The following is a 117,071-nucleotide window of genomic DNA, read 5'->3' as shown; positions in this document are numbered from 1 at the left end:
CCTGCAAACAGGATTTTAATAGAAAGGCTGCATCAGCTCTCTGCAAGGAAAATAACGAACATGGATTAGTTCGTTCTCTGTAGAGTTATCTCCCTTTGTGTTCCATCAAGTAGTAGGATTCCCGTTGTCCAAGCCAAGTTAAGCGACTTAGCCAAAGCCTCACGTCTAATAAATGGCAGAGCAGGAACCCAACTGTCCTGACTTCGTATTCTCTGCTGCTTACCGTTGCACACGTTATCTTCCTAAATCACTTTGATTTCAACTAATAGTAGACGCCCCCTTAGGTAAGACGCTGCGGGGTTACAGAGGGAAGTTGAAGATGTTATCCTTGCCTTTAGAATAAGGGATAAAATCGTTATAATAAAAGATAAATCATGATAGGTGCCACGAGAAAAATACAGAGTACTGCAGAATATCAGGGAACTGCTCAGACCTGTCTGGGAACGAGGAAAGAAAGGCAGTAAGGAGGAAAAGGCATTTGGGATTGACCTTGAAGGAGATAGGGATGGTTTTACAACAAGAAGAGATAACATGAGAACATATGTGAAGGTGAATCAGTGAAAGTCGTGTTAGGGAAAAGCAAATGGTAACATTCTAGGGCATGTTGAGAAGTGGCAGACAGCGAGGAGAATGGGGCCTGGAATGCTAAGTGGAAGAATTTGTATTTAAACATTACTTAGTTTTCGTGGTTTAAAAGATTGGAGGTTTACAACAGGGACCTAGTGTGTAGCACATGAAACTCTACTTAATGTTATGTGACAGCCTGGAGGGGAGCGGGGTTTGGGAAAAAGTGGATACACGTATATATATGGCTGAATCCCTTCCTCGTTCACCTGAAAGTATCACAACATTGTTAATCAGCTATACCCCAATACAAAAGAAGTTAAAAATAAATAAAAGATTGGAGGTTTAAAAGCTTTGATTTGCTTTGCTTTCACCTCTCTGTAACTGGATACAGAAATTAGAGGTGGGACAATGGTCAGATAAACTTGGAATAGGCCAGGTAAAAGGTATTGATAAATCTGGACTAAAAGGTAAAGGCAGGAGAAATTTTTAAAAGAGCTTGGCTAAAAGGTAATGTGGAAGCAGAATCTACAGAATTTGGTCATTGATTCATTGGTTTTCCAGTAAGAGGGGATAGCATAACATGCATGAAGGAGAAAGAGAAAAATAAAAGGTATTGGAGGGTTTGAGTTTGGAGATAATTATAGAAGATAGAAAAAAAGAAAAAAGACAATTATCAGTAGGAACAGGAACTACTTTTTGAGAGATCAGTTTAGACTTGGACATTTAAAGGTCTGAAAAGTTGAGTCAGTCAAATAGAGGTAGACAACTAAGAAGTTAGATGTAATTTTTTGAAGTAAGGGAAAGAGGGTTGAACTAGAAGATAGTTTGGGAAGTTCAGCCTAGCAGTGATAACACTGTGAGAGAAGAGAACAAAGGACAGAATCTTGGAGAACATCATCTTTAGAACCTTGTGGTCAATGGCCCAGCAGCACTGGCATCACCAGGAGGTTTGCTGGAAAGGTGGAATCTCAGACCTGCTGAATCGGGTCTTTGATTTAACAAGAACCCCGAGTGATTGTATCACCTTGAAGTTTAAGAAGCTCAGACCTGGACGAGAAAAGCCAACAAATAAAGAAGGGATTTCGTCTAGATAGAGAAGTCAACAAAGAAAGAGAGGAGGAAGTGGGAGGAGAACCAGAGTAACACAGAATCACCAAAGCAAGATACATTGGAGTTTCACAAAGACAGGGGCAGGAAGAAGTGTTGATCACAACATCCAAAACCACAGAGGTGAAAGAAGCACCAGGAAAGAAGGTATGTTTGAATTTGTGATTAGGTGATGTAGTCATTATGACCATGTTGTTCTGAAAGCTTGGACACCGCCCCTTTGGGAACAGCCTGGAAATATAATCCCTCCAGTCTCCATATGTATGGGACATCCTGAAGTAGGCTTGTGGATTTGATAGCGAGACAAAGCAGACATTCTTTTCTAGTTGCTTCTATTTTCTCAGTGAAATAAGAAACAACATCATTTTAGGAGACTGCTATTTGTCCATCACAGTGTATGCTCTCATTCTTCCTGGGCACAGAGACTTTTTTTCTCAGGCTTTCTTTCAGTTGGGTATGGTCAAATGTGAAGTTATTGCTACTGGAATGTGAGCAAAGATGATGTGGGCTACTTCCAGGCCACTATGCCTCCTTCATTCGTTTTTTCCTTCCTGCCAGCTAGATTATGCAGATGACTACAAGACCCTGGGATTGGCAGTAAGAAAGAAGGTGTAGAGATGAAGAAGAGTTGCCCATTGACCTGGAATACCCACTCTGGATTATTATTTGAGCAAGATACAAATTTCTATTGAGTGGGAGCTATAACATTTTTGTTTGTTACAGCAGTTTAGCATATTCTGGTTCGTATAGTTATTAACTGAAAGTAGGGAGAGGGGTTAGTGGGGGAGAGGGAGAGGAAGAGAGGTGAAATACTAGTCTGTAAGTGTGGGAGAGGGAATTGAGAGAAGCACGGTAAGGTTTCCGGGCACTACTAAGGGCCCACATGAATCTGTAATGAGATCAGTCAGTATAGTGAGGGCTTCCCTGGTGACTTAGACAGTAAAGAATCTGCCTATAGTGCAGGAGACCCAGGGTTGATCCCTGGGTCAGGAAGATACCCTGGAGAAGGGAATGGCTACCAATCCAGTATTCTTGCTTGGAGAATTCCATGGACAAAGGAGCCTGGTAGGCTACAGTCATGAAATAAGCAGTATGATTGCACTTTTTTCTCCAGCCAGATTTGGTTGCTCATGTGTAGGCACTGACTAGGCAGTCCGATTGCCCAGGCCTGAGATTTGGTCAGACAAGTATGATGGGGAGAAATGGGCAAAGGGTAGTTGAAGGTAGATGCAAAAGAGGCATTCCAATTTCAGACATGGTAAGAAGGAAGGATTTGGGAGGGAAAGGTGGAGAACTGAGAGCGATGGGGAACTGTGAAAAGGTGGGAGAGTGAGTGGAATGTATTTCTCATCAGGTTGAAGAATTGCTGGAGTTTAGGTACCATAGAGAATGACCTGAAAAAAGAAGAGATGGGTTGGAGAGTAGTTAGCTTGAAATTAAAATTAGAAGTAATGACAAGGTATAGGGAATGACCGTAAAAGTGGGTACCTGAGATAGCAGAGGGCAAAGATCATTCCAAGAGAGGTCAAGGAATTGAGAGGCAGTAAGGATTTCAAAGATATATCTATATATTGCAAACAATTATCTGCAGAAGTGACAATGGAGTTGGAGTATGAGTAGCCTTGGAGAGAGTGCTAGTGAACCTTGTCCAAAAATCTACAAGGAATGAAGAGCTGAATTCTCTGAGTTAGGGTGTTCAAGGCCATCAGTGCTTTAAGATATTAAACTCTGGCAGTTATGTTTTGTTTACCCAAGCGTTTTAGTGTTGTGTTACTAATGTGGGATTTGTAATTGCTTCTCTTTGACCCCTCAGATTACAGACGGTAACTGCTTTCTTTAAGAGGAAAGGCCCATCTGTCTGTATTATAAAATAAACACATGCCAGGATTCCCAGTTTAAATGACTCTGCTTTAGAATTTGTCATAAATTACTCTCTTCTACCCCCAACATGTATCTTCAAATAGACACTTTGAAAGTGATGCTAGCCTTGCCACAACAAATAATGTGCTGTCTATGAGAAAAACCTCAGCTATAGCTTAAGTTACCAATAAGTATGGATTGACCAGAGACCTGACAAGTTGAAAATAAGATTTCCTGTAGTTTAGAAATGATGTACCACATTATATAGCATAGGTGCTCTGGAGTCAGACTGCTAGGCGTTGAATCACAGAATCCATCTCAGGGTTATTGTGAAGATAAAATATTAATATATATATATATATATATAATACAAATAAGCATTTAAAAGACGGTTTAGGGATTTCCCTGGTGGTCTAGTGGTTAAGACTTCATGCTTCCAATGCAGGGGGCACAGATGTGACCCCTGATTAGGGAACTAGGATCCTGCATGCTGTACAGCACAGCCAAAAAAAATTTTTTTTAAAGGACCATTTAGCACATATTAAGCATTCAATAAAATTTAGGTGTTTTATTATACTTATATCTAAGTCTTATAGAACTGCCTATAGTCATACTTGGACTTTTCTTACTTAGAAAAGATGTTCATTACATCTATGATGTTAATGGTAAGGAGACTTCTGGTTAAACGTGGTTCATTATCACACATTTTTCTTTTCTCACTACAGATACCTCATTATAATGAAAGAGAAGGGATTTTATTTTTTTTAAGAGAAGGGATTTTTAAAAAGGTATAAACCCATAAAGACAAAGCAAACAGGAAAAGAGATCCCTGCTGAAGAAGGATGTCAACAAACTTAGGAACATGGAAACAGATGGATGAGTGATAACTAGTTTACCCAAACTGAGAAATTTAGTACCTAAGCTTTTGGGAGGGGTTTGAGCCAGCCAAGGTGAACCTTTTCACATCCCAGACCCTGGAAAGGCTCTGAAACTAGAGCTGCCCCCACCTCTGAAAGCAGTAGACTGGGCCTGAAAATGAGAATATATTATGAGTTTTGTATTATGTATTATTGTGAAGAACAGTGGGATCCTTCTTACCCCCAGTCCCTATATCCACTCCCTGCTGCCTTAACTCTGCATTCAGGAAGTTTGCTTTCTGGAGGGTTTGACTCAGAACTCCTCTGGATACCAGGCAGAGCTGAGGGCAGGAGTGACTCACGCCTTAGAAAAGCAGAATTAAATGAAGTTGTGCATATTGAATTAGGAGACATATTCCCATCACCCCACCCCCACCAGTTTCTTTTCCAAATTCAGATTCATGCTGTGATACTGTCAGGGAATTAGAAGCTTCCTCTGGGTGGAGAACCAACAGGTCACAAGAAAAGGCACACAAATACTGATAATTGAGAATGGAGAATGTGGCTCTTCACCTCTTTACAGTGAAGCCCGACAGTAGACAAGTCTTAGTCCCACCTGCAGAGACTTTCATCAACTTTTAATCATCTCATTCTTAAACATGGGTGGAGTCAAGGGTCTCCAGCTATTTGAAGACACCTCTTTACATGAAAGAGCCTGAAATGAACAAACAGGAGAAAGAAAGAAAAATAGAGAAAGGCAGAGAGAGAGGCAGAGAACAAAGGAAAGAAGAAAAAAGAAAAGAAAGGAAATAGAACCAATGCAGGGAGCAGAAAAAGATGTCAAAGCAAAAATTTTCCTTGCGTGTGCTCAGGAATCTACTAGAGAGAGGTGTGTGCCAAGTTGCTTCAGTCATGTCCCACTCTTTGTGACCCTATGGACTGTACTCCTCTGTCCGTGGAATTCTCCAGCCAAGAATATTGGAATGGGTTGCCTTGCCCTCCTCTAGGGGACCTTCCCAGCACAAGGATCAAACCCGCATCTCTTACGTCCCCTGCATTGGCGGTAGGGTTCTTTACCACTAGCACCACCTGGGAAGCCCCACGGAGAGGTACCTCATCAAAATAAGGGCATAAACCAAGAAAACCTACCTGGTTTTCCTCTTAACCAGGAGCACCAGCAAAGGAGAAAGCAGGGAGAATTTCTGAGATAAAGGTGAAGGGAAGTTCGAGGATGACAACTGTGGAGCCAACCTGGAGCACAAACCATCTGCTCTGACACAGAGAATGGAGGGCTCCAGGAGGGATGTCTCCAAGAGAAAAAAACAAAGCAGTGGCAACCGAAGCCCCCCACACACCATGATCAGTTTCCTAACGTGTTTGAACCTTATGTTTCACAGCTCTGGTGGAACATAGATGAAATGGTGATACATCTAGAGAAAACTAAGCAACCCAGGAAAGAAGGGACTATAAATTCCAGAGGAAAAAAAAACAAGTGTGGTGGACCGTATGACTGTTTGAGAATACCTGATGTTACTTCCCTGGAGGAGAATTATACTTCCCTACCCACTGATGTCAGACCTGGCAGTGTGAATTATGGTAACTAAGGAAATAGGATCACAGGTGAATGTGTCACTTTGGGGCAGAAGCATTAGAGCCCTGTCTCTTAGCCTGCCACAAGGTAGACACGTGTTAGAGGCTGTCTCTGGCCGTCAGAGTCCCAGGTGCTGACACTCTAGCGTGAACTGCAGCTGGCCTGCTGCTGACGTGCAGTATACATGAGAAGTTACCCTTTACTCTTGTAGGCCACCGAGGTTTTTGTGGTAGTTTGTTAATGCAGCATTACTAACCTCTCTTGACTGACAGAACATGGGATGCGGTGGACAATGTATAAAATAGGGGTTAAACATATAGAGTAAACACTGAACAATATGATATATGTATACTGGGAAATTAGGAAATGGCATAAAATGGCTAAAATGGAACAACTAAGACATGGCAGTCGAAGGATGCTCTTTAGAAACATGGAGTTAAATAGGAGGACAGCAGTCTCCTTTGGGAAGCGGGCATCAGAGTGATGGCCAATGAAACAGGGCCTTCTGTTTCTTGTATGAACCTTGTAATTATATGACTCAAACCGTATCACTGTCACATTGAAAAAATTAAAATTACATTTCTTTAAGAAAAAATTAATGCCAAGCAAGACGAGGGAAAGGTGGTAGTTTTATTGTTTTTAATTCAGTTAGTTTAATTGTCTGATCATGAATCATCCTACAGTAATACTAAGATTGTGAGTAGAACTACTCCTGATTAATACTTTTAAAAAATACCTTTTCCAGGAGAATTAAATAAATCAAAGCACTAAAGGCTAAACTTTCTCATTCCACCTTCACACTGCCCGCTACAAAACTGAAATGTTAATATGGCTTTGATAGTATTTTGACTCAGCTACCTTTTTCCCTTGCCCTTACTGTGGTGTTATTTATAGTGTACTATTTATATGAAGTCAAATGTCACTAACTTGAAAAATGACCTACATGAATATGGAATTGTGTCATGAAAGGCTATTTTATACTTCAAATATAATTTTTAAAATACCCTCTCTCACACTAGACCCCCAAAAATGTATTTTCCTCAGGAGCTTTGCTTGGAATCAATGTAATATATAAATATAGACATAGATATCACCTATTAGTTATTTGCAAATAATTAGTTCTACACTCACTGCAGATGGTGATTGCAGTCATGAAACTAAAAGATGCTTGCTCCTTGGAGGGAAAGTTATGACCAACCTAGACAGGATATTAAAAAGCAGAGACATTAAATTTGCCAACAAAGGTCCATCTAGTCAAGGCTATGGTTTTTCCAGTAGTCATGGATGGATGTGAAAGTTGGACTATAAAGAAAGCTGAGTGCCAAGGAATTGATGCTTTTGAACTTTGGTGTTGGATAAGACTCTTGAGAGTCCCTTGGACTGCAAGGAGATCCAACCAGTCCATCCTAAAGGAGATCAGTCCTGGGTGTTCATTGGAGGGACTGACGTTGAAGCTGAATCTCCAATACTTTGGCCACCTCATGCGGAGAGCTGACTAATTGGAAAAGACTCTAATGCTGAGAAAGATTGAGGGCAGGAGGAGAAAGGGACGACAGAGGATGAGATGGTTGGATGGCATCACCGACACAATGGACATGGGTTTGGGTGGACTCCGGGAGTTAGTGATGGGACAGTGAGGCCTGGCGTGCTGTGGTTCATGGGGTTGCAAAGAGTCGGACATGACTGAGCAACTGAACTGAACTAAATGGGTTTTAAACTCTCTTCTGGTATTTTGTACATCATCTGTATTGTCTAAAGAAAAAAGATTTTGGGCAGCAAATTAAACCAGTCCAATTGCTGTGTAAATTGCACAGAATAAATGCAACAGGCTTTCCATAGCCTTTCAGTTCTTTGGTATGGTCCTTCAGTGATTTCAGCCACCTTCCTATCCTCAGCTCCAGCCATCTCTTACATCCAGTGCTAAATTCAGTCACTCAGCAGACCCTTATTTGGAGTCTCCAATATACTAGGACAATTACTTCTCTGCTTACAGTTCCCTGAGTATATGATCATGTCTTAGCCTTTGCAGTGAGGTTTCTTGGTCTAAAATGCTATTCCTCCTGTTCTTATACCTTCTAAAAGCCAACTTGTCCACATACAACAGGCAGCTTCTTAGGGACGCCTTCCCTTACCCTTGAAAGTTAAAAGCCCTTTGTCCATATTCCCATTGTGCCCTCTCTCTATATTTTTTTTACCAGAGCCATTATATTCTCCTTTAGATTGTGAACCCCATTAAAATAGAAACCTGGCCTTTAACTCTCTTGTATGTCACTACAGTGTCATGCTCCTTTATGCATTCAAATGGTCAAAATGTTACTGTCTTTACTCAGCAGACTATGTGCCCCTTGGTGGATGGATTTGTGATTTATCAAACTATGTTTTCTTTGGGCTTCCCCAATGGCTCAGTGGTTAAAGAATCTGCTTGCAATGCAGGAGACACAGGAGACTCAGGTTTGATCCTTGAGTTTTCTTTAGCACTTAGCACTTAGCATAAGACCTAGAACATAGAAATCAGTTGAATAAATTAGCTTTCTCTGTATCACCATTAATCTTTACAATATATAGCACTGAGGAATAAATAGAACGTATCCTCATGATACAGAGAGACAAGGTGCTGAGGATTGTTCCTTTGGTGTTTTACTTAAATAGGAAAAATACATGTGAATGACCTGAGACTATAGACAGCAAAAGCCAAATTACCTGCCTGTGCTCTATGCTCTTACCACTCACTCCTCACCTAGCAATAAGAAAAACAGAAGTAGTACTTGAAGGAATAATCTTAAAATAATCAGTTAAAAAGTTATCATCAACAACAATAAGTTGGATTTCTGCTCATTAAGTCAGTTTATGGGTGAACATTACCTAAGTTCCTTGATTCATGTGTTTCTAACCCAAATTTACTATTTGCCACAAATTGTGATCAATATAGAAAAATTAGTCATATTTCTACACACTATCAATGAAAAATCTGAAATTGAAATAAAGAAAACAAGCCCACTTAAAATAGCATCAAAAAGAATAAAATATTTAGGAATAAATTTAGCCAAAGAAGGGTAAGACTTGCACACTGAAAACTACAAAACATGGTTGAAAGACACTGAAGAAGATCTAAATAAATGAAAGATAGACCATGTTTAGGGATTGGAAAACTTAATATTGTTAAGATCTCAATACTCTCCACATATGGCAACTGATTCAATGTACTTCCTATCAAAATTACAACAGGCCTTTTTTGCAGAAATGGATAAGCTGTCCCTAAATTTATGTTCAAACTCAAGGGACCCCCCAATAGCCAAAACAGTATTGAAAAAGAACAAAGCTGGTAGACTGATACTTCCCAAGTTCAAAATTTACTGCAAAGCTACAGTAAACAAGTGTGGTCTTGGCATAAGGACACAAACCAATGGAATAGAATCAAGAGGCCATAAACAACTCAAACATGTATGGTCAACTGGTTTTTAACAAGGGTGCTAAGATAACTCAATAAATTAAAGATAGTTTTTTTCAATAAATGGTGCTGAGACAACTTGATATCCACATGCAAAAGAATGAAGTTGGACCTGGACCTCACACCATATATAAAAATTAATTCAAAATGGACCCAAGGCATAAAGGTAATAACTAAAACAATAAAACTCTTAGAAGGAAAGATGAGTATAAATCTGTGTGATATTGAATTAGGCAGTGGTTTCTTAGATATGATAACTAAAGCACAAACCACCAAAAGAAGAAAATAAATAGAATTTCATCAAAAGAAAAAACTTCAGCAATGCAAAGGAGACCATCAAGGAAGTAAAAAGGCAACATAGAATTGGAGAAAATATTTTCAAGTCATATATGTGATAAGGGACTTATATCTAGAATATATAAAGAGCTCTTACAACACTGAAAACACAGCTCAATTTTAAATGGGCAAAGGGTTTGAATAGACATTTCTCCAAAGAACATAAACAAATGTCCAATCAACACATGAAAAAAAAATCATTATTCATTAGAAAAATGTAACTCAAAACCACAGTGAGATACCACTTCACATTCACTAGGATGGCTAAAATAAGAAGACAGACAATAACAAGTGTTGCTGAAAATGGAAAAACTGGAACCCACTGTAACTGCTGGTGGGAATGTAAAATGGTGCAGTTGCTGTGGAAAACAGTTTTTCAGTCTCTTCAAAAGGTAAACATAGAATTACCACATGAATCAGAAATTCCACTCTTAAGCATATAACCAAGAGAACTGAAAACATACTCACATAAAAACTTGTATACAGATGTTTATAGCATTCCATAGCATGTTATTCATAATAGCAAAAAGAAACAATACAAATGTCCATCGAGGCGTGAATGGCTAAACATAGTTGTGGTATATCCACACAATGGATTACTATTCAGTCACAAAAAAGAATGAAACACTGTTTTAGGCTACATGAATGAATCTTGAAAACACCCTAAGGAAAGAAGTCATATGCTAAAGGATACATGAAATGTCAAAAATAGGCAATTCCACAGAGAGAAAGAGGTTAGTGGTTGCCAGGGGATGGTGGTTATTCAGTCGCTCATTCGTCTCTGACTCTTTGTGACCCATGAACTGCAGCACATCAGGCTTCCGTATTCTTCACTGTCTCCCTGAGTTTGCTCAAACTCATGTGCATTGAGTCAGTGATGCCATCCAACCATCTCATCCTCTGTCACCCCCTTCTCCTGCCCTCAATCTTTCCCAGAATCAGGGTGGGGAAAAACAGAAATTAGAGCTGATTGCTAATAGATACTTTCTTCTGGGCATGATGAAAATGTTCTGGAATTAGTAAGGATGCACAACATAGTGAATATGCTAAAAATTACTTAATTATGTACTTTAAAATAGTAAATTTTATGTTACATAAATTACATATCTATTTTAAAATTTTTAAGTGAAATGTGATCCTGAATTTGAAATAAGTCCTAAGCAACTGTAGAGATCAAAGACTAGATCTAGAACAGTTTCCTGTTTATGAAAGGACAAAATGGCTCAGCAAAATCAGTCAGTGTGCTGCCCCTCCCACAAAAACTGGCTAGATGTGATTTTTGTTCAGATGCAGTTTATGATACTTGCCCCTTTTGAGCATGCACGAATTAGGTCAATTGAAAAGCAACCTTTAAATCAGTGAGCTTACATCTAGTTTTCACAACTTTGTGTGTTTGCCTAACTCAGAAACAATTTCCATATTAAAAAAAAAAAAATCGTCCTTGATTCTGTTCCCTTACTCTGCTTTGTTTCCTCCACAGAATGTTGTCACCAGAATGTAACTACCTTGAGTGATAGAACTTTTAGTTCCCAGTTCTATCCTCAATAATAAAAGGTTAATAGAAAACATACAGCAGGGAAAATGCTTATAAATTAAATATCTACAGAAAATTTCCCTCTGTTGTCTGTAGATGCTTTTGTGATGTTTTCAGAATATGAGTCACTTTATCAGCTCACCCACCCTTTGAGAAAGGCATAGATTCTTCCCTAACATGAGAACTAAACCCTGGGGTACTGGCCTGGTTCTGAAGGGTGTTTTGGTTTGCTATAGCCTGGCGCAAGAGAGGACACAGCTGAGCGACTAAGCACAAGCCTGGCCAATTAAAGTCACATATTCAGGTCCTTACATCTTGTTTCCCTTCTCAGTGACTAGTGAGATGTAGTAATAATCTTTGTAATAGATTTTTTTGTAATAAACCTTACTAAGAGGACCTCAGTACCCACTGAAGGTAACTCTTTCAGGAAAAGCATATGTTAGTATTCTTCCCCTCTGATTTATTTGTTCACAATCCACTGGAATACTTCTGATTGTAGGTTCCATTACTCTTAAAGTCTTGGCCTTCTCTTTGACTACTTGGCTGCACAGGTTATGGGTGCTTTGATCAAATTAGAGACAAAATATTCCTTAACATTGGCGCAGATACTTGCAAATGAAGGGAAATGAACTTTCCTCAGGATATTAACAGAGAAGTTCACCATTGGTAATGTCAGATTTAATTTTAATATACTTCTCGTATATAGTAGCTAAGAGTATCAATCCCTCAAAAGCCTGACTTTGCTGTTAATTTGATCACATACTTATTCACGTACCAAAAAATTAACTTCTTCAGTTTCCCAGAGTGAAAAATTGAGCTTAAAATATTTACCAAATGGAAGGCAGACTTTTCAGCTTAAGGAAGTTATTTTCTAGCCAGAGAGATCATCAATAACTCAAAAATGTAATTGTTACTAAAGAAATAAGTAACAAATAGCCCAAAACTGGTGGCTAAAAACCCAGAAAAAAACCATATTTTTTGTTCATAAATCAAAGAAATAGTCATGAACTACTTCTTGTGCTGTGCTTAGTCGCTCAGTTGTGTCCGATTCTTTGCGACCCCATGAACTGTAGCCTGTCAGGATCCTCTGTCCATGGGGATTCTCTAGTCAAGAATACTGGAGTGGGTTGCCACGCCCTCCTCCAGGGGATCTTCTCAATTCAGGGATTGAACCCAGGTCTCCCACATTGCAGGTGGATTCTTTACTGTCTGAGCTACCAGGGGAGCCCATAAGAACTACTTCTTAGGCCTATAAAAATAGACAGCCAAATCTTTAAAATATTTTCTTGTGAGAATAGAATTCACACAAAATTTTCCACAGAATAGTTACTTCTGCTATTGCTAACATATATAATTAAACCTCTGAGAGTTTAAAATATTTAATATAAACAACCACATTTGTCCTAAAGTTATTCCATTTTGATAGTCAGCTCTATGGAAAACCTAATAATTATACCATAAACATATATGCTTTAGTCTTCAAAGGGCTTTTATATATTTAATTGATAAAGCAACAGGCTATTTACATATAGTAAAAATAGTAGTTTTGCTCCCCATTTATTAAATAGAGTTGCATTTGAAAAAAAAAGATTTTGATTTTAAATGTAAGGAGCGACTCATAAATTGCCTTTTCTAAAAAAAAAAAAAAGTCTATTTGGTGCTTTAGAAAATATATTTATTTAATGTACTCCATTAATAAGATTATAACCTGTATCACTCTGATCGTGTTCTGGTCATCTTACAGCCAAGGGACTCCCAGTGCTGGCTGGGAAAATGTTCTGTAAAACAGGCTTAGTCTAGTCCCAGGGTTCTAATGGAACAATTCAAATGCTGCCTAATCTTACAATTTTAATACTTATAAATTACCAAAATTATCAGTCAGCTGAGTTCAGATTAATTCCTCACTCCTTTTCTGGGTGGATACTGCAGTGATACACCACTGCAGGCCACAAACAAAAATAAGTTCAGTCTCTCAAGGAAGGCTAATAGCTGATGGTTTGTAATCACGAATGGAAGCTTTTCAGTAGAAAATTTAGGGATATTTTAGCAGAGAAAAATTAAGCAAAATGGTTAAGTATTGTTTTATGAAGATGAATTCTGTAAATTCTGCCTCCAGTGCTTGCTTTGGGATACTATTTGTGGTTCTTTGGTGGTAATCATCTAAGTCCTAGTCTTCAGTTTGTTATGGCTGACAAAATTTATCCAAAATAATGTTTCTTATAATTCTCTATTGAATGGCTCCACAATTTCCATTCAGATTCTGGCTAGAGTGTCTTTTCACATAATCCTGAATAAACAGTATTCATAAGAGGAATTGGTGTAAAAACCGGGATGTGTCTATTTTCAAATGGCAAATTCAGTACCAACTTGAGTATTCTTCAGGGTTTATTTAGAGATAGCCCATGATTGAAGTTAAAAATTTGTGTTGTTGCAAGAGAGATAAAATATATTCTCTCAAAATATTTCTGAAAATTCCTTGCTGGCCTATGGAATGCTTTAAAATAAAGCTCTTTTTTCTCCTGTTTTTATCAGAGCTTTTTGAATCCTGGAACTCTGTGGGGAGTGAGGGGTAAGTAAGCTATAATTTACCTATATTTTGTTGTTACTTGGGGTAAGGTTCAAAAAGTGGTTCTTTTTTTTTTTTTTTTGGCTACGCTGAAAGGCTTGAGAGATTTTAGTTCCTTGACTAGGGATCAAATCCAGGTCCTTGGCAGTGAGAGCATGGAGTCCTAACCACTGGACTGCCAGGGAATTCCCAAGAAGTATTTCTTTTAAGATATCTCTCAAATCAAATAATTTCGCACAATATTTACCACTTTGGACTTGAGAAATCATATTTTGCTTTCCCTGGTGGCTCAGTGGTAAAAGAATCTGCCTGCAATGCAGGAGATGCAAGTTCTATCCTTGGGTTGGGAAGATCTGCTGGAGAAAGAAATGGCAATCCACTCCAATATTTTTGCCTGGGAAATCCCATGGACAGAGGAGCCTGGAGGGCTGTAGTCCATAGGATCACAAGAGTGGGACATGACTTAGTGACTAAACAACATATACTGTAATAAGCTTGAAAACACAATAATACAGTGTGCAAGTATTATTTCACTTCATTGATATATTACTTTTGTTCTGCTTTAATCACAAGTATTTTTAAATGTTTAGTTTTCTAGTCTTCTGTTGTGAATGGTTTTGTTCCTTGGGCATATAAGGATCTTGCTCATTATAACAAAGTGTGAGATTGTTGTATTTTTCTCTTCAGGTAGTACAGAGGTAACTCAGTAGTAGTGTGTTGTATAATAATTTACTAACAGAAACCAATACCTAAATCTAAGTCAATATATTTGGGTTCAATTAAATTACACTGCTAGCATTTCAAATAGTGGCTATTCTTTGGGATTCTGTTATTGGCTATTCTGTTGATGCACCGTGGAAATTCCTAGGAAAAGAGATATTAAAAAGGGACAAGTAAGAACTATGTAAAATATCAAAAGCCAATACTAAATATCAAGTTTTGCCGAGCTTTCTTTTTATAATTTCTCGTTCTAATTACTGCCACATTGGGGTACTGTTGGGGTCAAAATGGAAATAGCATTATAAAAGTCAAACACTACTCCAGTATGTGGTGTCATGCATGCTCTGCATTCCAAAGCAAGGAATGGAAGTAGGCACCCCTGTTGCAAGCACTGAGGGGTGCATTATTTGGAGAGAATTTAAAACCAATAAAACTTATTAAAAGTCAGTCTACTTTTTTATTATCAGCATCAGGGAAACAATGACAGCAATAAAATACTTCTCCCATTAGACTGATGCTCCCATACACACTCTTTGAACACTACTGCCCAGATGAGCTCAAAATACTGCATACCCAATGCATTTGAAGTATTTATCATGGAAGGATCTCACTCAGCTTCACTCTCAATTTTTGAAAATATAAATGTTTTATCAGTACTAGTCAAGGGAGCCTGGTATATCTATAAATGTGAAATACACATGAGTACTTTAAAAGATTCCAGTGAAGTTGAGAGAGGAATTATGTACATGAGTGGACAATGAACTTTCATTATTAATACTCCAGTGTTTTATAAAAATCTTAAGTATGTGCCTAAGGAAATAAATGAAAGAGCAAAACATGTCATACTTTAATGACATATGTCATGTCATTTAATGTGTAAGAATTTGTGCCTACAGAACCAAAATCCCATTAAGGACTTGACCCCTTAGCAATTCATTCTAAGACTCTGTATAAGACCCTTTGTTTTAAAATATAAGACGCCCATCCTTAAATTAGCATTTATCACTTTATTGACCTGGGCTGTTACAAACAAGCCAATGGCAATCAAGTCCACATTACAGAAGATCATATATATATATATATATATATATTTTTTTTTTTTTTTTGCTGACTTCTTGGACCCTGACTTCATGAAGATATGAAGAACTAAGGGGGAAAAAACATTAGTAAAAGAAAACAAACATTAAAGCACAAAAGCACCTTCACTGATTGATGTTCTTGCTACTCACGGTTCCCATATTCACAGAGTTCTCCAACTCCATTATCTACAACACTCTGGAGTTAGGGAAGGAACTTGTACTTTATGGAGGCAAATATGTTTCTTTCCAAACGCTGTTATAGGTGGAAAAAATATAATGAACAAAAAACCCCCCACATATTTCATACACATCCAAAAAGGCAAACACAATGACAAAATGTTCAGACTTAAGGACAGCATGTGAAATAAGAGTAAAATTTATTAGCGGTATATGTAAGAAAAATTGTACTTGCTTTTGGGGAGGTGCCTTAAATTTTTTTTTTTCTTTTGTAAGTGCACTGACTAAATAGAAAGACAGAAGTTTCATTCCTAGAATATATTATTCAGGACATTCTTAACATATGTGTGTTTGAGTATTTACATGAAATCCATCATAGCATATAAAGGATATATGTTTAAACAAAAAGGGGAAAAATTATATATTTGTTATTTAGAAGTCAGTTCACACTTGTATTATTAAATCTACTCATTGCTGGTTTAATATAAATTTTATTGTTTTGTTAGTGAGCTGGCTTTTAGAAAATGCATTTATATTTCCACAGGTAAAACAAGTATGTGTCAATTTCTTGGGCAGGCAGTAGAATTCCAAAGTCAAAATACATTCTTATATGAATTATTTCTAAATATTAATCTTATAAGGAATTTAAAATTAAGACCTTCATTAATAAACCTGTACTTATTAAATATATGATTGATATGCTTTTTTAAGACCTGGCCTTGTGCCATTTTATACACATATCAGGCTTCTCTGTGGCTCAGTGGTAAAGATTCTGCCTGCCAGTGCAGGAAATGTGGGTTCAATCCCTGGGTCAGGAAGATCCCCTGGAGAAGGAAATGGCAACCCCTCCAGTATTCTTGCCTAGAAATCTCATGGACAATGGAACCTGGTGGGCTACAGTCCATTGGGTCACAAAAGAGTTGGACATAACTTAGCAAAACAATACACATATATCACACATTATATATGGTATATATTAAGTATATATCATACGAACAAAGGCAAAAAAAAAAAAAAAAAAACCTGGCTTAAAACCAGTCTGGCTTCAAATAGTCCCTGTTACAAATAAAATTTCTAACTTTGTTTGTAAATTTGCTGGATAAAGCAGTTTCTAATTGGCTGATATTATATATTATGGTTCCATTCCCAGGTAAGTCCACAGAAATCTATTTAATCCATAATTTAAATTATTTTTAATACCATACTTTAGAGATATAAAAACTATTCACCAATTTAGAAGTTAGTTTTCGTTTGATTTTCTTTTCCTATAAGAACTGGTTTTTACCAGTGGGACCAAGGAATCCTACTCCCTAGGGGCTAGAAATTAGAAGTCTTTGAGCACAGGGCAACAGTTTGGGTGCCAGGTAAGATGGTCAGCGTTGATAGCAACCGAGGAAAGAACAAAAGAAAAAATTAGCAGCATCAGATAAGAAAAATTGGAGTCAGTAAGAAAGTGCGTTACTCTAACAGAGCAGATTTCCGTAAATCAGGGTGGTTTTGCTGCTGTTCCACTCAAACATTAATTAGTTTAAGAAAAAGCTTTATTTTACAAGTGAAAGTTTGGAAAAGTAACAAAAATAACATAAGTAACAAAATAGTAAAATGGGATATTTTCTGTGATTGAAAAATATGAAAATGTACAAACTGTATTTGTTGGGCAAATCAGTATTTAGTTCTTAATTCCAAACTGAAGTTTATATTATATAATAATATTTAGAGCAAACAAATCTTGGAAGAAAACACACATTCACAGTATACAAAAGGATTCCTTCCTCCCCTTCTTTATCCTGAGAGAAGAGCTAGTGAACTTAAACTTTTTTAACAGGTTAGAAAAAGGAATTTTACACATCTTCTAAATTAAAGTTTTTCTTATCAAATGCCTAAGTTTTTAAGTCACTCACTTTCCTAGCTACTTCAAGGGAATCAGCAGTCATAGATCCAACCGCAACTCCAAGATTGGAACGTCGTAATGATAGTTCCAAGGCAGAAATCTGGCGTAACTCTTTGCGACACAACTTTACAGGTGTGACACCATGCAGCTGTCCCACATTTCCGACTGGCTGAATGTGGGATGATGGTCGACTGTTAGATTTTGTAAACTGATTTTCATCTATTTCGGTTTTGTCCTCATTGCTTAACAAATGCCCACTAGTGGGTGCTACAGAGCTATACATTGGAGCTAATTCTGGGCCATCTTCCCAGAGCTTCTGAGGATTTGGTTGTGTTCTTAAACTGCTTGTGGAACTGTCTAATGGTCTTTCCCTTCCACTTAATTTCATACTTTCAGTTCTGGATGCCCATTTTAATTCTTCTGAAACCATGCCGGCTTTTTCTGGGTTCTGAACTCCATCTCCAGCATCATGATCTAAAAGTAATCAAAAAAGCAGAAAAATAATTAGAGGTTTCCTTTAAAACAGGTATTTTAACCATAGTATATCGTGCAATATAAATTATGTCTTCCAGCTTGTGTTGTTAAGTGACTTAAGTGTAAAAATAGATTATTTCACTTAGAGGCATTTGCATGTGAATAACTCAGAATTCTTTATTAATGGAACAAAACTGAAAGAGTTTTCTAGAGATTTTGGCACCCATAGAAACATAGGAGTGCTTTCGGCCTCTGTGGAGCCCTTGCACACCTGCCTCTGCTGGGCTTGCCACTGGTGGATTACGTCCCAAATCCTGGTCATATTTCCAGGGAATCTTTGGACTTGGCATATATGTGTGAAAATCTAGTCTGGGTTGGGACTCCAATCAAGAGAGCAGGGTTCTTCCATCTGAGTGTACTCTGGGGTACATACCACAGCTCCCAGCATCAAAATGGAAATGACAGCATACCCCTCAGAGGGGACCATCGTGCTGGAATGAGTGATAGGAGTGAGTGAAGATAGCAAAGCTTGAGGCCGTCAAATCACAGAATCATCTAATATCAAAGACAAAACTTAAAGGAAGTCCATATAGGTACTAGACCTAACGCAAAGAAAAATGCCAACTGTAACATATGTTGATGGTGCAATTAGTACACTTCTGGTCCTGTGTATATCAAGTTTAAAAACAGAAGGTGCACACTGGCAGCTCCAAAGCCAAATCTGGCCCACAGAATTGTTTTACTTAGCCTATAAAATAATATGTGATGGAAAATTTAAAAAGTGGAAAGTTTCACATAAAAATACAGATTTCCGGATTTTATAGAAAAAGGAGAGAAACTGACAATTTCTGCCTAGCAACAGCAGCCGGAGCAGAGCTGCCCCTGCCAGTGTGGATGGCTGTTGTAGCCCCACTGCTCACTCTGGCTTCCTGGCTCCTGCAGCCATTTTAGTTTGTATATAGGTTTTAAATATAATTGATTTTAGGTTTAAAATATAGTTGATTTTCTATATAACCTTTAAGAATTGTGAATAACTCTGTTGTACACCTGAAACTAACATCATACATCAACTCTACCTCAATTGAAAAAAAAAGGATTGATTTTCTAGTTTTTAAAGTTCTCAAAAACAAAAAACCCGAACTGTCTAATGACATAGATCCTCAAATGGAATTAGTAGGTACAAAGTTGATCACAGTGGCTTCCAAAATTTGCTGCACATTAGTGTCACCTGGAAACTTTTAAAAGTCCTGATGCCTAATAACCTATAACGGGAAGGAATCTGAAAAAGAGTGTGTGTGTGTGTATATAAGTGATAGGTGAAAGTCACTCAATTGTGTCTGACTCTTTGCGACCCCATGGACTATACAGTCCATGGAATTCTCCAGGCCAGAATACTGGAGTGGGTAGCCTATCCCTTTCTCCAGCAGATTGTCCCGACCCAGGAATCGAACTGGGGTCTCCTGCATTGCAGATGGATTCTTTACCAACTGAGCTATCAGGGAAGTGTGTGTGTGTGTGTGTGTGTGTGTGTGTGTGTGTATCTGGATCACTTTACTGTACACCTGAAACTAACACAATATTGTAAATCAACTATATTTCAATGAAAAAAGAAATCCTGATGCTCAGGTCATAGTATTTGGCAGAGGAAGCCTGGCATCTTAGTTTTTAAAGATTGTAAGAGAAAGGGCAGAGATGGGTTCATTGGAAATGTTCACTCCCAAGCCCACTTAGATTCCTCACAATACAGTTTCCCTCTTCCAGAATTTGACCACTAATGGAACAGACTAAACAAAAGATTTAACTCATCCATAATTACACAGGCAGTAAAAGAAATTAGAATACCAACCAGATCTTCTGACTCTAATATCCTAACACATACAGTTTTATAAGTGACTTAAATTGATATGACGATACTCTGTCAATATCAATTGCACCAGGGTGGCCATCTCTTCCATGAAGCCCACCTTAGGCCCACTGAGGAAGACTATGGTCCTTAGACTTTAACCTCTGGTCAATCATTTACTGGCTCTGCTCTAGTTTACAACTGAACACACCATAAGACTATCAGCTCTCTGACAAGGACCTGAGTTCCATTCAGCTTTAGGTTCTCCATCACTCATAGCTAAGCCTATTAGATTTTTAATTAATGGGTGACATTTAAATTAATTAACTGATACAAGGATAATTTTAAATAGTTAAACAAGTACATAGATTGCATGTCCATATTAACTGATTTTATCCTCACAAAATGTTAGAAAACAGATGCACTGAGCCAGAAGCATGATGAAGAAGTAACCAAGATATTTTAGTCAAAAGAGTAATTCTTTGCTACTTGGAAATACTAAAAATATTCAAAGCATATAAAGTCTGGCAGGCAGGCAATGAAAAGATGACTACTGAAACCCAATCAACTGAATAGTAAAACAGTTATGTGTTAACTAAGATACTGATTATTAAGCAGGTAATACTTCATTCATATAGTTTATATATATAGAGAGAGTTATATATATATAACTCTCTTTTTTTGTGGCATCTCTGTCAGGTTTTAGTATTAGGGTGATGGTGGCCTCATAGAATGTTTGGAATTTTACCTTCCTCTGCAATTTTCTGGAAGAGTTTGAGTAGGATAGGTGTTAGCTCTTCTCTAAATTTTTGGTAGAATTCAGCTGTGAAGCCATCTGGTCCTGGGCTTTTGTTTGCTGGAAGATTTCTGATTACAGTTCCAATTTCCGTGCTTGTGATGGGTCTGTTAAGATTTTCTATTTCTTCCTGGTTCAGTTTTGGAAAGTTGTACTTTTCTAAGAATTTGTCCATTTTTTCCAAGTTGTCCATTTTATTGGCATATAATTGCTGACAGTAGTCTCTTATGATCCTTTGTATTTCTGTGTTGTCTGTTGTGATCTCTCCATTTTCATTTCTAATTTTATTGATTTGATTTTTCTCCCTTTGTTTCTTGATGAGTCTGCTTAATGGTTTGTCAATTTCATTTATCCTCTCAAAGAACCAGCTTTTGGCTTTGTTGATTTTTGCTATGATCTCTTTTGTTTCTTTTGCATTTATTTCTGCCCTAATTTTTAAGATTTCTTTCCTTCTACTAACCCTGGGGTTCTTCATTTCTTCATTTTCTACTTGCTTTAGGTGTAGAGTTAGGTTATTTGACTTTTTTCTTGTTTCTTGAGGTATGTCTGTATTGCTATGAACCTTCCCCTTAGCACTGCTTTTACAGTGTCCCACAGGTTTTGGGTTGTGTTTTCATTTTCATTCATTTCTATGCATATTTTGATTTCTTCTGTGATACCAAAACCTGACAAAGATGCCACACACAAAAAAACTAAATATCACTGATGGCCAATATCACTGATGAACATAGATGCAAAAATCCTTAACAAAATTCTAGCAATCAGAATCCAACAACACATTAAAAAGATCATATATCATGACCAAGTGGGCTTTATCCCAGGGATGCAAGGATTCTTCAATATCCACAAATCAATCAATGTAATACACCACATTAACAAATTGAAAAATAAAAGCCATATGATTATCTCAATAGATGCAGAGAAAGCCTTTGACAAAATTCAACATCCATTTATGATAAAAACCCTCCAGAAAGCAGACATAGAAGGAACATACCTCAACATAATAAAAGCCATACATGACAAACCCACAGCAAACATTATCCTCAATGGTGAAAAGTTGAAAGCATTTCCCCTAAACTCAGGAACAAGACAAGGGTGCCCACTCTCACCACTACTAGTCAACATAGTTTTGGAAGTTTTGGCCACAGCAAAAAGAGCAGAAAAAGAAATAAAAGGAATCCAAATTGGAAAAGAAGAAAACTCACTGTTTGCAGATGACATGATCCTCTACATAGAAAACGCTAAAGACTCCATCAGAAAATTACTAGAGCTAATCAATGAATATAGTAAAGTTGCAGGATAGAAAATCAACACACAGAAATTCCTTGCATTCCTATACACTAATAATGAGAAAATAGAAAGAGAAATTAAGGAAACAATTCCATTCACCATTGCAATGAAAAGAATAAAATACTTAGGAATATATCTACCTAAAGAAACAAAAGACCTATATGTAGAAAATTATAAAACACTGGTGAAAGAAATCAAAGAGGACACTAATAGATGGAGAAATATACCATGTTTATGGATTGGAAGAATCAATATAGTGAAAATGAGTATACTACCCAAAGCAACCTATAGATTCAATGCAATCCCTATCAAGCTACCAACGGTATTTTTCACAGAGCTAGAACAAATAATTTCACAATTTGTATGGAAATACAAAAAACCTCGAATAGCCAAAACATCTTGAGACAGAAGAATGGAACTGGAGGAATCAACCTGCCTGACTTCAGGCTCTACTACAAAGCCACAGTCATCAAGACAGTATGGTACTGGCACAATAGATCAATGGAACAAAATAGAAAGCCCAGAGATAAACCCACGCACCTATGGACACCTATCTTTGACAAAGGAGGCAAGAATATACAAGTGGTGCTGGGAAAACTGGTCAACCAGTTGTAAAAGAATGAAACTAGAACACTTTCTAACACCATACACAAAAATAAACTCAAAATGGATTACAGATCTAAATTTAAGACCAGAAACTATAAAACTCCTAGAGGAGAACATAGGCAAAACACTCTCTGACATAAATCACAGTAGGATCCTCTATGACCCACCTCCCAAAATACTGGAAATAAAAGCAAAAATAAACAAATGGGACCTAATTAACCTTAAAAGCTTCTGCACAACAAAGGAAACTATAAGCAAGGTGAAAAGACAGCCTTCAGAATGGGAGAAAATAATAGCAAATGAAGCAACTGACAACTAATCTCAAAAATATACAAGCAACTCCTGCAGCTCAATTCCAGAAAAAAAAAAAAGACCCAATCAAAAAATGGGCCAAAGAACTAAACAGACATTTCTCCAAAGAAGATATACAGATGGATAACAAACATATGAAAAGATGCTCAACATCACTCATTATCAGAGAAATGCAAATCAAAACCACAATAAGGTACCATATTTCACTCCAGTCAGAATGGCTGCTATCCAAAAGTCTACAAGCAATAGATGCTGGAGAAGGTGTGGAGAAAAGGGAACCCTCTTACACTGTTGGTGGGAATGCAAACTAGTGCAGCCACTATGGAGAACAGTGTGGAGATTCCTTAAAAAACTGGAAATAGAACTGCCCTATGACCCAGCAATCCCACAGCTGGGCATACACACCAAGGAAACCAGAACTGAAAGAGACACGTGTCCCCCAATGTTAATCACAGCACTGTTTATAATAGCCAGGACATGGAAGCAACCTAGATGTCCATCAGCAGACGAATGGATAAAAAAGCTGTGGTACAAATACACAATGGAGTATTACTCAGCCATTAAAAAGAATACATTTAGATCAGTTCTAATGAGGTGGATAAAACTGGAGCCTATTATACAGAGTGAAGTAAGTCAGAAAGAAAAACACCAAAATAGTATAATAAAGCATATATATGGAATTTAGAAAGATGGTAATGATAACCCTGTATGTGAGATAGCAAAAGAGACACAGATGTATAGAACAGTCTTTTGGACTCTGTGGGAGAGGGCAAGGGTGGGATGATTTGGGAGAATGGCATTGAAACATGTATATTATCATATGTGAAATGAATCGCCAGTCCAGGTTTGACGCATAATACAGGATACTCGGGGCTGGAGCACTGGGATGACCCAGAGGGATGGGATGGGAGGGAGGTGGGGGTGGTTCAGGATGGTGAACACATGTACACCCATGGCGGATTCATGTCAATGTATGGCAAAACCAATACAATACTGTAAAGTAATTAGCCTCCAATTAAAATAAATTTTTATTTTAAAAAAGAGCTTAAAAAAAAAAACTCTCTATAGCTTCAGTTCAGTTCAGTTCAGTTGCTCAGTCATGTCCAACTCTTTGCGACCCCATGAATCGCAGCATGCCAGGCCTCCCTGTCCATCACCATCTCCCAGAGTTCACTCAAACTCACCTCCATCGAGTCAGTGATGCCATCCAGCCATCTCATCCTCTGTCATCCCCTTTTACTCCTGCCCCCAATCCCTCCCAGCATCAGAGTTTTTTCCAGTGAGTCAACTCTTCACATGAAGTGGCCAAAGTACTGGAGTTTCAGCTTTAGCATCATTCCTTCCAAAGAACACCCAGGACTGATCTCCTTTAGAATGGACTGGTTGGATCTTGCAGTCCAAGGGACTCTAGAGAGTCTTCTCCAACACCAAAAGCATCAATTCTTTGGCGCTCAGCTTTCTTCACAGTCCAACTCTCACATCCATACATGACCACTGGAAAAACCATAGCCTTGACTAGACGGACCTTTGTGGGCAAAGTAATGTCTCTGCTTTTGAATATGCTATCTAGGTTGGTCATAACTTTTCTTCCAAGGAGTAAGCGTCTTTTAATTTCATGGCTGCAATCACCATCTGCAGTGATTTTGGAGCCCCAAAAGATAAAGTCTGACACTGTTTCCACTGTTTCCCCATCTATTTCCCATGAAGTGATGTTAGGGAATTCAAAATTTGATAATATTTAAACAGCTATATTTTATAATTCAAACGGTCTCATTTAAAACATCTCATGCCAGGCCATACCCGTATCTGCAGCAGGTCTCCAAGGTGAACAGCCTCTGGCATGTTGGAATGTGGAGAAGGGTTCCATTATATTAGAGCAGCATTTTGAAATAGGATATAGTACAAGCTATTTCACCAATATGAATTCAAATGAATTTTCTTAAAGCATAAGGAGATAACTGAAAAGAATTATGCTGAAATATTAATAGTTTTGGGTAGGATTGTGGGTGATTTTTTCTGATTTTTTTCCTATATTTTCAAAGTTTTCTATAATGACTATATATTATTTTTTATAGCTAAAAATAAAGATATTTAAGATAGTTCTAGGGGAAATAGCAAATTAGCTGAGATAACGTCTTCAACATCATTAAGACGTCTACCTCCAGGAATTCCCTGGTAGTCCAGTGGTTAGGACTTTGAGTTTCCAATGCCAGGGGCCTGGGTTTGATTCCTGGTCAGGGAACTAGGATCCTGCAAGTTACAAGGTCAAAAAAAAAAGACTAGACTTCCCAGGTAAGTTGGTAAGATATGAGTTATCCTCACTTTATACATCTCCAAGATTATTTAACTTTTTTTTTCACCTTTTTGTGTTTGTTTCATTAAAGAGCATGATGAAGATCTAGGTTTTTTAAGCCTGTTTACCACCATATACCACACTGTCATTTTAAGAGATGTTTAGTGGACTCAGGAGTATAAAAATGGGCCATTTAAACAGTAAACAGCTAATTTTAGATATCCAAAATTTGAAAGTATAATTGTGTCCGACTCTGTGCAACCCCACAGACGGCAGCCCACCAGGCTCCGTCGTCCCTGGGATTCTCCATGCAGAAATACTGGAGTGGGTTGCCATTTCCTTCTCCAGTGCATGAAAAGAGAAAAGTGAAAGTGAAGTCGCTCAGTCGTGTCCGACTCTTAGCGACCCCATGGACTGCAGCCTACCAGGCTCCTCTGTCCATGGGATTTTCCAGGCAAGAGTACTGGAGTGGGGTGCCATATGGGGTTACGCTAATTGCTTTGTTCCCTACTTAATATCTGTTTACACTTTAATTTTTTGCAGATAGCATTTCAAGTAAAAGGTTCAGCTATATGTCACAGGCAGAATTTCAAGTAAATGTTTTAGTTATATGAGTAAATACCTCTGTATTACTACCCTGAAATCAGAAAGGTTGGTCTCTTTGGCAGAATTGGTTATGTTTGTATTACATCTCTATCCTAAAATGGCTTTTTACTAGAACACAGAACCAGGAGTTAGAAGACTAGGGACCTCCGACCATGTTCCATTTACTGGTCTATTTTGGAGTCACTGGGCCACGCTAAGCTTTAATTTCCACATCTAAAAATGGGGTTAGCATATACCGGCTTACTGAGTTTAGGACTAAATAGAACTGTTTGGGAAAATGCCTATAAATGATATAAATGCCTATAAATGATACCTACAATAAATATAATGTAGCATTAGAACTACTCTTCTAAAATATTACTGAGTTTTAACCACAATCAGGTACCATCTCACGCTGGTCAGAATGGCCACTATCAAAAAGTCTACAAACAATAAATGCTGGAGAGGGTGTGGAGAAAAGGGAACCCTCTTACACTGTTGGTGGGAATGCAAACTAGTGCAGCCACTATGGAGAACGGGGTGGAGATTCCTTAAAAAACTGGAAATAGAACTGCCTTATGACCCAGCAATCCCACAGCTGGGCATACACACTGAGGAAACCAGAATTGAAATTTGAGACACATGTACCCCAATGTTCATTGCAGCACTGTTTACAATAGCCAGGACATGGAAGCAACCTAGATGTCTATCAGTAGATGAATGAATAAGAAAGCTGTGGTACATATACACAATGGAGTATTACTCAGCTATTAAAAAGAATGCATTTGAATCAGTCCTAATGAGGTGGATGAAACTGGAGCCTATTATACAGAGTGAAGTAAGTCAGAAAGAAAAACACTAATACATTATATTAATGCATGTATATGGAATTTAGAAAGATGGTAATGATGACCCTATATGTGAGACAGCATAAGAGACACAGATGTAAAGAACAGACTTTTAGACTCTGTGGGAGAAGGCGAGGGTGAGATGAACTGAGAGAACAGCACTGAAACCATGTATATTATCATATGTGAAATACATCTCCAGTCCAGATTCAATGCATGAGACAGTGTGCTCTGGGCTGGTGCACTGGATTGACCCTGACGGATGGGATGGGGAGGGAGGTGGGAGGTGGGTTCAGGATGGGGAATACATGTACACCCATGGCTGATTCATGTCAATGTATGGCAAAAACCACCACAATATTATAAAGTAACTAGCCTCCAATTAAAATAAATAAATTAATTTAAAAAATAAAATAACAGCAACAGAAAAATAAAATATTACTGAGTTTTAAGATTTAACACTGTTAATTCTGCTTACATTATATATTCAGCACACATCTTTTCATTGTACACATGTATCATTCTCTACTGGACTCTATTTTTTATGGTTTCAGTTTTTATAATTATCTTTTTAAGTTGAAATATAATTGATATGTAACATTATATTAGTTTCAGGTGTACTCTTTACCTCTTGTAATCATCTTTAAGTACTGGGTTGGGCAAAAAGTTTGTTCGGGTTTTTTCATAAGCTGGTACAGAAAAACCTGAACGAATTTTTTTAACAACCCAAGTTTACAGGTACAAAATAGCTGTGTTCCTAAAAAAGACTGTAAAGTCAACTTTCAAAACCGTACTTAACTTATTAGAAGAATACTTTCTCTAAAGGAAGGCTAATTCTTTCATAAAAAGAGAATATATTATTTTAGAGATATGGGTTGCTCTCTACTGGTGGGCTTAAAGACAATATGTTTTAATCATAGATATATCACCTTCATGGCAGTTTTTGCTTTTGCAAAGTTCTTTGTCATGTTTTATCATTTCATTGAGGAAGGTGGTGTTTCTACATATCTACATATAATTATGCAAGAAAACATCCTGGTCTCAACAATGGTTTTATTATATTTTTGAATTTCCAGAGGTCACAATATGAAAAACGTGAGTGATCTTAGAAATACATAGGATATTATTTTACCTTTACTTTTGTTATTCTCTATTTATTTTACTTTTTTATGATAATCAGAAGGCTTCATTTCCTATAAAACAGGAAAAAAACAGCTATCCTATATTTAGGGTTATTTTAAGAATTTTAATGAGTCAGAGAAGGCAATGGCACCCCACTCCAGTATTCTTGCCTGGAAAATCCCATGGATGGAGGAGCCTGGTAGGCGGCAGTCCATGGGGTTGCTAAGAGTCGGACACGACTGAGCGACTTCACTTTCACTTTTCACTTTCATGCACTGGAAAAGGAAATGGCAACCCACTTCAGTGTTCTTGCCTGGAGAATCCCAGGGACGGGGGAGCCTGGTGGGCTGCTGTCTATGGGGTCGCACAGAGTCGGCACGACTGAAGCGACTTAGCAGCAGCAGCAGCAGAAAATATAGGAACCCCTGGTACATGGTAGACAATCCAGTAAATGATCATTTCCTACATACATATACATTTGTTTTTTTATTCTTTTATCCAGTGGTTCTGTCTTACACATAGACTAGACAACTATTTTTGTTACAGAGACAGAATTCTAAATAATCCAATCAGTTGGGAGAGGCTCCACGGCAAACCGTGCTATGGTGTTGGCGCAACAGGTAATGCTAAATCTCTTACTTTCTGATGGTAGTAGTTGCCGCCGAATTGCTTCCCCTACCAGTTCCTTGAGTTTCTTCTTCAGATCTCTGCTGGTTTTCTTATAGAAATATAGATCTCTTTCCAGCTGATGGATTTTATCTTCATAATTTTTTAAAGTTTCCACAATGCCTTCCCCATCTCGCTCTATAAAACAGAAATTTACATTTAAAATCAGTTTAAAATAAATGACTGAAAATCCTAACAGCGCTCCCAGACTCTATTTAAAGGATGAGAAGTATGTTACAGGTGTCTGTTCCTTGAATGGATTTGTTTTCAGCTACAATATGGATTCTTCTGCCTGTAAAATGTTTTCAAAGTAGGATGAGCCCTTCCCCATCCTAACCCCTAAAACTACGTATTTTTCATGATTCATAAGCACTTTTTGAGTGGTTACTAACTAAATTTATCCTCAGAACATCAGAAGTAAGGTCTACATTTGGAACCCTGTCCAGCTGCATCAGTGTCTTAAACGTTTGTATCAGGAACTGTGGATATATAAAAGTCATAAGCCTAAGGTTTATAGGCCCAAGAAATATATGACCAGGGAACTTCCCTGGTAGCACAGTAGACAGGAATCCACCTGCCAATGCAGGGGACGAGGGTTCAATCTTTGGTCCAGGAAGATTCCACATGCTGAGGAGCAACTAACACCATGCACCACAACTTCTGAGCACGTGCTCTGGAGCCTATCAGCTGCCACTGCTGAGCTGGTGTGCTGCGACTACTGCAGCTCCTGCACCTACAGCCTCTGCTCCACAACAGCAGGAGCCCTCGTGATGAGAAGCCTGCCACGTCGCAATGAAGAGTAGCCCCTAATCTTCGCAACTAGAGAAAGCCCGTGCAGCAACAAAAACTCAGTGCAACCAAAAATAAATAAATAGATTAATTTTTTAAATAAATGCAATGCTTTAAGGAAAAAAAGACTGGGCGTGGGTTCCATTCCTTGTCAGGGAACTAAGATCCTACATGCCTTGTGGCATGGCCAAGGAAATTGAAAAATAAAAAAGAAATATACAACCAGAAAAACCAGAAACCTGTCAGAAGAGGCTGAAAGATTAAATTACAAAGGAAAAACCACCAGAAAAAGAGAAGTGGGGAAAAAGCCATAAGTAAACCTCTAGTTTATGCCACAATATAACTTAAAACTTCTAATTAATATTTAGTAATGTTTACAACAGTTCCCTTTGAGTTATGTTCTACAACAAGTAAAATTCAGTTTATTGATCTTCAGACCTACCCTCTCCTACTGGTAAATCTAGAAAATGGTCCTGAGCTCAGTTGCTCAGTTGTGTCCGACTCTTTGCGACACTATAAACTGTAGCATGCGGGCTTCCTGTCCTTTACTGTCTCCTAGAGTTTGCTCAAAGTCATGTCTGTTAAATCAGTGATGCCATCAAACCATCTCATTCTCTGTCACCCCCTTCTTTTTTTGCCTTCAATCTTTCCAGTGTCAGGGTCTTTTCCAATGAGTCAGCTCTGCATCAGGTGGCCAAAGTACTGGAGCTTCAGCTTCAGTATCATTTCTTACAATTAATATTCAGGGTTGATTTCCTTTAGGATTGATCTCCTTGCTGTCCAAGGGACTCTTGAGAGTCTTTGCCAGCACCACAATTCAAAAGCATCAGTTCTTTGGCACTCAGCCTTCTTTATGGTCCAACTCACACATCCATTTGTGACTACTGGAAGAATCATAGCTTTGACTATACGGACCCACCCCTTCGTCAGCAAAGCAATTATCTCCGCTTTTCAATAAGCTGCTTAGGTTTGTCATAGCTTATCTTCCAAGGAGCAAGCGTCTTTTAATTTCATGGCTGCAGTCACCATCCACAGTGATTTTGCAGCCCAAGAAAATAAAGTCTGTCACTGTTTCCATTGTTTTCCCACCTATTTGCCATGAAGTGATGGACCAGATGCCATGATCTTAGTTTTTAGAATGTTGCATTTTAAGCCAGCTTTTTCACTCTCCTCTTTCATCCTCACCAAGAGGCTCTTTAGTTCCTCTTCACTTTCTGCCATTAGAGTGGTATCATCTGCATACCTGAAGCTGTTGATATTCCTCCCAGCAATCTTGATTCCAGCTTGTGCTTCATCCAACCCAGCATTTTGCATGATGTACTCTGCATATAAGTTAAATAAGCAGGGTGACAATATACACCCCTGACTTACTCCATTCTCAGTTTGAACCAGTCTGTTGTTCCATGTCCACTTCTAACTGTTGCTTCTTGACCTGCATATTGGTTTCTCAGGAGACAGGTAAGGTGGCCTAGTATTCCCATCTCTTTAAGAATTTTGCACAGAATGTTTCCTACATAAATATTTTCAGTTACAACTTAGTTATGAAAAACGTGTCCCAGCTATAGTAATGAATGATTTTTAAAATGTTCTCATTTGGCTAAAGCATGAGCTTTTTTGTAAAATGCCAATCACTTGAAAAAACATATTAAAAATTCTATTAAAATATCACTTTTAGAGATGTAAGACAGAATAACACGATGTAAAGAGCACGTGTTTGAATGAAATAACTTGTGGAATCCAGTCAAGGAAGTCCTGTCATCAGGCAACTAGTTGCTAATTAATTGGTTATAAAATTTAACTTACAGGCAGACTGCCTCAACACTCCAATGCATAGATTTTCCAATTTTCTGCTTACTTGGGTTGCTTCTTCCAGATCCCTTTTACCACATTTCCAGCTCTAGATTCATGAGAATGAAGACTCAACAGCTAAGCTGCCTGAACTGAAGTATTCCAGGCATTGAAGTATCACCAGGCAGTGGTTCTGTTGCCATAGGAACTGTTTGTGTACCAGTCATAAGCCCAGGTATTGTGAAGACCAACTGCTATGACAAGTCTTTCCACACCACAGTTGACAGTTGAACTAAACTACTGTGTGCTAAGGAACAGTATGTGCCCATCGATGGTAGACTAATTTTGACCTAAGCTATAATCTTTAATGATATAACTAAAAGGAGAACTATAACCAGACATCTTACAGAACCTATCACTTTAATTTTATAAAGGTAAAGTGACTTAAATATCAAGGTTCTATATCCTAGAAATGGGGACCTTTTCAGCTATATATCACCAAGCCAGATGTCATCCCACATTCCTACACAGTAACTAGACAAATAACTAACAGGATTGCAGCAGTTCTCTGTGTGTTGCTGGGGACAGGCAGACGAGATGGCATTTCAGGCATGAAGTGCCTTACGTCCATAGGGCTATCCCAGCATGTGGACCCAAACACACAAAGCACAAAACACGTGTTAGTAGTAATTATTTATGCATGTTAGGCTTTAACTGACCCAATTCCTCTCCTGATCCCCATCCTCTACATCATCTTTACACAGCTGATGAGAAGGGGCAGTTACCTTTGAAATGATGTAACAGCAGTTGCATTTTTTGCTCATGTTCCTTTTGCTGGAGGATCAGTCTCCGGTCACACTGAAATTTCAGATGTTCCAGTGCAGATTCTAACTCACGAACCATGTTATCCCGTTCCAGAACTTTCATTTTAATTTCTTCATTCTGTAACTTTAGTTTCCGTTCAACTTCTCGCAAATTAACCACCTAGCAAAGACATTTTTTGACCTTTTAACTGTCTTAGACAGCCTAATATAATAGATTAATTTACTTCTCCTTAGACTTCATAAAGATGAACGCCCTTAATCACCATGGTATAACTAGGCAAATGCTTTGTAACAAACCCACAAAATAAACTTTTTTAATTTGTTGGGATTCTGAATTGGTAACAACTTCATTTTAAATATAATGTTGGTCTAACCATCACCCCACCATCATTTCTTAGACATAATCTTTGTAGTTTACATTTGTAATCCTATAACTATTTTCCCGGTCTAAAAAAATATCAAGAATTCTAAAGACTCTTGTAACATCTAGATAATTCTCATTTTTAACTCCAAAGTGAATGTTATAAATAAGTGACAGAATTTTTTCAGCTATAAATAGAGTTTGGCCTGAGACTTTACTTTTAGTTCAGTGGGTTCCTCTTTGCACTGATATAAAAACACTTCAGACAATATCTGTGTCACAGTAATTGTTAATAACATAAAGACCTTCTCTCCAGAAAAATACTAATCTCTATAAAGGGTTCTTAAGATCAGAAAAATCCACTGACCTTGGCCCTTGCACTAAGACCACCACAAAAGAGTTATCTGTATCAAAGCCTCAGACAATATGCACCATCACTTCTGCCCTCCAAACACCCAGTGATGGGATGCACTCACATCAATGACAGAAGTGTACTTCTGATAGTCATTATCCAAGAGGAGGGCTGTGTATAACACTTCTCTTAATTTGTTCATCTTTATTTCACTTGTCTCACAGAATTAGAACTTTATTTTAAAACTTCAGTGTTTTATTTTTCATTAATTGTCTATTATCTTAAACTGAATATATTTTTCAGAGAGCAAAAGTAATCTACTTGCTTAACATTTCATAATATATATCTTAAGAGAAGACATTGGAGAAAAGATGGATATAATTTTCAGTGTTATGAAACATCTCTATCAGTGAACTGTCAAATCTGTATAAAATATCTTAATTTATATTAAGCACACCCAGGTTAATGCCAAAATCGATCACTATCTTTGTCACTGATGTACCATTTCATCTCTATTTCAGTTCATAGAGTATGATGAGAAAGTACAGGTACCCCTACCCAGCAATGAAGGAAAGGGAACTCAAACCTGGAGGGTCCCTTGCTTTTTCATGAATGCTAAGTAGGAACAACCAAATTTAGAAAACATCCAACTAATAGTGCCTGAAGAATACTTGGATTAAATTCTTTGGATTTTAAAACTATTTCAAAAAGCGTCCTCCTTTCAAGAAACCCTTCAATTTTAAGAACCTCACTAGAATTTAGGCCTACAATACTTGGATAAGCACAAAGATTTCAGATGACAACATTCAGTACTGTAAAGTCTTCATATATGTGAGCTGTATACCCATCTTGATCCCTACTTATAAGAAAACCCTCTGTCCCTGAAAAACAAACCTTATTGAAATATCTGAAAAGAACAGCTCTAATCTCAACAGGACTCAGGCAAATTAGTTTTTCTAAGACATTTGCTTCACTATGAGAGAGGTTTTGAAATGAAGCTCTGAGCAAGTTTTGGCGACTCTGGATACTTTCGTTCTTGTATTCAATTGCGGCTTCCAAAGCTTCAATCCCTTCTTCAAGTTGGAAAAGAACATGTTCTTCCTAGATATAATACAATAGAAATCACTCATTTTAAATGAAATAGTATAACTTAGACTTTGTCATATTCTAAGATCTTACTATGCTATTTGGGTCTAATGGACATTATCATTCTTCTACTCTTCCCTTAAACCAATCCATGGTGGCTGCCAAATAAGTATCATGAATTGTGCTGTATTTTCACCATTAAACATTACAGCATTTTTAGTTACAGAATTCCTCATAAAATAGAAACTCAAATGTTTCTTGAAGAACTGACCCTCTAGAATCCATATGGCCAACAGGTATATGAGAAGATAGATGCTCAACATTGCTAATCATCAGGGAAACGCAAATAAAAAACCACAGTGTGATACACACCTGTCATAAGGGCTATCATCAAATAACAAATGTTGGTGAGAATATGGAGAAAAGTGAATTCTTATACACGGTTGGTGGGAATATAAATTGGTTGCAGCCACTGTGGAAAACAGTGTGGAGGTTTCTCAAAACACTAAAAAAGAACTACTATATGACCTAGCAATTCTACTCCTGGGTACATATCTGGGAAGAAAAACTAATTTGAAAAGATACATGCACCTCAATGTTCATAGCAGCTTTATTTACAATTGCCAAGGTATGGAAGCTACCTAAGTGCCCATCAACAGATGAATGGATAAAGATGTGGTATATATACACAAAGAAATACTGCTGCTGCTGCTAAGTCGCTTCAGTTGTGTCCGACTGTGCAACCCCACAGACGGCAGCCTGCCAGGCTCCCCCATCCCTGGGATTCTCCAGGCAAGAACACTGGAGTGGGTTGTCATTTCCCTCTCCAATGCAGGAAAGTGAAAAGTGAAAGTGAAGTCGCTCAGTCGTGTCCGACTCTTTGCGACCCCATGGACTGCAGCCCACCAGGCTCCTCCGTCCATGGGATTTTCCAGGCAAGAGTACTGGAGTGGGGTGCCGGAATACGACTTGGTCATAAAAAAGAACAAAATTTTGCCATTTGCAGCAGCAACAAGGATGGACCTGGAGGGCATTATAGTAAGTGAGTCAGACAGAGAAAGACAGATGCTGTATCACTTACATGTAGAATCTAAAACTTACAACAAACTAGTGAATACAACAACAAAAAAAGAAGCAGACTCACAGATACCGAGAACAAGATAATGGTTACCAGTGGCAGGGCACATAATAGGGGCTGGGGAGTGGGAGGTACAATCAACTGGGAGTAAGACAGGCTATAAGGACATATTATACTACACAGGGAATATAGCCAATATTTTGTAGTAACTGTAAATGGAGTATAACCTTTAAAAATTGTATTAAAAAATAAATAAAAATTAAAAATGGACACTCTACCACTCTGCAAACATAATTTGCTCATTCCTATCTCTATGCCTTATTTAACAATGTTCTATCTAAAATGACCTTCTTTCTTATATCTATCAATACATACCATGTTTTTCATAATCCAGCTCAAGATTCTGATTCACCAATGCTGCCTTAATTCAATCTTCCACCAAATGATCACTGCATTGCTTTGGATAAATAATGTATTAAGTATAGCTTTATTAGGTTTCCCTGGTGGCTCAGTGATAGAGAATCTGCCTGCCAATGAGGAGACGTGGGTTTGATCCCTAGGTGAGGAAGACCCTGGAGAGGAAGTGGCAACCCACTCCAGTATTCTTGCCTGGGAAATTCCATGGACAGAGTCTGGTGGGCCACAGGCTGTGGGGTCGCAAAAGATTCGGGCATGACTTAGTAACTAAACAACAACAAAATAGCTTTATTACATTATCTATAACTTGATTTTTATATTCATCAAGATTTAGAGTTTTCTCATCTTTCTGTCTCTTCTCAGATGGAGTAGAATTCCTCAGAAGCATAATGTTTTCTACTTTTTTGTTTCTTCCATAGGGCCCAGGAACTGTCCTGGGCACTCAAGAATTCCTTAAATGCTCAAATGTTTTGCTGAATTTTAGCCTCTCAGACCTTTAGATCTGCAGGGCTGGGGGTTGACTTTGACAGCCTTGAGGGGAAAACCTCATTCTGTGGTTCTTGGCAAAGCTACCCAAATTAAATTATAAAATAGGGCAGTAGAAGCTCATGATGTCACATAACCTCCAGTCAAGTTTGTCTTCAATTTCTTTCATCAACTCAATGAACAATAATGTCATTAAATCCTCTCCCCTGTTCCTTCTTAACTAGCCCCTTCAACTTCTTCTCATACTTGCTCAAATCTAAAACACTACAAGATACAGCAAGGTGATTCCCAGCCACTTACTTTTTGTTAGTAATTTTCCCTTACTTTGGACATTGACCATAAATATTTGCAGAGAAAATCCAGGCTCAAAAGTTCATCTTTGTCTGATAAAATAATAAGTTATGGTTACCACTGCCAACTGAAATAAAATTTTGAAAAAAAGTCTGGGACAATTTGGGAGCCAATAAATGCAACACCTTTTACATAGTTAAAAAAATAATGATGAAGAGAAGCCACTGCTGCTGCTGCTAAGTCACTTCAGTTGTGTCCAACTCTGTGCGACCCCATAGATGGCAGCTCACTAGGCTCCGCCGTCCCTGGGATTCTCCAGGCAAGAGTACTGGAGTGGGGTGCCATTGCCTTCTCCAAAAGAGAAGCCACATGTTCCCTTAAATGAAAACTCCTAAAAGGTATTTCTATTGGGGGTTGAATTTTGCATATCTACTTGGCTAGAACTTAGTGTGGAACAATGCTCCCGTACTTTCTAAAACAACCCTTAATGCTCTAGGCCTTTGTTATAGATGATGAATTACCAAGTATCACACAAGAAAGATGCATAAAGAAAAGGTGCCCTCTTTAGAAGAAATGAGAAAAAGAGTCCCTCAAATCATTTTTTGTGTTCTGTGAAAACCTCAGCTGAGAAAGGCCATACTCAAGGCACGTGTGAGTCTCCCTATCCCTGGCAATGCTAGGAAGGGGCCACATTCATGGACCTCCATGAGAGGACATCACAGTCTCTAGTCAAGCCTGGCTCGTGGCACCAAACAGGTACCAAGGAAATTCAGTACATCTGACAAAGTCTCAAGGAAACAAAGTTGATCAGGTTTATCATTTTTATGTTTCGGTAACAAAGGTGAAGGAAATCATCCAAGTGATCCATCATACAGTACTTCCAGTTCCAAAGCATACTGACTTACTTCAGGTGATAACACGCTACCATTTTTAAGTTTCTCATCCACGCTGTTTCTTTGTCTCTGCAGCTGATCCTTTTCTCTCTGGAGGGCTTGTACTTGTTCTGAGATCTTTATTTTCTCCTCAGCTGTGCTGCTCTGGAGCTGCACATTCTTTTCAGACAACTCTTGGTCCAACAAGCTCAGGCGAGTTGATATTTTTAAACTGTCTGTGTTCAAAGCCTAAAAAGATAATCAACCAGACACCCTAAGGTCAATTATTAGAAATACAGACTATAAATAAATCAGAAAAAAAACAGAAAACTACTATGTGAACATATTTTTAGCTCTTACATTATTATTTTCTCCCTTGGATTTTTTTGGGGGGGCTTCATTTTCTAAGCCTTAAGTTGAATGTCTTTTTTTAAGTGGAGATTTAAAAATAAAGTTTTTATTATTTATTTGGCTGTGCCTGGTCTTGGTATTTCATCAAAATAATTATATGTATATACTACCTTAAGGTTTATAATTTTTTTAAAAAGAAGTCTCCTACACCACCCTTTCTCTGATTCCTGCTCCCTAGAAATGACCATCTTTAACCTTTAAAGCTATTTCTTCTGGTTTATGTCCATGTTTCTAAATAACATTACCAATTTTAGATACTGTCTACTGGTTGTCTATTATGAAAGATAAGGATTTGGCACTCTTATGCCTCCTTGTCTGTATTTCCCCTCCTTGTATTCTCCCAACTTAAGTTGTATTACGGTTTTTATTTAAATCAATAGTTTACATGACTTGGTGAATATTATTCATAACTGAACTATCTAGGACAAAATGATCATATTTCCATCTGGAACAATTTTTTTTTTGTTACCTTGTAACTAATTCTTTTCCAATAGAACTATAAAATTCCTCTCAACATTATTTTTTCAGTTGATCAAAACTTAATCAGGGAATATTTTCATTCTCTTCTGGAAACATTTTGCCTAGAGTCTCCATCCTCCTGCTCCAAACTAGACTATAGTTGTTCCTGGACTTCCTTTGGTACTACTGAAAATCTCCAGTTAGAGCACATTTTCTGGGTCCCAAGTCTTTCTTTTCCATAGCTTGTGTCCTCATATTTAAGGAGCACATCCTCTAGTAGTTTCCTGAGACAGGCTAGGCTATAGATAATTTTTTTCACCTGAAAATGTCTGTATTCTACCTTACCATTTCATTTATAGTAGTCTAAAAAGAGAATCTTTGCTTGGATACCATTTTCCTTATGAGTTTTAAGACTGCTTCAGGTCTTCTAATGAAGAAGGTTGAGAACTCCAGTGCCATTCTGACTCTCAAGATTTATACAATGATATGCTTTTGGTAGTCTTTGCTATACCCTTGATAAACTATTTCAACCCAGAATTTCATATCTTCAGTGTTGGCAATTGCTTGTAATATGTCTTTGATAATCTCCTCTTCTCCTGTTTCCTCTGTTTTATCTTTCTGGAATTCCTGTTACTTGGATGATGGACTTTGTGGGTTTATCTGTCAATTAAATTTTATTCCTCTTATTTTCTATTTATTTTTATTTACTTTTTGAGATGTTTCTTAACATTATCCTTCAGAGCTTTTTAATTTCTAAAAGTTCTTTCGTGTTTTTCATAGCCTGCAGTTCTTGCTTTATGGATGGAGTATCAGCTTTTACCACCTTCAGGACATTAGGATTTTTAAAGTCTTTTCAGCTCCTTGTTCTATCTTTAATTTTTCTGATCATCTTTTTTTTTTTTTCTTTTGTTTTGGCCTCCATCTTTAATGTTAGTAGCATTCCTGAGATCTCCATCATACTTAAGAGTCAGGTATTAAAATGCTGAAATTGTGGTGGGTTAAGATTTATGACAGTACGAGATACCTGGAACCTGGACACTTAGTTGGGGGCTCCCAAATGTAAATTTTTAGGCTATTTTTTCCTGGGACTGTTTCAGAAAAATCTACCAGTCTTCTGCTGGGAAGTATAAGTCTGGCTGCCTGCATTTTGGGATATATGAAGGGGTTAGGAAATGGGTATCTCAGGATTCAGACTTCCATTCATTCCCTGTTTATTTTGACGTACCCCAGCCCTCTGCTGTACCTGGTTCAATCTTCAGAAAATAAATCATCTAGTCCAGAATTAGAAAAGGATGGTTTCCGAACCATGCCCTGTTTTCATTCTCAGGCCTCACTCCTCCCTTCTAAAATTCATGGTCCCTTCATTTCTGAGTTTTTTTTTTCATGTTTATGTGAATTATAGCTTGTGAAGCTGTTACTAAGAAAGCTAAAGCTAAAGGCTTGACTCTCACTGGTGTCCCTCATCTAGGCACTTGGATTTCAGCTTTTTCTGCTCTGCTAAGCCAGTAACCACTTATCTATCTGCTTTCCAGCTTACATTTTTTTGGTAACCTTTTGTCTTCTGTTATCTCCCCTACTGTTTTTTCCCTTTATGTGTTTATAGGTTTTTTTCAGTAATAGCTTTACTAAAATATAGTTCATACACATCAATTTAAAGTGTATAATTCAATGGTTTTAAGCATATTTGCAAACTTGTACAACCATCACCATAATCAATCTTAGAACATTTTCATCAGTCTCTCAGAAGAAACCCCATGCCCACTAGCACTCATTCTATTTCCTCGCCAAGCCCTGATCCAGTTCTAAGTAACCAGTATTCTACTTTCTGTCTCTATGGAATTGTCTACTATGACTGACTTCTTTCATTTAACATTCATTTAACATGTTCTCAGGGTTCATCCATGTTGTAGCACGTATCAGTGCTTCATTCCTTTCTACTGTTGAATAATATTCCATTATATGAATGTGTACCACATTTCGCTTATACATTATCAGTTGAAGGATACTGGGTTGCTTTCATTTTTTGACTATTACGAATAATACTGTTATGAATATTCATGTACAAGTTTTTGTGTGCACTTATGTCTTCACTTGATTTGAATGTACACCTAGGAGTGGATGCTAGGTCATTTTATGTTCAACATTTTATCCAAAGTAACTGCACCATTTTACAATCCCACCAGCAATGTGTAAGAGTTCCAATTCCTTCACATCCTCACTAAAATTATTTTTCTGATTATAGTCATCCTAGTGGGTATGAAGCAGCATCTCATTTAAATTTTGATTTGCATTTTCAGGATGACTATGATGTTGAGCATCTTTCAACGTGTTTAACAGCCATTCGCAAATCTTTGGAGAAATTTCTATCTGAATCCTTTGCTCGTTTTTAAACTGGGTTGCCTTTTTATTACTGAGCTTTTAAAGAGTTCTATATCTGTTCTAAATACAGACTTAATGATGTACAAACACCTTCTCCCATTCTATGGGTTATCTTTTCATTTTTTGAATGGTGTTCTTTATATTACAAATGCTTTTAAAATTGATGAAGTCCAATTTATCTAATTTTTTCTGTTTGTGTTTTAGGTGTAATATTCAATAAACCACTGCTTAACCTAAGGTCACAAAAAGTTATACTTATGTTTCTTTCTAAGATGTTTATAGTTTTAGCACTTATATTTAGGTCTTTGATTCATTTTATTTGTATATGGTGTGAATATAGACTTTTTAAGATAAATCTTTTTTTTTAATTTACTTTTGGCTGGGCTGGGTCTTTATTGCTAATGGACCTTCCTCTAGTTGTAGTGAGAGCGGGCCACTCTAGTTGTGGAGTGCGGGTTTCTCACTGCGGTGGCTTCTCTTGTTGTGGAGCATGGGCTTTAGCATGTGGGCTGCAGAAGTTGAAGTTCGTGGGCTACGGGGTACAGGTTCAATAGTTGTGGCACACAGGCTTAGGTGCTCCACAGCATGTAGGATCTTCCTGGACCAGGGATCGAACCTGTGTCTACTGCATTGGCAGGTGGATTCTTTACCAATGAGCCACCAGGGAAGCCTTGAATATAGGCTTTTTTATACTATGTTTCTTGTCTGAAATGCATACGATCACATCTTATAGTATTTCTTAAATACTGAAAAAATATGTAATATGCTTTGTTTTATCCTTTATAATATCCTTTGTCCAAACAGAACCCTGAAATATGTCTCAAGTTTCTCTTCTGTTTAATTAAAACTATCTTCAAAGAATCAATTTTGCTATGATCTACTGTGGGTTTCATTTATTTGTACTCTATGCTTACCTCAGTATGTTCTTACTTCCTAAATATTACATCTCGTTGAAACTGGAAAACACCTATTTTCTTTTCTTTGTTTTTCCTGCATCATAAAGTAAATGTATTTCAGGAATAAGTGTTTCCTTCTCACTCCTTTCTTTTTGTCCTTTTTTCTTTTTTGATACAGAACATATCATAAAGGTCCCAGGTATTTTCTTCTATTTATTCACTTGATACATTGATTTGTAAATCCTCTTTGCTGTCATTATATCTTTCTTTTTTGTGGGGAGAGGGGCAGCATCTAAAACCTGACCCTGACAGCCAGTGTGGACAAGCTACCTGGATGGAGCAACAGCAACTAGGCTGGTTAGAAGGGCTGCCCCTACCCCAGTGTCCAATAGCCTGCTGCTAAAAGCTATCTTGACGTGTTTGGGAAACAGAAGACAGAGGAGAGCTAAGTGCAGATCTTGTCCACATGTTACAGTAAGGTGGAGAAGTTAAGAACATGTCACCATCACCCCAGACCTAGTGGTACATCTATGCTGGATGAAAGGCAGGTTTTTTTAATAAAGAGGCAGAGCTTATTCCATGATTCCATGACTGACCCAGACTCAAGGTCAGCTGGAGGCAAAGGTTTGCGCAGAAAGTCTTTTTTTACAATTTTTAAAAATTGAAGTATAATTGATTTACAATGTTGTGCCAATCTCTGCTGTATAGCAAAGTGACTCAGTTATATACATATATACATTGTTTTTTATATATTCCATAATGGTTTATCACAGGATATTGAATATAGTCCCCTGGGCTACACATTAGGATCTTGTTGTTTATCCATTCTAATGTAACAGCTGGGATGTACCAACCCCAGGCTCCCAGTCCATCCCTCTCCCTCCCCCACTCTCCCTTGGCAAACGCAAGTCTATGAGTCTGTTTCTGTTTTGAAAACAGGTTCATTTGTGCCACATTTTAGATCCCACATACAAGTGATATCATATGGGATTTGTCCTTCTCTTTGTAGAGAAAGTTTTCTTAAAGTCTAGGGCAAGTCAGCTTTATTTTCAGACGCTATTATTGCTACTGCTATTATCAAAAAAACTTCTCCTGGTCCTTATAATACTTCTACAGTCATTTTTCAAAACCTGAAACTGAGGCAAAGTCCTTCATAAAACCACTTATCTGAATGGCTCATAAAACCCAAGTCCTACAACAAAAATTTTTGTAAAGATACTCAACTCTTTATAAGTATAAAAAAAAACAAATCTGTATTATACAAAGTCTTCTTTCTTTTATAGGAATTGTGATTAATAGTATAGTTAGATCATTTTCAAGTCTATTCTTCCACATTACCAATGATCACTCAACCTTCACCCAATGTTCACTCTCTAATGGTACAGATTATTTTTAAAATGTCCATTAAGGCTAATAATAGAGGCTTCCATAGGAAATGGCAAGCAAACTATTCTAAATGGTTACATAGTTTCTGTTTGGGATAATAAAAAGTTTGGAAATAGATAACAGTGATGGTTGTAAACACTGAATGTAATTAATGCTGCTGAGTTGTACACTTTAAAATGGTCAAAATGGTAAATTTTATGTTATGTATAACACACTACAATTTTTTAAATACCACCAAAAGTTAATAATAGATAACTCATACTTGGTAGAACACTGAACATTTTACTTCAAAACTGCAATAGATTTTACTGATGGTCATTAAGTAAGCACTAATAAGCCAAATACACTGAAAACCAGAAAAGTTTTCTTTTGGTTTCTAACTTCACAGTGGTTTGATTTACCTTATAGAAAAATAAATATCAATTTATGGCTTACAACCAGAGTCAAAGAGCGTATTAAATAGAATACCTGACTAGATCGCAACTTCTTACTTTCCAGGTGGCTCTTCTCCTGTAACAGGGCCTCCTTCTTTGAAACTATGGCCTCCCGTTTCTTTAAGTCTTCTTCCAGCTCCTCTAATTCTTGGCGTTGGTTCAGAACTTTCTCTACTTCTTCATCTAACCATTTCTTTTGCTTATCCAATTTCTAAATTAAAAATCCAAAGAAATGTTACAATTTGTTTTTCTTCACCATAAAATTTATATGGTAATAATATAACTTCAGACTGACTAAACACCTTAAATGAACAGCGAGAATAACAAAATAGTGTCTGTCCAAAATTGTCAAGAAGTAAGTGGTTCTAAGTTAACATCTTCCTGTGTTGTTTTATAAGGAGTTAAAATTTATTCCTTGAAAATGCTTGAGTCTGGGATTTTTAAGGCTGACAATTTTCTTTATATATACTGACAGTCAATTCTGAGAACATGCTGGAAATCTTGTCTGTTCCAGAGGTGCTTACCTCCATCTCAGCACTAATGAATGAGCTCCTTGCCTGACTGCAGGGACAAAGCTTTTTGCTTCTCTAGCCCCAGTGCCTGCTATACTGCCTTGCCCATGATTGACTTTCAATAAAACGTTATATGAATGACTGAATGAATTTCTGATTCAATTAACCAATGAGGTGAATAAATGAATAGCCATAGTGGAAAGACATAGGTGATAAGGCATGAAAATCTACTCTGCATTATAACCTGTCAACATCAAATAATTACAAAATAAATTGAGCTGTAAAGATTTCCAAAACAAGCCTCTCAGTATTATCTTAAGCTAAGGGTACCTAGAAATAAGTACAAACAAAAATGTGAATGGAATAACTGTCCAAGATGGACTCTACCAAGTGCCCATCTGCACTGCGACAGAGTAATGAAGCAATGCTTCCTAAATAACAAAAAAAACAAATCAATATAGTACTATTTTCCAGTTCTTCTCAAACTTGATAAAAAAAAAAAAAAACCTGTTCCCAGAAACCTATATTAAGACAATAAGACAGTGAATATGCACGAGAAAAAATGAGCAAAGTGGCCAAGGCAAAGTGAGATCCAGAGTCCAGAGCTCTGTAGTTTTTCATCCAGACTTAGATAGTATGGTCCTATAAGCAACAGCGCATGTGAATAATACTAAACCCTAAAATAGCAGCTCTACAATCACTAGAACAGTAAGGATATCCCAGAACAACGATAGAAATACTTTAGTTTTGTTATATCCAGTTATATCTTAGAAACTCCACACATGAGACCCTATGAAGACTAGCAACTAAAACATATTCTACAAACATTTCTTGACTGAGTGGGGTTTGAAAGTTAAGTAAGAGATCTTCTGTAAGCTCCATTCCAATCAAAGAGAAACCAAAAAATGATGACTGTTGATAATAAATGTTATTATATACAGCTAACTCCTAGGTATATGTATGCAAAAATGGAGAAAGGGATTGGTTCTGTCTGAGAAATGGAAGTAACATCAATGCCTGCCTCAGAGTAGGCAATACTTCAGCTGTGCTTTGAGGACTGGGTGCTGTGCTGTGCTTAGTCACTCAGTCGCGTTGGACACTCTGCGTCCCCATGGACTGTAGCCCGCCAGGTCCAGGGAAGCCCTTGAGGATTGGGTAGCAGTCTGCTAACGTAATAGGTGTTTTAGAGAAACAATAATAAATGAGTGAATTTTCCTGCCCCGGAGATAATAAAGTTATGATCCGTGCAATTCACAGTATCTTAGTAAGTTTTCTGAAAATGTCTTACTTTGTCTCTTCTCTCTTACAGTAAATAGTCCTACCACACAGTGCCAATTTTAAATACTTTCTTCTTATAAAAGAGTTTCATATCAAAACAAGGTCCTATTATAAGCTTTTTGGATAGTCATATTGATTAATTTATAATCTTATTTAGAGTCAAATTCTGGAAAATGTTGTTTTAGAACACTAAAAAGCAGGAAGGTTAAAAAAAAAAGCAGGAAGCTTTCTGTTTGCTTATTATTATTTTTAACCCAACAAAGTCAATGCAGGCTGTAAGAACCTATTATTGTATTCATTTAAATTTAGATTCTTAACGTTTTGTAAAGCTGCGCTAACTATTCTATGCTTTCCTACCTCTTCTACTCCTCCACATACCCTTCCACCCAGAAATATTATTACCAGGCATGTCAGAGAGAAAGCTCTTTAACTAATTTCTAAAAAGCACTAGTAAAATAACTGAGAATACATGCATGTCCTAAATCCTACTGTTAAAATATTAATATATAAGATTTAAGAAGAGCAAATAATTTTTTCAGAATTAGGTGGATGCGTTTGCATTTGAGGGTAATTCTAGTTTTAAGTACAGTAATTTTTAAGACTTTTAGTACTGCCATTCCTAATTTACATAAAATTGTTTCTTTGAACTTTAATATTAATTTATGAATTTCATTTTTTAAATGTGGCATTAAGACAACAGCTTTTTAATATATTACATATTGTGCATATACAATTTGGTTGTGTTTGAGTAGAAGAGAGCTCTTATCTTTAGAAATGTATCTGTTTCCAAGGGAATAAACCAGTCTTGACATAAGGATAAACATAATCTAGTTTTCATGTTTACATTTCACAACATTCAAATAAACTCATTTCTACTGAAGTAAGAATACAGCATTCATGTTGATGTTGGGTAGAAACCAACACAATACTGTAAAGCAATTATCCTTCAATTAAAAATAAATTCAAAAGTACAGCGCATTTCTAGATGAGAAATTACTTTTTAATAACAGAAAAGTTTCAGGAGAAATATTAGAAATTTTGTACTCCAGCAGCAAAGTTTAGTGTTTGAAGATTTTATTTAGAGTCCACCTCTTTTTACCTCTACTTAGACAATCATCACATGGAAAAGAAACCAGGAAACACTAAATAGAATCGACAAACCTGGAGTTGGTCTATACTTCCAAACGAACCTTTTCTCCTTTTCATCTTAAATGCATCAAGGTCCTCAGCTTTCAGTTTTAGATCTTTCTGTTCTGTTTTTAACTGTAGTTCCTATAGAAAACAGGAATTTAAATCACCTTATTGCTTTTACTACATGGCCATCAATAAGTATTTATGCAGATAATCATTTTAATATTTACTTTCCTAGTTGCAAAGAGAAAGAAAACAAGTAGATGAAGCTTGGGGCTATTAAGGAAGAAAATAATGTTAGCCATTCAAGCAATAAAATCTCACAGCAAAAATCAGAAAAGCTAGGTATTTTTTTTCATTTTTCGCCTGTGTTACAAATGAGAGTAACAAGGGTAAGAGTATGAAAATTATAAATCCACTTTTCTCTTGCCTTTCTGAGTTCATTACCTTCAGTGAGTCCACCCAAGGTACCCATCTGCAACAGGGATATTAGAATTTATCACAGGAGAAATGTAAAAAGAAAAGTAATACTCAGGTTCCAGCATTCAAAACTCAGATTTTTCAGCATGAGAATAGTCTTTCAAGACTGATCATGGTCCTCTGCAGAGTATTTTCCAAATTCCTTCAGTTTCCATTCACATCTTAAGAGTCAAGTCAAGAGGGCCCATGTGTTCTACTGGGGTTTAGAGACGATGTTACTGTCCACCACCAAAGCTTAGCAAGAATCTGGAAGGAAGCCATGAACTCAAAGTGGGCTGGTCTGCACTGCTATTTCTTACTGGTCCATGATGGATAAGTACAGAAATTAAAAGTAAGTGTTTAGAACCTTTTACAACAATTTAACAGAATAATTTTATGTCTATTGAATCTAATAATTAAAAGATAGACTTATTGTATATTTTAATTTTTATTTCATTTTTCTACTATTTCTTGTTTTACAAAGGTCTTGGGCTCTGACAAATTCATAATAAAATGAAAATTGTACCTTGTGTGTGTGTGTGTGTGTGTGTGTGTGTTAGTTGCTCAGTTCTGTCCAACTCTTTGCAACCCCATGGACTATAGCTCACCAGGCTTCTCTGTCCATGGAACTTCCCAGGCAAGAATACTGGAGTGGGTTGCCATTCCTTTCTCCAGGGGATCTTCCCCACCCAGTGATCAAATCTGAGTTTCCTGCATTGCAGGCAGATTCTTTACCATCTGAGTTACCAGGGAAGACCCCCAAATTGTACCTTTTCCATAGGGAATTTTGGAAGTACTGAAAAAAAGGAAGTAAAAGGGAAGTCTACCATTTTCCAGGTCTGGAAATGGCCGAAAAGAGGAAAAAGAGAGTAAGAAATATGTGTATCCCAGTTTTACTCTTGAGTTTTGACCTAGGAAGGGGATGATAAGTAAACGTGTCACTGAGGGCAGAGAGAATGGGGACTGCAGTGCAGAGGCTTCATACCCACCATAGGTCCATGCAGTCTTGCTGAAAGAACAGAACTATGATCAGGGAACAGCAACTAATTGGACTCCTTGCACTTGGAGAATGAGGATTATGAGTTGAGGACAACTAGGGAAAAGAGATGAAGCCAGAGCTCCTCCACACTCTACACTGAAAGTGAGACCAGTGTGTAGACTATACTGGCTTCACACCAGGGGCCAGGAGGGAAAGGTGGACAAGGGAGAGCAGATTCCAGCCAGTCACAGGAAAGAACCAAGTGAAACTCAGGGAGTCCCTCCTCCTCAACTCCATGTGATGCAATAAAGCTGCACAATGGAACACCACATACACTGGAGCCTATATTCGAGAAGCATGGGGAGGAAAAAATGGAATATTCTTATTCAAGAGAACTGAGAATTATTTGAAGGAAATGTCTAAACTATCAGAATAAGGTTTGAACAGATTGAATATGTGGTTAGTTCCTATGATATTTCCAGCAATTATTATGACATGGATTGGGCTGGGCAGGGTGGGAGGAGTGTCATAAAGAACACGAGGCTACTATAGATTCAATAAAGAAATTTTCTATGCCCACTTGAGTTGAATTATGAGTGAATTTAGACCCTCTTATATTTACTAACCATTAATTTTTCATGCTTCCCTATTGCTTGTTCACAGTTGTAATTCAGCTCCTGTCACAGTCACGGTGACTTTAGGATGCTGAAATAAAGGCACCTTATACCAAGGCTGACTCTCTACTATTCGTTTTTCTACACATGCTTTCAAAGTATGTAACAGGTGATCTAATCCCCTCTTCTGTATGTTGCTCTAGAAATTATTACCTTTACCATATATTGTAATCCCTAACATAATATTAAAATAGCTGTCTACCAGGTACTGTGCTATGCTTTTCACATCTATTTAATTATCCCATTTAACCCTCACAATAATCCTATGAAACAGATACCATTATAAATCCCATTTTACAGATGAGGAAATTGGTGCTTAGAGAAGTAAAAGTCCCATATCACACACTGATCCACAATTTCAGGGGTTCCCATATCTTTTCTTTACTATTTCAGTTAAGAACTGCTGCTCTAAGAAGAACCTATGCAGAAGTCCTAGTATTCACTGGAAATGGTTTAGTCAAGTGAAAAATGAAATGTTAGAAAGCTAGTTCCATAACAGCAAACAAGATGTCCCTTAGGACTCTGAGCAGATGCTGTTTTTGCATGAAGTAATAGAAATTTCAATATATCTTCAGGGAAGACTGTTTCTTTTCCTGGAATAGTGAGAGAGATGGCTAGAAGAAACAAAATTACCCCAGATAAGAAAGTGCTAAGTTTTAGTTACCAGAAGAGTTGCATTTCAGCAGACTATGTGTTCTACTCAAAAGCTTCTTTCTTTTCCCTAAACAAAGATTTAGAGAGTGCTATGTCTTGTTGGTTTAAGCCAGGGTTCATGAGAGATGAGAAGCTGAGACCCAAAGACCACAGGACTAAGAGGTGGGCCTGCTCCTCAGACTGGAGGAAGGACCGCAACACACAGACCAGGCTGTTGGCAATGAAACAAGAACTGACATCAGAAGATTCAGCCTGTACAGCTTTTTGGTTCACTGGATATGGGTAAGGAGGAAGACGACACAGTCAAGAACGATTGATAAATTTCTAGTCTACTCAACTGAATGCACTGAAATGTCATGTAAAGTACACTGGAAAACTTTACTTCCCCCCCATTAAGGGAGCAGGGAGGAAGAGTAGTGAGGAGATAAGAAAGATCCTGAATTCACCTATAAGTCAGTCAGGTCAGTTGCTCAGTCGTGTCCGACTCTTTGTGACCACATAGACTGCAGCACACAAGGCCTCCCTGTTCATCACCAACTCCCGGAGTTTACTCAAACTCACATCCATTGAGTTGGTGATGCCATCCAACCATCTCATCCTCTGTCGTCCCCTTCTCCTCCCACCTTCAATCTTTCCCAGCATCAGGGTCTTTCCCAGAGTCAGTTCTTCACATCAGGTGGCCAGAGTATTGGAGTTTCAGCGTCATCATCAGTCCTTCCAATGAATATTCAGGACTGACTTCCTTTAGGATGGACTTGATGGATCTCCTTGCTGTCCAAGGACTCTCAAGAGTCCTTTCCAACACCACAGTTCAAAAGTATCAGTTCTTCAGTGCTCAGCTTTCTTTGTAGTCCAACTCTCATATCCATACATGACCACCGGAAAAACCACAGCTTTGACTAGACAGACCTTTGTTGGCAAAGTAATGTCTCTCCTTTTTAATATGCTGTCCAAGTTGGTCATAACTTTCCTTCCAAGAAGTGTCTTTTAATTTCATGGCTGCAATCACCATCTGCAGTGATTTTGGAGCCCCCCAAAATAAAGTCTGCCACTGTTTCCACTGTTTCCCCATCTATTTGCCATGAAGTGATGGGACCAGATGCCATGATCTTAGTTTTCTGAATGTTGAGCTTTAAGCCAACTTTTTCACTCTCCTCTTTCACTTTCATCAAGGGGCTCTTTAGTTCTTCTTTGCTTTCTGCCATAAGGGTGGTGTCATCTACATATGTGAGGTTATTGATATTTCTCCTGGCAATCTTGATTCCAGTTTGTGCTTCATCCAGTCCAGCATTTCTCATGATGTACTCTGCATATAAGTTAAATAAGCAGGGTGACAATATACACCCTTGACATACTCCTTTCCCAATTTAGAAACAGTCTGTTGTTCCATGTGCAGTTCTAACTTGCTTCTTGACCTGCATACAGATTTCTCAGGAGGCAGGTCAGGTGGTCTGGTATTCCCATCTCTTAAAGAATTTTCCACAGTTTGTTGTGATCCACACAATCAAAGGCTTTGGTATTAAGTATTAAGAAGAGGTGGATGAATACACACAAGAACTATACATAAAAGATCTTCATGACCCAGATAATCACAATGGTATGATCACTCACCTAGAGCCAGACATCCTGGAATGCAAAGTCAAGTGGGCCTTACGAAGCATCACTATGAACAAAGCTAGTGGAGGTGATGGAATTCCAGCTGAACTATTTCAAATCCTAAAAGATGAGGCTGTGAAAGTGCTGTACTCAATATGCCAGCAAATTTGGAAAGCTCAGCAGTGACCACAGGACTGGAAAAGGTCAGTTTTCATTCCAATCCTAAAGAATAGCAATGCCGAAGAATGCTCAAACTACTGCACAATTGCACTCATCTCACACACTAGCAAAGTAATGCTCAAAATTCTCCAGGCCAGGTTTCAACAGTACGTGAACCGTGAACTTCCAGATGTTCAAGCTGGATTTAGAAAAGGCAGAGGAACCAGAGATCAAATTGCCAACGTCCACTGGATCATCGAAAAAGCAAGAGAGTTCCAGAAAAACATCTACTTCTGCTTTATTGACTAAGCCAAAGCCTTTGACTGTGTGGATCACCTATAAGACAACCCAATAAAGATGCCAATGGTTGGATGTGTGAATCCATAGCTCTAATGGTAAATCTGGTATTAAGGATTAAACCTGGGAGTTGTCAGAGTTAAACTGTAGTCATGGGAAAAGAGACACCCAGGCCAAAGTATGGAAAATAAAGAGGACATAGGCTAGAGTCTGGAGTAATTCCCGTAAGTAAAGAAATGATAGTGTAGGATAAGCTAGCAAAGACAAAGAACAAGCAATCAGAGAAGAAAAACAAGGTAAATATAACTTCACAAATGCAAAGGGGAAAATATCTCAAGATGGAGGAAGTACTTAACTATGTTGAATGCAATGTTAAGGACTTCAGTCACAGAGAGAGCACTGATGTTCTTCTCAAGAGCTTTGAAGTGAATGGTACAGCCAAGACCCAGAAACCAGGCTGGAGAAGACAAGAGAACAAATGAAAAGAAAAGAAACAGAATCAAATATAGTAAACTTTTCCAAGCAGTTTGGTTATAAAGAGAAGAAGAGAGAGAGACAGAAGTATAAAGTTGATGAAGAATAATTTTCAGATGAGAAAAATCTAAGCTGTTTAAAGAAAGAATCTAGCAGAAAAAGAAAAGCTGGAAATATAGGAACAGACAAAGACATAAATGAGATAAAGCATGTAAGTGCTTAGCACAGTATTGAATGAAGATAAATAATAAATTTTATTTATTTTCTATAAATAATAATTATCACAATATTAAGAAGGAGTAACTCAAGAGTATTAAGAAAGCAATTCCATTTACAGTAACATCTAAAAGAATAAAATATCTGGGAATAAATTTAACCAAGAAGGTAAAAGACTAGCACACTAAAAATTTTAAAATACTATGAAAGAAATTAAAGAAGAAATGAAAAGACCACCCCAGGCTTCTCCCATGGCTGGGTGGTAGAGTCCACCTGCCAGTGCAGTAGACACAGGTTCAATTCCCAATTCAGGAAGATCTGACATGCTGTGGAGCAACGAAGCCCCTGCAGAACAACTACTGAGCCTGTGTTCTAGATCCCAGAAACTACAACAACTGAGCCCAAGCATTGCGACTAATGAAGCCCTTGTGCCAAGAGCCCTGCTCCCCAATAAGAGAAGCCACCGCAATGAGATGCCCGCTCACTGCAATGAAGAGTAGCCCTTCACTTACCACAACTACAGAAAAAACTCCAGAGCAATTAAGACTCAGCATAGCCAGAAAATGAAATAAATAAATAAATAAAATGGAGAAAATATTAAAAATAAAAAAATACACCCCATGCTCCTGGATAAGAAAACTTAATATTGCCATGATGCCAATACTACTCTTGAGACCTACACAGTCAACACAATCCGTATCAAAATTCCAATGACTTTTTTCCCAAAATGGAAAAGCTGACCCTTAAATTCATATGGAATTGCAAAGGTCCGAATAGCCAAAACAATGCTGGAAAAGTACAAAGTTGGAGGACTTAATTCCCAATTTCAAAATCTACTGCAAAGCTACTGTAAACAAAACAGTGTGTACTGGCACAAGGACAGACACAGAAACAAATGGAATAGAACTGAATGTTTAGAAACAAATTCATAGATCTATCGTCAACTGATTTTTGACAAGGGTACCAAGTCCATTCAACAGAAAAATAATTGTCTTTCAGTAGATGGTGCTGGATTTCCACATGCAAAAGAATGAAGGTGGTCCCCTACCTCACACCACATACAAAAATTAACTCAAAATGGCCCAAGGACCTAAACACAAGAGCTAAAACCATAAAACTCCAGAAGACAACACGGGGTGGGTAAGTCCTTATGACCTTAGATCTGGAAATGAATTCTTAGATATGACACTAAAAGCGCAAGTGAAAAAAAGGAAACAGATGAACTGGAACATCATAAAAATGTAAAACTTTGGCACATCAAAGAATATTATCAAGAAAATGCAAAGATAATCTACAGAATGGAAAAAACATATTTGGAAGTCATGTATCAAAGTTTAACGTCCAGAATAGAGTGAATTCCCACAACTCAGTAACAAAAGACAATCCAATGAAAAAAGACAACTTCAAAAGACTTTTCTCCAAAAAAGATATACAAATGGCCGATAAACACATGAAAAGATGCTCAATATCATTAGTCAATATGGAAATGCAAATCAAAATCATAATGACATTCCACTTCACATGTACTTGGATGACTATAACAAAAAAGAAACAGAAAATAACAAGTGTTGATGAAGATGAGAAGTCAGACCCCTCAAACATTGTTGGTAAGAATGTAAAATGGTGCTGTCACTATCAGAAACAGTTGGTAGTTTCTGAAAAAGCTAAGCACAGAATTAGCATATGACCCAGCAATTCCACATCAAGGTATTTCAAGTCCAAATTGAAAGCAGGGACTTGAACAGTTACTTCTATGCCAATGTTTATCACAGCACTATTCAACAGCCAAAAGGTAGAAACAACCCACGTGTCTATCAGATAAACGTAGAAAAAAAATGTTGTATATGCATGTAATGGAATATTACCCAGTCATAAAAAGGAATGAAGTTCTGATATATACTACAACATGGCTGAACCTTGAAAACTTTATGCTAAATGAAATAAGCCAGACACAGGACAGATATTGTATGATTTCACTTTTATAAGATGTTGAGAATAGGCAAATTCATAAATACAGAAGTAGATTAAGATTACCAGGTGCTGGGGGAAAGAGGGGGAAAAGGACTCACTGCTTAATGGTTACTGAAGGTGATGAAAAGGTTTAAAAAAAGATAAGGGACGATGGTTGCACAACACTGTGAATGTAATTAATGCCATTGAATTATATGCTTAAACAAGGTAAAAATGTTCAATTTCATATTATATTTTACCACAGTTTATAAAAATCAATAATGTAATATACCAAAACTCACTGAACTATACACTTTACATTGGTAAACTGTATGATATGTGAAGTATATCTCAATAAAAGTGTTTAAAAAAAAAAATAAAGAATCAGTAACTTGGCTTAAATGCTCTTTAAGTTCCCTTCCGTGTCTAAATTCTGTCATTCTTTTTTCTAAGGTCTGAGAATATGTTACTTTCCTAAGTTTAAAATCTAGGAAACCTCCAATTACGTCCCAAACCTTTGGTTCGGCTTAACATTTCAATAGAACAGAGCCTGATACACAGTGCTAGATAAGTGTTCGTTATTGTTGTTATTATGATTATTATCAGCCTCCTTTTCTTCAGAAGAGCCCTACTGAGGCAAGTATGATAAGGATATTTAAGAATTAACAGACACAGAGAGGGTAAGTGATTTTCCCAATAAATGGTCCAGCCAAGAATGAGAGAGTTGGGATTTGAACACACACCAGCCAAGCTCCAGAGCCTGGGCTGATACCACTAGTTCCTCCCAGCCTACAACTGCTAGGCACACAGGTCTGATCACTTTTCTGCACACTAGGAATGAAATGGTACCATCATTTTTACCTTGTACTTTTTCCTATGCTGACACCTGGACAAGGCATGTCAAAGCACTTTGAAAATGGGAAATCCTAGTCAAATGTTAGATATTTTTTAGAAAGTCAGCTTCATAAATTGATGTTTTTGACAGCCTCAACTGAAGTTAAGGTCCTAGTTAGAGAAATTATCATTGCATTTTCTTTTGTGAAGTCAAAGCCTTCAAGACAGTACTCAGAATTCAATAAATAGCTTTTACTATGTAGATCAACAAAGTTTTAAGGTGAATGGGAACGGCAGCCAAGGACAGGCCAAGGTTAGATACCTCACAAGCCAACTGAATCAAGACCTTGGTTTCATTAGCTCTGAGCCGTTGAACATTTCATATTATGCTTAGCAGGAAAGTATGACAATATTACTTTGATTTTTTGTTGATCCCGCTTAATTTCTGCATCCAGTTGTTTCCTTTTTTCGTTTTCTTCTCGAAGTCTTTTTTGCAGCTGTACCTTTTGATATTTCATGTGATCTACATTCTGCTCTAGTTCATTAGCACGTTTCTCATTTTGGATTGACAGTGATGCCAATTTCTTACTATTTTGATGCTTCTTCTGTAAGACCTGGATCACATGGAATATTTAAAAATAAAAAATTGCATTTCTCATATCCTTCCAGTGAACTTAAAACTTATCATTTAATTACACATGTCATTTCGATATTTGGCAAAACCAATACAATACTGTAAAGTTTAAAAATAAAATAAAATTAAAAAAAAAAAAAACAAAGAAAAAAATAAAATAAAATGAATTAAAATTATTTTTTTAATTTAAAAAATATTCAATTAAAATGTGAAAAATGCCTTTAAACAGTTTTTTATAATCTTTGAATATTTCATATCAGTTACATTATTTTTACTTTGAAATTTATTTCAACAATTTTAAGGGATTTCTATCATCTATTTGTGTATATATATTTGCAATATGTGAAACGTGATAGTCAAACTTGTATGCATTTCTTATTAATATACTTGATATTTCTACAAAAAAAAAATTACACATGTTGGCATTTCTTCCTAGATTTTAATTTATTCTTGACAGTTTCACAATTGTTTTCTATATTTCTACTTTTACAATCAGTCAACTATCATAATTTTCACAAGATGTAAAGAATGATGAACCTTCCTGGTGCTGGCAGACAAATAGAACAAAACCAACATTGCTGCTTCTTTTTTTGAGTGTTTTAATTTAAAAATACTTTATGTACATAATAAAAATTAAAACAATACAAAACTGAACTTATATTTAAAAAGACTCTAATCTACCTGTCCTGCTTCCTGAAACAAAATTACCAATTTCTTAAGTATTCTTGAAGAAATAATTTATATGCATATAAATAACTTTATGTATATATATTCTAGGTAGACTATTCTCCACCTCCTTTTTTTTCTATATAATTTATCTTAGAGGTCTTTCCACATAGATTTGTTCTATATGACTGCATAGTATTCTATTGTACTCATATTTAAAATCCAGCTATAGCCTAAATCATTAATCCCTGAGTTAAAATGACCAGAAATTATACCATTTTCCCAGACAGTAACCATTATAATTATTATTTTAATTATCATAAGTAAAGCTTTTGCTCTCTAGCAAAAGTTATCCATAGACAGCACTAAAAATCTGTGAACATCTGTGAAGAGCTTACTATATTAATATAAAATACCAGTGTTTCAATTTAATCTTGATCAAACAAACAGATTTGTATTAAATACTTTAGCATTGCACTAAGTACATCTTACATGAAATAAAGTTAAGGTGAGGTTATTTGTAAGTTATGCAGATTACAATTAATTATTTCTTTTATCTTGGCAATAAACTGCTGGGGGGAAAAAAAACACATTTTGTTTTAATTAAATTAAGTATTCACAGACGCATTGTAGCTTAGGAGCAGGGTTATTCAAAGGGTGGTCTGTGGACCAGTACCAGTCACAGACTGCGGTCAGCCTGCACCATGAAGGTCATTATTAGATTCAGCTGATGGTGTTTCCATGCAAGACTTTTTTTGATGAGGGAAGCTGTGCTCCTATTTACCTTTATCCCGCTGCAGACCAATAATGAATAATCTGCAGTGGACTGCTTTGAGTACTACTAGCTTGGATGCCACAGGACTCTGCAGTTTCCCAAGCCTGAATTTGGTCCCTGGTTTTGTCACTTATTTTTGACAGTAATTGCAATATTGGAGCAAAAATGTTAATATTAGTACTGTAGTGTCTTTTCCACATGATATTGAAAACATCAGTATAAGTACTGACAATCTTATTTACAAGTGAGATAGGTTGTCATTGTCTTTTGTGCTTATTCCACAGATGCTCAAATGTGGAATGTGTACTCTGTTAGCATTAAAATATTAATACAACATATAATGCTATATATATATCTAAAGGCAAAGAACACAGATTTCAGATTTTTTAATTAATACAAATTTAAGTTTTAAAAACTAAAATAACTTCATTATACCAATAAAACAACTAGTAAGTATTTCAATATTTTTAAATGGTATGAACTGTTAGTGTACCAAAAACCACTTTTATCATCACAATTATATGACGATGAGTAAGTTATTTTACCTTCATAAACCTGTTTCCTCATTTGTAAGCGTGTAAAAATACACACTTCAAAGGATTAAATAATGATTAAATAATACATATAAAACATCTCGTGTGTATAGAGCACTTTGTAGACACTTAACTATCACCCTCCTTCTTCTCCCTACCACCATCCTTGTCATCTTGAGCATCCGCAGCTGTGCATGTATATGGCAAAGGTACAGAAATTTCTATAACTACAAGGGAAACTTATTTCAGTCCTTGGCCTATCAGAATTTCTTTTGAACTTAAGTAAGTTCTTTCCTTTCCTTATCAGTACTTTCAGCAGAAAAAGTTACACAACAAGAAACATGGAAAACAAAAAAGGACATGATAATTCACAAACACTGTAAATAATCCTTCATGTAATCTTTTAATCTCAATCATAAAAATAATCTTTGCTAAATCCACAAATAAGGCTTAAGCTATAGATTTATATGGCAAATATAATAACCTCCATAGGAAAATAATAATTTTGGCTATAACCTACTTAGAAAAATAATAATTTTGGGTATCTCAAGAAAATTGGGAAAAAACACAAACACATGAAGACTAAACAATGTGCTACTAAGCAACCAAGAGGTCAACAAAGAAAAGAATCAAAAGTACCTTGAGACAAATGAAAATGGAAACACAACTGTCCAAAATCTATGGGACACAGCAAAAGCAGTTTTAAGAGGCAAGTGGACAGTGATACAGGCTTACATCAAGAAACATGAAAATCTCAAATAAACAATCTTCTAACATTACACCTAAAAAAACTAGGAAAAGAACAAGCAAAGCCAAGAGTTAGTAGAAAAAAGAAAATAATAAAGATCAGAGTAGAAATAAATGAAATAGAGACTAAAAGAAAACAACAGAAAAGATCAATACTAAGAGCTGGTTCTTTGAAAAGATAAATAAAATTGACAAGTTAGCCAGGCTCAGCAAGAAAAAAAGAGATAAAATCAGAAAGGAAAGAGAATTTGTTTCTGAATTTTTATTGTGATGCCACAGAAATGCTGTGGTATGAAGAGTCTTCAGAGTCCCTTGGACAGCAAGGAGAGCCAAGCAGTTCATCCTAAAGGTAATCAGTCCTGAATATTCATTGGAAGGCCTGATGCTGAAGCTGAAACTCCAATACTGTGCCTACCTGATGCGAAGAACTGACTCACTGGAAAAGACTCTGATGCTGGGAAAGATTGAAGGTGGGAGGAGAAGGGGACGATAGATGAGATGGTTGGATGGCATCACCAACTCAATGAACATGAGTTTGAGTAAATGCTGGGAGTTGGTGATGGACAGGGAGGCACAGCGTGCTGCAGACCATGGGGTAGCAAAGAGTCGGATATGACTGAGCAACTGAACTGATCTGAACCACAGAAATACAAAGGATCATAACGGACTATGATCAATAATTATAAATCAAAAAATTGGATAACCTAGAAGAAATGGATAAATTCCTAGATACCTACAATCTTCCAGGACTGAATTATGAAGAAATAGAGAAGCTGAGTAGATTGATTACCACGAGACTGGTTCTTGTTGATTTTGAGTATAAAAATTACTATCAGTACTAAAAGTAGGATATAAACCTATGAAATTATTAATTTCATAATAATCACAAAGGAAAATTCTTAATTGTTTTGTTCTATTAATGTTTTGTTAAAATGAGTACTTTGTTAGATATCATAGCCTTAATTTAAATGGCTGAGAAATAAAAAAGAATTGATCCCAAGACTCTCTGAGGTGAATTGCTAACGGAAAATATGTATTCAAAAGGAAAGTGCAAAGTGTCAAGTCATGTTATTTTAACTTGGTGTTGACTTGAGGGCTACTTAAGTAAAAAGAACCTTTAATGGCAACATCCATATATTTGAGGTAGCATTAAAAACTCTAGAAGGAGGGACTCTTGCTCTATTCACTTTTGCATCCCCATCTAGAATAGAACCTGGTACACAGGAGGTGTGCAATGAACACTTATCTTGTTTAAAGAATATAACTGTGGCTTTTTCGGTAAGCGGCCTGAGGTGACCCCTAAAAATGGTGCGCTGTTCACTTGACCCAGAAAACCCCACAAAATCATGCAAATCAAGAGGTTCAAATCTTCGTGTTCACTTTAAGAACACTCGTGAAACTGCCCAGGCCATAAGGGTATGCATATCCGAAAAGCCACCAAGTACCTGAAGGATGTCACTTTAAAGAAGAATGTGTGCCATTCCGTCGTTACAACAGTGGAGTTGGTAGGTGTGCACAGGCCAAACAGTGGGGCTGGACGCAGGGTCGGTGGCCCAAAAAGAGTGCTGAATTTTTACTACGCATGCGCAGAAATGCAGAGCGTAACGCTGAACTTAAGGGCTTAGATGTAGATTCTCTGGTCATGGAGCACATCCAAGTGAACAAAGCCCCCAAGATGCGGCGCAGGACTTACAGAGCTCACGGTCGGATGAGCCCCTACAGGAGCTCTCCCTGCCACACTGAGAGGATCCTTTCTGAAAAAGAACAGATTGTTCCTAAACCAGAAGAGGAGGTTGCAGAGAAGAAAAAGATATCCCAGAAGAAACTGAAGAAACAAAAACTTATGGCCCAGGAATAAATGCCGCAAAAAATAAATGCAAATAAAAGTAAAAAAAAAAAAAAAAGAAAATAACTGTGGCACAGTTAAAAAACAGACAGCTAATGAGCTGACTAGGTTGACTACAATTTCATTCTACCTACAGTGGAAACAATATGAAAGCAACAGATTATGAATCAAAAGAAATGGAAAAGGCATTTTAGCAAATTCACTATAAGCAGACTAACAAAGCACTCTGACCATACCAAAAGCATTTGGGAATAACTTCATACACAGTAACTCTCTGTAATGGAGTATTTCTCATAGAATATAAGTCTTTAGCTATGTTTGAGGTTGTAGCAAAGTCCAGCATTAGGAAATTAAGAATAAGATGCAGTAATACTCGGTAGGCTTCCCTGGTGGCTCAGAGGTTAAAGCATCTGCCTCCAATGTGGGAGACCCGGGTTTGATCCCTGGGTCGGAAAGATCCCCTGGAAAGGAAATGGTAATCCACTCCAGTATTCTTGCCTGGAGAATCCCATGGATGGAGAAGCCTGGTAGGCTATAGTCCATGGGGTCGCAAAGAGTCAGACATGACTGAGCGACTTCAACTAGCACAACTAGTATTCAATTATTAACCTTTCTTAAACCAATCACTTATAATTTCAGTAAACTATCTAAAAGGTATCATTGTTGAATGTCAAGAAAGTGCTATATACATACCAGATATTTTATATATGATTATTTAATCATTAGTTAATTTTTATCCTTCAGAAAATAACACTATTTCTGTGGTTATCTTCATTTATAATCATGTAGTTTTGATAAAAAGGTTAAAATATACTTCTTGAATGAAGAAATATACTACACAGACAAACTATGCAAACCCACCAGCATACTGGAAAAGAAAGCTTGCCTTCCAGTTCTTCCAGTAAAAACTGAATCCTACTTCTTTCCTAACTGGGTATAAGAATCCTCAAAAGCAGGAAGCCTTAAATAAGTTTTCTCAATTACATTTTTTAAATTACCTGGACTCTTAGCTTAGCGGCATCCATCTTTCTACGAAATTCCTTCTGTAATTTTACCTTCAAAGCAACATCAGAAAGATCTTTGTTTTCCAGTTCCTGTAGTTGCTTTTCTGTTTCAGTTAATTCCACTTTTGCCTGTTCTGCTTCATGTTCAAGTTTTGTTACTTTCAGAGAATACTGCTTGCTTACGGACTTGGCATCATTACCTTCATGATAATAATAATAGTAATAACAATTGTAAATTATGTTTAAAAACTAAGTAAAACACCAAAAACATAAAATTTCCCTACTCTTAAAATGCTGGCCATGTAACTATTTAAGGCATAGCATTAAAAATCTAGCTGTCCCTTCACATCCCAGTCAAACACAACTTGTCATCTGGCCTCTTGAGAATTAGACCCTTAATGACTGTCCCCATCTGGTGCCATTCAATCTTCTTTCTGGTTCATCTTTTGTTCTGAATTTGCAGTTTACCTATGCAGGCATCAAACTTCAGTTAGAAAGGTATTTGGGGTGACTCTTCGGCCCCTGGCTTACTATAATTTGTCTTCCTACTACTCATAATCTATCTCTGAATTATCTTTTTTTCACTATTATGAAAATTTTTCAACATACCAAAAGTAGGGGAATAATCCTGATAATGAATCTCCATCACCCAGATTCAAGAGTTACCAAGATTTTGCCACTGCTTTTTCATCTATGCCTTTTTTCTTCTTTAATTTACTTAAAACTTTAAAACAATTCCAGATGTCATAACATTACCTATATATATTAATACTTTAACAAGCACTTATACAGAATATGGAAATAACCAAAAAGTCATTATCATACCAACAATGTTAATACCTACCAGTCCCTATTCAGACTTTCCCAATGGTTTCAAAATGTCTTACAATTAGCCTATTTTTTTTTTAATTAGTCTATTTTAATCACAATCCAAATAAGGTCACAATACATCTTATTGTTATATTTCTTAAGAATCCTTTAATCTAGAGCTGGCTCCCTCTCCTTTTTCATCTCATTTGAACTTGTTAAAGATAAATTTTTTTGAAATGCTTTTCTTTTGAATATTTAGAACATAGAGAAAAACAGAATATAAATATTATTTCTGTATCTCTTTTCATTCTAAGTCCAGCTCAGTTCAGTTCAGTTCAGTCCCTCAGTCGTGTCCGACTCTTTGTGACGCCATGAATCACAGCACACCAGGCCTCCCTGTCCATCACCAACTCCCGGAGTTCACTCAGACTCACGTCCATCAAGTCAGTGAAGCCATCCAGCCATCTCATCCTCTGTCGTCCCCTTGTCTCCTGCCCCCAATCCCTCCCAGCATCAGAGTCTTTTCCAGTGAGTCAACTCTTCACATGAAGTGGCCAAAGTACTGGAGTTACAGCTTCAGCATCATTCCCTCCAAAGAAATCCCAGGGCTGATCTCCTTCAGAATGGACTGGTTGGATCTCCTTGCTGTCCAAGGGACTCTCAAGAGTCTTCTCCAACAGCACAATTCAAAAGCATCAATTCTTCAGTGCTCAGCTTTCTTCACAGTCCAACTCTCACATCCATACATGGCCATTGGAAAAACCGTAGCCTTGACTAGACAGACCTTTGTTGGCAAAGTAACGTCTCTGCTTTTGAATATGTTATCTAGGTTGGTCATAACTTTCCTTCCAAGGAGTAAGCGTCTTTTAATTTCATGGCTGCAATCACCATCTTCAGTGATTTTGGAGCCCAAAAAAATAAAGTCTGACACTGTTTCCACTGTTTCACCATCTATTTCCCATGAAGTGATGGGACCAGATGCCATGATCTTCGTTTTCTGAATGTTGAGCTTTAAGCCAACTTTTTCACTTTCCTCTTTCACTTTCATCAAGAGGCTTTTTAGTTCCTCTTCACTTTCTGCCATAAGGGTGGTGTCATCTGCATATCTGAGGTTATTGATATTTCTCCTGGCAATCTTGATTCCAGCTTGTGTTTCTTCCAGTCCAGCGTTTCTCATGATGTACCCTGCATATAAGTTAAATAAGCAGGGTGACAATATACAGCCTTGACGTACTCCTTTTCCTATTTGGAACCAGTCTGTTGTTCCACATCCAGTTCTAACTGTTGCTTCCTGGCCTGAATATAGGTTTCTCAAGAGGCAGGTCAGGTGCTCTGGTATTCCCATCTCTTTCAAAATTTTCCACAGTTTATTGTGATCCACACAATCAAAGGCTTTGGCATAGTCAATAAAGCAGAAATAGATGTTTTTCTGGAACTCTCTTGCTTTTTCCATGATCCAGTGGATGTTGGCAATTTGATCTCTGGTTCCTCTGCCTTTTCTAAAACCAGCTTGAACATCTGGAAGTTCACAGTTCATGTACTGCTGAAGCCTGGCTTGGAGAATTTTGAGCATTACTTTACTAGCGTGTTAGATGAGTGTAATTGTGCGGTAGTTTGAGCATTCTTTGGCACTGCTTTTCTTTGGGATTGGAATGAAAACTGACCTTTTCCAATCCTGTGGCCACTGCTGAGTTTTCCAAATTTGCTGGCATATTGAGTGCAGCACTTTCACAGCATCATCTTTCAGGATTTGAAATAGCTCAACTGGAATTCCATCACCTCCACTAGCAGGTGCCCAATATGCTACTGGAGATCAGTGGAGAAATAACTTCAGAAAGAATGAAGAGATGGAGCCAAAGCAAAAACAATACCCAGTTGTGGATGTGACTGGTGATAGAAACAAGGTCCAATGCTGTAAAGAGCAATATTGCCTAGGAACCTGGAATGTCAGGTCCATGAATCAAGGAAAATTGGAAGTGGTCAAACAGGAGATGGCAAGAGTGAACATCGGCATTTTAAGAATCAGTGAACTAAAAAGGACTGGAATGGGTGAATTTAACTCAGATGACCATTATATCTACTACTGCAGGCAGGAATCCCTTAGAAGTAATGGAGTAGCCATCATGGTCAACAAAAGAGTCCGAAATGCAGTACTTGGATGAATCTCAAAAACGACAGAATGATCTCTGTTCGTTTCCAAGGCAAACCATTCAATATCACAGTAATCCAAGTCTATACCCCAACTAGTAACGCTGAAGAAGCTGAAGTTAAATGGTTCTATGAAGACCTACGGGCTTCCCTGGTAGCTCAGCAGTTAAAGCATCTGCCCGTATTGCAGGAGACCTGGGTTTGATCCCTGGGTTGGGAAGATCCCTTGGAGAAGGAAATGGAAGACCTACAAGAAGGAAGACCTACAATACCTTTTAGAACTAACACCCAAAAAATATGTCCTTTTCATTATCAGATCAGATCGATCAGATCAGTCGCTCAGTTGTGTCCGACTCTTTGCGACCCTATGAATCGCAGCACTCCAGGCCACCCTGTCCATCACCAACTCCCGGAGTTCACTCAGACTCACGTCCATCGAGTCAGTGATGCCATCCAGCCATTTCACCCTCTGTCGTCCCCTTCTCCTCCTGCCCCAACCCTTCCCAGCATCAGAGTCTTTTCCAATGAGTCAACTCTTCGCATCAGGTGGCCAAAGTACTGGAGTTTCAGTTTCAACATCATTTCTTCCAAAGAAATCCCAGGGCTGATCTCCTTCAGAATGGACTAGTTGGATCTCCTTGCAGTCCAAGGGACTCTCAAGAGTCTTCTCCAACACCACAGTTCAAAAGCATCAATTCTTTGGCGCTCAGCCTTCTTCACAGTCCAACTCTCACATCCATACATGACCACTGGAAAAACCATAGCGTCGACTAGACGGACCTTTGTTGGCAAAGTAATGTCTCTGCTTTTGAATATGCTATCTAGGTTGGTCATAACTTTCCTTCCAAGGAGTAAGCGTCTTTTAATTTCATGGCTGCAGTCACCATCTGCAGTGATGACTGGAATGCAAAAGTAGGAAGTCAAGAAACACCTGGAGTAACAGGCAAATTTGGCCTTGGAATACAGAATGAAGCAGGGCAAAGACTAATATAGTTTTGCCAAGAAAACACACTGGTCATAGCAAACACCCTCTTCCAACAACGCAAGAGAAAACTCTATTCATGGACATCACCAGATGATCAACACCGAAATCAGATTGATTATATTCTTTGCAGCTAAAGATGGACAAGCTCTATACAGTCAGCAAAAACAAGACCGGGGGCTGACTGTGGCTCAGATCGTGAACTCCTTATTGCCAAATTCAGACTTAAATTGAAGAAAGTAGGGAAAACCACTAGACCATTCAGGTATGACCTAAATCAAATCCCTTATGATTATACAGTGGAAGTGAGAAATAGATTTAAGGGACTAGATCTGATAGATAGAGTGCCTTATGAACTATGGATGGAGGTTCGTGACATTGTACAGGAGACAGGGATCAAGACCATCCCCATGAAAAAGAAATGCAAAAATGTAAAATGGCTGTCTGAGGAGGCATTACAAATAGCCTTGAAAAGAAGAGAAGCGAAAAGCAAAGGAGAAAAGGAAAGATATAAGCATCTGAATGGAGAGTTCCAAAGAATAGCAAGAAGAGATAAGAAAGCCTTCCTCAGCGATCAATGCAAAGAAATAGAGGAAAACAACAGAATGGGAAAGACTAGAGATCTCTTCAAGAAAATCAGAGATACCAAGGGAACATTTCATGCAAAGATGGGCTTGATAAAGGACAGAAATGGTATGGACCTAACAGAAGCAGAAGATATTAAGAAGAGGTGGCAAGAATACACAGAAGAACTGTACAAAAAAGATCTTCATGACCCAGATAATCACGATGGTGTGATCACTCACCTAGAGCCAGACATCCTGGAATGTGAAGTCTAGTGGGCCTTAGAAAGCATCACTAAGCCCAGCTACTGACCCTGAAAATTTGATTCTGATTTATTCTGAATAGTCAGCTATTCCTGGACTAGCAAACCCATGGCAGTGGGAAGTAAGAGTCTAGAGCTCATAGAAGGAATAATCATAGGGTCCAGTTGTTATATTGGTATCCTGAAAGTCTCTTAATTTTTAATAAAGTTTATTAATTTTAATAAATTAAAATCTCTGAATTTTAAAATAAATCTCTGAATTTTAAAATTCTTTAACTTTTTAATAAAATCTTTTAATTTTCAGTAATTTTTTTCAAGTAGCAACCTAGATGTCCATCAGCAGATGAATGGATAAGAAAGCTATGGTACATATACACAATGGAGTATTACTCAGCCATTAAAAAGAATACATTTGAATCAGTTCTAATGAGGTGGATGAAACTGGAGCCTATTATACAGAGTGAAGTAAACCAGAAGGAAAAACACCAATACAGTATACTAACGCATATATATGGAATTTAGAAAGATGGTAACGATAACCCTGTATACGAGACAGCAAAAGAGACACTGATGTATAGAACAGTCTTATGGACTCTGTGGGAGAGGGAGAGGGTGGGAAGATTTGGGAGAATGGCATTGAATTATTAATAAAATTAAAAAAAAAAAAAAATAAAAATAAAAACAAAACAAAATTTCAATAAAAACCTTTTAATTTAAAAATCTTAATTAATTAATTATAAATAAGTACATGTAAGTTGTCTTCTGGCTCTACAATTCTGATTCTGACTAACTTTAAAATATATATGACAATGTTTTAGTGACTCTAAGTCCCCAAAATTGTTTAACACACCAATATTTTATGAACCACTAAGAAAAACTACAGTACCAATTACACCATGTTAAATGCTGAAATGCCACTGATTTTTAAGATGCATTCTGATTTCAGAGATATTATAATGTGAAAAAAGTATATATTAAAACTGATGAATAATTGTCATTGTTATTCATTTTGGCTGAAGTAGCTACTATTTGGGGAAGTCTTCAGGGAAAGGGCTTTGAAAAGGAAGTACACATTGACCCTTCTGCTAAACACCATCTCTAAGGGTCTTCAGGAAGCTCCAAATTGCCCTCCATTCTAATGAGCAAGAAGAGAACCTGCTCAGTTTAAGTGCAGATATCCTCTATTTTAAGGCAACCAGGATGGGTATGCTGCTGCTGCTGCTGCTAAGTCGCTTCAGTCGTGTCCAACTCTGTGCGACCCCATAGACGGTAGCCCACCAGGCTCCCCCATCCCTGGGATTCTCCAGGCAAGAACACTGGAGTGGGTTGCCGTTTCCTTCTCCAATGCATGAAAGTGAAAAGTGAAAGTGAAGTCACTCAGTAGTGTCCGACTCTTAGCGACCCCATGGACTGCAGCCCACCAAGCTCCTCCATCCATGGGATTTTCCAGGCAAGAGTATTGGAGTGGGGTGCCGGATGGGTATACCAGGCTACAAAAGTGTGCTTGCTAGATATCTCATGGTGGGATAACCTATCTGAAAGAAAATCATTTATTTTAGAGCAGTAAATATCCTCAAGTTCCCTGCACACTACCCTGAAATCATGGGAATGCAGAAGCCATTTAAACTTCTAAACTGTTTCCTAGATTCACCTAAGGGAGGTTTATTGGCATCGATCCTGCCTACGAGGAAGGAGCACAATCAAAATCAAACACGTGAAATAACTGGAGCTGGAAGGATGCACTGCCAGGAATGAGAAACAAAAATGCTTTGGACAGCATCTATGTGTGTGTGTGTGTGTGTGTGTGTGTGTGCGTGTGTGTGTGCAGCGGCGTGCACGAGCTCAGTTGTATCCAACTGTGGGGAAAGGAAGTTGAGAAAGGAAGACTGACAGCTAAAAAGCTAGACTTCAAGAAAGAGGAGGGAGAGCGAAGCCAAGTTTCTCCTTGCTGGCAGAGGATCTGGTACCCATAATTTGTGTAGTCTGAGTGTGATTATAGCCCTGGGCTTGAAGAAGAGGAAGGTATTAGTAGTATCTCCTTCAGTTCCCCCAGGAGACCAGAGAGTTGTTCTGCATTGGAACTGGGAAAAGAAATGTTAGTGGTCTAATTCCTTCAATTCTTTACTGAATTTCATAGTAGTCAAGGCTTATACTTTGAGTATATTAGTTGGGGGAACCAAAAAAACTTGAGGTGTGCATTTTAGAGCAAGCCTAATGGAGCTGGATGGTGAGGAAAGGTGGTGGTATATACACCCAACCTGGTAGAATCTGAGACTAAGGGGAGGAGCTGAAAGCCTGGCTCACTCAAGAAGACAGCTCTCAAGGACAAATCCTTACATCTTCAGAAAAACAAAAGTTATCTACAGTTAAAATACAAAGCTTGTAATTAATGTTAAAAACAAATTATTCAAGAAAGTAAAGATCAATAATTTAAAATAGGTATTTACTAAAATGAGTTAGGAAAACATCTTGGACATCTTATTTCCAGATGCCAAGAATAACGTTTCTTTAAAAAGTGACAAAAAACATTAAGGGCCACAGAGATTCAGGACAACACAGAGTTTACACTGGTTAGGACAATTCATAGATAAAATTGAACATAATAAAATTCTTTTGATAATTAACCTCCACGTATTGGCTTTAGAGCCCACCTTGCTATACCAAATTCCAGACTGACGTGGATAGTCCTGAGCATCAGAAATTAAAATAAATGTTACAACATGAGAAGCACCTTTAGAACCTTTTCTTTCTCATAAGTTCACTAGATACTATTACCTGTTTTAATTAATTCTTTAATCAGATCTTCCTTCATCTTGATGTTAATAGTAAGTTCTCTCATTTTTTGTTTAGCTTCAGTAAGTATGAGTTCTGAATTTCTTAATTTTTGCAAATTTAACTCTTGACTCTCCTGGAGACATTCAATCTTTAAATCTTCAAAATAAAAGAAACAAAGCTGAGAAATAAAACTATCTGCTCAGAAACATTTAACAAAAGTAGAATTTAAAAATAAAAAAAGCAGACACAGAAGCAGTCTAGAAGTACCAGAGGAAGGGACAAACAGAGAAGGAAAAAACATGGCAATTGTGATTTTAGTTTTCCAGCTTACAGTGAGTTTTCCTTTCCTTAAAACATGTATATGCTCTAGTCATATCCTGCAGGTTCCGACACAGTTTCTCATTGCTCTTAGATATTCTGCAATTTGACTTTTTCTTTAATCTGAGCTACTTAAAAAAGCTATTAAATCTCCAGATGGGTAGAGGTTTTCATTTTTTTCCTACTAACTTGTAGTTTTACTGTAATCAGAGAATGCATTCTATTCCAGACTAATCAGAACAGGGCCCATACTGTTTGTTACTGTCTTGTACCAGAATATAGATCAATTACCTCACTGTTTTAGTTCAGCTGAGACTTTTTTCATAGACTTCCTCAATGAAGGAGTTGATGCACTGATTTACATTCTGATATAAGTTTCTTACCTGGTTGTAGACCAGTGACAAATGGTTCAAGGATGGTGACTGTAGCACTTATCTATACTACTATACACTTTTAAAATCTATTTTCGTTTCATGTTTTAATATTACATGCATAGGCTCTTAAAAAAGATGCTATTTTCACAGTGTAGGACTTATTTATCATGTTATTTATATTCTCTGTATTCTTTGTGTTTCACCACTCATAAGCCAAGAAAAATGAGCTAAAATCTCCTCATACAGTTTTTGCAACATAAACATCTTTTATGCCATTTTTTTAATGCATAAAATTCTCATCAGTTGTGAACATTACAAGCATCTGCTAGACTAAGTTGGCTCTAATATCAAATACACCACTAATGGTAGGCATGGGTGCCAGTAAAGCAGTGAAGAAACACCCAGTAAATTACTTAAGATGGATTTTAAAGAAGGCAAGAGTGGGAAGTTAAACTCAAGTTTGAATATCAAATCCCCATTCTGAGAGATTTAGCCTATAACTCTATCTAGAATTGACTGGTGAAAAAGCTTTACTAAGGAGTAAAAAGAACAAGAAATCAGAGCACAGAGCAGAGAACATAAAGGAAAAGCCAGGAAAGCACTCCAAACCAAGTTTCTGTCTCTGAGAATCCCTAGATGCTTCTTAAATTATTGCTTGAAGAAAAAGAGAAGTGTCTTATAAATATTAGATCTAAAGTACTTGAGAGAGTCTGTGTACCTTCATTCTCCAATCCTGACTTTTGTGTTTGATCCTGAATATCATTCAATTCAACAAGTGAACAAACAGAGCCTGGCTTCTGAATCCATGAGCAACTTCTATGTCTAAAAAAGGAAAAGGCCAGGACCAAAGGTAACTTGTCTGTTAGTCATTTTTAATCTGCCCTCAAATTAGTTTTCGCCCAAATTACTCTTTAAATTATGGCTTACATAAAATAAATGGAATTTACTAATATTTCACCAAGTAAAGAGATACCCCCCACAATGTTGGACCCAATGGAAAATTCATCATGTTTTTTGCCACTGTGGCAGCAGAATTAGGAAATCCAAAATCTTTTTCTCTGAAAATTAAACTCCAATCACCATAAACATTCTAAAAACACAGGTATTTTATAGTTGTTAGACTGACGTGTTCAAATACTGGTTTTGAAACACATTAGTTGACAGTATATGTAGCAAAAACCACTTAACTCTTCTACTAAAATTTTTTTAATGTAAAAAAACCCCTATTTCTGTATATATTTACTGTATCATGTAATTATGCTTATTAAATCAGTCAATATTAATATATATATTAACATACCTAATTTCCGATTTCTCTTGGCCTTCTGACTCTTCATCATCACTGTTATCAGAAAACTGGCACTGGAGAACTTCATCCTGTTCTTCTAAGCGACCCAGAAGCATCTGACTTCGTGTTCGAAATCCCGCAACTAGTCGATCCAGAGAGTATACAGAAGGACTTGTGTGGACCTTACAAGTGATTCCCCCACCCAACAACAAAAAAAAGTGATTTTTTTTAAGTGTCTATTTTTATCATATTGCTGAAAATGTGTTTTCTAAGAGGTTATTAGACAGGTACTCTTAAAATAGCCAATCACTGAAAACATACATTTCCCTCCCCGTACTGCCTACAAAAAAGTCAACACTCATTTCACAATACTATTGTGTCTCATGGGTATACACTTCTTTCAGAATCGACACAGTTCTTCTTCTTCTAGAAAGCTCTTCTGGTTTCAGTTATAGCTTCAGAGAAAAACAGCACTCAAAAAGAGGCATGAGTGAAACATCACAGCTCTTGAACATAGCTCAGGCACTCCCCAACCAATGTGAAGCCCATACACAGTGTAATAGGGCACAACTGTTGCCCTGCCCCCAGCCTTCCCAGTTCTGAACACTTGGAGAATTGCAGTGTTGTTAAGGATCTGCAATTCCCCCACTAATCCAAATCCCACCACATGAAGAAATCCAGAACCACTGCCACTTGCTCTGCCAGGGTAAGATATTCTGATTTGGATTCAAAAGTATAGACTCAGGCTTCACATGTGGTAGTCAGGGATAGTTGATTAATGGCCTTAGTGACATACCTAATATCTATCATGGGATAAGGAGATTTTCATGGACTGCCTGTAACTTTCTATATTATAACATGCTTCTATTGACCTTAAGTTCTCAAAAATTCACCTTGGAAAACAACAATGAATTAGAAATTGCCTGTATTTTCATTTCTGTTACCAAATGTTTCCTTTCTAACCATGTCTCTATAAATGAAAGTGTTAGTTATTCAGTCATGTCTGACTCTTTGTGACCCCATGGACTGCAGCCCACCAGGTTCTCCTGTCCATGGAATTCTCCAGGCAAGAATACTGGAGTGGGTTTGCTATTCCCTTCTCCAGGGATCTTCCTGACCCAGGGATCAAACCCAGGTCTCCTGCATTGCAGGCAGATTCTTTACCATCTGAGCCACCTATCTGTCACTATAACCAAACCTCAAGGCAATTTATCCAAAAAGGTAAACAATAAGATCTCAAAGGAGGCATTCAATTTATTAATGTAAATTATTATAAGCTATTAACATTACAACATAGAGTAAAAATGTATATACCATAAGGTGTTCAAGAGTCAACTGATGTAGGTTTCTTACACATCCCCTCCCAGAAAAGCCTATCTGATACTGGATATCTCTTAATACCTGATTTTTGTGCCTCCACTGTTGGTCACCTAATAAGGCCATGTGTCACATCAGCACCATGATGAATAGGGGTAAAGTTTTCTAGGTGGCCTCCCAATTCTGGGATATGGGGGAGGGCAAGGGAGTTTATTTACAGAAGAACCAACTCAAGAAGTATTTATCTAACAAGCACATTGTACCAAGCATGGCCATTTGCATTATAACCCACAGAATTCAAGGTTTCTCTTTGCTGGGGGTGTGGGTAGAGGGCTGAGGAGGGGTTTCAGGAGCAAATAAAACTTTTTGTTTAGAATCATGTTTTGTTCTCCAGGATTTCAACTTGCTTTCAAATGTTCTTTTTACAAAGAACATCAAATGACCCAGCTTAAAATATAATGAAACAGGTTTTGCCATAATGAGTAACATTCAGAAAATTAATTCCTTAGCAGTCATTCCACACAAAAGAATGGTTTTTAACCCCTTCTGGCTTATAAAGCCTTCCATAATCTGTCCCCTTGCTACCTTAAGTGCTGGGTTCTGTTTTCTTTAGTTGCTTCTGCACTCCCTGCTCCCCAAAGAATATGCTTGCATTTTCAACCATATCCTAAATAATACTGGTTATAATGTAAGTACTCAATAAGCTGGGTAATAATTCAGATAATTGAGGTGTATCCAACTAGAAAACAACTTTTTATTCTAATTGTGTTTTCTGAGAATTACACAGCAACAGGACTGGACAGAACTTTAAAGAGTAGAGTTCAACTCATCCCAGGTTTAACTCTTCTCTGTAATACTGGAAATTATCATTTAGCCTCTGCTTAAACAAATTCACTGTGGGAACCCTATTAAGCCCTGAGACCTCTAATATTATTTTGAGAGTTTTCACTAATAAATCCCTCTTTATATTCCCTTAGCACTGCTTCCCACTGGTCCTAGTTCTAGAGACAAAAGTCTAACAATAATGATAAGCCTTCAAATACCTAAACACAGTCATTATGTCCCCTATAATTTGGACTAAATCTAGAGCTACTCCAAGATTTTCCCCAAGGTTCTATAACTTGGTTGTTTTCCAAAAATAATCTAATTTGACTTAAGGTGTTGTACCCAGACTTGAATGTAATATTCTTGATCACCATACATTAAGATAATCTCTTCTCACTAGTGATGCATTTGATTGTGTTTCATTAGATGTGCTGCAACTCATTTACCATAGATTGTGGCTTTCACATATTTAATTTTGTAATTGAATTTGAAAGTTCCACAAAGGTTCATGAGATGCAATTTGTCATTTTGCTACTATGAAGTTGGTGTGTTTTGCTGGAATGAGTGTTTGGTTGGCAAGGGAACCTTCCAAGAGAACCTCTGCAGACACATCTCACACAGCTCTGCTTCATCATGAGCAACCATGTATGCAAAAAAGTGATTAAAAAGCAAAATTAATTATTTGGGGGGGAGGAAATGGCCATTGTGTGAAAGATAAAATCTTAGTGAAAACTAAAAAGGCAGCTGACTTCAGTGTAAGGGATTTAATGCACAAGAATTTTGTGACTCAATAAAAATGTAATTCATTCAGGAAAAAGAAAAGATTATACAGGTATTACCACTGTTGTGAATTTGGAGATTCCACAGGTTTTAAAAATATATCCCTTAAGAACATTCCAGTTGGTTTTCTTACTATACAATAATGTCAAGTACTGAAAGTGATACTATTTACCTACTGCTTTTATTTCCTTTTCATAATGCCATATTTCATCAAATCTAAAATGTCATCAACTAAGACACATCACTATTTTTAAACCATCAAGAAAGAAGAAAAGCTATCATCTATGAAATACATCAACTGTAACACATATCCTACCATCATAGTTGATAAAATGTGGAAAAAAATGTGAGGCTTATAATCAATGAAAAATGGTAGCATCATCAGCACATGTGGTGTTATTTTAAACTTATGTAATGACTAGTACCAGCTTCGTAATTTTTTCCTTCCAAAGTACCATTTTGGTGTGTATAACAGTGGCATTTGGCTTTAATTATATCATATTAATCATATTAATCTTAATATATCATATTAAGAAAACAGAAACCTCTGTTACATTTTTTCCTTAAGTTTAAATCTAGGTCAATTTTACATTTCATTAGATGAGTTTCCAGTATCTGTTAAATGAGCCCCTTACTCTTTTTTTTTCTATTAATTTGATGTTATATTATTATATTTAGTTGTAAGGGGTAGTTTCTTTAGTATTTCTACTTAAATAGATAAATCCCAAAATTCCATTTTGGGATTAAACCTTTTAGATTAAGAGATGGTTGAAAACAAATGAGTGACAACAGAAAAAAGTACAAAATGACATGCACTCAGAATGTTATTACCCATCAAAATCATGATTTTTCCAGAATATTTAATGATTGTCAAGTGTTCGTGATAATTAGGTGAGAAAAGCTAGCTATAAAAGTATATATACAATTATCCTTCAATTAAAAAATAAATAAATTTAAAAAAGTGTCTCAAGTAGGTGCATCTAAATAGCAATTTAGTATTAGCAAACAAAAATGTGTGTGTGTGTGTGTGTGTGTGTGTGTATAATAGCACTGACATATATACACTGCCATGTGTAAAATAGATAGCTGGTGAGAAATTACTACATAATACAGAGAGCCCAGCTTGGTGCTCTGTGATGACCTAGAGGGGTGGGATCAGGGGAGTGGAGAGAGGTTCAAGAGGGAGGTGATATATGTATAGTTACGGCTTATTTGCATTGTTGAACGGCAGAAACCAACACAACACTGTAAAGCAATTTTCCTCCAATTAAAAATAAAATGTAAAAAGTACATATATATGTATACATACACACCTAAGTAATATGTTTTTTAAAGAAATATTTATTTATTTGGTTGCACTGGGTCTTAGATGTGGCATGTGGGATCTAGTTCCCTGACCAGGGATCGAACCCAGGCCCCCTGCATTGGGAGCTCAAAATCTTAGCTACTGGACCACCAGGGAAGTCTCAGTAATATGCTTTTAAAATAAATAAGATCCTTTCACTGTTTCCCTCCAATATATCCCTTGTAGCTCAGTCGGTGGGCTTCCCTGGGGGCTCAGACAGTAAAGAATCCGTCTCCAATGAGGGAGACCTGGGTTCGATCCCTAGGTTGGGAAGATCCCCTGGAGGAAGGCATGGTAATCCACTCCAGTATTCTTGCCTGGAGAATCCCCATGGACAGAGGAGCCTGACGAGCTACATCCCATGGGATCGCAAAGAGTCAGACACAACTGAGCAACTAAGCACAGCACAGCACAGCTCAGTTGGTAAAGAATCTCCCTGCAACACAGTAGACCCAGGTTCGATTCCTGGGTCGAAAAGATCCCCTGGAGAAGGAAATGGCAACCCCCTCCAGTATTCTAGCCTGGAGAATCCCATGCACAGGAGAGCCTGGAGGGCTACAGTCCATGGGGTCCAAGAGTTGGACACAACTTAGCGACTAAACCATAGGAAATAAAATCAGACTCTCTTCGTAATCAATTTAAAAACTTACTCAAGGAGTTCCCTGGTGGTACAGTGGATAAGAATCCTCCTGCTAATGCAGGGGACATGGGTTCAATCCCCGGTCTGGGAAGATTCCACATGCCATGGAGCAACTAAGCCTGTGCACCATAACCACTGAGCCCACACTCTGGAGCCCACAAGCCACAGCTACTGAGCCTGCATGCTGCAACTACTGAAGACTATGTGCCAAAACCTGTGCTCTGCAATAAGAGAAGCCCTGCTCACTGCAATTAGAGAAAGCCCAAGTACAACAATGAAGACCCAATACAACCAAAAATAAATACTTTTAAAAAACTGATTAAGTCATTGTCCCCCTTTTTCTTTGAGAGAATTTTAAGTTGAGGAAATATTTCCCTTGTCAGATTGTTTTTACTTCAAGAAAATATTAGAGCTAAATTTCAAAAGAAAATATTAGAGCTGGAAAATATTAGCCCAACTTCTGCCAAGGAGACAGAAACCCAGGGAAAAAATGAAATAGTGTTTCAGATGTCTTCTTTAGCTTAATTTAGCTAGTTTTGGTATTCAATATGAAATCCTCCTCTCACTCTAGAACAATGTAACAGGAAACAAGACTTGAACAAGGCTTAGTGTGCTTTGTATTTTCCCATACAAGCCTTTGTGTCTGCTGCAGCACTCTAAGCAACAGAGGGGCCAAGAGTCCGGGACACAACAGGAGAAAGAGAACTCTCAAAACTGCTGGTTATATTACCTTTGCATTTTCTCCCTTTCCCCCTTCTTTTAATGGCTGGAAGCCACTAAATTTTAAAAACAAAACAAAAAAGTTGCTAATTTGAATACATATGTCCATCCATAGTGAAGGAAACAGCACTGGGAATAAGTGTTTCCCTTTGTCAACATAAGGGGCTGTCTCTGGTCAGGATCTTTTCCTTCCGTGTCATAGCAATCTTTTGGCAAATTCACTGGTTCTTTCTTCCTGTTACATTTTAATCCCACTTGGTCACAAGCAAACTTGGAGATCACCTGTAACCACAGAGGAGCTACAAGTCTTAGTGTATCTGCCCTCTTCTAAGCTGTGGTAATCACACACAATATGTTTTCCAAACTAGAACCCTCGAAAGTGAAAGGGGGTAATAAAATTAATTAAAAATTTTAAAAAATTTGTTAATTTGAAATAATAACTGTGGAAATCTTTGTTCCAATCATGGCTGCTTCAGGTCTAATTAAACAACTAGAGATAAGAACAGAGGGGCCCAGCTCCTTCTCAATACCCTGTGGAGCTGTCTCCTCAAAGAATGTGTGTCCAAGTGTGTGTGTGTGAAAGTCTAGTAAAAAAGAGAAAGAAACAGACACTGAGAGAGATTAATAAATGTCTAACTTCTATAATCAGAAAAAAATGTTATTTTTATAAAATAAAAGAATGCACAGAAAAAGGAAATTCACATTACTAGCCAAGAGTAAAAAAATTATTAAGTAGAATTAATAGATATCTAATTTCAATTCTATAAAGAACTTATCTTTCTTAAATGTTCTATGAAAATTCACCATACATTCAACCAAAAGAAAACATCAATAACTCTAGAAAGTTCAACTGAAATTAATAGCAGCAAAAGTTTAAATTTTAAATCCAACCAGTCAAAACTGAAAACTATACAGTAATAGTAGCATCTGTCTTACTCACTCTGAGGCACAGAGCCTGGGACACAGGAGAGGTACCCCATAAACGTGTATGTTATAGGACGCAGCGTGCCAGGCACGTTTGGAGTCACCATCTCGTGTAAGTCCTCCCTATACCCCTCTCACAGGTCCCCCATTCTGACAGATAAGGAGCCTGGGGTTCACACAGGTTTAGTCATCCCTCCAGGCCTACATCATAGAGCTGGTGTTCATGCCCAAGCTTGCCTGACTGCAAAGTCTATGACACCTCTCACATTTCTTTTCCCTTGGACTGTATCCAACATATCTCAAATAAATAATTTCCTTTCCTAAAATTAATAAACAGAAACCAAAATTCATGAGTCTGTTAATTAGTCTTTTCCACGGTAGAGATTCCTTGATTTTGATTTTTCAAGAGAAATCTGTGCATCCACATATGTATACACATTTTATAAATAAAATTTATAAAGTAAAATTTAAAAATTAAATGAAACTTCATACTGATTTTTATACAGTCTTAATTAATTGTCAGAGGGAGAAGGAAATGGCAACCCACTTCAGTGTTCTTGCCTGGAGAATCCCAGGGACAGAGCAGCCTGGTGGGCTGCCGTCTATGGGGTCACACAGAGTCGGACACAACTGAAGCAACTTAGCGACAGCAGCAGCAATTATATCAGACAAGACTGACTTAATACATGGATATCATTTTGAAAATAGACAGACCAAATAAGTCAAAATAAATACCTCCAACCTCATCAACTTGGTGTGATTAAAGAAAGAAAAAAATTTATGAAGATACGGACTTAGTCATACCTGAAAATATTAATATGATGGCAAAGAGTAGCTTTTTCTTCTCCTTGATAAATCTAAGCATTATCTTCAACTCTTCCTTTCAAATACAACTATACCTTCTCTTAATCATTAATTTTATTGAAAAGAAGCATGATTATAAAGAGACTATACATAACAGAAAAAGAGTATACACAAAAGTCTATGAAACCAAACAGAAAAAAAAAAAACCTGCTAAGACTATATAAATACACTGTGATATTATATTGTATACAATCTCAAAAGAAAGAAACTAATGCTTAGACTTTACCTTCCTGGAATCCAACCTTGCTGGACCATAAATATAATGCCCCAAACGAGTATCAAATGGTACAGTGTATGGTCTCTTTTCAAGTATCCTGGTATCTGGCCCATCTCCACAAGTTTCCTTTACTGAAGAAGTCATTGACAGGTTAAGTTTTGTTAGTTCTTCACTCAGTTGATCCACAAGAAGTTGTTGTTCTATTATTTTTTCATTCTTTATAGAAGAAAGAGAAGAATTTAAAAAATGGAGAGACTCAGTATGGGTTAATGATTAAAAATAAACTGTACATTGATCACAAAATCACAACTACCTTAACAAAACAATAAAACCTAACTTATCCAGAGACTAGCCTTCTGGGACTTCCCTGGTGGTCCAGTGGCTAAGATTCCACAATTCCACTGCAGAGGGCATGGGTTCAATCCCTGGTCAGTAAACTAAGATCCCACATGCTGTAAGGTGCAGCCAAAAAAAAAAAAAAAATTTTAAAACCAACCAACCAACCAAAAAAAGCCCCAAAGACTAGCCTTTTGCTGTTCACAAGAATTTAGAATTGTCCTGAGTGTTAAAAACTTTTGAATAGTAAGCAGGAACAAATACAGCTAATGAGTTAGTACAAGACACTGCCCCATACACTGTGATTGGTTAGCTTGCCCACCTGAAGCACTATGATTAGCTGATCTTTATAAAAGTCTGAACTTTCAGAGTGAAATCCAAGAAGTAACAAAAGACTAGAAAGTTGAAAAGTATAGAAAACGGCAAATAGCTAATATGACAGCAAAGGAGACAGAAAGTGGTAACAGGTGCAGTGAAGTGAAAGCCTTTATTCAGTGAAAAAGAAAGCCACAAACACAGAGATAGAAGATAGGCAATTTAGAGTCGTGGGAGAAAGAACTTGGAAATCAAAGGCAGAATAAGTTGTTTATGGGTGCTTGGGGGACAGAAAGAGAGACACTATGTGTGGTTTAGCTTTCTGTGTATCCTCTAAAGAAAAATTTTCAAGTACATAAGCTTTGTTTTATAAGCACAAAATTATATAAAAAGAAAGGTCATTCATCTTAAATACTTCACATGTACTATAATGTTTAGATAGGGAAAAAAAGCAAACCCTAAAGTTTCACTGTGTTAATGCTGAACTACAAAATGTAACTTTATTTTCAAAACCACATATTCAGATAATTCAAATATAAAACAATAGCATATAAGTTGAAGGGGGATACTAAATGGAGTCCTTTTATTCTCCAGGGAAAGGGTAAAAATACCAATTAATATCAGACTGTTTTAAGTCAAGGGTGCATGGTATATACTCTCCAGGATAATCACTAAAAACAGTGAAAGTACAACTTTTAAAGCAATTAAATTCAAAGAAAGGTAAGAAGGAGAGAAAAATGAATATAGAGCAGATAGGATAAGTAAAAACCACAATGGTGGGATTATAACCAGACTATAAGAGTAATTATATTAAATTCAGAAATGAACTTGCAATCCAGTTAAAGGATTAAAAACTACAAGAACTATCAAATTGTCTAACCTGCTAATTGCAAGAAACATAACTAAAATCAATAAAGAAAGATTAAAGGGAAGATGGAAAAAGAGATACCATGTAAATATTAATCAAAAGAAAGCTGGTATAGCTATGTTAATTAAAATAGACTTAAATGCAAAAACTGTTGGGAGATAAAATGAAGTTAAAAAAAGACTAAAAAAAAAAAAGGTCAATTCACCAGGATGCTGTAACAATTCTACATTTCTATGTACTTAATAACCCAGATTCAACATATATAAAATGCAAAAATTGTATTTGCAATACAAATCCAAAAATTATAGTAAGAGATCTTAACATTCCTCTAAAATACTGATAGGACAAAAAAAAAAGATCAAAAGAGGAGTAAAAATTTAGATTTGAATAAGAGGATTAACAGAATTAGGAGAACTCAATGATTACAGAATACAAATTCTTTTCAAGCATATCTGTAATATCTACAAAAACTGGCCTTATGCTGAGCCATAAGGCAAGTCTCAACACAAAGAACTGAAGTCGTATGGACAACAATGCAATTAAGCTAAAAATTAATAAAAAGAAATCCTTCATGTGTTGGAAATAAAATAACTAATTATATAACCCACAGGTCAAATAAAAAACTCACAATAAAAATTAGGAAAAATCTGAGCCAAATGAGGAATGCAGACAAAGATAAGCTTAGGAGGAAACATATAATTTCAAATGCATATATTATAGATGGTTAAAAATATATAGACAGGCTAAAAAATCAATGAACTGAGCACCCATCTAAACAATTTAGAAAGATAACATAGGAGTCTATGCCCCTAAAAACAGCAGAAAAAAACTAAATAATAAAGATACGGGTAGAAATTAATTAAATAATAAACAAACATATACCAGAGAAGATCATCAAAGTCAAGAATGGCTCTCTGTGGGCTTCCCCCAGTGGCTCCATGGTAACGAATCTGCCAGCCCATGTAGGAGATACAGGTTGGATCCCTGATCTGGGAAGATCCCACATGCTGGGGAGCAACTAAGCGCACGAAACATTAACTACTGAGCCTGTGCTCTAGAACCCGGGAACTGCAACTACAAAGCCCAGGGGCTGCAACCACTGAAGCCCATGCGGTCTAGAGCCTGTGCTCGAAAACAAAAGAAGCCACTGCAACGAGAGGTCTGTGCACTAGAGAGTAACCCCTACTTGCCACAACTAGATTGAAACGCTGGAGCAAAGCAACGAAGACCCAGCACAGCCATAAATAAGTAAATAAATAAAATTATAATTCTTAAAAAAGAATTTAGTCTCTGAAGAGACTAAAAAAATTTGAAACCTCTTGTGAAGTTGATCAAGGAAAAAAAAAAGAGAGAGAAGGCACAAATAACCAGGAATGAAAAACGGGATGTCATTACATGTCTAAAAGCATTAAAGAGGTGAGATTATTATAAACATTTCAACATATTTATTGAAATATGAAACAGCTGTTACATTCTTAGAAAAACAGACCTTACCAAAAAGGGGGCAAAAGGAAAGTGTGACTGAATTCATAATTAAACATTCCACAGAGAAATTTTCCAGGCCCAAATATTTTTCAAGTGAATTCAACCAAATATTTAAGGAAGAAATAACACCAATTCTTCACACACTCTTCCCAAGTATAGAGAAGTATCTGACAAGAATATTTTGAGAAAAGAAAATATACCCATGAATAGACATGCTAAAATCCTAAACAAAATAATTACAAACCAAATCAAGGACATTTGTAGAAAAGAGTAAATTAACACAGAAGACTTGACTGCTATCCTTTGAAGGACCTGCATACGAGGTTGTTCATTGGCTGGTGTCTGGGAACTCGGATCCTAACAGGGTTCCCAATACCCTACTGAGTGAGAGTGGCTCACTGTGCTCAAAGTGTTCGTGCAGACAAGGTGGTTTATGTTGAACACCTGCTTTCCTTTCCTTCCGCTAGTCTGGAATTCTGTAGATGGTGGTCAGAGAATGCCTTCATGGCCAGTTCTCAATAAAAACTGAGTCTCCTCAGTAGACAACACTTCACGTGAGTTGTCACAGTCTTTGCTGGGGGAGTTAAGTACATGTGGGTGACTCCACTGGGAGACAGTTCTTGGAAGCCTGTGCCTGATTTCTTCTAGACTTCACTCTATGTCCCTGTTCCCTTTGCTTTCTTTTATCAGGCCCATGCCTAATAAGTCTAGTCAAGGCTATGGTTTTTCCAGTGGTCATGTATGGATGTGAGAGTTGGGCTATAAAGAAAGCTGAGCACCGAAGAATTGATGCTTTTGAACTGTGGTGTTGGAGAAGACTATTGGGAGTCCCTTGGACTGCAAGGAGATCCAACCAGTCCATCCTAAAGAAGATCCGTCCTGGGTGTTCACTGGAAGGACTGATGTTGAAGCTGAAACTCCAAAACTTTGGCCACCTGATATGAAGAGCTGACTGATTTGAAAAGACCCCGATGCTGGGAAAGACTGAAGGCAGGAGGAGAAGGGGACAATAAAGGATGAGATGGTTGGATGGCATCACTGACTTGATGGACATGGGTTTGGGTGGACTCCGGGAGTTGGTGATAGACAGGGAGGCCTGGCATGCTGCAGTTCATGGGGTCACAAAGAGTTGGACATGACTGAGTGACTGAACTGATGAGCACAACTGTATGCTGAGTCCTCCAAGTACAGCCTCCAACCTGAAGGTGGTCTTGGGGACCCCCAGCATAACAATACATCATGACCAAAAAAAAAAAAAAGGTTTATTTCAGGAATGTAAGATTGGTGTAAAAATTGGAAAAATCACTACAATTCATTCACATTAATAGAATAAAGTGGGAAAATCATGATAAAGAAAAATTTGATAAAATGTAATATCCATTCATAATAAAAATTCTCAGCAAAGAATTTTTCCTTGGTTTGATAAAGAATAAATTAAAAAATACCTACAGCAAACATGATACTTAATAGTGAAACAGTGAAAGCTTTTCTTTTATAGTTGGAAACAAGACAAGAACATTTCCTATCACCACTTGTATTCAATACTGTATTGAAGATCAAAGTCAATGAAGAAAGGTTAAAAAAAAAAGAAGGCATAAAGATCATGAAGGAATAAAAATATCATCATTTGCAGATGACACAATCATAAATGAAAATCCAAAAGAATTTACATAAAATATCAGAATTTAAAAACGAATTTTATCAAGTTGCTTGGTATAAGCTATCAATATTCACAAACCAATACAGTTACATATACCAACAAACAATTAAGAAAATGGAAATCTGAAGAGATTCCATTCATAGTCACATAAAAAAATAAAGCACCTGGGAATGAATCTAACAAAAGATGTTCAATACATAAACATAAACCCAAAAAAGTCATTACTGAGACAAACCACAGAAAACGTGAGTAAATGGAGGAATATACCAAGTTCATGGGTTAGTGATATACCTAGACTTATCAGGAATCTACAATAAATAAGAAATGTGACACTGGTCCAAGGACAGGCAAGCCAATGGGGTACAACAGAAGTCCCAGAAATACACAATACATTCATGCATGAATGAACCCTGACTTATGACAAACAGCACTCAGAACAGTGGTGAAAAGATGGCCTTTTCAACACGTAATGCTGGAATAAATGGATATCTACCTGGAAAAAAACTGAAATTTGACCTTTACTTTATCCCACATACAAAAATCAACTTTAGGACTATAAAGCTTAAATGTGAAAGGCAAACTTAATAATGGAAGACTTAGTCCAGTAGGAAAACAAGCAAGAGACTTGAATGAGTATTTCACAAAAGAAGGTACCCAAGGACTTCCCTGGTGGTCTAGTGGTTAAGAATCCACCTTGCAATGCAGGGGATACAGGTTCGATCCCTGGTCTGGGAAGATCCCACATGCCATGGAGCGACTAAGAACGTGTGCCACAACTACTAAGCCCAAGTGCCTAGAACCCACGCTCCGCAACAAGAGAAGCCACTGCAATGAGAAGCCTACCCACTGCAACAAAGAACAGCCCTCACTGCAATGAACAGTACACCCTGCCGCAACTAGACAAAGCCCAGGGGCAGCAACGAAGACCCAGTGTGGCCAAAAATAATTTTAAAAAAAGAAGGTACCCAAAGACCAAAAAAAAAAGAAAAAACATGAAAAAGTGATCAACTTCACTAGCCATCAGGGAAATGAAAATTAAAACCACAATAAAATAACATTACATACCTGCCATACACAACTACGCACCCGAGAGCCCAGGCTCTGCAAAAAGAGAAGCTACTGCAAATGAGAAGCCCACACACTGCAACTATAGAGTAGCCCCCACTCTCCACAACTAGAGAAGCCTGTGCACAGCACAAAAGACCCAGCCCAGCCCAAAATAAGTAAATAAATAAATATCTTAAATTAAGAAATACATTTTTAAAAACACAATAAAATAACATTACATACCTACCAGATTGCCTAAGATCTAAAAAATTCACAATAACAAATGCTGGCAAGCAAGTGGAATAGCAGGAATGCTCATACAGTGCTGGTGCAAGTTTAAACTGGAAAACAAGTTTGGTATTATTTACTAAAGTTGAAGATTTGCCTACCCTATGTATGACCTAGCAATTCAACTTCTAGGCACAAATCCAAAAGAAATGCATGTGTGTGTGCACCAGGGGACATGTATGAGAAAATTCATAGGAGAAAAAATCTATCAACAGGAAAAAGAAAAATAAATTGTGAAATAGTCATACAATGATATCCTATACAGCTATAAACTAACCAAGCTACAGCTTCACACAAAAACGTGGATGAAGCAGAATAGACAAAATATTCAATAAAAGCAATCAGATACTAAAGAATGTATATTGAATGATTAAATTTATTAAATTTTCAAAACTTAAATTGCAGAGTTCAAGGATACATAGTAAAACCACAAAGTAAAGCAAGGAAATTATCACTATCAAAGTTAGGAGAGCAGCTCTCTCTGAGGAGAGACTAAGGGCTTCTGGGGCTAGCAGTTTGCTGTTTCTTGAACTGGTGGTGGTTACATAGCTATTCTCTCTGTGATAATTCACTGAACAACTTCCCTGGTGGCTCAGAGGCCTGCCTACAGGGCGGGAGACCTGGGTTCGATCCCTTGGTCAGGAAGATCCTCTGGAGAAGGAAATGGCAACCCACTCCAGTACTCTTGCCTGGAAAATCCCATGGACGGAGGAGCCTAGTAGGCTATAGTCTATGGGGTCGCAAAGAGTCGGACACGACTGACCGACTTCACTTCACTTCACTTCACTGAACAACATATTTTAGTTTATATACGTTTTCAGACAGTAAAGAATCCGCCTTCAATGCAGGATACTTGGGTTTGATCCCTGGGTTGGGAAGATCCCCTGGAGAAGTGAATGGCAACCCACTTCAGTATCCTTACCTGGAGAATCCAACAGACAGAGGAGCCTGGCGGACTCCAGTACATGGGTTGCAGAGTCAGACACAACTGAATGACTAACACTACTTTCGCTATGTTTTTAAATTAATTCAGAGATAGAATGGTTAAAAAAAGAAGAAGAAAAAAGTAATGTCAAAATCAAAGTCTAATTTTTCCTGGATCGATCATTATTCAGGACAGTAGTTCCTCCCTGATAGGAAGCTAAAGGCTTTAAATGAAATGAACTGTATGGGGGATGGGAGGGTTCACAGCCAGGGTGTATAATATTCGGTTGGCCCAAAATATCTTATGGAAAAACCCAAACTAAATTTCTAGCCAACCCAATACTTAGCGACATACCATGTTACACTGCATGTTAATACAGAAAACCTAAGATAGAGAATTTAAAAGATTTGGCCAAACCGAATGAGCAAATCATTGATGGTGTATAAAATAGTAATCTAACAAACCAAAATTTTAAATGATGTGTTTACCTTCCAACACTTAACAATATCCCATTGCCTATTACTCTGGCAAGTAACAGAAGGGAAAGTATAAAGAAAGGATAACTACAACACGACTTGCAAATTAAATTCCTGGGTATTAGGCTCTATATTTGTGAAATATAAATCAAGCTAACAATAAAAATGTTTTCCCTTCACACCAATTTAGGGGAAAACTCTAATAACTCTTTCAGGTGCTTGTGTTCAGAACTCTTCAACTGAAACCTATTTTTGCAAACATTCCTACTTATCATTTACAATGCTATTTTAGTCAGGTACTGTTCCAGTGAAATACACAGAGCAAGGTACATTAACTCTACCTGCAATCTATTCACTTTTTGTGCTTCTTTCAAAGAAACAACATGTCCTTTGTTTTCCTGCACCATCATTTGCACTTGATTCTTTAGCTCCTTCACCTCCAAGTCCTTCTGATTAAATACTACTTCATCAGCAGCAAGAGCACACTGGGAGAAGGGAAAGAAAGCACAAGAGAGAGTCACCATGGAAAATATTCAAAAGAAACCACATAATACCACAAAAACTGTGGTTTAATAACAGCCTGACAATGACTCTTAAAATCTTCTTAACCTTTTTTTCTTGTTTCTCTATTATAAGGAAGGCAGAAATAGCTGAAAGGACCTATCACTGGTATAACGTAAGAATTAGTCACCAAAGAGATAGAAAGGCAGTCCTTATTTTTATTTCTTGTATTTTAAGACTGAAGCCAGTTATTCAAAGTCTATAGTACATTCAATAAGGCGTTTACAAGTTTTCTAGAACTGCCATGAGATTTTTAATGTGGGTCTTCAGAAATCAAAAAGGTCACGTTTCCCAAATTGACCTATATAGTGTAAGAATGTTCTATATTTATTATGGATATTTAAAAGAGGAACTTTTGCTAACTTTGCACCCTTTCAGTACAAACAGATATATTTTGAAGATGTTTGGAAATATGGTTAAACATATAGTTTTCTTAGTTCCTAGTGAATTATTCCTGTCACCAAATAAACTTGGAATATGCAAATAATACTTTAAAATTTTGAACTAAATAGAAAATCAACATTGGTCAAGGGCCTACTTTATACTAGATTGTAACTCGGGATTTTAAAAATATCTCATTGAAGAAATTAAACATTTTCATGAAGAAACTAAAGTTTAGTGAGTGAACACCATTCCAGGACAACACAGTGGATAAATCAAACTTCTGACAGTCAACCTCAGGGCCTGTCTGGATCCAAAGCCTGTGCTCTTTCCACTAAGACACAGGAAGAGAGAAGAATGAGTAGCTGATTTACGAACAAAATTGCATTCTCAAAAACACAGCACGCACATGACTCCTCAGGTGGTGGCATGGAGATGGACAGGCCTCTCCACTGGGAACCCATGGACTGAGGCCAGGCTTGACTTTGCCACAGCCTTCCCTTGGGGCTTTGGGAGAGTTCCTTCTTTTTTCTGCTTGGGGTGTTCGAATGACCAAATAGGACAGGATGCCTGACCCTGATGGTCCTTATAACCCTGTTTATGTGACCTTTATGACTTTTCTCTTTTTAAAATAAAACATTCATTGGCCCATATCCTCTGCTCTGGGCAATTAACTGTCAGTCTGAGAGCTTACAATGTAATTGCTTTCCCAGCACTTCATATGGTGCTGTTATATATACTTTATAAACTACAGCTTTATTGTTTATTTTTTATTTAAAAGTGTTTTTAAAAAGTGTTTATCTGTAGAGTATATTCATGTTCACATACTGCTCCTGTGTTCGAATCATGGAGGAAAAAAGCAACAAAGTCCCTTAAGAGGTATTTATGAGAGGATGGAGAACCACTTTAGAATATCCTGATGAAGCAATAAAAATGATTTTATTAAATCTCAGCACATGAGCATTTTTTTCAGTATTCTATGTGTCAAAATGGGCAGGCATAAAGTAGTTCTTCTGTATACTGAAGGGTGAGTACAAAAAAAAAATCTTGTACAATTGTTGAGTTACAAGCTAAACTAGCCACATTTTTCATAGGGTGCTATTTTTACTCTAAAGAACAACAGATAAGCTATTCACACTTGGGTGTGTGACATCATTTCAAGGAAAACAACTAACAGTATTTACTGCAAATGATAAAATTCAAGTTTCATACAAAAATCAGAATTTTGGAAAACATTTCTGCTACTATAAACTTGCCAGCTCCCAATACTTAAAGATTTTGCAGGAGGTGAGATCAGAGGTGATATTAATGTGATTTTTTAATATTATATTTTGAATATGTTAACATTGAAAAATCTTCATAACTTAGTAAACAAATATTTATCAAGTGTCCAATGCATGCTGATTCAAAAATCACGTTTGGATAAAAGATCCATTCAAAATGTAAGATAAAAATCAGTGAACTTTAATATAACAAAATGGTTTCAAATCCCACATCACAAGTAACCTTTAGGAAATTTCTACTTGTTGAGTTTTGATGTAATATCAAAGGATATTCACAATTACCTGAAAAAGTCACTAATATATTCTTCCCCTCCAATTACAAATCTAGATGAGGCTGGATTTTCTTCACACACTTCAACTACATATATTGCAATAAATTGAATGCTGAGAGATATGAGAATCCACCTGTCTTCTATTAAGTCAGACATGAAAAGATTTGCAAAAATATAAAACAATTCCACTCTTACTAAATTTTTTGTTTTGGAAAATAATTATTTTTCATGAAAAAATGTTCCTTATGTTAACATTAATTTATTTGGGTTATCATTTTTAGTACTGAGTGAACTAGTAGTTTACATGTTTTGTTTTAATTCTAATATGGTAAATATGAGTAGATACAAACTACATCAACAAAAGATCTTTAGGGGACCTCAATTTGAAGAAAGTAGCCTTGTGAGAAAAAAGTTTGAGAATTGCTGTAATAGAGGTTTCTTTCTAATACACATTAAAAAAGATACTGAAGAAAGATTTCTAACTAGAAAGCTATCTTATTACCTATATGTTTTCCTATTTAAAAAAAAATGGTGGAATATCCATTTGCCTACCAGAATGCAAATGCCACATAAGCATGAATAGGTATGTCTGTTCTCCATTATTTCCTCAATGACACATAATCTTTAAATAATAAATGTCTTTATGAATGAAAAGAGAAATGTAATTCTTAGTTTAGACATATATATAATATGTATACATGTACATAGCTATATTCCTTAAATATTATCAAACATGATGATTTCTCTAAAGAATCAAAACTCCAAACTCAAGAGATGAAGTATTTTTCTTTCAAAAAGCACTGACCTAAAGAGGGATTAAAAACAAAAAAATTTAACTTAATTTTGTTTCTGAAACTGTGTTTTTTTTCATTCTCTAAATTAATAACCAGGTTCACAAGAGTCTACTTAATAAATACAACAAATTAAAATATCAAGAGAAAAAAAAATATCAGGAGAAAAGAAGAGGAGCTAAGAAAATGAAGAAAAGAAAACAGAAAAAACAGGGTAACAGGAAAAGCAACAGGCAAAGAAAAGGGAGAAAAAAACAGAGAAAAGGCAAATGAGATTTTACATATAACTCTTTAAAAAAAAAAAAAAGACTAAAACTTCTGAAACCCCAAAATGACTCTTACTTGCCCAAATAAATTTAGTCTATGAACAAGTTACCTACTAAGGTGGTGTCTACGTACCTGGCATTTCTTAAGCTCTCGCTTCAGCTGGAGAACTGTAATATGCTGTGGTCCTTCTTCCAGGTTTCCAATGCCCCTGTGTCCTCTGAACAAGGTGACCTCCTGGGTCATGTTAAACCATTCCTGCAGTTTGTGTTGCTGCTTTTCATTTAGTCTCACAGAATCTTTTAAATCCACCAGGAAGGTAAAGGCTTCCTCTAAACAGTTTTGGTAACCCAGACATTCTCCTTGTAGCTGAGTGACTTGCTCCTCAAGAGAATGGATCTTATTTTTATCAGGAGTCCCCTCCTGATGGATCTGGCTAGTTTGGCTGCTACTAGCCTGCTGGCTTTGCAAAGCTTCTCGAAGCAACTTAATCTCAAATTCCATTTCGTCCATACGGTCTGACTCGGGGCTAAAGTTTAAGGTGGGTTTGTTTCTAATGTTGCGTGCTCTGTTGGCATATTTGAGGGAATTTAAGGACTCGTCAAAATCTGAGGAGGATGGGCTGACACAAGTGATCATGACAGTCTTGGCACTGCCTCCCAGGGAGTCTTTCAGAAGCCGGGTAATTTTAGCATCCCTGTATGGAATATGTGAACTCTTCTTTCGTGGGTCCCCAAGAGCACTTATTACATTTCCTAAAGCCAGCAACCCACTGTTGATCTGAATGGATTCTTTGAAACGTTCGCCGGTATTCCCCGTTTTGGTGACTCTTTCTGATCCAGCCAAATCCACAAAGTGGAACTTTGAGACAATATGCCGATGGGAATGCCATGATCCATCTTCAGCTGTCTTTCTATTTTTGTCCACTTGACAAAGGCTGATGGTGAAAATCGCGTGTGATCTACTGGAGTGCTCATTCATTTGGGTCGTACCCGTATGCCTGGCTGCATTCCCCATCTCCAGGAGACTCATCACTTCATCTGCACTCTCCACCTGGCATTCCTTGGCCCCAACAATCACTTAAAAGAGCAACAGCAAGTTTGTAAAACAAGTTTTAATCAAAATACAGTAAAGTTAACCACATAACAATTTTCATTTGCTAAGCTGCCCAGCTGAGAGGCCCTTTGAAAAAAAAAATCAGTATCTGTATTTAAAATGGATAACCAACAAGGACCTACTGTAGCAGATGGACCTCTGATCAATTTATATGGCAGCCTGGATGGGATCCAGGGGAGAGAATACATACATGTGTATGTATGGCTGAGTTCCTTCCTTGTTCACCTAAAACTATCACAACATTGTTTATCAATCAGTTATACTCCAATACAAAGCTTTTCTAAAAAAAAAAAATCAATAGCATTAAAAGAAAAAAGTAACATTAGCAACATCATTAAATAATTTTAGATAACCTTCTAACAGGATTATTTTAATAGATGGCATTCATTTTGATGTTTAAATTCTAAAAGATGTAATATATGCATGTATGTTTTAAACAATTTGGGTTGTTTTTTTTTTTTTTTTGGAATCACATTCAATTCTTTAAGATGGCTGACAAAAGAAAAATTCTTGATTCCAGTATTTTGATCTGTAGAGCCTAATATACTGATTAAAAGATTATAGATTAATTAGCTATATAACTCAAAAGAATTAATCAGTAGTAAATTAATTGAAAGAAATTAGTCTCTTTTGAGTTTCTTTAATATTCAAGCCATCCTAAGGTTTAAGGTTTTTAGCACATACCCCGTGATAAATGAATGCTATGCTAAGTCACTTCAGTTGTGTCCAACTCTGTGTGACCCCATAGACGGCAGCCCACCAGGCTCCCCTATCCCCGGGATTCTCCAGGCAAGAACACTGGAGTGGGTTGCCATTTCCTTCTCCAATGCATGAAAGTGAAAAGTGAAAGTGAAGTCACTCAGTCATGTCTGACTCTTAGCGACCCCATGGACTGCAGCCTAACAGGCTCCTCCGTCCATGGGATTTTCCAAGCAAGAGTACTGGAGTGGGGTGCCATTGTCTTCTCCGATATTTCAGTATAAATAAAGCTGGTTATTCATTCCAAAAACAGGTTTCCCCTACGTAACATCAGTGTGCAAGGCAACTCAAAAAAAGCAAAACAGCTTCTATTTCAATGGCAGAATAGAACCCAAAATAACTGAAGCTTACTACATGCATTATCTGTTTATATCCAAAAATATTTCAAAAAGGACTAGGTAGATTTGGGATTTGAATCACAGCAATAAATCTGTGCTCAAGTTACAGCATCATGCTTCCTCTTTAATCAGATCCTAACATGTCACTCTTTCCTGAAACAATATTCACCTTTTTGCCTTGTTTTCAACATGACAACTCTTCTTAACAGCCCAGTTCATTTAAATTTCTAAAGTACCTGTACTATAACAGGGAGTGCTAAACTATGGTGATTATAAAATATGACAATGTAAACATAAATCACAGCATGACTTTTAAAAAGTTTTCTAATGCTAGGCTATAGCTTGGCACTAACTATGGTCCTCAAACCCAGCTGAAAATCACCTGGGACCTTTATAAAAGGGAAAGTACCAACACCCATGCCCTATCCTATACTACTTCATCAGAATTTGTGAAAAGTGGGGCCCAGAAATCAATATTTCTTAAAAAAACTTCCAAGGTGGGACTTCCCTGGTGGTCCAGTGGCTAAGACTCTGCATTCCCAATGCAAGGGGTCCATGTTCAATCCCTGGGCAGGGAACTAGATCCCACATGTCACCCTTGCACCATGACTAGAGAAGATTACATGCTGCAATGAAGACCCAGCACAGTCCCAAAAAATTAAAATGCTTGAAAAAAAAAAAAAGAAAACTTCCAAGGTGATGTTAATTGTGTAGCATCCAGGCTGGATACCAACTACCACTTGACACAGAGAAATTCAATACATATGTCAAACAAATGCATTTGGGTTGTGAGTGGGACATTTTATAAGGTAAGCAGCAATTTGTCTTAAGACTTACATTCTACTAACATTTTTGCAGGATTGCTATAAGTTATGAAGTATTTTGATCATTAAGCTTATCAGGAGTTACAGTGTACACTTCTGTACTTTCTATTTTACAACAAACATGTATTATTTTTTAACTTTTAATAAAAGTTAAAAACATTCAATAATTACATTTTATAAGATACAGAAGCTCAAAACATCAGTCTGAATTTTGTCTAGAAAAGATAAACTACACAAAATTATCTAATAAGGCCACAGAGTACCATGTATGTTTTCTTTCTAAAAAAAAAAAAAAAAAACCAATTCCTTCAAACACTCAGGAATGCCAGGGCTGCAAAGACAGGGCTTACAAGGAGCCAAGCTTTACTGCCCCCTGCAGGCTACTGAAGCAGCTAACCATCTTATTTTCCTAACTGCTAGGAAATCCCTCAGGCATGATCATTCCTCTGGCAGAATCCTTTATCTCCAGCAAGATTCTACTAAATGTGTTTTCTAGCAGAAGACATGCAATAATACTTACTGTACTAATAATCGGGAAAATCCAAAACTTAAATGTCCAACAACGGACTGTTAGTCAAATAGATTATATATTCAGAGGATAAAATTACCACATAAAGTCATAAATTTGAAAAATATTTAATGATGTGAAAATTCTTACAATATAAATATTAAGTAAAAATATAAGATATAATATGATATGTGGAGTTGCAAGTCTAATTTTTTAAAATAAGAGAAAGAAACAGAGAAAGAAATCTGGAAGAAAACACACCAAAATTGAGTTCTGACCTTTAACTTTCTTCCTTATACTTTACTATGTTTTCTAAATGTTTTATGTTGAACATATTACCTTTTAAAACAAAAAAGTGGAAAGTATTATTCTTTAAAATACTTGTATTTTGACCTTCCCATTCTCACCTTCTCCTACTTCCAAACAAATAGACATTTAATGGTATTAACAAGTTGACAGCACAGAAAGTCAGACCTTGAGAAACACAACAAAGGACAGATAAATGTCAGTATGAAGGAGCAAACACAAAAACTCTAAATTAAAATTTTTTTAAAAAAAGAGGAAGCAACAGGTGTGCTGGGACAAAAATCAGAAAGGCAAAAAGGACAGTTCTGGATCAACTTGGATGAACACAAAAGGGAGAAGCCATCCCCAATCTCAGGGTAACTCTGTGAGAAAAAAAAAAGTACAAAACTAATTTAGCCTATGTCATAGTCTTTCTTAAGGTCAGACCAGGAAGGGGGCAGATTATTGGAAATAAATACAGTTGATCCTTGAGCAACATGGGTTTGAACTGTGCAGGTCCACTTACACGTGGCTTTTTTTTTCAATAGTAGCATATTACAGTACTACACGATCTGAGGTTGGTTGAATCCACTGATGCAGTACCATGGATACAGAAGCCGAGTGTAAGTTATACTTAGATTTCTGACTGCACTGGGGCCCAACACCCCTAACTGCATACCCCCTCCACATTGTTCAAGGGTCAGCTATATTTTGAATTACAACTTAATAACTTTATCATACCAAGTGGTCTGAACTTCTACTTTTCACCTAGATGAATTAGCTGCTACTGATAATCAGTAAGTTACTCCATTTAAAAGTAAAAACAAATTAATTTTGTTTCTATGTCTATTTTTAAAGAATCCTTGGAAAATGTCCAGAAACTGAACTAGATCATATTCATTTGCTAATGAAGGCTATTAATTAAGTAGGCTACTTCACCTGTGTTTCCTTTTTCATCTTCTCGGATGTGAAGATCTTTTACTGATGTCTCCAATTCTAGAAGATCTCTTAGGTCTTCCTTGTATACTTCTATATAAGATACTTTTATATTAAAGTCAATGCTAGGCTTTCCAGAGATGTTTTGAAATATTTCTTGGATAGCACGAGGAATAATACCTTTTTGACCCTCCACAACTGAAGCTGAAAATTTAGAAAAAGAAAGCCCATCTGAAACTTAAGATATAAGAAAAGCTACAAGCAATAAATTTACAATCAGGGAGCTCAATCTAGAACTCTGTGACAACCTAGGGGGTGGGAATAGAGTGGGGAGAGTGGGAGGGAAATTCAAGAGGGAAGGGACATATGAATACTTATGGCTGATTCACACTGCTGTATGGCAGAAACCAACACAACACTGTAAAGCAATTATCTTCCCATTCAAAATAAATTTTTAAAAATTAAAAAAAATTACCATCAATAAATTTACTTTCTCAAATTTCTATTATAAATTTTTAAAAACCGTAACTATAAAATTCAGAAGCAAAAGTTTTCACATGCGTGCGCTTACTCAAACTTCATTCATGCATTCATTAGATATTTATATAGTACCTACTATGTGCCAGGCAGTATTCTAGGACCCCAGGAACCATCAGTGAACAAATCAGGGAAAAGATCCCTGCCCTTATGGAACTGTACTAGGAGAGACAGACAACAGCAAAAGAAGAATAAGTGAATTATATTGTATATTAAAAAGCATTAGGTATGCCTGGAGAAAAAAATACGGCAAGGTAAGGGGGACTGGAAGTGTAAGGGTATTTGGGTGGAAGGCGATTGCAACTTTAAACTGGAAAGTCATATTGTGGGCATCACAGAAAAGCTGATATTTGAGGAGAAACTTGAATGAGGTGGCAGAGGAGCCATGTATATATCTGAGTGTCCCAGACAGAACAGCAAGGGCAAATGTGCTAAAATAGTGTGATCCAGAAACAAAGGAAGCCAGTGTAAGCTGGAGCAGAGGGAGCAAGGGGAGACAGGCAGGGTACAAGGACAGAGAGGTGACAGAAATCAGAGCATGTAGGTGCCTGTAGACCACGATAGGTTTTAGGTCGTATTCTGAGTGACATGAGTCTCACTGGAGCAGAGCAGTAAGTTGGAATTTAAAAGAGACCACTCGATCATAGAAGGGCAGGGGTAGAAATGGAAGACCACTTAGGAGACCAGTGCACTAACCCAAGAATCTAGAGAGTTCAAGGGAGAGGAGGACATGATGGTGACACAAAGTTGGCAGCAGAGAAAGATGACAAGTGACCAGATTTCAGATTTATGTTGAAGGGAGAGCCATTAAGATTCCCTGACAGACTGGACGCAGAATGTGAGAGAAAGTGATGGACAATGAGAATGTGAGAGAAAGTGATGTACTTGGAGTCAAGGACAACTCCAAGGTTTTGTCTTGAGCAAGTGGAGCTGTCATCAACTGAGAAGGGGAAGAGTGTGTGTTGAGTTAGTTTAAGGGAAAAATGGCAGAAGTTCATTTTTTGATTTATTAAGTGTGAGATATCTATTAAGGATACAACTAAGAAGGGTGCAGTTGGATATACAAGATAAGAGTTCAAGACAGTAATCTGGACTGGAGGTTAAAAATTGGAAGTCAGGTAGCTACATATAGATGGTATTTAATATCATGGGGCTGGATGAGATCAAGAGGAAAAGCTGAGAGTCAGAAGAGAAGAGCACCAAAGACTGAGCTCTGGGCATTTAACCATTTGTGGGTTCACTTAAGAGGAACTACTAGCAAGAGAGTAGGAGGAAAACTATGAATGTGGTAACCTGAAATCCAAGTGAAGAGTATGTACCAAGTTTGCTGAAAGGCCAGTTTGACTGGAATGACCAACGAATTTAATAAAGTGAAGGTCATCTGTGATATCTTGACAACTTCCGTGTCAGATGGAGAGAACTGACACCGTGAGTCACAGATGAATGACACTTTCAAAGTTCTACTACACAGAGGAGCAGAAGTGGGGTGGTGGATGGCAGGTGGAGTGGGCAGAGAAGAGGGGAAGTGGGCAATGCTGTTAATTATTTTAAGATACAGTAAAGACTGAATTACCCAGCATTCTCTCAATTATTAACACTAGAATACTATTAAAATCACACTGTTGTAACTGATGAAACTGTATTCACAATGATCTGATCATTATGATTATTCACTGTTTAAAAGACCATGTGAGCAAAGATTTTTTTAAATTGATTATGCCCCATTTCCTCAAGGTGAGCAAATTGGTCCTCTAAAACACAATGACAATGTAAACTCAGGACAGCTTTTTTGGAGAACCATTAGTTTCAATAGTATCAAAAGTTGAAACCATAATCACTCTCTGATTCAGAGACAGTTCTATGGAAATACATGTACATACAACCAAATGTGTTACATAAGGACTAGCAAAGATGTCTTGTTTCTGCTTTATTGACTATGCCAAAGCCTTTGACTGTGTGGATCACAATAAACTGTGGAAAATTCTGAAAGAGATGGGAATACCAGACCACCTGACCTGCCTCCTGAGAAACCTATATGCAGGTCAGGAAGCAACAGTTAGAACTGGACATGGAACAACAGACTGTTTCCAAATTGGGAAAGGAGTATGTCAAGGCTGTATATTGTCACCCTGCTTATTTAACTTATATGCAGAGTACATCATGAGAAATGCTGGGCTGGAGGAAGCACAAGCTGGAATCAAGATTGCCGGGAGAAATATCAGTAACCTCAGATATGCAGATGACACCACCCTTATGGCAGAAAGTGAAGAAGAACTAAAGAACCTCTTGATGAAAGTAAAAGAGAGAGCGAGCAAGTTGGCTTAATGCTCAACATTCAGAAAACTAAGACCATGGCATCCGGTCCCATCATTTCATGGCCAATAGATGGGGAAACAGTGGAAACAGTGGCTGACTTTATTTTTCTGGGCTCCAAAATCACTGCAGATGGTGACTGCAGCCATGAAATTAAAAGACACTTACTCCTTGGAAGGAAAGTTATGACCAACCTAGACAGCATATTCGGAGAAGGCAATAGCAACCCACTCCAGTACTCTTGCCTGGAAAATCCCATGGGCGGATCCCATGGGCGGGCAGTCCATGGGGTCGCTACAAGTCGGACTCGACTAAGCGACTTCACTTTCACTTTTCACTTTCATGCACTGGAGAAGGAAATGGCAACCCACTCCAGTGTTCTTGCCTGGAGAATCCCAGGGACGGGGGCGCCTGGTGGGCTGCCGTCTATGGGGTTGCATAGAGTCAGACATGATTGAAGTGACTTAGCAGCAGCAGCAGCAGACAGCATATTAAAAAGCAGAGACATTACTTTGCCAACAAAGGTCCATCTAGTCAAGGCTATGGTTCTTCCTGTGGTCATCTATGGATGTGAGAGTTGGACTGTGAAGAAGGCTGAGCACCGAAGAATTGATGCTTTTGAACTGTGGTGTTGGAGAAGACTCTTGAGAGTCCGTTGGACTGCAAGAAGATCCACCCAATCCATTCTAAAGGAGATCAGTCCTGGCTGTTTATTGGAAGGACTGATGTTGAAGCTGAAACTCCAATACTTTGGCCACCTGATGCGAAGAGCTGACTCATTTGAAAAGAGCTGACTCATTTGACTCCCTGATGCAGGAGGAGAAGGGGACAACAGTGGATAAGGTGGTTGGATGGCATCACCGACTCAATGGACGTGAGTGTGGGTAAACTCTGGGAGTTGGTGATGGACAGGGAGGCCTGGCATCCTGCAGTTCATGGGGTCGCAAAGAGTCGGACACAACTGAGCAACAGAACTGAACTGAAAGATGTCTTGTAATTGAGAAAAAATTCCGAACACTAACAAATCCATTAGTAGGAGAATGGTTAACAATGGTATATCATGCATCTATTTTTAAACAGATATCTAAGATCCACAAAGTAGAAAAAGAAACTGCAGAGCAAATTTCACTTGGGTAAAAGAAAACATATATACATATCTATGTGAAGGGTACTTCTGAAAAATTCACAAAAAATGGTTACCTCTGGGGAGTTAGGACAGGGAGAAAAAAGAAAGGAAAACTTTCATAGTTGTAATACTTGAACTTTTACCTTCAGAAATACATATATAGTCTAAAAGTTTTAAATATAGATTATAAAAATAAACTAAAGATTCTGTACAGAATTGGAAAAAGCACAAAACAAAAATCTGACAACCAAATGACAAGACAACAAAAACCTAAATGATACTTATGTAACAGTTTAAGGCAAAAATAAAAGATTTAATAAAGAAACACTGAAAGCCCCAGGAATGCAACAGGCATAACTGGTGCCTATGAAGTTCAAAACAGACAGAGGTAGTAGAAACTAAGCCCAGGTTAGGTCAACTTATCTCACAGTCTGATGCACTAAAATATCTCTATTTAGACTATTTATTATAATCCAGGTAGACTATTTATTATTGTATTCCAAATGAATGGAATGCAACTCATTTATGTTAGCAAGAACCCTTTAAAAAATATATTGAAAATAAAATTAAATTAAAAAAAAAAACAAACAAAAAAATATATTGGTGTCATATTTCTTGACACTTAGCCAAAAAGCACATTTTGAAAAAAGCTTGAGCTTTTTTCCCCTGGTGGTTCAGAATCCACCTGCAGTGCGGGAGACCTGGCTTCGATCCCTGGGTAGGGAAGATCCCCTGGAACAGGAAAATGGCAACCCACTCCGGTATTCTTGCCTGGAGAATTCCATGGACAGAGGAGCCTGGTGGGCTATAGTCCATGGGGTCGCAAAGAGTTGGACACGACTGAGGAACTAACACCTTCACTTTCATGGAAAATACATTCCAAGCTACAAAAAAATGGCTTACAAATGAACCTTAAAAACAACGTGCTTCCAAGTTGAAGATTATCAATGTTCAGATTTTAGGCAACAGACATCCTGAAAACCTGAGCCAAATTAACCTGGACAGTCATTCACTTAATTCAAGATGCAAGACAGGGGAACTCCCTGGTGGTTCAGTGGTTAGGACTGCGCTTTCACTGCCCAGGGCACCACCAGAAAACCCGAAAAAGATGCAAGATCACCATCGTGTGGCAAGTGAAGGAAACTGCAGGTTTTTCCAATACAAGAAAGTGAAAATTCCTTCGAGAGCTTCCAGGAACTAGCCAATAGCACTATTTATAAACTCCAGCATTATATATGCATTCTAGCTTAGCCAGAATATGAGGCTGATCAGAAATAGCTCATTCATTTCCCATTTCAACAGATAACAAAGCACAGCAATTCAAAAGATGTATCAAAAAGCTGAATTACAAATAATATTTATAATTAAAGCTTCAAAATGTATTCTGGTAACTGAAAGATTACATGTTCAATGTCACACTTATATTCCTGAAACAGACTATTTCAGAAAGGAACTATAAAGTTTTATACTTCAACAGCCATCATTTAGCTTTTATACACTATTTAAAGAGTATGCAAATGAAAGTTTTTAGACATTATGCTTGGTAAAAGTTGGTAAATTCAAGGTTCTGAAAAGCAGGAAAATGAGTGTGACTTTCAATAAGTATTACACTGAAAAATAACAGATTTTCATTTTACCCCAGTGCCTAACATGGTACCCTGTGCTGTGCTTAGTTGCTTAGTCCTGTCCGATTCTTTGCGACCCCATGGACTATATAACCCTCCAGGCTCCTCTGTCCATGGGGATTCTCCAGACAAGAATACTGGAGTAGGTTGCCATCCCCTCCTCCAGGGGATCTTCACAACCCAGGAATTGAATCCAGGTGTCCCACATTGCAGGCGGATTCTTTACCATCTGAGCCACCAGGGAAGCCCTGCTGCTGCTGCTGCTGCTGCTAAGTCGCTTCAGTCGTGTCCGACTCTATGCGACCCCATAGACGGCAGCCCACCAGGCTCCGCCATCCCTGGAATTCTCTAGGCAAGATCACTGGAGTGGGTTGCCATTTCCTTCTCCAATGCATGAAACTGAAAAGTGAAAGTGAAGTCGCTCAGTTGTGTCCGACCCTCAGCGACCCCATGGACTGCAGCCTACCAGGCTCCTCCGCCCACGGGGTTTTCCAGGCAAGAGTACTGGAGTGGGGTGCCATCGCCTTCTCCGTGGCAAGCCCTAGCCACTGCAAATGCAATCATTTATTGGAGAAAAAAACAACATTATTTGCATGGTCAATAATCAAACAGTAGATGGCTGACCTAGAATTGGTGTTCTATAGGTAGCCTGGGAAACTGAAAATGCTATTTTCACAAATACATCAAGAAATGCAACTTCAAACAAAGTGTAATTTTTCACCTACCAGATCGTGAGAGAAATATTTTGAATTTATGAGTTCCTGTGATTGGCAAGAATAGAGAAAATAAATGGCTTTCATATATTGGTAGTGGAAATATACACAGGTACAGTCTTTTTGGAGGATAATTTGTCACTATTCACATTTTAAATGTGCACACACATAGCACTAGTGGTAAAGAACCGGCCTGACAATGCAGGAGACATGAGAGAGGTAGGTTTGATCCCTGGGTTGGGAAGATTCCCTGGAAGAGGGCATGGCAAACCACTCTAGTATTACTGCCTGGAAAATCCCATGGACAGAGGAGCCTGGCAGTATGCAGTCCATAGGGTCGCACAGAATTGGACACGACTGAAGCAAATTAGCACACACCCATTACTCAACAAATTTACTTTTAGGAATCTATTCTACAGAAATACTAGCACATGGATCCAAAGTTAAATGTAACAAGATACACACTGCAATGTTTTTGGGGGGCACCTAGAAGCTTGTGGGATCTAAGTTCCCTGACCAGGGACTGAACCTGGGCCATGGTGGTGAAAACACCAAATCATAAGCACTAGACCACCAGGAAACCCCTTGCAACTTTTTATAACAGTAAAAATCAAACCTAATTATTAATACTGTCCCTTAATGCTGGAATGGATGAACTATGATCCATTTAAACGATGGAATATTATATGTGCAGTCAAAAAAAAAGTTGAAATTCTATGACCTAAATGGGAAAAAAATGAAATGATACTTTATACTGTTAAATGAAAAAAGAAAGTTATAGAATTATAGGTATAAAATACCTCATTAAATAGACAAATAACAACAAAAAACAAAAACTACATGTATGAATACTTGTAATAAGCCTAGAAAATGTCTAGAGGACTCTAGACAGCAATGTACACAGCAAGGTGTTATTTCCTAGGAATGAAAGAAGCTTTCATTTGTTCAATTTGATTTCTTAAGCATCATATGCAATTCTTTTTACAATGAACATTAATTTTTTTAACTGGGGGGGAATAAAAAACTGTTCCTAATGGTGATATTTCTTCTGGAATGAAGTATTTTAGACCAATTAAAATGTTTTAGGACAATATATAACTTTAATAACTTTTTCCCTTAAGGAATTAAAATTGGATTCATGGCCTTTTAAAAAACAATTTAGCTGTATGTCACCAAGCTGTGAAAATTTTATAACTCTTATTAGTATAAGGCATATACTGAGTCTTTTTTTTTTAATATACTGAGTCTTAAAGAACATAAAACATTTGCCAATCAAAAAAAAACAAAGCTAAGTCCTCAAGAAAACCCACAACTTGTAGTAGAAAAAAAATTGAATTATTTATCATGAGACCCTAAAATAATCTAGTATCTTTAATCTCTTAATTGTACATCACTGTGATTCTAAAAAACGGGAAGGGGTAGGAGATATTGGGCACTTATGACTCCTCCATTTAATCTTGGAATAAGAGCTTCACTGGACAACACAGCTGCCCTCTAACTCTCCCTACCAGTTCCTGCTTATAAAAAGAGATGTTCCTGAAAGTCAAGTATTTAAGTGTTTGAGAAGCATCAAAGCAAACACACTGATAATCATTACACATAGACAGAATATTAACAATAATTTTAGACTATGATACATATGCACAACATTCAAAGTTTGTTTTTAGTGGGGGAAAACAAAAACCAATAGAGTAAACGATCTTAGCAGAGAACCTAGCTTTCAATCTCAGCTCCATTACCAGCCACCTAACTGAACAAGCCCTTCATTGCTCTTTGGCTGGAGCCAAAGAAAGAAAGAGAAACTATTTTCAAGGTTCCTTCCAGCTCTAAAGAAAATCCTATGATCCCACCTTTCTCAACTAGAATTACAAACAAGAGAATTTCTATCCAAAAATATTCAGTTCTAAAAGTAAAAATTTGCTTATACATGAGGTGATGGATATGTTAACTGGATGGGAGGAATCCTTTCATAATGTATACATTTATCTAATAATGATGCTGTACACTTTAAATATTTTACAACTGTATTTGTCAATTATACCTCAATAAAGCTAGAAAAATAAAATAGAAATCTGGCTAGAAAATGTTTAAAAAACACTTTACATAATACATTTCTCCTACTGCCCCTAAGTCTTGTACACTTTAAATATTTCACAACTGTATTTGTCAATTACACCTCATTAAAGCTAGAAAAATAAAATCGAAATCTGGCTAGAAAATGTTTAAAAACACTTTACATAATACGTTTCTTCTACTGCCTCTATGTCTTAGTTGCAGGACTCTCAACATTTATAATACTAAAAGATGCAAAATCTGATCATGTTAACTCATTTCTCTCTTATTTTAAATTCTGTTCAAAACGAGAACGTGTTGCCAGAGGCCAGGGTTGGGAGGTGGCGAAATGGGTGAAGGTGCTCAAAAGGTAAAAACTATGAGATAATTAAGTTCTGGGGATGTAATGTACAGCATGGTGACTATACTTAACAATATGTATTGTATATTTGAAAACTGTTAACACAGTAGAACTTAAAAGTTCATATCACAAGAAAAACATGTAATTACGTGAGGTGACTAATGTTAAGCTATATCATTCTGCAATATATAGGTATACCAAATCATTATGCTATATACTTTGGACTAACACCATGTTACAAGTCAATTATATCTCAAAACTGTGAAAAAATGACAAAGAGCTGAACACTGAATATTGTCTTAAAGGTCTTTTCTCAAGCAAATATAATGATGAATTAAACTGTTTAATGAAACTTCAATATTGAAAAACAAATCTTTCAAAAATGATCTTATGAATACATCTAATTATCCTATTCATTATTTCATTCAATCAATATGCTAAGCACCCACTATGTGTCGGGCACTGTAGTATTTCAACTTCTTTCTACTATCTAAAATAAAAGTCAGAGTACGAGAATCTTACCAACATGGCCTCCTCCGATGGTGTATGTCTTCCCAGATCCAGTCTGTCCATAGGCAAAAACAGTTGCATTATAGCCCTCAATGAGTGACAACACTAATGGCTTTATACAGGTATTATAAACTTCATCTTGAGTGGAATTTTTGCCAAAAACAAAATCAAAAGTAAAGATTCTATCTCTCCCAATGATAATTTGTTGGGTGTTTGGAATAACTCTCACACAAGCTTGATGATTATGAAGAACTTCTTTGCACAGCAGAGGTCTAATTCTTATAGCAACTTTAACTGGTATTTCTTCCATGGCAGCTTAGATTTTACTAAATAGATTTTCTACTTAATATCCATCATCTAGTGTGAGACACATCCATTTTACGTAAGATCTGGACCCCTGTGTATCAAAATAAAAACAAAATTTAGTTATTGACTCTTCTTTCCTAATACACTAACTATCTTCTAAAGCAAAGTCAATTAGAGCAGGCTTTATTCCAATATAAGATAGCTACAAAGAGTAAATCTGTCTAGAAAAAGTATACCTATATAATTTATAAATGAAACAATACAATGTCCAGCTTTGCAGCAAAATAATTTAGGGGGTGGGAGCCATGAGTTAGTAAATGATAAAGCAAAGTGATAAGTGAATGGGATTCAATCATGCCATTCTTTCTATAACGGTTAATATGTTTCCCAGCTCATTTATTTAAATATTGAATAACTGGGGAGTTAGAAACATACAGCAAGGAAATAACTGGTAATTGTACATATGTACACAAGTAGTACAAAGCAAACCCTTATATTAGACTTCACAGCTATGTACTGAAAAATAACATCTCCCCTTTGTCACAAATGTTAGAAATTAATCCATGAAAACAGTTTAAAGGATTTCTATAAATCAATGTAAATTTTAAATGAAACTTTTTATTCAAAGATAACCAAAACTAACAGAAAAACTGTTGTTTCATTCATAAATTATGTGGTACTTTTTCTAAAATTCCCTGGTAGGATTAATACACTAAAAATTAAATTGGTAGCTATATTTACAATGAACCTGAAAAATAAATTAAGAAAACAATTCCATTTACAATAACATTAGAAAGAATCAAATGCTCAGGAATATATTTAATAAAAGACATGTAAAACTTACACTCTGAAAACTACAAAATATTGTTGAAACTAAAGAAGAGATAAATAAATGGAAAAACATCTCCTGTTCATGAACTGGAAAGCTTAAAATGGCAATATTCCTCAAACTGCTCTCAAGATTAAACAGAATGCCTATCAAAATCCAAGCTGACTTCTTTGTAGAAATTGAAAAGCTGATTCTAAATTCAAGGAACACAGAATAGCAAATACAATACTGAAAAAGGACAAAGTTGGAGGATATACTTCCCCAATTTCATAACCAGGCAACAGTAATCAAGACAGTATGGTACAGGAACAAAAACAGAAATATAGATCAATAATTGGATAAACTGCTCAGAGATAAACTCACCCACCTATGGTCACCTAATTTCTATGACAAAGAGGGCAAAGACATACAATGGAGAAAGACAGACTCTTCAATAAGTGGTGAGGGGAAAACTGGACATCTAATGTAAAAGAATGAAATTACAACACTCCCTAACACCATACACAAAAATAAACTCAAAATGGATTAAAGACCTAACTCTTAGAGAAAAACATAGGCAGAACACTCTGACATAAATCACAGTAAGATCTTTTCTGACTCACCTCCCAGAGTAATAAAAATAAAGAAATGAGACCTAATTAAACTTAAAAGCTTTTTGCATAGCAAAAGAAACCATAAACAAGACAAAAAAACAACCCATAGAAAGGGAGGAAAGTATTTGCAAGTGAAGCAACTGACAAAGGATTAATCTTGAAAACTGTATACAAACGGCTCCTGTAACTCAATTAAAAAAAAAAAAAAAAAAAACACAACCCAACCAAAAAAATGGGCAGAAGATTTAAATAAACATTTCTCCAAGGAAGATATACAGATGGCTAAAAAACACAGAAAAGATGCTAAATATCACTAATTAGGGAAGTGCAAATCAAATAAAAACTACAACAAGGTATCACCTCACACTGTCAGAATGGCCATCATCAAAAAATCTACAAACAATAAATGCTGGAGAGGGTGTGAAGAAAAAGAGAATGCTCTTACACTGTTGGTGGGAATGTAAATTGATATGGTCACTATGGAGAACAGTATGGAGGTTCCTTAAAAAACTAAAAACAGAAGTACCATACTTGATCCAGCAATCCCACCCTGGGCATACACTTGGACAAAACCATAATTCAAAACGATATATGCACCCCAATGTTCACTGCAGCACTATTTACAACAGCCAGGATATGGAAGCAATCTAAATGTTCATCAACAGAGGAATGGATAAGAAGATACGGTACATACAAAATACAATGAAATATTACTCAGACATAAAAAGGAACAAAATTGGGACATTTCCATAGATGTGTATGGACCTAGAGACCTATAGAGTGAAGCAAGTCAGAAAAATAAATATCATGTATTAATACATATATGTGGAATCTGAAAAAATTGGTATAGACAATCTTATTTACAAAGCAGAAATAGAGACACAGACAGAACAAACATATAGATACCAGTGGGAAGAGGGGTGTGTGGGATGAATTGGGAGACTGAGATTGTGATTGACATATATACACTATTGAAACTATGTATAAAATAGATAGTTAATGAGACCCTACTGTACAGCACAAGGAACTCTACTCAATGATCTGTGGTGACCAAAATGGAAAAGGAAACTAAAAATGAGGGGATATATGGCTTCCTTGATGGCTCAGTGGTAAAAAATCTGCCTGTAATGCAAGAGATATGAGTTCAATCCCTGAGTTGAGAAGATCTCCTGGAGAAGGAACTGGCAACCCACTCCAGTATTCTCACCTAGGAAATCCCATGGGCAGAGGAGTTTGGCAGGCTACAGTCCACTGGGTCACAAAAGGGTTGGACACAATGTAGTGACTAAACAACAAAACAGCTGATTCATTTTGCTGTACAGGAGAAACTAATACAACATTGTAAAGCAAGTATATACTACAAAAGCCTTAAAAGAAAACACAAGGGTAATTCATTGTTGAATTGAATTTAGCAATGGTTTCTCATTTATGTCACCAAAAGCAAAAGCAATAGCAAGAAGTGGTAAAAGGAAAAGTAGATAAAATGAACTCAATCAAATTAAAAGTTTGTACCCCAAAGGATACTACCAAGAAAATGAAAAGATAGCCACACTATTCACAACAATCAAGACATGGAAATAACCCAAATGTTCATCAACAGATAAATGGATAAAGAAGATGTGGTATGTATAGACAATGGAATACTACTCAGCCATAAAAAAGGAAAATAATACCATTTGCAGCAACACAGATAGACTTAGAGATTATCATACAAAATGAAGTCAGTTAGAAAAATACAAGTACATATGGTATCACTTGTATGTGGAATCTAAAATATGACACAAATTAACTCATCTACAAAACAAAGACTCATAGACATAGAGAACAGATCTGCAGTTGTCAAGGTGGAGAGAGGATGAGGGAAGAACAGAGTGGGAGTTTAAGGGTTGCTGCTGCTGCTGCTGAGTCGCTTCAGTCGTGTCCGACTCTGTGCGACCCCGTAGACGTCAGCCCACCAGGCTCCCCCGTCCCTGGGATTCTCCAGGCAAGAACACTGGAGTGGGTTGCCATTTCCTTCTCCAATGCATGAAAGTGAAAAGTCAAAGTGAAGTCACTCATTCATGCCCGACTCTTCGCAACCCCATGGACTGCAGCCTACCAGGCTCCTCCGTCCATGGGATTTTCCAGGCAAGAGTACTGGAGTGGGGTGCCATTGCCTTCTCCAGTTTAGGGTTAGTAGATGCAAACTATTATATATAGAATGGATGAACAACAAGGTCCTACTGTATAGCACTGTAACTGTATTCAATATCCTGTGATAAATCATAATGGAAAAGAAAGTGTGTGTGTGTGTGTGTGTGTGTATATATATATATCTGAATCACTTTGCTATATAGCAGAAATTAACATAACACTGTAAATCAACTATACTCCAATAAAAATTTTAAAAAGGAATATAAAAAAAATACAATATTGATAACAGAAAAAAAAAAGTGAAAAGAATTTAATGTTACTGTTGTTTAGTCGCCCAGTCATGTCTGACTCTTCTGTGACCCCATGAATTGGGATTCTCCAGGAAAAGAATACTGGATTGAGTTGCCATTTCTTTCTCCAAGAGATCTTCTTGACCCAGGGGTCGAACCTGCATCTCCTGCATTGGCAGGAGATCCTATACTGCTGAGCCACAGGAGAAAATACTTGCAAGTCATATATCTAATAACCATTTGTGTCTAGAATATATAAAGAACTATTACAATTCAGAAGGAAAAAAAAAAAACCAAATTTAAAAGTGGGCAAAAGATCTGAAAAGAGAGTTTTTCAACGATGATATAAAAATGCCCAGGGGGCTTCCCTGGTGGTCCAGTGGTTAAGAATCTGCCTTGGAATGCAAGGTACTCGGGTTCAATCCCTGGTCCAGGAAGATTCCACATGCTGCGGGGCAACTAGGCCCATGTGCCACAATTACTGAGCCCTTGGCCTAGAGCCCACAAGAGAAGCCACCGCAATGAGAAGCCCTTGCACTACAACAAAGAGTAAGTAGCCCCAGCTCACCGCAACTAGAGAAATCCAGGGCAAATCAACAAAGACCAAGCAGAAAATAAATAATAAATAAATAAAATTATGTAGTGTAGTGGTTAGTTGCTCAGTCATGTCCGACTCTTTGAGATCCCAAGGACTGTAGCCCACCAGGCTCCTCCGTCCATGGAATTTTCCCGGCAAGAATATCGGAGCAGGTTGCTGTTCTCTTCTCCAGGGGATCTTCCCTACCCAGGGATCAAACCTGGATCTCCAGTTTTGCGGGCAGATTCTTTACCATCTCAGTGACCAGGAAGACCATAATAAATAAATTTTATTTATATAAAATTATATATATATAAACACAATCAGATATCACTTTATACCCACTGACATAGCTATAAAAAAGATCACGTAAGTGTTGGCAAGAAGGTAGAGAATATGGAACCCTTATGGGAATACACCGGAGAAGGCAATGGCACCCCACTCCAGAACTCTTGCCTGGAAAACCCCATGGACGGAGGAGCCTGGTGGGCTGCAGTCCACGGTGTCTCGAAGAGTAGGACACGACTGAGCGACTTCACTTTCACTTTTCACTTTCATGCATTGGAGAAGGAAATGGCACTCCACTCCAGTGTTCTTGCCTGGAGAATCCCAGGGACAGGGGAGACTGGTGGGCTGCCGTCTACGGGGTCACACAGAGTCAGACACGACTGAAGTGACTTAGCATAGCATGGGAATACCAATGATACAGCCGCTTTGGAATAGTCTGTGTGAGTGTGCAAAGTTGCTTCAATTGTGTTTGGCTCTTTTCGACTCCATGGACTGTAGCCTGCCAGGCTCCTCTGTCCATGAGATTCTCCAGGCAAGAATACTGGAGTCGGTTGCCATGCCCTCTCCAGTGGGAACAGGCTGGCGCTCAAAATGTTAAACACACAGTTATCACTTCACCCAGCAATGCTACTCTCAAGTGTATTTCCCAAAGAAACAAAAACATATGTTGACATAAAAAGTTGTAAAAGAATGTTCACAGTCTTGTTCCTATAAAAGAGAAAAAGGAAGTAACAAACAAGTTATCTATGTTTAAATGCAGATGAAAAGTAATCAATTTGGGGTGGGGCTGAGCCCTATGGAGAAGGGCTTTCTAGTAACTGAGCAGACTAATGGACTAAAATAATATTTTCAGCACTACATGCAATGAAAATGCTAATTAAGACACATTTAGTATTCACTAGCCTTTAAAAAGAACTCTGCAGTAGTACTGTGCATTTATAATTCGGTGAGTGGACAGTCTGAAAAGGATCACAGTAACAAAAAAACATTTACATCACTGTACTAAGAGCCCAATGAGAGTTAAAATAGCCCAGCTCCCTTGGGCTATAAAATCCCAAAACAGAGTCAACAAACTATCCTTAATGGCCAAAGAGATGCACTTAACCTTGGCAGTTTTAATCATTCTAGTCAAATTCTGCACTGAAAAAACAAATACTCATAAATATGGTGAATCTTTTCTTGGATAATAAAGGACTATAGAACATTTGGTATTGGAAAATTTTCCAAAGAAACTACAGGGATGTAGTATGATTTAGTTCTTCCAAATGTCTCTGAACACCTATATTAGGAGTTTTTATCACACAGATTAGTTTTTTTTAATACCATCACATTAAAACAAAACAGTCTATGTTAAGCTAAACCTAACTACTTCCAATAAAATTGCTAATAAAAGGTACAAGTGTAATTGAGATGTTTTCACTTTATTGATTTTTTAAATAGGAGTATCTATAAACAATCTGAATCTAAAGGCCACAGAAATCCACCTACTATAATCACTAAAAACCAATAAAGGCCCATAAAATATAGCTAGCCCAAAAAAAAAAAAAAAAATCAGTATAAAAGAATTTATTTTTCTTTTTTTTAAAAATCCATAGTACTCATACTTCTTTAGATACTGATCAAATACAGCCATCAGAAGCATATATATTATCTCACCAATAAATCTGAAGAAAGGTAAAATATGATTGGCTGGTGATATTTACGCACACTCAATGGAGTTCTGAAATATGAGCAAAGGAAGGAGAAATGTTTGATTACTGATGCCGTTACTGATTAGAAAAGTGTCTCCAAATACCGTAGTCATCTTGTGCCTCTGGCTTTTCAACAGTAGTGATTATCTAGAAATTGTAGTTTGTAAGTAATAAATTTTTTCGTAAGAAACTTTCTGGCAAATGAGTAGTGAGTCTCATAAGGATCTCAGAAAAGGCCGCAAATGCGTAAAGAACTAGACGAAGAAGACAGGAAGCAAAGATAGGGAAACTACGAAGCTTTTCAAACTGGGAGGGGGCGAAGTTTTCTTTTAAAAAATGTTTCAAAGAAAGAATTTGGGCACCCTTACTCTCTCAAGTATCTCCTGCTGTAAGGGAGAGGGCTTTCAGACTTCTGCAGAGCTTAGAATGCAGCAAAGTTCCAACAATGGAAAAAAGGAGGCCTGTGACAAAACGAAACCCCCAAGGAGAGTGGGCCTTTCCCGTCCCTCTTCAGATCCCACAGCTGGAAGTATGAACACAAGATAATACACAAGATCCCCCCGGCTCGGTCCGGGGTTCCCGCGCGTCCCTATTCCTCAAGCCCCTCTATCTCACGGGGCACCCAAGTTCCCCGGCCACTCGCCGGGGGACCCCAACAACGACCTCAGGCCCCTCGGGCGCCCTCCTCCGTCCTGCTGACGCCCCAGCCGCCCACCCCGCCAGCCAAGCCTCGGCGGGTCCCAGTCCCTCTCCTCCCAACGGCCTGCCGAGGACGCCGGCGCAGAGGACGCGCTGTCGCCGCACCAGACCCGGACCTCCAGCCCGGCCCGGACCGCCTGCCACTCACAGACCGGTTCGAGAAAGCCCGTCTCAGGCGGCCAGCGCAGCGCAGGACTTCTCGGCTTCACTTCACTCGGCCGCGCCGCCGCTACCGCCGCTGCCCGCGCCTTTTGTTGTTATGGGTTCTCCCGGCAACCGGCGAAGCTCGTGCTGACGTGCCCCCGCCCGTCAGGGCGACGGCGGCTCCCGGGCCCCACCCCTGTCTCCCAAGCTCCGCTCCTGGACCCGCCCCGTGAGGGAGGAGCCAAGAACCGGCCGCCTCCCAGATTCACTCCAAAGTAAAACCCACTGAACCCTCTCATAGTGATCAGGCAAAGTAACCCTCCACGAGTTTATAAGGTGATTATGAGAAAGATTCACATTGCTTTCAGTATTTTAGCTACCAATTCTGTTTATTTTTATTGAAGTTAAGTTCATAAAATGAACCATTTTATTTATTTATTTTTGTATATAAACACTTTTAAAATGGAAGAAAGAAAAGCATACAATTCTATCTGAACTAAATTAAATACATTTTTAAAAATTTACCAGAATACATTTATTCATAAAATAACATTTGTATGGCTTATGAAATTCATCTTATGAAATTCTTTGATATCATTTCACGTATTTCAATAAACTGAGGAGAAAGTTTTTTTTTTTTTTTTTTTCATGTTTCAATGCCATTCTCCCAAATCTTCCCACCCTCTCCCTCTCCCACAGAGTCCATAAGACTGTTCTATACATCAGTGTCTCTTTTGCTGTCTCGTATACAGGGTTATCGTTACCATCTTTCTAAATTCCATATATATGCGTTAGTATACTGTATTGGTGTTTTTCCTTCTGGCTTACTTCACTCCCACTGTTGGTGGGAATGCAAACTAGTACAGCCACTATGGAGAACAGTGTGGAGATTCCTTAAAAAACTGGAAATAGAACTGCCTTATGATCCAGCAATCCCACTGCTGGGCATACACACTGAGGAAACCAGAAGGGAAAGAGACACGTGTACCCCAATGTTCATCGCAGCACTGTTTATAATAGCCAGGACATGGAAGCAACCTAGATGTCCATCAGCAGATGAATGGATAAGAAAGCTGTGGTACATATACACAATGGAGTATTACTCAGCCATTAAAAAGAATACATTTCAATCAGTTCTAATGAGGTGGATGAAACTGGAGCCTATTATACAAAATGAACCATTTTAAGGTGTATAATTCAATGGCATTTTAGACATTCACAGTGTTGTACAACCATCACCTCTATTTCCAAAACATTTTCATCATTCCAAAAGGAAAACCCCATACTGGTTAGCAATACTCCTCCTATTCCTCTCTCCCCTAGTCACTGGAGACCACTAATCACCTTTCTAAGGATTTACCTGATTTGGGCATTTCATAGTCGTAGAATCATACAATTTGTGGCCTTGTGCTGGCTCTTTTTTTTTTTTAAAAACAATTCCCAGGTTTACTCCTGTAGTAGCAAGTATCAGGACTTTTGTTCCTTATTGTGGCTGAATAATATTCCGTCATGAGGACATACTACATTTTATGTATCCATTTATCAATTAATGGACACGTGGTTTATTTCCACTTCAGGAATACTATAAATGATTCTGCTATGAACATGATACACAGGTATCTGTTTAATGTCTTTCAGTTCTTTAAGGTATAGACCTCACAATAAGAGGTGAGGTCTTAAGAGGCCTCTTAAGACCTTCTCTCTCAAGAGGCTGTAAGAGTGACCCAGAGAGTCTAGGGAAATGGCACCAAGTGGAAAATGGCCTTCTGGTTGGACACGACTTGGGGAGGAAGCTGTCTGTATCTCTAGCCTGAAGCAAAGTAATTGAATGGCAGTACAGGGAGGGCCCTGGAGTGGAACAGCCTACACTACCACCATTTGTTAGGGTAAGAACCTGTGATTTTCCTGTTTTCCATCTTGCCCTCACAAATCCATCCTGTACACCTGCTATGCAGGACACAAACCTGACCACACATCTGCCTTTTGCCTATACTGTTTTTGCAATGTTATGGAGAATATTACTACTTAGCAGCTGGAATGAGAAATCCATGTATGAAGAGGCACAATTTTGCTGAGAAGATGCTTTGTTAGCCTACACCCAGGAGGAAGTTATGGAGAAGGCAATGGCACCCCACTCCAGTACTCTTGCCTGGAAAATCCCATGGATGGAGGAGTCTGATAGGCTGTAGTCCATGGGGTCGCTAAGAGTCGGACACAACTGAGCGACTTCACTTTCACTTTTCACTTTACTGCATTGGAGAAGGAAATGGCAACCCACTCCAGTGGTCTTGCCTGGAGAATCCCAGGGATGGGGAGCCTGGTGGGCTGCCGTCTATGGGATTGCACAGAGTCGGACTCGACTGAAGTGACTTAGCAGCAGTTAGCAGGAGGAAGTTAAGCCTCCTGAGAGTGACTTGGTAGGTATTCGGGCTTCAGAGAAGAGGATGGTGATGCTCATATGAACCTAGAGAGGAATTATTTGACTGTTCTTGAGAAGGAATGAGAAAGACTTGGAGGAAGCCTGAGATGTCAGGAAGAGGCTGAGAGGATGAATCAGACAGGAAGGAAAGGCTAGCTGATAAAGGAATTCCAGGGAGAACAGACATGGCTAAAGGGGATCTTTAGGTTGTATAACCCCTTCCTCACTCTCCCCTGCAAAATATTCAGTGAAGTCTACATTACTAACCAAAGTATTTGTGACACAAATTGTTTGTAACAACTTGAAGATCTGCCAGCCTCTAAGTCAAGTCTGGTGTTGGACAAAAACCACATGAACCTAGAAGGCAGAGAAGAAAGCTGAAATCTGGCTTACATGTCAATGATGTTTTACTTCACTAATAAACCAAAGCAATGTAAATTAAAATAATAAACCATTTTACCTATAAAATTGGTAACAACTTTTTATAAGTAACAGGCAAGCATTCAATGAGACAGACTTTTTTTTAAACCTTTTGACTACGCCACATGACTGCCCTACTCGACTTGTGTGATCTTAGTCCCCGCCAGGGATCAAACCCATGTCCCCTGCATTGGCAGTGAGCAGTCTTAACCACTGAACCACCAGGGAAGTCCCCAAGATGGATTTTTATACATAATCCCACCTCTTGTCATTTCTCCAAAGAAAATAAAAATATAAATAATCATGCAGAAGGGTATTCATTATGGTATTATGTGTAACAGCAAAAACTTTGAATCAGTTACATGTATGTTCAAGGAAAGGTATCCCTAAATTAACAATAGTACATTATAAAAGAGAATGTTATGTACATATTGAAATTCAATTTTACAAGAATTTGATATAGGAAAATGCCTACAAATTAAGCATATAAAATACTATCTAGTGTTCTCATCTGAAGAATTGGAATAGAAGTCATCCCTACTTCATAGAATTGTTGTAAAGTTTGAAAGGTGGAACTAATTGTAAAGCAAGGACTCAAAAATTATTAGGTACCTAGAATAATGGTGGCATTTTTCTCAAACTTGTTCAGGGGAGAAACACACACATATATATACATATATAAAAACAAGAAATAGTTAAAATGTTCAACAAAGTTCATCAAAATAACCATCATTAAAACTGAGTTAAAGGTCATTTTATAATTTAATCAACTAGGGTCTTGATTCAATGAACAAAACCCAATTCTGGAATACTTAAGAAAAAAAAAGACTTCATTGAAAAGTGTATCACTAAAATGCTTTATGTTACAAGTAGTGGCAATGCCAAGTCATATCTTGACTTTATATTTCAGTTCATATAACTTGAAATGAAATATGAAAAATCAGTCTTAGAATTGGTAAAATAGAACATATTCCTACATATTCATGAGGACCTCTATTCTGTGGCATTAATTTATTATTTCTGCACCAATACCGTACTGCTTTAATTACTATAACTTTGCCCTATATTTTGCTGATAGGGGAAGCTGTTCCTCATTATTCTAACTTTTTTTTTTACTATTCTTGGCATTTCTCCTCCAGAAGAACTTTTGAATCAGTTTGACAATTTCCAGAAGAAAGTTCCATTGAGATTTTTTAATTGGAATTTCAATTAAATTTTAAAAACCTATAACTTTACCTTTATAAATGGCTCTTTATGAAAAAGATAAAATGCTTCTCATGATAAAGTCCACTCTTCTTGACATGATATACAAGGCCTTTCATAATCTACTTTTTTCTTACCTTTCTAGATGCCCTGCTATTTCTAAATTTCTTTCAAGAAGATATAGTAACTTATTTATATTTATTTTTAAAATTTTGGCGGCACTGGGTCTTCTGTTGCAGCACTCAGGCTTCTCTAGTTGCAGCACAGGAACTTACTTCCCTCTCAGCATGTGAGATCTTAGTTCCCCAACCAAGTATCATACCTGCATCCCTTTCATTGGAAAGTAGATTCTTAACCACTGGATCACCAGGGAAGTCCCCCGGCTATTTCTTGCCTCACATTTTAATTCTCCAGCATCAGCAGAAACTATATATCATTCATTTTTATGTCATTTATTTTTATTATCATTTATTTATTTATATTTTATCATTGTTGAGCATAATCAGCATTTAATACACAATAAATACTAAGCTCATCTCAGAGACACAGTAAATATTTATGGGAATTAAAAAAAAAAAAAAAAGAACAAGTAATTTGCTCAAGGCTACATGGTCAGTAAGTGGCAGAAGCAAGACTGAAGCCTATACGTGGCAGTTGACAAAGTCAACACTGCCTCCTCAGAGACTGAGGTCAGCTATAGCTTTCTACATAATGCACGGCACGCCTCTCTCTTTCTCTCTGTGTCTTTCTCTCTCCCCTATTTACTCAAATCAGGATCCAAACATGATCCACATGTAGCATTTCGTTGACATGTTCCTTAATTCTCTTTTAGTCATTCGCCACCTTTTTAAAAATTATGATTAAATACACAATAACATTGGGCTTCCCTGGTGGCTCAGAGGGTGAAGTGTCTGCCTGCAGTGCAGGAGACCTGGGTCCAATCCCCAGGTCGGGAAGATCCCCTGGAGAAGGAAATAGCTACTCACTCTCGTACTCTTGCCTGGAAAATTCCACGGACAGAGGAACCTGGTAGGCTACAGTCCATGGGATTGCAAAGAGTCACATGTGACTAAGCAACTTCACTTCTTCACACAGTAACATAAAATTTATCATCTTGACCATTTTTAAGTATGCAGTTGAGTAGTCTTAAGTCCATTCACATTGTTGTTCAACAATCTCCAGAACTTTATATCTTGCAAAATTGAAACTCTATACCCAGTAAACAATTCCCCATTCATCCCTTTTGCCTCTGGAAACCACAGTTCTACTTGTCTGTATGAATTTGACTACCCTAGGTACTTCATATATGTGGAATCTTATAGTATTTGTTCTTTTGTGACTGTCTTATTAATTTAGCATCATATCCTCAAGCTTTACCCATGTTGTAGCATATGTCAGAATTTCCTTCCTTTTTAAGGCTAATATTCCATTGTATGGATGTAGCATATTTTGTTCAGAGAAGGCAATGGCACCCCATTCCAGTACTCTTGCCTGGAAAATCCCATGGACGGAGGAGCCTGGTGGGCTGCAGTCCATGGGGTTGCATAGAGTCGGACGCGACTGAAGCTACTTAGCAGCAGCAGCAGCATATTTTGTTAATCCATTCATCTCTTGTTGGACACAGGTTGCTTCCAGTTTTTGGCTATTGTAAATAATGCTGCTAAGAACAAAACTGTACAACTATTTCTTCAAGATCCTGGTTTCAGTTCTTTGGGGTATATACTCCAAATGGAATTGCTAGATCGTGTGGTAGTCCTATCTTTAATTTTTTGAGGAACTGCCAAATTGTTTTCATAGCAGCTCTACCATTTTACAATCCCATCAACAGTGCACAAGGGACCCAATTTCTCCACATCCTCACCAACCCTGCCACCCCACTTTTTAAAATCACTTGCCTGTTGAAGAAACTGTGCCATTTGTCCTTTAGAATGTCTCACATTCTAGATTTGGCACTTGCCTCTTTGTGTTACCATTTAACAGGTTCCTCTCTTTCCTACATTTCCTGTAAACTACATTTCCTGTAGATCTAGATTCTTGATTAGATTCAGGCTCAATTTTTCTGGCAAGAATAATTCATAGACAGAGCTGTGTACTTCCCTATTCAACACATCAGGAGGCATATAATGTCTGAGTGTCCCACTTCCGGTGATGTTAAGATTACTAGTGAGTTCAGGTGCTTTCAGCCTAATCCATCCATTTAAAATTTCCCCATCAATATTTTACCTAACGGTTTTAACAACCATTGATGATTATTTTACAGATCCATTATTAGGAGTTCATTAGGAATTCCAAAATGGTAATGTTCTAATATTCTTTTTTGCATTTATTAGCTAGAATTGTTCTATAAAGAAGTTTCCCTCTATCAAACTATCCTAAAATGCAGTTAGTAGAGGACCCATGCTTGATTTTTTTTCTCTTCTATTTATCCATTTTGAGAATAATGAATTGATCCCTACCAAAGTAGACCAACAGGGTTTCTTTTTTTGGATTCAGTAGGAGTGATTATCAACTCATAGAATTTTATACTTTTTATTTGCTTTCCAAATACCATTTTCACCCTTCAAATATTTCTAGACTTCTTATTAAGTACCACTGTGACTTACTGTTTCTTTTCATTTGAATCCAGGCTTCATGAATATTGTCAAGTTTTAATCACTGAATTCCATTCCTACAACCAAATAATATGATTAATTCATATCCCAACCAACCCTCAGTCTTCCTGAGAATGTTGAAATAGAAATGGCAAGGGAAGGGAGAGAGTTATTATATTATTTCCAACTCCATTAGGAAATTCAGTCAGTTCTTTCCTTAGACCAACTCAGAATATAAGACTTACTTGTTTCCTAGCTGTTCAACGGTTCCCAAATTGAAATGATCCCCACCTGGTGACAAATTCTGATTACACAAAGGTATAGAAGATAAAGTTGTTTGGACTGCCTACCATCTCTTTTCCTTTCTATAAGCAGACCTCCCCTATTTATTCAAGAACTACCCCTATTCCTTGGCTCAGATGGTAAAGGATCGCCTGCAATACAGGAGACCCAGGGTTCCAGAAGGTCATGGAAACCCACTCCAG

The 117,071-nt window shown here is 37.4% G+C and overlaps 1 protein-coding gene across 6 annotated transcripts; it reads right to left on the bottom strand.

The window, feature by feature from the left end:
* Positions 1-16,025: 16,025 nt before the first annotated feature.
* KIF27 (kinesin family member 27) lies at positions 16,026-110,118 on the bottom strand. Of its 6 annotated transcripts, none has more exons than XM_070375410.1 (18): positions 109,962-110,118; positions 102,416-102,800; positions 93,170-93,370; positions 88,536-89,479; positions 85,190-85,333; positions 77,458-77,664; positions 69,829-69,998; positions 69,247-69,350; positions 67,837-67,992; positions 60,290-60,495; positions 54,507-54,704; positions 45,829-45,939; positions 42,912-43,088; positions 36,946-37,161; positions 33,577-33,783; positions 31,931-32,129; positions 28,542-28,706; positions 16,026-18,207 (listed from the first exon to the last, which is right to left on the bottom strand). In XM_070375410.1, the coding sequence occupies exons 2-18, from the start codon at positions 102,711-102,713 to the stop codon at positions 17,723-17,725; spliced, it is 4,188 nt and encodes a 1,395-aa protein (XP_070231511.1). In that variant the 5' UTR covers positions 102,714-102,800; positions 109,962-110,118; the 3' UTR covers positions 16,026-17,722. The 6 variants fall into 6 exon arrangements, with proteins under 6 accessions (XP_070231511.1, XP_070231512.1, XP_070231514.1 ...); XM_070375411.1 differs by having other exon boundaries at positions 109,958-110,112; XM_070375413.1 differs by lacking the exon at positions 109,962-110,118 and adding an exon at positions 109,479-109,868.
* Between the last annotated feature and the right edge of the window lie 6,953 nt (positions 110,119-117,071).

The sequence above is a fragment of the Bos mutus genome, chromosome 8, assembly GCF_027580195.1.
Source record: "Bos mutus isolate GX-2022 chromosome 8, NWIPB_WYAK_1.1, whole genome shotgun sequence".
NCBI classification, from domain to species: Eukaryota; Metazoa; Chordata; class Mammalia; order Artiodactyla; family Bovidae; genus Bos; species Bos mutus.
This window is presented reverse-complemented; position numbering and strand designations above follow the sequence as displayed.

Coding starts and splice junctions, on each gene's coding strand:
- KIF27 (XM_070375410.1), bottom strand. CDS start 102,713: ATGGAAGAAATACCAGTTAAAGTTGCTATAAGAATTAGACCTCTGCTG. Junction 69,351..69,828: donor CAAGAGAAATCGGAAATTAG/GTATGTTAATAT, acceptor TTCCTTTTTTAG/ACATAGAAGTTGCTCATGGA. Junction 32,130..33,576: donor TTTTCAGATATTTCAATAAG/GTTTGTTTTTCA, acceptor TGTCTTTGCTAG/GTGGTTAATTTGCGAGAAGT.